Source organism: Panthera pardus, unplaced genomic scaffold (genome assembly GCF_024362965.1).
Source record: "Panthera pardus isolate Hobbes unplaced genomic scaffold, ASM2436296v1 HiC_scaffold_3, whole genome shotgun sequence".
NCBI classification, from domain to species: domain Eukaryota; kingdom Metazoa; phylum Chordata; class Mammalia; order Carnivora; family Felidae; genus Panthera; species Panthera pardus.
Genome location: NW_026526876.1, coordinates 29,890,180 through 30,033,090, shown reverse-complemented (window position 1 = coordinate 30,033,090; position 142,911 = coordinate 29,890,180). Strand labels below are relative to the sequence as shown.

Sequence of the window (142,911 nt, the reverse complement as noted above, 5' to 3'; positions counted from 1 at the left end):
ACTTACCACGGTAATGCCAGGGGAAAATTCCACAATTTTTCTAACATTGACCTTGCCTCTAGGAAACAAATAAAAACTCAGCCACTACAGCTGCGCAGCTCTTATGAAATGAAAAATACTACACGGATAGGCAATTTTATATAAATTCAGTTATCTGAGTGACTACATTTAACCATCTAAATGCTGTAAAATGCTTTCACTAATAATTGAAATGTAAAAAAATTATTAACTCTGCTACTCAAAAGAATAAAAATCTCAAATCCTTAATGGAAACCTTAGAAGTAATTATATCATTACTTGAAAGCCTTTAAAGTGTAGAAAGAGAATTTGCTTCTCTTAATCAAAAAAACACTGGGAGGATTTAATCAGGACTCCTCTCTGCAACATTATACAGTTTTCAAATTTAAACAGCATACTTTTGTCCAAAGGTCCACTTTAAAAATTAGATTACTCAAATATAGGCTTTATTGTCTTCCAAAGAATTTAGGAGGGTAAAATAAACATAAAAAAACACAGAGCATAGTACCTAACTAGAAGAGCTCCTTACCAAATAACCACCCCTACCCTAACTACCTGCAACACTCCTGAATCCACTGGTTCTTCCTTTGTGGTACTCGAGGCCTTGGCTACATCTCTCTAGAGACACACGAATCCCCCACGGGAAAGGGAGGTAGGACAGAAAATATGAACTTAGCCAGTGGGCTCAGCTGACAAGTCTTACTCAATTATTTTCTGTCAGTGACCTTTGCTGAAAAATAACATTTTAAGAACTGCACTGTCCAATAAAGCACCACTAGGCAAATATGACTATCAAAATTAAAATTAATTAAAGTTCAAAATTCAGTTCTTGGGGCGCCTGAGTGGCTCAGTCGGTTGGGCGTCCGACTTCGGCTCAGGTCATAATCTCGCAGTGTGTGGGTTCCAGCCCCATGTCGGGCTCTGTGCTGACAGCTCGGAGCCTGGAGCCTGCTTCGGATTCTGTGTCTCCCTTGCTCTCTGCCCCTTCCCCACTTGCACTCTGTCTCTCTCACTCTCAAAATAATAAACAAATATTTTTAAAAAATTTTTTGTTTAAATTCAGTTCTTCAGTTGCATTAGCCACATTTCAAGTGCCATATGTGGCCCATAGCTATCACCACAGAAAGTTTCATTGGACATTGCTAGTCTAGAATAAGGTGAGAAAGGCCATCAGTAATACCTGTCTTCAGGCCTATGGATTCACTCCGTGCTATCAACTCCTATAGTAATAATTTCTGTTAAAATTTTGAAGTCACATGGGCCTGAAAGTGATGGGGTAGGAATCAATTAAACTAGTATGTCCTATAGTTATCTCTCAAAGAGCCTGTAGGGATACTTTTACCTTATCCATTTCAGACCAGTAACTATTCACATAAATGAACCTCCTGACATCCCTTTATACTGAAAAAGAAAAAAAGCAAGTTCCCATTTTGGTCTTTTTGGGAAACACCAAAGAAAAATGTAAAAGGCTGACAACATTAAATACTGGCAAAGACATAATATAGTTTCTTATAAAATTAATGTGACCCAGCAGGTATGTGCCTAGATTTTAGTCAAGAAAAAAGAAAACATAGCTACACTTATACACAGATATTCACAGCTTTATTCACAATAGCCAAAAATTGGAAATAACACAAATGCCTACCAACACATGAATGGATAAAAAAACTGTGATATATCCATATAATGGAATACTACCTAGCAATTAAAAAGAAACTAACTACAGGTACATATGCAACAACATGAGTAAACTTCAAAAACAAAATGATGAGTAAAAGAAGCCAGACACAAAATAAGAGTTCATCCTACATTATGTAAAATTCATCTCATATTTGGATGAAATTCTAGAAAAGGCAAAATTAATCCGGAGTAACAACAACAAAAAAAGATCCATCAGGGGCTCCTGGGTGGCTCAGTCAGTCAAGCGTCCGACTCTTGATTTTGGCTCAGGTCATGATCTTACCACTTTGTGAGATCAAGCCCTGCATCAGGCTCTGCACAGTGAGGAGCCTGCTTGGGACTCTCTCTCTCCCTCTCCCTCTCCTTCTCCGCCCCTGCCCCTGCCCCTGTTTGCATTCTCTCTCTCTCTCTCTCTCTCAAAATAAAGAAATAAACTTAAAAAAAATTTTTTTAAATCAATCAGTGGTTGCCTGAGTGAAAGGGACACCAAAGCAGCATGAAGTAATTTTTTGAGATGACAGAAGTATTTTCTATCTTGATTGTGTTTTACTGTATACAGGTTATACCTCAATAAAGTTCAGAAATTATGTTCTGATTTTTTAATGGCTGGACAATCTCTAATAATTCCTATTGCAAAGACAGGATAAATGACTTTCGATAGAAAGTCAAAATGGGGCCCCTAAATCTATATAACAAAGACCCAGGCCTTGAGATGTCCATAGTAGGACATGTCTGGTAGGAAAAGATACTTGGGTCTGCAGAACAGACTCCCCAGCCAGTCCTCAACCCAGATGTAGGGATTATATAGAACTAAGAGAATGGTCAGATCTACCTTTAAAAGGCCAGTCCAAGGGTGCTGCTCGTACTGGCCTGCTAGTCCTGGGCATAGGAAGTGAAAGAGGAAGGATAAAACCCACACCTCCTTCTGGCACAAATGTCCCATACCGGCCATCAGGTGGGGAATTCTTCCTCCTGAGAAGAATAAGGATGTTTTTCCCCTGTAATGATTCTTCCCTTAAGAGGCAAGGAAGTTTGAACTAAAGTTCCACCTTCCCTATGGGCTGGGATGGAAAAGTGACCAAATAGGAACTGTGCACCCACCCACACAAATGTAACAATGAGAATCAAATGAGATAATCCTCATCTACTGCATGGAGTAAACGCTTACTGAATCTTAGCTATTATTATAAGTATCCTAGAGATATTCAGAAATAGAAAAAAAAAAAAATCACAGACACCTAACTCCAAATAAATGCCAGAAGTAGGAGAGTGGTTAAAGGAATCTCAAGGATGCAGCAATGTCAAGGTACTTCTGTGTGGACTGACAAGGGAAAAATGTCCACAATATAGCGCTAAATTTTTTTAAAACAGTATGTAGGGTAAGCTTTTTTTTAAAAAAAAAAATACACACTAAATTGTTAACAGTAGCCACTACTGAGTAGAAACTGGAAGGAATAAGGGGAACACTTTCACTTTCCACAATTCTAAACTGTTTTTACAATAAATAACCCTTGTTGTAGGGAAATTTTAAATATAGGAAGTTTTTATGTACAAAATTGTTCTCCACAGCATTATTTTAACAGTGATGAATTAGGGGCAGCTGGGTGGCTCAGTCAGTTAAGTGACACTTGGTTTCGGCTCAGGACATGATCTCACGGTTTCATGCGTTCAAGCCCCGCGACGGCTCAGTGTGGAGCCTGCTTGGGATTCTGTGACTCCCTCTCTCTCTGGCCCTCCCCAGTTCATGCTGCCTTTCAAAATAAATAAACAAACTTTAAAAAAAAAACAAAACAGTAATGAATTAGAAGCAATGTAAAAATACTATTTCTAAGTAAAGGCTACCCAAACTACAATATACCCACTTAATTAAATATCATATAACCATCAAAAGCCTCATAATATAGAGGGCTTTATATCACAGGAATGTGAAAAAATATGTTTTACCTTACACTTTGATTTTTTAATTTCTTTTTACTTATTTATTTTTGAGAGAGACAGAGACAGCACAAGTGCAGGCGGGGCTGAGAGACAGAATCCCAAGCAGGCTCTGTGCAGCCAGCTCAGAGCCCGATGTAGGGCTCCAATCCCTGAACTGTGACATCATGACCTGAGCCGAAACCAAGAGTAGGACGCTTAACCGACTGAGCCACCCAGGCACCCCTGCAGCTTGATTTTTTTTTTTAACTGTAGCAAGTCAACTGACTGAAAACGCATCAACATATAAAAAACAATTGTGAATGGATAATGAAACTACAGGTGATTTCATTTCTTTCCATCTTTTCCACATTTTCCAATTTTAAAATATAGATATCATTTTAATAATCAAATTAAAATTTTGTTTTAAAGTTAATTGATTGCATTTCCCTTTAGACCTCTGTCTGCTTCTCTACAGACAGGACCATGCACATTAGGAAAATAAGTCCAAGGGCATGCCTAATAAAAAGCACTGTCCTTATTCATAACATACAAGACATTGTCTCATCATTTGTGTGTGGTTTTTTTTTCCTTCATAATTAAATCATGTTGTTTAAGCTAATTTCCTCTGATAACAGTATGACAAAGATTTTTGTAAAGAAAAAGTACTTTTGGCAAACTCAGTAAGATGCTATAAAATGTGGTCTGAAACTCAGAACCATTTGATAAATATATAAAGAGTTAAAGATTTATTTATATTGGACAGGTTAAACAATGACAGCATCAAAATGAGCACTAAATCATAGCCATTTAACTGAGTCCTTAGCACTGTGAGTAAATAATTTCCTGTCCAAGGCTGCAATAATTTGGGAAAGTTCATCAATGCCTTAAAATAAATTACCTAAAAATTTAGAGAAGTACCTGAAACAATTATCTAGCACATGACAGGGACTCAATAAACATTTGTTGAATTTAAAAAAATTTGGAGAAATGTATCTAGAAAGTTGAAGAAAATTAATGCCTATCCAAGCAGATAAATACATAAAATCAAAAACTGCTATAAATAGGAAGTTGACAACAGGTTCCAATTACAACAGAAACAAAAAAATGCTTAAAGTACTAGAAAAAAGTTTAGCAAAAATACATAAGATCTTCATGAAGAAAACCAATGGAAATACATAAAAGAATACCCAAATAAATGCTGTTATCGTCTGCAATGACTCAATATTGTAAGGATATCATGACCTCCAAATTAACCTATAAATGTGATGTAGTTATAAGCAAAATCCCAAGGGGTCATTCACAAATTCAATCTAAACTACAACTGGCAAGTAAAATACAGCAAGAAAAAGGGAGGGAAATTTTTTAATTTTATAATTGATTCCTTGAACTACATGGATTTGAACTCCACCTCTATGCAGCTTTTTTTTAAATAAATACATTACAGTATTATAAATGTATTTTCCTTTTGATTCATGTATGTGTATGTATACACACACATATATACACATATACGTACATATATATGCATATATGTACGTATATGTGTGTGTATATTTATGAGTTTGTAATTAAGTAAACTTTATGCCCAACATGGGGTTCAAACTCATAACCCTGAGATCAAGAGTCGCATGCTCTATCAACTGAGCCAGCCAGGTGCCCCCCTTAGGATTTTCCTAACATTTTTTCTCTACCTTCGGGTGCCTGGGTGGCTCAGGAAGTTAGGCATCCAACTTTGGCTCGGGTCATGATCTTGCAGTTCGTGGGTTTGAGCCCCGTGTTGGGCTCTGTGCTGACAGCTTGGAGCCTGGAGCCTGCTTCAGATTCTGTCTCCCTTTCTCTCTACCCCTCCCCCCCTCTCAAAAATAAACAAACATTAAAAAAAATTTTTTTTTTAATTCTTTCTCTAGGTTAATTCATTGTTAAGAATACAGTCTATAATACATACGGCGTACAAAATGTGGTATTAAACTGTTCATCAATAAGACTTCTTGTCAACACACTATTAGTAATTAAGATTTGGGGGAGTCAAAAATTCTAAGTGGAATTTCAACTGCACAGGGAGTCAACGCCCCTAACCCCCATGGTCTTCGAAGGTCAACTGTATTTGCCTCACTCTAGTTACCACTTTGTTTCTCACAAGAAAATTACTTCTCTCTAAATGATTTTTTTTAATATGGTTCATTCTGAATACCACATTAAGAGAAATAATTCTAATTTCAAGGTAAATAACCTGAAGACTGCATATTTGTATCCTACAGGTACCTCCAATTTAATTCAAACAAGTAATATAGTTCCATTTCATCACTTTCAAGGATCACAACGTTCCACTGTAACCTCAACCGTGCTAGCACCCTGATCTTAGACTTCCAGCCTCCACAACTCTGAGAAATAAATTTCTGTTGTTTATAAGTTACTCAGTCTCTGGCATTTTATTATAGCAACACAAATAGATGAAGACAATCTCCTAGAACATACAATTCATCATGTAAAATATACACTTCAGTGTTTTTTAGTATATTCACTATGCTGTGCAATCATCACCACTAATTCCAGAACATTTCCACCAAACTGCATAAAAGAAACCCTATGCCTATTAGTAGTTAGTCCCAATTCTTCCCCCCCCCCTTCACCCTCTGATAACCACTAATTTACTGTCTCTGTGGTTTTGCCTATTCTGGACATTTCATATAGATAAAATCATACAATCTATCATCTTTGTGTGACTGGCTTCTTTCATTTAGCATAATGTTTTCAAGATCATCTACATTGCAGCATATGACTGGATTATATTCCATTGTATGAACATTTGTTTATTCATCAGCGGATGGATATTGGGTTATTTCCACTTTTTGGCTATTATGAATAATGCTATGAACATCCACATAACAAGTTTATATAAAAACATGTATTTTCAACTCACTTGGTTATATACTTAGGAGTAGCATTGCTGGGTCATTCTGTTTAACTTTTTGAAGAACTGCCAAACTATTTACCACAATGGCTACAGCATTTAAAAAATTCCTACCAGCAGTGGATAAGGGTTCCAATTTCTCTGCATGAGCACCCACACTTTTTCTTTTCTTTTTTTTTTTTACTATAGCCAACCTATAGTATGAACTGGTATCTTATTGTGGTTTTTTTTTTTTTTTTTAATTTTTTTTTCAACGTTTTTTATTTATTTTTGGGACAGAGAGAGACAGAGCATGAATGGGGGAGGGGCAGAGAGAGAGGGAGACACAGAATCGGAAACAGGCTCCAGGCTCCGAGCCATCAGCCCAGAGCCTGACGCGGGGCTCGAACTCACGGACCGCGAGATCGTGACCTGGCTGAAGTCGGACGCTTAACCGACTGCGCCACCCAGGCGCCCCTCTTATTGTGGTTTTAATTTGCATTTCCCTAATGACTATGATGTTGAGCATCTCTTCATGTACTTATTGGTCATTTGCATATCTTTTTAGGAGAGATGCCTATTCAACTCCTTTGCCCACTTTTATTTTTTTTTCCCTTTGCCCATTTTATATTGTCTTTTTATTGTTGAATTGTAAGAGTTCTTTATATATTCTGGATCCTAGACCCTTATCAGATAGGATTTGCAAACATTCTCTCCCATTCTACAGGCTGTCTTTTCACTTTCTTGATAGTGTTCTTTGATGCATAAGAGTTTTAAATTTTGATGAAGTCCAAATTATGTTTTGTGCTTTTGTCATATCTAAAAAATCGCTGTTTAACCCAAAGTCATGTAGATTTTTACCAACGTTTCCTTCTAAGAATTGTATAGATTTATTAGATCTTTGATCCATTCTGCGTTAATTTTTGTATGTAGTGTCAGGTAGGGATCCAAATTCATTCTTTTGCATGTAGGTAGCCAGTTGTCCCAGCAACATTTGCTAAAAAAAAGACTATTCTTTCCCCATTGAATGGTCTTGGCCCTCTTTATGAAAAATCAATTCACCATGAATTTATGTTTATTTCTGGATTCTCCATTCTATTTCATTGGTTTATATGACTATCCTTTTACCACTGTCACATCATCTTGATTACTGTAGCTTTGTAATAAGTTTTGAAAACAGGTGTGTGTCCTCTAATTTTGTTTTTCATTTTCAAAATTGCTGTGGTTAAAATGGCTTTGCATCTCCATAAGAATTTTAGGACCAGCTTATCCATTTCTGGAAAAAAGGCAGCTGGAATTTTGATAGAGATTGCATTGAATTTATAGATCAATTTTGAGAGTATTTCAATATTAATAATATTAAGTTTTCTAATCCATGAACACAAGATGTCTTTCCATTTACTTAGATTTTTAATTTCTTTCAACATGTTTGAGTTTTTAGTGTACAAGTCTTGTACTTATTTGATTAAATTTATTCATAAGTATTCATAATATTATATTCTTTTTGATGCTATTGTAAATGAAACTGTTTTCTCAATTTCATTTTCAGATTGTTCATTGCTAGTATACAGAAATGCAACTGATTTTGTAGATTGATCTTGTATCCTGCTATGTTGCTGGATTTATTTTTTATAAATCCTTTAGGATTTTCTATATATAAGATCATGTCATTTGCAAATAGATAATTTTTCTTCTTCCTTTCCATTCTTTTTTTTTCTTTTTCTTGCTTAACTGCCTACCTAGAACCTCCAATATAGTGCTGAATATAAGTGGCAAGCGTACACATCCTTATCTTGTTCCTGATCCTAAAAGGGAAAGCTTTCAGTGTTCACCAGTAAGCACAATGTTAGCTGTGAATTATTCTGTTAGTTGAATTTGGCTTGTTGAACTGAACTTACAGAGTGCCAACTCAAGGTTGCTCTGAGAATCTAACAAGATCTGTGAAGGTGTTTTCAAAACTGTAAAATACCATTTAGTTTAAGATACACTTATTCAGTAACTTAGTGCTCTTACTCTAAAGAGTTATCTCTAAATGTTAAAGAAATAAAAACAATGTTTGTGAAGTTTTTTTAAATTCCCAACATCCTGATGAAAGTTTGAAACCTACATTCTTTTGAAGAATGAAGAGGAAGAGAAGAATCTGGAGAAGGAATCAGAACAAAACTAGAAGGCCTAAAGCCTCCCCCCAGTCTCAACCCCTAAGTCTCTTACCTATGGACTCTTCACTTAGCACAACACAGGGCATTCAGAAAAGCAGAAAGCAGAGATGTAAGACAGGCAGGAAGCAAGAGGCAGCATGGTACAGAGAAAAGAACACAAGATTTGGTGGAAAAACTTAGCCATGATTCTAGCTGTTCAGGAAAAAAATGACAATAAAGAAAAAAACAAACCATGTGGCACCTAAAAGGACATTTAGATAGGTCTAATAAACTTCACATCTTCAAAGGTACAAAATCTAGTGACTTACATCTATAAGTTCACACTGTATTTATCTAAATTGCTGATGTTAATCTGAGTCATTATAATTAAACATAATGTTAATAATTCATGATGTATGTGCTTGTAATATGAAGAAGTTCCTCATTTAATAAAATCAGCTTGATAATAAATATAAGCACAATATATTCATATTATTTATATTTTTATTATTTACAAATAATTGAGTAAAAACTTGGCTGTTAGAAAGCAAAAATTACAACCTATTTTTTGTTCAATGGAACGAATATTTTAATAAATATCTATAACATCCCAGACACTTTGCTGTGTGTAGATGCTCAATTAACAATGAAGCAGTGACTTTTATTTTTTTGAATACTTAATAAGAAAAAATAATTTTTATTATTTATTTTTGAGAGAGAGAGAGTGCAAGCTGGGGAGGGGCAGAGAGAGGGGAACAGAAGATCAAAAAAGCAGGCTCTGTGCTGACAGCACCAAGCCCAAGGTGGGGCTTGAACTCCCGAAACGTGAGATCATGACCTGAACAGAAGTCAGATACTCAACTGACTGAACCACCCAGGCGCCCCCAAGTCCATGGTTCATAACTTTGGCATACATCAGAATCACTTGCAGAACGTGTTAAAGGAGATTGCAGGGCCCCCCCCCAGCAGTTTCTAACTTTCAGTCTGGGGTTGGGCCTGAGAGTATACATTTCTGACAAGTTCTCAGATGATACTGATTAGCTGGTCTGCAGATTCCACTTTGAGAATCACTGTATTAAATAAGGAGAAATGAACTTTGTAAAAACAGAAATACTGACAGGTTCGTATCTTCCTACAATAGAAGAGAAAATGTGAAAAAGAGGCTTCAATAATGCTCTTGGGCCATTTCATCATTTAACTTGATAAGTACAATTAAAATTTTTTTGATGCATGGTAAGTAGTAAATTGACTGGAAGGCTTTATATACAAAAATCAGTAACCAGACTCAGTGTCAGTGCATGGAGAAAAAAGACTAGCATGAAGTCCAGCAACTGTTTAAAGTTTGATCTATGCCACGTTTTTAATGATCTGATAGTCTGGCAGAGAATATAAAATTAGAATTCAAACTACATTGTCCAAAATGGCAATTTATTTAAGTACTTTGAAATAAATGTTCATCCATTCACTCAACAATCATTCATTCAGTAATACCTCCACACGAAGCTCTGTTCAAGTCTTTTATCATCTCACAAAATGTTGTCAATAATATTCTCTAGGGAAAAAGTAACTAGGATAACTAAATTTTTTTAATTCTCCCACACTGAGGTTCTTTGGAAGACCCAGAATCAGTGATAATTGCTATTCTCATCGCTTGTCAACCAAGAAAATGTTTGTTCATATGCATATAACACTAAAAACACTTCACAATATTTAAAAATCCACCAGCAAAATACTCTTTATTAGTGAATGTTGGATTTCAAAAATGACAACTTATTTCTTACTTTAATAATTTTCCCATTTTCTCCCCTACCAAAGATCTATATGGTTAGTGCAAAACACGTAAGAACTTTAGCACTTCATTCTGAATTTAGCAAAGGACCAAAATACCCTGCATTACTCATAAACAGCTGATGCTAATTCATTTGGTATTAAATCTATAGAGCACAATGTGTTAGTACTTTTTGGCTTCATGTCAAAAAAAGAAAGAAAGAAAGAAAGAAAGAAAGAAAGAAAGAAAGAAAGAAAGAAAGAAAAGAAAATCAGCTTCCTTGAGCAATTCAGCTGAATTTTGTTGAAGTGGTCTTTGTATCTACCCTTGTAAAATAGAAGAAAAAAAAGTAGGTCAAAATCAATAGCAATAAAAATAAATTTTAAATTTAAAGAAAATGATATTTTTTAAAAGAGGAAAGATTATTATCATATGGAAAAGGGCCAAGAAATGCCAAATAAAGAAAAATAAAGAGGGGGCAAGAATAATTTTAGCATATAGCAAGAATAATTCTAAAGCTATTGTATAATATATATAATATTAAATAATATATTTATAATAAAACATATAATCTGATATATTTAATATAATATTAAAGCTATTTTAATTAAAACACTGAAACTGGTGCACATATAGGCAAACAGAATATGAACCAAAATAGAGTCCAAACTTAGAGTGGACATAAAACACAGAGAGCATTAAAAATCAGTGAAAAAAAGGGTGGACTCAATAATGATATTAAGATAACTGGCTACACATACAGAAAAGATAAAATTAGCTTCCCAATTCACAGCAAACACAAAAATAAATTCCAGATGAATTAAATACCAAAATGTAAAACGCAAATGTTAAACCATTTAGAAGAAAATATTCAAGATAGGTAAAGATTTCTTTTAAAACACACAAACGTAATAATCATAAAGGTAAAAAAAAAAAAAAAAGTAGGTATTTATAGCTAGCTCTAATGAAATTTGTTTTTGAGAGACAGAGAGAGCGAGCTGGGTAGTGGAAGAGAGAGAGGGAGACAGAGAATCTGAGTGGGCTCCATGCTGACAGCTGAGAGTCTGATGCCAGGGTCAAACCCACAAAACATGAGATTGTGACCTGAGTTGAACTCACTTAACCGACTGAGCCACCCAGGAGCCCTTGCTGGCTATAATAAAAATTTAAATGTAAAACTCTGTGGGGCGCCTGGGTGGCCTGGTTGGTAAAGCTGACTCTTGATATCAGCTCAGGTTGTGATCTCATGGTTGTGAGATCAATACCACATCAGGAGCCTGTTTGGGATTCTCTCTCCATCTCTCTCTGCCCCTCCCCCACTTGTGCTCGCTCTCTCCCTCTCTCTCAAAATAAACATACGTACATAATAAACAAACAAACAAACTCTATAACTGGGAAAAGATCACTACTGTCTGGGAGAAGCTATTTGCAACTAAATAAATTCCAGGGGTGCCTGGGTGACTCAGTTAAGGTTCTGACTTCTGCTGAAGTCATGATCTCGGGGTTCCTGGGTTCCAGACCCCCACCCCCACCCTACGTCAGGTTCTCTACTGTCAGCACAAAGCCTGCTTGGGATCCTGTCTCCCTCTCTCTCTGCGCCCCCCCCCCCCCCCCCACTCATGCAAGCTCACATGCTCTCTCTCAAAAATAAATGAACATAAAAAAAAAAAAAAAGAGGGGCACCTGGGTGGCTCAGTCAGTTAAGCCTCTGACTTCGGCCCAGGTCATGATCTCACAGTTCGTGAGTTCAAGCCCCATGACAGGCTCTGTGCTGACAGCTCAGAGCCTGGAGACTGCTTCAGATTCCGTGTCTCCCTCTCTCTCTGCCCCTCCCCTGCTGTCTCTCAAAAATAAATAAACGTTAAAAAAAAAAAAAAAAAAAAAAAAAGAATTAGATTCCAAAGCATAACTTAGTCCCTACAAAAGGAAAACTCTACAAATCGATTTTTTAAAAATTGCTAATGGCCCAACAGTAAAAATGGGCAAAGGTGATTCACAAAAGAGGAAATCCCAATGACCAGTATGAAAACTGCTCAATCTCACGAGACGTTAGGAAAAAAATGCAAATAAGATTGTTTACATCCATCATATTGTAAAAACTAAAATGTCTGCAATGTTAAGTGCTGGAAAGGACATGAGTAACAGGCACTCGTATACTGCTGGCAAGACTGCAAACTGGTATAACCAGGTAAAGACAAAGGTAACTCATCACCCAGCAATTCTACGTAGCAATGTCCATGTCTCTAGACATACATCCTAAAGAAATTCTTACATATGTATGTAAGGAGACATATAAAAGAATGTGCACTCCAGAAAAAAATTAGAAGCCACTTAAATTATCCTCAGATAATAAAACAGATAATTTTGGTATATTCACAAAATAGAATACTGCGTAGTCAACAGAATTAACTGGCTCTCTATATACCAACATGACTAAATTTCAAATGCCATTTTAAATTTTAAAAATGCAGGTTGCAGAAGGAAAGATACAGTATGACACCATACACACAGAGTAAAACACACAAAATATATTACTTATGGGCACAAACATACATAAATGTGCACAGAAAGGATCTATACCAACTTTAGGAGAGTGGTTATTTCTGGAAAAGGGTAGTGGAATCCAAAGGAGAATCAAAAGGGATTCAATTCGATCTGCAATGTTTTATTTCTAAAAATTCAAGTTCTGAAACAAATATCACAATATGTTACCACTTAAATCTGGAAGGTGAGCATATGGATATATATGTTATTTTTCAGCATGCTTGAAATCTCTTAAAATGTATATAAATTACACTCGTTTGAGTGCATAGAACTTCTAGAAACAGTTATAGTCATGAAGGGAATATTTAGTTTCCACCATAAAAAGTTGGAAATTATAAGATTAAATCACTAGGAAACTGAAGGTAGTATAATGTAGACCTCAGAGCCCATTCAAGGGTATTAATATTAAAGTATGAAAAAGAATCTCATAAAGAGATTTTTACTGGTACGCCTGACTGGCTCAGTCAGTAGAATAAGTGACTCTTGATCTCGGGGTTGTGAATTCAAGCCCCACATTGGGTGTAGAGATTATTTAAAGAAATAAATCTTTAAAAAAATAAGTAAAAAGCCTCAGAGAGAGAGAGCGAGAGAGAGATTTTTACCTGAGATACAATACCCAAGAGTACAGATCCTTAAGAACTGCATTATAGCAAGTGTCTAGTGCATGGCCAATGCAGAGGTTTCTAAGGGTTCACTGTTCTGCCAACTCAAGAATTTTCAACACCACAATAATATACTTTCACCTTATGCCTCTGCACCTTCATTTAAATACTTGAAAAAATCCACCCATTTTAAGCATAAATTCCTCTGGTTTCAAAAAGGTATTTAATAGTGCTATAAAGACTTCCTTTTTGTTTTCTAAAATCTACAGCATTTGAAGATACTTTTAAAAATTTCCAGTAAAGTAACATACAAAAACAATAACTACTGCATGTAAGGCTGCACAAAGTTGATACCCTTTAGATACCATGACTTTGATTTAGGAAACAAGACTACAAAACATTCTGTATTACTTGTTTTGACTTGTGGTATTGCACATAAGCTATCCCCAATTTACAAAAAGATGTTGTTCACTCACAAAAGGCTACAAATGGCTACATTTCTAGACTAGGCTACAAAAGTTTCATCACTGTAGTAACTGATACTAAATACACTAGCCTGCCCTCATCAAAACCAATATTAGGTAAATTTTACCTCTAACATCTTTCTACACCTCTTTCAACTCCTAAGACAGTTCTCTCCCTTAGATTCCTATTTAACATCACCCTACTCCTATTTCTTCACAACAAATTACCTCAACTAGGTGTAAGAATTCATGAAGTGATCCATTGGATTTATTTGCATTAATGTAGGCATATTTTCAGAAAGAGACTATGGAATCTCTGGCAAGTGAGATTTCTGGCAATTTTAAAAGACAGAGTACAAAAAGTTCGGGTGACATGATAAGCCCTTCTACTTTTCTTTTCGGCAACCAGGTGGTGCTGACGGTATAAGAGGCCCAGAAGGCCACACCACTGGAGCAACTTTACTAAGGAGCCTCTCCCTACTCAGAGTCAGCTCTCCTAAGCAAGTAAGGTTGCATTTCAGATTCTTTCTTTCCTCTACTTCTGATTCCACGGTTCCAAAGAAGCTGTAGCACAAGAGTTCTGACAGACAGTGTGGAGGCCTGGGGCAGCGGTAGCCGTCTGTCTGTGGAGTTCATTTATAAATAAGAGTCTGCGTTCAATGGAAGTAATAAGAATTGGAACTGTAGAATCTGCTTTATTACCAGCAAAAATGTAAAACAGCCAAGAATAGTTACTACCTAATTGAATCGTTTTGAAAGGCCAAAGGAGGGGCGCCTGGGTGGCTCGGTCGGTTAAGCGTCCGACTTCGGCTCAGGTCATGATCTCACGGTCCGTGGGTTCGAGCCCCGCGTCGGGCTCTGTGCTGACAGCTCAGAGCCTGGAGCCTGTTTCCGATTCTGTGTCTCCCTCTCTCTGTGACCCTCCCCCGTTCATGCTCTGTCTCTCTCTGTCTCAAAAATAAATAAACGTTAAAAAAAAAAATTTTTTTTAAAAAGAAAGGGCAAAGGAAACCAAGTAAGTTTAAATCAATTCATCATTTATTATAAAATGTATCCAACTTACAATTCCATATTTTTTCATACAGTAAATATACTAAAAAAAAAAAAAAAAGTTAAAATTTTTCTTTTAGGTTCTTTGCCTTTCAAAATTTTTATTTTTTTAAGCAATCTCTACACCCAACCTGAGGTTTGAACTTACAACCCTGAGATCAAGAGTCACACACTCCAATGAATGAGCCAGCCAGGTGCCCCAAGGTTCTTTGCTTTTCAGATTAGGAGCTTCAAAATATTTTAGGATTAGTCAATTTCTGATGACCTAAATGCTATATGCTGAATAACATCACACATTTCATTGTTAAGCCAATTTCCCAGATAAATTAAACACGATGCTGCCCTTTTTTGGCCAAAACAGCAGAGGACAAGATATACAGGTTACTAAAGCTACCAACAGCAACAATCAGTGATACAACAGGTGGAAAAAAAAAAAAAAAAAACCACCTTCAATTACAAAGTGAATATAAATACCATCTACAAAATATCAGAATGTCAAAATTAAACTAACCAAAAGCAATAATTCAAAATAGCTTTTCCCCCTAAAAAGGAAATTCAGAACCCATTTAAAAAGTATTACAACAAGGCTAACTCTATTTGCTAAACATCAATAGTTACTAGGAAATTATGATTATCACAAGATAGAAGACAGAGAGGGGCCAAAGATAGACAGGCCAATCAGATTTTCCAAAAGACAGAAGGTAGTTTTTGAAAATCAAACTTTGGCAGCAACCTCCAAAAGTTCTAGCTAAGGTGAATCTACTCTTCCCTATACCATTACAACTAAGTTGGTGAAGCAGGTAATAGTAACAAATAGAGCTGAATTCATACCTTGAGCCTGCTTCTTGTGAAGCTGGCAAATTACTGAGCCTCTCTCTCTGAGTAAAACAATATTTTTTTTTAAATTTTTTTTAACATTTATTTATTTTTGAGACAGAGAGAGACAGAGCATGAACGAGGGAGGGGCAGAGAGAGAGGGAGACACAGAATCGGAAGCAGGCTCCAGGCTCTGAGCCATCAGCCCAGAGCCCGATGCGGGGCTCGAACCCACGGACCGTGAGATCGTGACCTGAGCTGAAGTCGGACGCTCAACCAACTGAGCCACCCAGGCGCCCCATGAGTAAAACAATATTAATACTACCTAGCTTGCAGGTGGTTTTGTCAGAAGTAAACGAGATAGGTTTGTATTTAAGTGATAGCACCCAAGGTATCTTGATCTGCATCAGCCTAGAGGAAGGTCTCTAACAGCATGCTCATGGGCTATTTCCGACCCATCTCATTCTCCTTTTTAATAATGATTTGAATGTAGACACAGAAGTCATGATTTTAAAACCTACACATGGGCGCCTGGGTGGCGCAGTCGGTTAAGCGTCCGACTTCAGCCAGGTCACGATCTCGCGGTCCGTGAGTTCGAGCCCCGCATCGGGCTCTGGGCTGATGGCTCGGAGCCTGGAGCCTGTTTCAGATTCTGTGTCTCCCTCTCTCTCTGCCCCTCCCCCGTTCATGCTCTGTCACTCTCTGTCCCAAAAAAAAAAATAAAAATAAAAATAAAAAATAAATAAAACCTACACGTGAAAACAAAATTGGCAGACAGAGCTGTGTTGCATGAAAGAATCGCAGAATCAAGAAGACCTTGAACAAGTAATAGGTAGGCCCTGACTCTCCAAAAAACTGAATTGTAAAGGGGCTAAATGTAAGGTTTTATACTGAGGTTCAATACACCAACTGCACAATACCTACAAGGGGATGGGAGAGCCAATTTAAAAAAAAATTTTTTTTAACGTTCATTTATCCTTGAAAGAAAGAGAGAGAGCACACACGGGGGAGGGGCAGAGAGAGAGGGAGACAAAGAATCCGAAGCAGGCTCCAGGCTCATGAGAGTTTTAATTGACTGCAAGCTCATTATAAGCCAAGAGTGTGATTTACTGCAGAAAAAAGCGAATACAGGGTGCCTGGGTGGCTCAGTTGGTTAAGCGTCCAACTTTGGCTCAGGTCATGATCTTGTGGTTTGTGAGCTTGAGCCCCGCATCGGGCTCTCTGCTGACAGCTCAAAGCCTGGAACCTGCTTCAGATTCTCTGTCTCCCTGTCTCTCTGCCCCTCACCCACACATGCTCTGTCTCTCTCTGAAAAATAAATAGACATTAAAAAAAAAGAAAAAGTGAACACAATTTTATCCTGTATTAATAACACTAGTGTCCAGCTCAAGAGAATAAGAGTTCAGCATATTCTTCACTAATCATTGTGTTCTAGTTGGGGCACATTTTAGAAGAAACATTGGTAAAACAGCATTTCCAAAGGAAGGTAACCCAAATGATGAAGGGTTTGGAATACAGAATATTTGAGGAATTGGAGATGTTTAATTTGCAAAAGAGAAAACCTGAGAGAATTTGTAACCTGTCTTAAAATATCAGAGGAGCTGTCACATGGAAAAGAAACTGTTTTCTTTAGTTCTATGTGGCTCTAAAGAGCAGAAATCATATCTATCTAAAAATTACATGGAACTCCATACAAAAAAGGCCTAACATGACACTAAAATGGGCTAGCTTTAATGGTCTGCACTCTCTATTGGTAGAGTATTCACACACAGATTAGGTTAAATTCATTCTAAATTTATTTATTTATTTGGGGGGGGGGGGAGGAGAGAGTGCACGTGTGCAGGGGGTGGCAGGAAGCGCCAGAGAAAGAGGGAGAGAGAGAATCCCAAGCAGGATCCCTGCTGTCAGCGTGGAGCTCGACAGGGGGCTCGAATTCACAAACTGTGAGTTTTGGCTCATGATCAGAGCCGAAACCAAGAGTTCAGACACTTACCCGACTGAGCCACCCAGGCTAGATGAGACTCGTTTTAATTTTTTTTTTTAACAATTATTTATGAGACAGAGAGTGAGCGGGGTAGGGGCAAAGAGAAGAGACACAGAATCTGAAGCAGGCTCCAGGCTCTGAGCTGTCAGCAGAGCCCGACGCAGGGCTCGAACTCAGAAACCATGAGATCATGACCTGAGCCGAAGTCAGAGGCTTAACCGACTGAGCCACCTGGCACCCCTAGGCTCAATTTAAACAAAAATGTGGGGCGCCTAGGTGGCTCAGTCGGTTAAGCCTCTGACTTCGGCTCAGGTCATGATCTCATGGTTTGTGGGTTCGAGCCCCGCATCAGGCCCTGTGCTAACAGCTTGGAGCCTGGAGTCTGCTTCTGATTCTGTGTCTCCCCCTCTCTCTACCCCGCCTATGCTCATGCTGTCTCTCTCTCTCAGTAATAAATAAACATTAAAAAATAAATTAAAAAATAAATAAACAAAAATGTATTGAGCTCCTAGGTCCCAGGCAGTGTGCAAAGCACAGATGATGATGGTAAAAAACTAACATGGCCTCTTCTTTCATGGAAGATAAATAGTAAAGGCAAATAATCACATCAACATATTTAAAATGACAAACAGCTGGGGCGACTAGATGGCTCAGTAGGTTAAGCGTCTGACTTCAGCTCAGGTCACGATATCACGGTTTCATGGCTTTCAGCCTTGCATCGGGCTCTGTGCTGACAGCTCGGAGCCTGGAGCCTGCTTCAGATTCTGCGTCTCCCTCTCTCTGCCCCTTCCCCGCTCGTGCTCTCTCTCTCTCAAAAAATAAATAAACATTAAAAAAACTGTAAATCACCATTAAATCTCTAACGAAAGGCATACAGTTGTTCAAGGGCATGTAACAAAGGATCCTGACTTGTGTGGGATCAGAACACGCTTCTCTCGAGTACATGAGTGATCTACGAGTAGGAGGTAAATGGTTGGGAACAGAACATTACAAAGAAAGGAAACAGCACATGCAAAGACCTTGTGGTAAGAAAAACTACTAAAGTTCAAGGAACTGAATTCTTATATAACCTGAGCAGAGAGAGTAAGAGAATGAGTACAGAGAAGCAGGAGTGGAACCACAAAGGGCCTTAAAGGCCCAGTTCGGATTTTATGTTCTCCCAAAAGTAACTCGATGCTACTGAGGTAGGGGTTTAAGTAGCAACAGGCACGGGAGGAAATAATCAATGTGGAAAATGTTGTAAAGAGATCTCTAGTGAGCTTTCCAAAGTAGTCCAGACCACAAATGATGGTAGTTTGGGGAAATGAGGTGGAAATGAAGATGTAGAGAGGCGGACAGATTGAAGAGATTTTTAGGATATGTTAAAATGATGGAACCCACATGACCATTCCAGTGGCTTCTTTGGGTATAGTTTAAAGCAGCAATGCCCAAGACAGATTCTTTGGCCCTAATAATACCCTTTTTTGTAAGGGGCTGGGGTGGGGGGGCGCACGGGGCGCAGAACAGAACTCAGTGATGAATTTTACGGCGGGGCAGACGATGTGGGGGGGAGAGAGGCGGTATGAAGGATGACCATGACCGCCACCATCACCACCCCACCCCACCCCACCCTGGTTTCCAGCTTATATAAGTGCACGGAAGGTGGTGCCATTCACTGAAATACTAATTTCAGTGAAATAGTATTCACTGAAATACTAGAGAAAGTACTAATTAGGTGGGTTTAGATTTGAACAGTAGACTTTGAGATGCCTTGGTTTTAAATAGGCAGTCCGGCATATTGATCTGGAACTTAAAGGATAAGTCTGGACCGGGAGTAAAATACTGAGCATCGTGGGCATAGAGAGGGTAGGTGAAGAGAATGCCTGAAGAGAAAACGGAGTGAGAAGACAGCCTTGAGGAATATCTGCATTGAATAACAGGGTAGAGGAGGGTGAGTCTGCAAAAGAGAGGTCTGAGTAAAAACCGGAGCAAGGCTGCACAGAAGCCATGGGAAGAGCGTTTTCCATGAAGGAGGCAATGGTCAACGATGGCAAATGCTGTGGAGACAGCAAGTCGGACAAAGAACTGAAAATGTCAATTAAGTTTAGGGACACATTTCAGTAGAGTGATAGGGCCAGAAATCAGACTGCAGTGGGCGGGCTGAGGGGTAAGAAAGTGGTAAACAAATGGGAGACAATAAATGTACACAACTCTATCAAAATTTCTGGCTGAAAAGTGGGAAGAGACAACGGGACAGCTGTGGGGGTGAAGGGAGGGTTTGTCTTAAGATGGGAGAAGCTTAAGCATGTTGAGGGAACAGGTGAATACACAGGAGTGGGGTGTCTTAGGTGGGAAAAGAGAATCTGAAGCACGGGTGGATAGATAAAAGGAGAGACTATGGGAAAAAGGAAGAGGAAGAGGTCAAATTAAATGACCTTTAAGGTCTCTTCTCACTCCATAATCTCACGATTTACAATTTCTTTTAGATTGGACATTTGTATGCATGCATAAATCTATGCAAACTTGTTCAAATATTCCGGGATAAATAAATCAGTCAAGCACATCCTTATCCCCAGTGACGCAGTTAATGTCCCCAGGTTGAGGACCAGTGTCATCTCTGGGCAGGATCCATCCCTCAGAGGGCTTTTCAGCTCAACGCACTCTGCAGTACAGCACAGAACCAGCCCTATCTCCCCTTGCCAAACCCATACTACACCGCGATCTTAGGAGGCTCAAGGAGGAAGTAAAATTTAAAACCCTGAAACTACCACATATTCTGCTGCATTCAAAGCGACTGTCATTCATAAAAACAAGCCGCGACACCCCCAATGCATCCCTATTCCAAGCTAAAGACATTCCTGCCTGACCCGACAGTGACAGGTCCCCTAGATGGCTGGGGTTTAACACTAAAAGTCATTTGCACGCCCTCCTCCTCTCCTAAGACCTTTCACTCTGAAGCAGAAATGGGTCCCTAATGTTCTTTCCCAAAGCCCTCGCCCCAACGCAGCAGACGGATCCCCCGCAGTTATTTCAGCGGCTGCACCTAATAAGCCCTCGCAAGGGGGTGCGGAGAAACCCCCAGAGCCGGTCCGACGGGGCTGGGACGGCCACAACCCTGCGGTTGCCTTGGGGGACGCGGGTAACAAGCCCCAAGGGATGGGAAGGGAGAATTAAGGGAGACCCAGGAGACCGGGGTGGGTAGTGAGGGGGGTCACCTCCCCTAGAGCTTCCTTAGAGGGATGGAGTTTCCGAGGAGGGCTAATCCCCTGCCACCGCTCCCCCTTCTCACCCGCATGCCCTTCTCCGGCTTGCCGCCCCCTCCAATTCCCCATTCGCTCGGACTCACTCCCCCTCCCCTGGAGCCGGCTGGACCTCGGAGTACCCGCGAGCCCGGCACCCCCGCCTCGAGCCGTAGCTCCGGGGCCGGCACTCACCCGGCCCGCCATCTTCGCGGACACGTCCGGCTCGGCGACTGCAGCTGGGCGCTCAGTAAAGCCCGCCCCCGCCGCGCGCGCGCGCGCGCCCGCCGCCCGCCCTCGCGCAGGCGCGCAGCCGCCTTGAGGCCGCGCGCGCGCCCGGCCACGTCCCTGGCGTCCCCGCCCCGCACGGCGCGTGCGAGTTCGGGGGCCGCCTGGGGAGGGCGGGGCGGTGACGCCATCTTGAGCGCGAGAGGTGGGTGCGCAGTGACTCGGTTTTTTCGAGTGCCTGTCCCCGGGCGACTTCGCGAAGGCTTCTTTTGCGAATCTTGTCCCATCTGGCCGTTTGCGCTGGACTTTGTAGCAAGGCCTTTGATGCTTTAATTACTTAGCCTTGTTTCTCTTTGCCCGTTGCCGCTTGCCCAGGAACGGCCTTTCTGCTTCCAGACCCACTGAATTGTGAAAATGTGCTTAAGAGCGCCCGACACGGGTACAGTTGGTTCTGAATTCAAGTTCTTAATTCAAGCTTTTCTCTGTAGGCGAGCTTGTTTACCTAGCTCCTGGAGATTATCAGCGTTGGCCTTTATATTTAGCTTATGTGTAGCCTGGAAAACGCAGTATTTTCATCAAATTTGAAAGTGAATTGTGATTATTTCTAGAACTTTATTTTCTATATTTTTAACTTCACTATTAATTATATTTATTTATAAAGGTAGTGTTTTTAGCAATCTTTGTCATTCCCCAGGGTTGTTTCACTTTAGACCCTAGGGTAGAATTTGAGTGAAATATGCCGTAAACTCATCCATTTTTTACCTCGATGTACCTACTATACTATTTCCTCACTGGAATCTCAGAATAGAGGGTAATAGGGGCGCCTAGAGGCTCAGCCAATAGTGTGTGTGACTCTTGATCTCGGGGTCGTGAGTTCAAGCCCCACACTGGGCATGGAGCCTGCTTAGAAAGAAATAAAAAAAAAAAAAAGACGACTAGGGGACAATAATAGGATAAATAATGGTAACAGCAGCAGCGCTATGCAAGAAGGTTGAGATTCTGCCCAACAGTTTTCTTGATGCTTTTATTGCCCCTGCCCCTGCTAGCTTAAATTTTCTCCATATTTACACAAGACAAGGAGAAACAACAGAATTTGTTATCTTTCATTTCTCACAGATGATTAGGAAAAAAAATAGTTTTTCCAACATGAGCCAAGGAAAAAAATTAGAAGAGCTGGGCTTGCTTAGTGGTTTAAAATTGAGACTAAAAATGAGTAAGTGACCTGAAGGCAGGCCAGGGACAGAAGTAAAAAGATCAGTTTTATAAACTCTCACACTGTACCTGAGAACCATCCTGCTTTATTGAACAAATCAGATGTTAGCTAGATCATCAGTGAGTCAGAGTTTATCAGGGAAGACAACTAGTTGAACTCTGATCTATTAACGTGCAAAAACTACATAAATAATCAGAATGAACTGGGGAGACTGGAGGCTTGGGTTCTTGTCCCTGTTCTTTCTCTGCCAACTCACTTGCCATATCCCTTAACCTCTCTGAGCCCCAGTTTCCTTACTGTCTTCGCAAAGTGAGAGGTATAATTAGATGAGCTTCATGGTTGTGTCTTACATTTTTTGATACTTTGAATTGGACTCGATCCATCAAAAAGATTTACCAAACGGATCCAGAAGATGACAGTGTTTCCCAGTCCAATGACCTCCTGTGATTTTCAAGGCCAGAGAGTAACGCAAATATATTTATACTGCTGGTTTGTTACTAAGTAAAATAGATTGCAAGGGAAAATGTCTTTAATGTGTCCAACAAGGAGGAACACTTTCCACCTAGGAAAGATAGACCTCCTTGTTGGGTTCCAATGTGTCTGCTTAGAGCATGTATACCCGTGATAAGCAGTCCTATGTAGCATCTCACAAGTGGTATCAGAGTCATGTGCACAATCCTGCAGGTCGGTGTAACAAAGAATCTCTCCGGAAACATGAGCTCTTGTCCTTAAGGTGCTTAGTATCCAGCTGGAGCAGAAGGATTCTGAGACCTTGCTCCAAGCTGTCTCCGTGTCTGTGCTTCCTGTCTGTGCCTTGCTCTGATATTCAAGGTTATCTTAGATCTAGTGGAGCTGATTCTGCAACACCTTTGAGCAATCCTTACAGAGATAGTCAATAGACAATAAATATTTTGCTGCCCCAAATCCGTGTCCCCCTTTCCTAGTCACAGTTCTTCCAGCTCATGCAGCTTGGAAATATTGTCAGACAAAGTGCCCGGCCATCCCCTGGCCCAGGAGGGAGCACAGAACCCAAGCTCCATCGGTCAGATGCGGTCTCTCCCCGAGCAACTGCAATCTTGACTATCCTGAGGAAGAAAGAAAACAGTGGATTTACTGCAATGGTGTCACCTTGAAAAGACCATTCCTGAATTATTTAGACCCCTGGAGCTTATCTGGCTTCTGTCTTAGGCAAAATCTGGCTGTTCCCCTTTGTCTTCATTTGTGTGTGTGTGGTCACTTTCCTTTTTCTTTCCCTTCCTCAAAAAAAAAATACTTCCCTCAGCTCTTCGTTAATCCTAAAACCTTTTTAACAAGCTTTCCTTTTACAATGAGAAAATAGGTAAGACAGCTAACAATGATTTAAATTTATCCTTCTTTTGGGCCGCCTGGGTGGCTCAGTCAGTTAAGTATCTGACTTCAGCTCAGGTCATGATCTCATGGCTTGTGAGTTCAAGCCCCACATCGGGCTTTGTGCTGATGGCTCAGAGCCTAGAGCCTGCTTTGAATTCTGTGTTTCTGTCTGTCTCTGCCCCTTCCCTGCTCATGTTCTGTCTCTGTCTCCCTCTCTTTCTCAGAAGTAAATAAATGTTTAAAAAGTTTAAAAATAATAATAAATAAAATAAATTTAACCTTCTTTTTAAAAATGCCCAACATGGGGCTCGAACTCATGACCCTGAGATCAGAAGTCACGTGCCCTAGTGACTGAGCCAGCTTGGCATCCCTAAATTTATCCTAAAGTATAAATGACTGACATCATTTTCTAAGGGCTGGAGGGTGTTTTAGGGGGACCAGGAGGTGGATGAGGTGAGACTAGGGATAGAGCCAGAGAGGAAAGGGGTATTAGGTACCTCAAATGAGAGTGCAAAAGATAATGACCTAGTAAGGAATTGGATATAGCAGTATCTAGGATAAATAGCAGTGAATAGTGGGAGGTGGGTAGTAAGGATTTGATCAAGATCAGTTCTTGTTGAACATAGCTACTGGGTGACTCAGTGTGATGGCCAATTTTATGTATCAGTTTGGCTGGGTCACAGTGCCCAGATACTTGGTCAAACATTATGCAGCATGTTTTTCCACGAGGATATTTTTAGATGAGATTTACGTTTAAACCCATGGATTTTGAGTAAAGTAGATTGCTCTCCATAATGTGGGTGGGCCGCATCTAACCAGCCAAAGGCCTGAATTGACTAAAAGGCTGATCTTTTTGGAGCAACAAGAAATTTTCCAGCAGACTGCCTTTTGAATTCATCAGCAATATCACATCGTCTTGGTTCCAGCACGCTGCCTTTAGACTTGAACTGCAACTCTTTCCTGAATCTCCAGCTTGCCAGCCTCCCTTATCAAATTATTGGACTCCCTAAGCTTCCACAACTGCATGAGCCAATAAATCTTTTTATTTTATATGGATACATATTATATATTTAATCTCAATATATATCCATTGAGTCTGTTTCTCTGGAGAACCCTGACCTGGTTACATAGACCTTTTGGTTTAACAGTCGTAACAATTTAACTGGGGGAAAAATTTCTTCCGTGTTTTGAAGAATGAGGGCAATAGTAAACAACATAGAAGTGAACTGATTCAGTGTCATCTTGTTTATTTAATAAAGCAGTGCAGCTTTTTGGCACTTGCCATGTTACCCAGAATGAAACTACCTTTTGCTTGCGGAAACTCTAGGGTTAAACGAATGATGGGGGGCAAGAGAAAGGTGTTTTAGTCACTTTAAGGCGTGGGTTTCAATGATCTTGCAATAAGACTGCATGCAGGTGTTTCAGAAAACAGTGCTATGCAGTGAATTCGTCACTGCATTGTAGATGTCAGCATCCTCCAGTGGCCGTGTGTATGTGAGTGACAAGGACCTGCCCACCCCTCTTGTAGGAGATATCATTGTAAAGCAAATAAAAGCGGTCTCCAGAGGCCCTTTTATACCCTTCCCTCTGCACCCCCTCCTCTCTTTCCCAAGTTCTTCCAGCATTAGTAACCTAATATATCACTCCTCCCAGAAGTATATGCAATTTAAGAGAATATTGCTGGGAGAGCGATGCCTTCCCTAAGGAAACAAATTGCTACTGGCGAAATTTCAAAAATTGTGACATCTCTCTATATGTGGATAATAATCCTTATTCTTGCCCCTCCAATCATAACCCACAGGTCAGCCACCCATGCCCTAAGCTTAAGGGAGCCTTGCTGAATATTGCATTTTACAGCCCCATCATTGCCAGTTTTAGGAAAATGGAGTTGCCATCTGTTTGTTTTCTGTCAGAGAAACCTATTTTCCAAAATGATGGATAAGGCCAGGGGACGGAGCAAAATGAGGAAAGGATGTGGAATTTTTAAAGAAAGGAAGACTAGCTGATGCAATGCAGCATTCTAGCTGCAGTCAGATTTTTTGTTGTTGGGCTTTTTGTTTGTTTGTTTGTTTTTGCTTTCTGGGTTTTGTTTTGTTTTGTTTTTGTTTTGTTTTGTTTGTTTGTTTGTTTATGAATAGGTCTTTTCTCTTTGGAGGATCAAGGACAAACACCTATAGTCACAAAAATCAATTTGTTCTGGAAAGTCTGAGTGGGCAGGAGTGATGATAGAATCCTCCATGGAAGGGAATGAACGTTGCTATGGAAACCAGCTGATCCTTCAGTGCAAGCCCCAAAGCGCTTGCCGGGCTGCCTAACCCTGCATATTAATATTGTGGGTCTGAAGAGCTGCTTGCACCTCTTTGAAAAGAAATTATTCAGAGATTGGTCTTTTTTTTTTTTTTTTAAGTTTTATTATTTATTTATTTATTTTTTATTTTTATTTTTTTGAGAGAGAGAGAGAGCGGGAGTGCGTGCACAAGCAGGAGAGGGGCAGAGAGAAGGAGAGACAGAATCCCAAGCAGGCTCCGCAGCATCAGTGCAGATCCCTACAGGGGGTTCGAACTCACGAACTGTGAGATCATGACCTGAGCTGAGATTAAGAGTCTGACGCTTACTCGACTGTGCCACCCAGGCGCCCCAGATATTGGTCTTATGAGCTTTCATGCATTTTGAGAAAAGGGAGTCAGAGTCTGCTGGGAAGGCTGAGTTGCCCGAAATCTTAAGACACTAGAGGCCCACAAACTGCAGCTCACTGGGCTTGGCAATACTGGCTATCTGGCGGTTCTCAGGAAGGCTGTAGAGAAAAAGCGAAGGTGTGTCTTAAGGTTTTTCCTAAGGATTAATTTTCTGGAGGGCTGTTTCTAGGGCAAGGAACAGGTACAGCAGGGGTTTTCAAGAGAGGGAGAAGACATCTCTTGAGCAGAAGTGTGACCAGAATAGAGGGCTAAGGGGGCGCCTGGCTGGCTCAGTAGGTAGAGCATGTGACACTTGATCTTAGGGTCATGAGTTTGAGCCCCATGTTGGGCATAAATAAATAATAATAAAAAAAGAATAGAGGGATAAGTTTAGTGATACTTGGGGGAAGGCGGTGTGGGTATATTATGTGACATTTAGACTCTCTGAACTTAAATGTTTTCATGTGAGAATTAGATGAGATAATTATCACACAGTACCTGACACATTTGGTACCAGATCCAGCAATTACGCAGCAGATAACTAACCACCACTACCAAGAATACTATACTACTGGTAACGCTGTTAACTAATCTTAAAGTCTAACTTAGAGAAGGAAAGCTATCTCCAAATAAAATGTTTCTCAGGGTGAAATGATCTTTGTTTCTCCCAGGAGCACTCTGTACTTTCCATGCTGTACAAATAACCTTCTACTGACATGTGATCTTTTCTATTAACAAAAAGCCCCCGGGGCGCCTGGGTGGCTCAGTCGGTTGAGCTTGAGCTGCCGACTTCGGCTCAGGTCACGATCTCACAGTTCATGGGTTTGAGCCCCACATCAGGCTCTGGGCCCACCGCTCAGAGCCTGAAGCCTGCTTTGGATTCTGTGCCTCCTTCTCTCTCTGCCCCTCCCCTACTTGCGCTCTGTCTCTCTCTCTTTCTCTTTCTCTCAAAAATAAATAAACATTAAAAGAAATTAAAAAATAAAAACCAATCAGTCAACATCACTTACAGTAGCAATTTATCTATTGGATCACCACAATTGAGCTGGATGAACCTCCCCTGAACAGTTACCATGATCTCAATTAAACCTTCTTCCTAATTGTCAGTTTTGTATTTAAAAAAAAAAAAAAAAAAGTTGAGTTTTGCCCTCTGAAATTAGTATTTTCTCTAGATCACTTAAAATCACAACCTTGTCTCCTGAATACACTTACTAGCAAATTAGAGCTGTTTTCTTCTAGCCCCTCTCCCACACATTCCCCATGCATATCATAATAAAAAATATATGAAACATATATGTGTGTATAAAAAACACATATAAAAAGATAAAACATAAATATGTGCGTATGTATATAAAACATGTCTCTGTGTTAATGTGTGAATCTATATATGGTTGTAATCCTTTAATAATTGAGTGCCATGTGGGCAGGGACTTTGTTTTATTCACAGGCATAATGCAGATCTTGGGAAAATAATGCATATTCTCAGGTCGGTAGGGGTGGAGGGATAAAGTCTCATTATTATCAGCTCCAACATTCCTTCTGTAGGTATAAACAATGGTAGATAAAAAGCTTTTTGCTATTTCATCCTTTTTTCACGTTATGAGGAATCCATTTAAGCAACCTTATAGTTTCTGGCAAAACAGTTTTGCATCTTTGACTTGAAAGTCAGCAGAAAGACATGAATAGATGTAGTAGATGAAATACAAATACTAGTAAACATTTGGGAAAAAACAAGTAATCGAAGAAATAAAAATGAAACCAACATGAGATCCTTTTTTTGGTGGTTATCGAATCAGCAAACAAAACACATTAAAAAGAGCTTACCAGATGATGAAGTAAGCACTGTTTTCACTTGGTTGATGGGAATGTTCGTTTGTACAGTCTACTCAGAATACAATTTGGCTGTGTAATTGTTATCGAGACTTAAACAACTTCATGTTTTGACCCAGCGATTCCACTTTTGGACTTCTTTCCTGAAAAAAATAGCAAGGAATGCTGGGGGGGAAAAGTTCACTGCAACATTATTCACATAGAAAAACTTAAATGCAATCTAAATGTTGAACTCCTTGAAAATGATTAAATAAATCAGGGTATATCTGTATGATGGAATATCACACAGCTATCAGAAATGTTAAAATATTGGGGCGCCTGGGTGACTCAGTGGGTTGAGCATCCGACTTCAGCTCAGGTCATGATCTCATGGTTCATGAGTTCAAGACCCAAATCAGGCTCTGTGCTGACAGCTCAGAGCCTGGAGCCTGCTTTAGATTCTGTGTCTCCCTCTCTCTGCCTCTCCCCTGTTCACATTCTATCTTTCTCTCTCTCAAAAATGAATAACATTAAAAAAAATTTTAAGAAATGTTACAATGTTAAGTAATGTGGAAAATGCTCAGATTAAAATGCTAACTGGGAAAAAACCCAAGTTTTATGTATTGCTAATCTGAACTATGTAAAAATTGCAGAGAAGAATGTCTGGAAAGAAGTAATTGAAAATATATCAGTGATTGCCTCTAAGTGATAGAATGATGGGTAATTTTTTTCTTTTCTCTTCCCCTTCCTCCTTTTCTTCCTCTCTCTGGTGAGGAATGCCATTTCTCATGTATTTTTAAAAGCAACTTTGTATAAGTTTTTTATAGTCAGAAAAAATTTTTAAGGAGTCATGTAGAAAAACCTCCTATATGTTTACTTTCATATGTACAATCACTGTGACCGGGACAGAAAGTATTTCATTAAAAAGATTAAGACCTAAGCTTTTATCTGTGGCCGGCTACTTAATTTTCCTCTTTGTAAAATGGAAATGATAGTTTCTAATTCACGAGGCGTTATGGTCATGCAGGTAAAGCCCTTGACTTTCATGGCACACGGTATGTGTTCAGCAGGTGTTCATTTTCGATTATTTTTTGTTAGGTATCATTTACAGCAGTTGGTTACCTTTTTAGCTAACCAAGTTGGCATTGAGAGGGACTGAGTTATTATTGAGTGGAAGTGAAGACTGTGGTACTGTGACATCTGAACTCTGCAGGTGGCTAGTATTTTACCCAACTGTTGAAAATCTGTTTGTTTAGAGGCAGGGCTGCAGTCTAGCTTCAGACTGAGTAGGAAACTTTCCTTAAGCCTAAATTCGGTGTCAGCGTCTGGGTATTTCCTACACAGGACACCGCCCCAAACTAGTTTCTACTTTTAGCTCAAACACGGTAAATTTCCTTAAATATCCTTATGAACTTGGCCCCGCCCACATGCCCCCACCCGGTTGGTTCCAATGCTCCCGGGGTTAGTTCAATCCCAAGGATTTTTCCGAGTTGATTGGCGCAGCAAATCGGAAATCCTTTTACTTTTCTGATTGGTCGCGCGCGGCACTGGGGCGGGGCGTGTGGGAGTGTCTTGCCTGGAAGCCGGGAGCTGTCATTGGAAGATAAACCCGGCATTTCCAGAGCTTCGTGCCGTCGCCTAGGTCGCGAGGGGCGGGCCTCCTCCCGCCCAGGCTCTTATTATCCTTTGCATTGGCCAGACATGTCGTCACTCACAGAACTTCGAGCTCATTGGTACGAAAGCTCCAAGAGGCGATGGATGATTGGTTGGCTGCCGTTCCCGCCCCCGCGCCGGTCGCCATTTTGCAGAGGGGAGCCGAAATCCGAAAGGCCGTGGTGTGGGTAACGGTGCCCTGTGCGGCGGCAGGTAAAGGTAAGTGCGGCTGGGTAGAAGGGGCGGCAGCATTCAAGGCCTGGCTGGATTTCCGCACCGTCAGCGGCCAGGAAACCAGAGAACAGCGGTTGGCCTGCGGAAAGGGGTCGGGCTCCCTGTCCCTTTTCCACCTTCTGTAGGGCCAGCGCTGCGGGTACCCGGGGGAAGCTTGGCGCGTCCACCGTGACCCTCCGCTCTCCCGAGGGCAGGCAGGTTGAGAGGGAGCGGCCTGGCGGACGGGCAGAAAAGGCATTCTGGGTTCTTCCCGGGGACCCGGAGCCCGTGCCTGCCCGCCGCGCACGCCCATTTGCTCCCCTCCCCCGCCCCCTTCTCGTTCGCGCCCAGAGGGTCTCGCCGCTGTTCCTCCTTGATGGATAGTTGGTGCTTGTGGCAGGGAAGGGTGAACGTGCTAAAGAGGCGCCGGGATCGGGGATATTTTTCCCCAGAGGGTTTCCAGAAACGCAGCGGGATTTGGGAGCCCCTGGCAGATGAGGAGGAAGAAGAGGGAAAGAGAAGCAGGAGGGAAAACCTAGGTGGTGTACTGTGTGTGGTTGGGAGGGGGAACGGAGCACGAGTATTTGGCTCAAAGGACGTGTAAGTGGGAAGTACCTCCCCACTCCACTCCCAGCACGTTCCTTACAGTTTTTCTCATCTATGCGGTTTGCGTTTTTTTCGGAAACAAAGACAAGGCGTCTCTAGTTTTGTCGCCCAACAAGATTTTGACTGCTGCAATGCCCTGGACGTTTGTATACTTTACATACAAACCATCTATGAATGATAAAAGCATTCATCATTCTTTGGTTGTAGCAGTTCATCTTTACTTCATTTATGTACGGGATAAATGCTTCTTTTCTCTGATGGCGGAACAGAATGGTATATGCTTGGACATCATACGTGTTAGGCTACTGTGGGAAACCGCTGAATTTCATTCGTGAGGCCTCTGGAATTTGGTGACCTCCCCTCTGAGGTCACTAGGGTCCAGATGAATGAGATTGGCAGTCCTTACTGCATTTTCTCTCTGCTCTGCCAGGGAGTAAAGTTTTTCTTTGTTTAGCAGTTTAACTGGAAAATCATAGTCTTTATAACAAGGATTTTTGGGTGGGGGGGTGGGAGAATCTTTGTAGACTTTGAGGAGCTTGGTTCCAGATTCAGACACAGTACTATTTTAAGTCTTTAGAATGTCAAGCTTACACTTCATAGGCTGATGTGTTAAAAGACTGTAAATTCCTGCAAAGCTAGTCTGTCTTTACTCTTGCCTTTCTTTATAGAATCTATCATGCACTCTCCTAAAAAATAAAATATTGAACATGTATGCTGTTAGATATCAATAATAGTGATTACCTTTTGGGAGGTCAAGATTGGGATTGAGGAACAAGGAGCTCTGGGTCGCTGGTAATCATCTTTTTATGATTGGTTCCTGACATTTCATTGAACTGTATGGTTATCGTGTGTGTTTTTATCTGTGTGTAAATTATATTTCAACAAATAGTAAAAAAAAATTGGTTGAGAGGCAGGTGATGTCAACACTGGATGCTATGGGATCTCCTCAACTCTTTGCCCAGTTTCTCTATTAGCAGTGTGGTGGCTCAATGCCCTATTTCCTCCCCTCTGAAAATTTTGTAGGTTCTTTTCTGGATATTGATACTGATTGCTAGCCAAAGGCAACTACTAAATTTCTAAGAGATACTGATACTTAACCTGCCTTAAGGACTTTGTTTCACATCCAGTAAAATACACTGGTTCTGGGGCGCCTGGGTGGCTCAGTCGGTGAAGCGTCCGACTTCCGCTCAGGTCAGGATCTCGCGGTCTGTGAGTTCAAGACCCGCCTCAGGCTCTGTGCTGAGAGTTCAGAGCCTGGAGCCTGCTTTGGATTCTGTGTCTCCCCCTCTCTCTGCCCCTCCTCTGCTCATGCTCTGTCTCTCTCTGTCTCAAAAATAAATAAAAACATTAAAAAAAATACACTGGTTCTGTCCTTCTTTAGTTCTCATTTCAAGAGAGTGTAGATGTATATGTTGTGGCATGGCTTCCATACTTAGGGTGACCAAAGCCTGCTGCCATAGTGGTATCATTGACTGTGTTTCCATTATCCCATTTGGGTGCTGCAAGGAAAAAAGAGAATTTTGTGGCAAGACATCAAAAGGCTTAGTTGAATTTCCCTTTTTTTTTTTTTTTAACGTTTATTTATTTTTGAGACAGAGAGAGACAGAGCATGAACGGGGGAGGGGCAGAGAGAGAGGGAGACACAGAACCGGAAGCAGGCTCCAGGCTCTGAGCCATCAGCCCGGAGCCGGATGCGGGGCTCGAACTCACGGACTGTGAGATCGTGACCTGAGCTGAAGTCGGACGCTTAACCGACTGAGCCACCCAGGCGCCCCTCCTTTTGAAAATTAGATACACTACTCTCTCTTTATTGGCCAAATTATACTTAAAATTGTTTAAATTTTACTAGGAGCCACTTCTGACAGAGACTTGTATTTTATGTATGGCGTTTCCATATTTCTGCAAAGAACAGTTACTTAATTTGCCTTTCTTTTCAGGTAACAGAATTCAGTCACAATGGGGAACGTTTTTGAAAAACTGTTTAAAAGTCTATTTGGGAAAAAAGAGATGCGGATTCTTATGGTGGGTTTGGATGCAGCTGGAAAAACCACCATCTTGTATAAATTGAAACTGGGAGAGATTGTGACGACCATCCCTACAATAGGTATGTTCAGGACCTGTGACAAGACCAATTTACAACTTAGTATGTTATACTTTCGCATGCTTTTTTGTTATTGGATACTTTTTTTTTAAGTTTATTCATTTTGAGAGAAACAGTGTGAGTGGGGGAGGGGCAGAGAGAGCGGGACAGAGAGAATCCCAAGCAGGCTCCATACTCTCAGTACAGAGCCTGATGTGGGGCTTGAACCCACGAACTGTGAGATCATGACCTGAGCTGAAGTCAGATGCTTAACCGACTGAGCCACCCAGGCATCCCTATTACTAAATACTTTTTTTGAAAATTTTGTCTGCCCCAAGAGCATAAACTTTTTGAGGCCAAAATTAGGTGGTATAGAATTTCTTAGTTGTTCCCTGGCATCTCTAGGACATTGCTAGGTTTACAGGGCATTCAAATGAACACATTTCGGTTTAAGCACACTTAACCCTATCTGCTTGGCAAAAAAAGGAAAAAGATAATGATTAAAACAGGGAGGGCAGGGGCACCTGGCTGGCTTGGTTGGTAGAGCTTGGGACTCTTCATCTTGGGTATTGTGAGTTTGAGCCTCATGGCTCATGGTTGGATGTGGAGATCACATGAAGATAAAATCTTAACGTTTATTTATTTATTAAAAAAAATTTTTTTTTTAACGTTTATTTTTGAGAGACAGAGCACGAGCAGGGAAAGGGGCAGAGAGAGAGAGAGAGAGACAGACAGACACACAGAATCTGAAGCAGGCTCCAGGCTCCAACCTGTCGGCACAGAGCAGGATGCGGGGCTTGAACTCATGAACTGTGAGATCATTACCTGAGCCGAAGTTGGATACTTAACCTACTGAGCCACCCAGGTGCCCCTATGCTGATTTATTTTTGAAGGAGAGAGAGACAGCGTGAACAGGGGAAGGGCAGAGAAAGAGGGAGACACAGATTCCATAGCAGGCTCCTTGGGACTCTTGATCTTGGGTGTTGGGAGTTTGACCCTCATGTCCCATGTGGAGATCACTTAAAGATAAAATCTTAAAACAAACAAACAAACCGGGAGGGCAGGTATGTCCTCTCTTCCACTCAGTGTGTGTCCCAGCCTCAGCCTGAGATGGGAGCTGGCAATTACTGTTGCCTCTTCAGTCAGACTTCCTTCCAGCTGGCCTTTCTAAGGGGAAGCATGTCCGCAGGAAGTATGCTTCTAGGTTTAAAGATGCAGTGTGATTTTCTTCACTCTGGCTCAAACCAGTTGCTTGAGTTGGTGTCCAGCTGAAGAATCTGATTTATTCCAATGCTGGAGGACGACATGGCAGTGTAGTTATCCCTGCACCCCGGCACTGTGTTTTGTGGGCCATTTAGGGATTTTGCAAAGGCAGGTTTGACAGGACTTGATCTCTGCCTTATGAACTGCCTCTAGATCCAAACTCCCACGTAAGAATAGGCTCCCCAGGATGATGTGTGAAGTCAGTAGCATTCTGAATGTTGGATTAGTCACAGGAACCAAAGGATCGACTTCCAACTTGGGCAATGGTTTCAGAGATTGCAACATTTGGAGAAGGAGGAAACCAGATGGACAAAAACATTCATACCCACAATTTTAAAAAAATGTCATCAGTCCCAAATGAAAATAGCAGAATTGTGTGGTTTTCTCCAATTATAAAAATAATTCATGCTTCCATGATATCAGACCTACAGCAAAACATAAACAAGTGTTAAAAACACTGTACCATGAAGATTTTGGTGAAGGGGTATCTGGGTGGCTCAGTCGTCGATTAAGTGTCCGATTCTTGATTTTGGCTCAGGTCATGATCTCGTGGTTTGTGAGGGTTCTTGAGATCGAGCCCCGTGTTGGGCTCTGTCTGCACTGACTGCATGAAGCGTGCTTGAGATTCTTTCTCTCCCTCTCTCTCTGCCCCTTCCTTGTTCTCTCTCTGTCTCAAAATAAATAAACCTAAAACAAAAAAAAAGATTTTGGTAAATATTTTTGTAAAATCATATGTGTGCTGTTTTCCACCTTACTCTGCATTAGACAGTATATTTGGATCTCTCTTGTTATTTCCTCCCTGTGGAATGCTTTCCCGCTTTCTTCCTTAGCCTCCTCCCCCTTTATGTAGCTAATGCCAGCTCATTCTTTTGGTCTTAGTTTACACATTATTTCTCAGGGACACCTCTCCTGATACCCTGGACTGGTTTTCCCCTGGTAAAAGTTTCCATAGTAACTTGAACTTCTTAGTAACTCTCAACACATTTGTCATTGCTTGCTCACTTGTCTTCCTTCCAACAGTGTGTGTGTGTGAGATAAGGGCAGGAACCATGTCTGTCTTTTTCACCACTGTTCCCAAGCCCCTGGCAAAATGCCTGGCACATAGTCGTCCAGTAACTATTTTTTTATTACTTATTTTTGAGATAATTTTTAAAGTTTATTTTACATATTTTGAGAGAGAACACACAGAAGGGGCAGAGAGAGAGGGAGAGGGAATCCCAAGCAGGCTCCATGCTGTTAGCACAAAGCCAGATGCTGGCTCGATTTCATGACCTGAGCGGAAATCAAGAGCCTGACACTTAACTGGCTGAGCCACACACAGACCCCATAAATATATATATATATATTTTTAAGTTTATTTATTTATTTTGAGAGAGAGAGAGAGAGAGAGCACGCACATGCATGCGCACACATGAGCCAGCCGGGGGGCAGGGAGGGTCAGAGAGATTGAATCCCAGCCAGGCTCCACGTGGAGAGTGCAGCGTGGGGCTCGAACTCAGGAACCATGAAATCGTGGCCTGAGCCAAAAATCAGGTCAAGAGTGGGGCACTTATCTGACTGAGCCACTCGGGCACCTCTGTCCAGTAAATGTTTGGTGAATGAATTGGATACCAGCCTTGTGGTAGATCATTAAACTAATGGCCCCCAATGCATCATTCCTCTCCACGCCCATATGCAGTTCCCTTCTACTGTGATGCTCAGCTTGGCCACAGGCTTGCTTTGGCTTAGGGAGCATCAACAAATGTAATTCAAGCAAAGATGAAGTTAGTGCTTTTGCCCTGGGGCTGGCACTTCTGGAACACTGCCACCTTCAGAAGAGGAAGCCCGATGTTCCTTGAGAATGAAAAGACTACCTGGAGAGAGAGAAGCCTGGCCCAGCCCCCAGGGGATTCCTTGGCTGAATGTACTACAGGGGGAAACCCAGGCAACCCACAGAATCAGTGGTGGTGATGGAGGGAATCATTATTCTAAGTCACTAAGTTTGGGGGCTTACCTAACGACTGATACAGATGAACATCGCATTTTATTTTTATTTTTTATTTTTTTTAATTTTTAACGTTTATTTATTTTTGGGACAGAGAGAGACAGAGCATGAACTGGGGAGGGGCAGAGAGAGAGGGAGACAGAATCGGAAGCAGGCTCCAGGCTCTGAGCCATCAGCCCGGAGCCCGATGCGGGGCTCGAACTCACGGACCGCGAGATCGTGACCTGAGCTGAAGTCGGACACTTAACCGACTGAGCCACCCAGGCGCCCCGAACATCGCATTTTAATAACTGGATAGTATTCCATTGTAGCTATATTTTAATGAATTTCCACTGATGGTTGTTCTTTGTAAGTGATGCTGAAGTAAGCATCTTTAACATTTTTGCAAAGTTTTCTCCTTGCAGTGATTTCTGGAGGAGGGATTGCTATGTTAAAACCAATGTACATTTAGGGGGGGCTGGCTGGCTCAGTCAGTGGAGCATGTGACTCTTGATCTTGGAGTTGTGAGTTTGAGCCCCGCATTGGGCGTAGAGTTTACTTAAAAACAACGTACGTTTAATATGGGTACACACTCACCAAAAAGGTTGTGTCAGCAGCTACTAAAAAGTGTTAATTTCTCCAGGGAATTTGCCGATCTGATAGAGAAAAAACACTGATTTTTATTGGGATTTCTTCTATTGTAAGTGAATATATTCAAACATCAGTGGGTCTTTTGTATTTGCTCTTCTGTGACTTGATTTTAATATGGTTCTAGGGTTTTTTCTTTTTGTTGGCATGTTTATATGTCTCTTACCGATTTGAAGAAGGACATTATGGGTCAGGAACAAGTCTTGTCCCATGCTGGTTTTCCAGTTGATGGTCTTTCAACCTCTTTTTTTCTGTTTTGCCATACAGAATTTTAGGTAGCCAAATTTACCAATTTTTTTCTTTTTTTAGGTTTGGTATCATTTTTAGAAAGGTCTCCCTCAATCTGGGGTCATAAAAGTATTCACCAATATTTTCTACTGCTAATAATAATGCGTTATTATTTTTTTTGCATTATTTTTATTTCATTTTTAAAAACATTGAAATATTTACTTGAAGTTTATTTTTCTGTTACAAGTAAGTTAGGGATTTAGTTATATTTATTTTTATTTTTATTTTTTTTTTTTAATTATTTATTTTTGAGAGAGAGGGAGAGAGACAGAGTGTGAGCTGGGGAAGGGGCAGAGAGAGGGAGACACAGACTCTGAAGCAGGCTGCAGGCCCTGAGCTGTCAGCAGAGCCCGAAGCGAGGCTCGAACTCACAAGCTGCGAGGCCATGACCTGAGCCGAAGTCGGCCGCTTAACCGACTGAGCCACCCAGGTGCCCCTAGTTATATTTTTCAAATGAGAAGGCCAGTGCTGTCCAGTAGAACATTCTGCAGTGATGGAAGTGTTCTGTGACCGCTGTCCAGGTTGATAGCCATAGCCGCAAGTGGCTCTTGAGCGCTTGAAATGTGGCTAGTGCGATTGAGGAGCCCACGTTTTTAATTTCAGTTAAATCCAGACAGTCACATGTGTATAGGACACGTGCAGGGATAGACAGCTCTCCACCATTTATTGGCTAGTGTTTCCACACTGATTTTATTTTATTTTATTTTATTTTTTAATTTTTTTTTTCAACGTTTTTTATTTATTTTTGGGACAGACAGAGAGAGACAGAGCATGAACGGGGGAGGGGCAGAGAGAGAGGGAGACACAGAATTGGAAACAGGCTCCAGGCTCCGAGCCATCAGCCCAGAGCCTGACGCGGGGCTCGAACTCACGGACCGCGAGATCGTGACCTGGCTGAAGTCGGACGCTTAACCGACTGTGCCACCCAGGCGCCCCCCCACACTGATTTTAAATGCCTTCTTTGTCATATATTAAGTTTTCATGGGTGTGTGTGTCCTTCTGGACAACCCCCTGTTGTCGTCATTTGAACTTAATTATTTCAAGTATTATTAAGGTTTGATAATATCTTTAAAAAATTTTTTTGTTTATTTATTTATTTTGAGACACACACACACACGCACACACACACACACACAGTGTGAGCGGGGGAGGGGTAGAGACAGGGGGGTGGAGAGAGAGACAGAGACAGAGAATGAGAATCCCAAGCAGGCTCCGCACCATTAGCACAGAGCCTCATGCGGGGCTCAAACTCACGAAACCGTGAGATCATGACTTGAGCCAGAGCCGAGAGTCAGACACTTAACTGACTGAGCCATTTGGGCACCCCTAATATCTTAAAAGTAATTTGTTACCTGTTTTCAGAGAGTTCTTGGTTATGCTTACTTATTTTTCCAGATTACATTTAAGATTGTTTTGCTAAGTTTCCTATCCCACTTCCTTTCCCTCTTTGCTTTAGAATGGCATTGAAATTATGCATTTATTTAGCAAGAATTGAGATTTCTGCAATGTAGTGAGAGCCCCTCGCGAAAACCAGGCTTGACTCAAAGTGAGATTTGGAAAGTGAGCAGTCCCAGGTTGTGGTAGGCCTCAACAGTCATGTTTGAGATTTGGGTGTGGGAAGCCAAAGAGATTACTTTTCCCCCCTTATTTTAAATATTTCAATCAAGCATGAATGTGTAGGGAAGTGATATGACCACATGTGTTTTGAGAGTTTTGATTAGAAAATGGTAGTGGACAGAGAGGAAGAGTGGCTGCTGCTAGGTTAGTTAGGTTGCTTCAATAATTGAGGCAAGAAATGACAGTTTCATGGGTTAGGGTGACTATTAGATATTTAGGAGGTTGGACAGATAAGATTTGATAATGAGAATTCTTTTTTATTAAAAATTTTTACTTATTTTTGACAATGAGAGAGGGACAGAGTGTGAGTGGGGGATGGGCAGAGAGAGCGAGGGAGGGAGACACAGAATCCAAAGCAGGCTCCAGGCTCTGAGCTGTCAGCACAGAGCCCGACCCGGGGCTCAAACTCATGAACCGTGAGATCATGACCTGAGCCGAAGTCGGACACTTAACCGACTGAGCCACTCAGGTGCCCCCATAATGAGAATTTTAGGGGTGAGAGAGTTGAAAGTGTCAGTGATGCCTTCCAGATTTCCAGCTTGTGGGATGAAGGGGTGCAGGGGTAGCTAGGAGAGGAGCAGGTTAGAGGGGTGGGGATCTTAAGTTCAGTTTTGACGTACTGCCTTACCGGAGCCTTTGAGACATTTAACCAAAGATGTTGGATAGAAGGTTGGATTATGGACCTGAAGCTCAAGAGATCTGGGTTCAGATCATGTAAATTTGAGTCATTAGCACAAAAATGGTGATACAGCCCCAGGAGGGAAGGAGATTACCTCTGGGGATGTGGAAAGAAGAGAATGGATGGGGCAGTACAGAGTCCTAGAAGTCCATCATCTAAGGATCAGTTAAATGTGGTTGAGCTCACTAAGTAGACCAAGAAGGTTCAGCCATAGAATTAGAAGGAGAATGGGAAACCAGGGAAGAGTTTCAAGGAGGGAGTGAGCAGTAGTGTCAGATGTGAAGTCAAATTACCTAAGAACCAAAGAGCATCTGTTGGATTTATTGACATGCCGGTCACTACTTGCCTCGGCAACGCCAGGTCTGTAACATGGTGGGGCAGAACCAAGGTTTTCTAGGGTACAAGGTGACACAGTAGGTGCAGTGAATGTAACTATTCTCGGAGAAGTTTGGCTTTAACAGGGAAAATAGAGGGTGGTAGCAGTTCAAGATGTGGAGTCAAGGAAGGGCTTTTTTTGAAAGATGTAAAGATTTAAGCGTGCTAAGAAGAACAGGGTGGGGATTTCAGAGAGCGGGGGGAGAGCAGCCCAAGGTCTGGCGGTATGAGTGGTTAGAACTGACATTGGATAGTGGCCCTCTTCTGTTGTTCCAAGGAGGGAAGCAAAGGGTGGGGAAAGGTGTAGGTAGGTTTCTACACTGTTTGGTGGGAGGTGAAAGTCGTCCCATTAGTGGCTTCTGTTTGCTCTGAAGTGCACTGTAAGATCTGCTGAGAGAAAAGAAGAGGATGTGTGAGGTTTGAGTCTGGAGAGAGTAGAGAAGGTGATGAGTGAAAGAGCGAGCTAACATACTCGGTTTTGTAAGCCATAGATCCTTTCTTCTTTTTTAAGTAAGCTCTAGGCTCAGAGTAGGGCTTGAACACACTATCCTGAGATCAAGCGTTGCATGCTCTATCGACTGAGCCAGCCCAGCGCCCCCTGTAAGCTATAGATCTTTGACTAGCAAGTTGCTTTGTAAATTAAAAGTACTGTCCAAATGTTAGCTGAAATTCATTGAAATCATTCAGCCAACAGAAGTCTTCATTAACAATTTTTTCCGTCTTCCCAATTTAGGTTTCAATGTGGAAACGGTAGAATATAAAAATATCAGCTTCACAGTCTGGGATGTTGGTGGCCAGGACAAAATCAGACCTTTGTGGCGACATTATTTCCAGAACACCCAAGGTAAAGGTTATCCAGTCTGTGGCCTTGGAACCATTTGTATTAAATGCGTCTAAAGTTGGATGCTCGTGGCAAAACCTTGTGCTCCGCTCTGTTTGGACTGTCAGTCGTTCCTTCTCTTCCAATGACCCACTTACACTTCCTGGGGAGGTTTCTTTTTGGAAAATGGTCCCTGCCTTTCTAAAAAAGGTGCTTGGGCATTAATGCCCTACCTAGAAAACTTCTCTTAATCCAGATTCGTTAAAAAAGGGCTATCCTGATGAATTTTGTCTTTTGGTTCATTGAGAATTGTATGTATGTTAGATGAAGTACCGGTATTTGAAGAATTTGGATTCAGTAAGCTCTTTTAAACCTGTTGAGAATATCTAAGAATCATGCCTCTGGAGAGAAAGAAATGAACAGGCGTGGCTGGAACCCCAGATGCCAGCGTCTTGTGTGGCCACAGTCCCTCCCTGTTGCCCTGCTATTCTAGAGGTGTAGGAATCGACATGCATATCCCAGATCCTTGCCTTGTTTCCTTATCACTGGTTTCTTAGAAGTTGGGGTTCTAATGGGTCCACACCCATCATCAATCTCTTTGAGGTTTTTTCCATGGATCTTGTGTTGGGTAAATGCTACCTTCTAGAATGTTGCCTGTCAAGATATCCATAAACTGTTCACATAGCTGTTTACACCCTGATTCTCATGTAGAATCATAACCAGATGGCATCTTCACGCTCGCTTTAGAACTTATTTGGAGTCTTAATTTTGCAGATTCTACTACTGGTGGTGTTTTCATTGCATGCGGCTCATAATAAAGGCCTGTATTTGTCGGTCTTGTCACACCCAGTGCCCAAGCCTGCTGGCCCTTTATGTTTTAGATCATTGTTGTAGCACTTCACTTCATTTGCAGCTATTTTCTCAGCCTTTAAAGTAAATTGTATATTTTTTTTCTTAAAATGCTGTGTGTGCGTGTAAACATATATGTGTGTATGTATACACACACACACACACACACACACACTTGTTGTTGTTGTTAGTGGAAACTTCAAAAGATATAAGGAGGAGAGGATGCAGAATGAACCCCCCTTGTACCCATTGCCCAGCTTCAACAGTTTATTAGCATTTTGCAGAGTATGTTCTAGCAAAGCCCAGACGTGATACCTTTTGCTCATGTATCCTTCAGTTTTCATTTCAAACCGATAAAGCCTTTTTTTCTGAACATAATCTCCATGCCATTATCACACCCCCAAAATTAGTATTAATTCTTTAATGACAAGTACCCAGCCCGTATTCAAGTTTCTCCAGGTGGGTCAGATATGTCCTTTCTACGTTTGATTTGTTTGCATTGGGAACCAAAGTTCACACATTGCGTTTCATGGTTACGTCCCTTTAGTCTCTTACTCTAAAACAGATCTTCTCCCCACCTCTTTTTTTCCTGCGTCATTTTTTGTTAGATGTTTATCCTGCATTTTGGATTTGGCTGATTATTGTAGTGTTACTTAATTTGTCTATGGATATCTTGTAAAATGGTAGTTTGTTCTAGAGGTGTGGTTACATTCTGGTTCATATTGGCGGCAAGAATACTTCAGAAGTGGTGCTAAGTACTTCCTGTTGTATCACATCTTAACACAGGCCTGGTTGTCCCACTTCTAGTGATGCTAAATGGATTCAGATGGTTTCAGCATACTTCTCCCAAAATAAAGTTGCCTTTCACTGAGTGATTCTAGCATTCGTGGAAGACTGCTAGATCTGTTATTAGAGTTACAGAATGGTGATTTTTCTAGATCGTGTCATTTCAGTTGTATTTGTTAGCTGAAATCCTTCTAAACAGAGAACTCCCATCAAATATTTGGTTTCTCTGAAATATAGTTTATATAAGAAAGGCAGAAAAAGTGCTTAATTCTTTACCTTTATTGATCTTCAGAGAACTGACTTGATAACCTAGCAACTTGCATGATGACTGTTATATTTTTATATCTCTGTTTCAATCCGCTGCAGACAGTATACCTTCTGATACTCAAGAGTGTTCATTTATCTTGGGTTGGTACTTGCCATAATGGCCAGACGGATGCAATTCCTCATTAGTCAATAAATCTAGAAAGCGTGGGTCTGAACCACGGCTCTGCTATGAAATCTTGGGAGGGTTAAGTAATCTTTTCTCAGTTTCCTTATCTATAAAATGGAGGTACCACCTCCTGTGTTGGATCATTTGGCTTGAATGAGATTGATTTTGTAAAATGCTTTGTTCGGTGGTTAGATGGTAGTAGGCTAGGAGCCTGTATTAGTCTGGCTTCTCCAGAGGAAACAGAACCAATAGGATGGATGGAAATATATATATCTATATATCTATAAATATATATATATACATATATCTCAGATTTATTATAAGGAACTGGCTCACGTGGTTACAAAGGCTGAGCAGTCCCAGGATTTGCATTTGGCAAGCAGGAGAACCAGGGTGGCTGATGCTGGAAGTTCCAGTCCAGAGCCAGAAGTCCTGGAGGCCAGTTCCAGGATGGCCAGGCAGGGACTTCTCTCACTCTTTTCTTTTCTTCAGGCCTTCAGTGGACTGGAGAGGCCCACTCCCGCTGGGAAAGGCAGTCTGCTGATTCAGATGTCATTAACCTCATCCAGAAACCCCTCCCAGACACACCCAGAGAAAACGTTTGACCACATGTCTGGGCACCCCGTTGGCCAGTCAAGTTGACATGTAAATTACCCCATCACAGAGCCCAAATTGTGAGAGGTTTTACTTCCTCATTCTCTGGCAGGATTCCTTTTGCCTGCCTGATTCAGTGCTGTCACCTTCAGTCACCGAGTTGAAGTGCCTTTTTGTTTTCAATCTTCTATTCTTAACAAGTCCAGTTTAATTGAACTCCAGCGACTGTTGCTTTGATGGCAGGCACCTGGCTGTGTTCTAGGACCTTGCGGTGCATAATTTAGACTGCTCATGAGATTAGCGAATGGGGAGTGTTTGAAGAATGGATTTGCTGTCTGTGGTGGGTCCAGGCATCTCAGTTCTGAGTGGCCTTGGATGCTGCCTCTTTTTCTTCTGCCAGCTTCTCAAAGGTCAGGCTGTCTTTTATTATTTAAATTTTCTTCATCAGTATGTTGAGTATGACAGACTAAATGATAGCTTTTAGCTCTCCATTAAGACATTTGACTGTCTTCACTAGGCTTCCCTTGTATAGATTGGAATTTGAATAGTTTATGTGATTTCTTAGTTGATTATATTACATAGAGTGCATAAAATGGTCCATTAGTTCTCACGTGGACAGATTTTTCTCTTTTTTTTTTTTTTTTAAGGTTTTTCTCCTTGATTGTAGGTGTAGTAATTTTAATTTGTTAAATGGTCATACATTTATACGGTTCAAATTTCCAAAAGAAATAAAAGTGTATAATGAAATGCCACTGTCTCCTTCCTGTCTCCTAACCACCCAGTTCTCCCTCCATAGACCAGCACTTCTGTTTTTTTGCACATCTGTCCAAAGATATTTTCTGCATGTCAGCTCAGAGCCCAATGCCGAGCTCGAACTCACTCATGGACCGTGAGATCATGACCTGAGCCAAAGTCGGATGCTTAACCCACCGAGCCACCCAGGTGCCCCAGCCTCCTGGCCTTTTAAAACAAATTGTAGTGTACCATTCATGTGTAAAATGATCTTTTCTAGGTTCTCCCCGTTCAAAAGTAGAGTCAGTCTGATGCTAGATTCTTTTGTTTCTCAGATCAGGATTTATGTGAAAGCAGTATAAAGTGGGCCCTGATATTTATAAACCTTTGTTTCTATCAGGAATGGTGAAGGGATTCTACGTCTGCTCCCACCCTGTCAACTCTGCTTTGGAGACTAAGGATCTCCTCGAATTTCTGGATAACCTTGTTTGCTTAGTTATGATCAGAGACCTGGTTATACTATTGGTAGAATATTGCATCTTCGGGAGAAGTTTTGGATGTTCTGCATTGTTTTAATCTGATGTGATATAACAGACGGGACTTTGGCTCGGGTGCAGCACCCGAGCACCCCGAAGCCGTGGGAGCTCCTGTCTGAGGAGTGGGCCACCCCAGAGCAGCTGGCCAGGCAGCTGTCGGGTGGGCCTGGGAAGCAGGAGGAAAGGGGCAGAGGGCCAGCGCCGGTTCTCCCTCCTGACATCTCTGTGAAATCCGTGTTGGAGGCAGCCAAGAAGTCATCCTCTCATGCTACACTTCTGCTACCGGGAAGGTCCCTTTGGCAGTGTCCCCATAAGCTGTGGCTGAAGCGGGGCACAAATCTCCCCAGCGACAGGGAGGCCTCCCGAGGCAGCCCGTTGCGTCTTCAGTTTTGTTGACTCTTTGTTGATGTCCTGTAGTTTGTACCCACTGATCTTCAGGGTACTTATAGAGCTATATGAAACCAGTTGAACCTCTCTTTATGGCATGAACTCTTAGATATTTGAAGACAGCTGTCAGTCCCCCAGTGAGTCTTTTCTTGAGATAAAATATCCCGGTTATGTCAGTTCTTTTTCGACTGACATCGTCTCTAGTTCCTCTGCCGTCCTAGTCTTTCTTTGAATCCTTCCAGTGCGCCTGCGTTGTAGAGCGTGGGGTCCTGCAGCGACCATGTAATCTTCACAGGATGTTCTGACTGACACACGATAGAGAAGGCTTTTTATCGCCCATACCCCAGAAACTGAGCTGCCGACACTGCTCTCGATACAGCCTGAGAGCATATTAGTTCTGGCAGCCGCTTCACGTTTTTGTCGCACGGAGGGCTTATTGTCAGCTAACCACCAAGTTCTTACTATCATTATGTACTTTACTATACACGGACGGCTGCGAAGACGGTCTTCCCCGTTCTCTATTTGGGCGTGAGTAGGATTTCCCAGGGAATCATCTTGGCCCAGTGCTTCCTCCAGCCAACGTAGCAGCAACCAGGTCTGTGCAGGTTTCTACCACCTTTGCTTCCACACAGTGTGGTGGTATCTTTCTTCGACCTGTCTCTTGCTTCCTGGGGATCCCTGATGCTCTCTCTAGTGTGGGATCCTGCAAAGATTTCCCGACACCAGCTACCTGGAGTTGGGCCAAACTTCACAGGTCAGAGGCACAAGACTCCCTCACTGCAGACACCAGCCGTAAATGGGGTCCCCAGACCACCCTCACTTCTCATGGGCTGGCTGCAAATTCAGCAGTTCCCACGACCCCCTCAGGTTCGGTAATTCATCAGAATGACTCACAGGACTCAGGAAAGCGAGATACTTAGAATTACAGTTTTGTTATAGCACAAGGATACAAATGAACCAGCCAAAGGGAGAGACACATAGGGCGAGGTCTGGGAGTTACCAGACACAAAGCTTCCATGGTCCTTTGCACACGGAGAAAACACTGCATTACCTCTGGCACGCTGATGTGTGTCAGATGTGTAACATCATTTGAGCCTTGCCAACCTGGGATGCTTCTCTGAACTTTGATGTCCTTTGTTTTTATTGGGACTTCATTATGTAGGCATGATGTAGAAGCAAGGTAATAAAGCATGAACCTTAACCTTTTCTCTCTATATTCTTGTTTCTGTTAATCTGGTGAAGGCCTGTGATGCTTCTGAAAAGGTAGGTGGGTTGAGTGTGCAGCAGCCTTCCTGACTCTGGAGATTAGATGTCCTTCCTTATGGATTGCTTTCGGTGAAACCATACACATAAGTAGGGAGAAGCTGTAAGGACGTATAAACAGTTCCCCTTTCCAGGTTCAGATTACCAACATGCTTGTGATTTCTTTCCAGGTCTGATTTTCGTGGTTGACAGTAATGACAGAGAGCGGGTCAATGAGGCCCGAGAAGAACTAACCAGAATGTTGGCAGAAGATGAGCTCAGAGATGCAGTTTTATTGGTGTTTGTAAATAAACAGGTATGTTGTTGGCTTTCTGAATACCGGGACTGAAATTTCTGCCAGATGTTCACTTAAAAATATGGATACTTAAATTAGATATCTGCCTTCCTCTCTCTCTAGTCTCTACTGTAACCTTCCCACCTTACCCCCCACCTCTCTCTCTCTTTTTTTTTTTAAAGTTAGCTCTAGGCCCAACATGGGGCTTGAACTCACAACCCCGAGACAGCCAGGCGCCCCCTATGCACCTCCTTTTTAGCTTATGTCTTCTATTCATTCATGCAACAAATATTAATTGAGCATCTACTAAGATCCAGGCATTGTTTTAGGTATTGGTGTTGTAGCAGTGAGCAGCAAGACGGACAAAAATCCCTGTGTTCATGGAGTTTGCATTCTAGCGCAAGCAGAGTCAGTTAGTAAATAATATGTAATGTGTCTGCTGGAAGTATGGAGGATAGATGTGGGGAAGGGCCAGGATTCCTCCATCATAAGATGACATTTGAGAAGAAGACCTGAAGGCCAGCAGGAAGGGAGCCATGTGGGGCCAAAAATAGCAAGGCAGCCAATACAGCTGGAACAGAGCGGGCGGGGGCGGTGAGGGAGGAGATGGTTGCATCATAGGGGGCCTATCTTCCAGGAGGAGAAGGGTCTTCTACATAAATGTAATGGAAAGCAGTAAAGGAAGAGTGGGAGGAGGGCCAAGTGTAGAGCCGTCCCACCTCGGGACTCAAAGCTGAACTAAGCTTGGAAAAGAAGGTAGAGTTGTGGAACGTACCAGCCCGAGATAACCTCAGTCAATTGTGGTGTGTTTCCATCCACTTTCTCCTCCATGAACACATTCGTTATGTGACTGAGCTCACGCTCTTCTGACTGGGTTGCATCCTGTGTGTCACTTTTTCTCTTGCCATCCAGCTCTTTGTAATCATGATTTTAAATGGTGGCTGGGTCATCACTCAGTGATTACCCTACTGCTGGGTTCGATGCCAGTCCAGAATTTCACTAGTGAGCAACAATGGACTTTCAAAAAGAAAATGACGCTTGTTCTTTTTAATTATAAAAACAGAACATGCCCGTGGTATAAACATGCCAGCAGTTCAGAATACCAAGTGAAATGTTCTAGCCTCACTCTTCAGGGTAAAACATTGTTGAATTTCTTCTTTTCCCAGAGTTACAACGTTCTATGCCTGTGTAAACAGTTATGTGATTGTATTCATATTTACATTCTGGAGATCAGCTTTTTTCCTTAGCCTATCTTTGATGTCATTCCATATCACTATATCTAGATCCATATCAATATATCCAGATCCATATCAATATGTCTAGATCTACATTACGTGGCAGGCATAGTTGTAGGAACTTGAAATATATCAGAGAACAAGCTTGTAAACAAGCTTGGGTTCTAGTTAGAGGAGACAGATGATAAGTAATTCACGTACCAAATAAGTAAGTTTTATAATGTGGCAACATATGGTGACTGCGGCATTTGAAAAGATTAAGCAGGACAATTAGGGAGGGGTCCCGGGGGCTCAGGTCACGAAGGCCTTGCAGACCATCACAAGGACGCTGGCTCTCCCCCTGAGAGAGACGGAGCTGTTGTCGGGTTTTGAAAGAATGGTTCGCTCTTCCCTGACCACTGGGTTGAGAGCAGACTTGAGGGGAACAAGTGCAGAAGCAAGGGGACCAATTAGGAAAGTTCTTTCAGTGCTCCAGGGTAGAGGTCATGGTGTTGGCATCAGGAGGGTATCTGCGGAGGTGCTGAGGAGGGGTCAGATTCTGCATCTGTTTTGATGGTACAACCAGTGGTGGTACCCAGTGTGGAGTTGAGAGGTCAGAGAGAGAGAGAGATTAAGGACCAGCTGAGCTCAGACTGTGGGGTGGGGTAGGTTTGGGGAGAAGAACATAGTATTTTGTTATATGAATGCATCGTTAAAAACTGACTTCCGGGTTTTCTTTTTCAAGGATCTTCCGAATGCTATGAACGCAGCGGAGATAACAGACAAGCTCGGCTTACATTCCCTCCGCCAGAGAAACTGGTACATTCAGGCCACTTGTGCTACCAGTGGAGATGGGCTTTATGAAGGCCTGGACTGGCTCTCCAACCAGCTCAAAAACCAGAAGTGATCAGAAGCGATCCCCTCCCCGTGCGTTGTGGCAAAGTCAGCTGGCCTCTTCTGTGTGCGTGCGTGCGTGCGAGGAGCTGAGTGTGGGTGTGTGGCTGGGAGCGGGAGCAGCTTTCTCACACTGTGCCTTATACATGCTGTAAGAAAACCAGTCTTACGTTTGAAGAAAAACCAGTGTTACATGTGAAATGCTACCTTCCACTTCAATAGCTCCGGCGCTCAGCCTGGCCGCGGGTGGAGGGCCCCCGGGGGCTTCCTGGTGCGCGCTCGCCAGAGCCGTCTCCACAGCGGGCAGGAGGCGGGGAGCTGGCTGGGGGCTGAGTGGAGCTGGCAGAGCCGGGGCTGGCGTCTCCGCACAGCTCGAGTCCCCTTGGACGCTGGTGTCCTTTTGTAAGCAGGAAGGTCCCGTCCTTCTTGCCCATCACTGCCAGAGCTAGCAACTCACTTGTCAGTGCTTTAAAGCAAAAGATCCTCAAGAGGAAAAAGGCACTTGCTTCCTGCGGGTTTGAAGTTCAGATCTGAACTTTTCCCTTAAGTTATTTTCTTCCTGGTGTAATGTGCTTCATTTAAAGGAACTCGAGGTCTTTTTCATTAGAGTGTCAAGTCTCCATAACACTAGAAAATTGTCCGGTCCTTCCCTCGTGCTAGTTCCTTCCCGTTTGCCTCTTATTTGCCCGATGGAGACCATGTGGGGTAAGTAACCCAGCGGGAGGCCGAGGTTCTTGGCCACAGGGTCCTGCGGAGGGGCAGGCGTGTGTCCCTGCGTCTGTCTCCCCTTCTCAGGTTTCAGGCTCCCGAGGCTGCTGCTCCCACTTCTCTGTCCCGTGCTGAATGTTCTGTGCTCAAAGCGGGAGGTTCACTCCTGCGATGGAATCGTCGCCAAGTTCATGATCTCCCTTCAACTTTCGGTTTTGGTCTGTTTCTGTTCCCAGAACCACACACCTGTGAGTTCTGCGAGTGAGAGAGGGTTGAGAGCTTCCTTTGGGGTCGAGATGAAATTCCCGGCCACCCCTGTGACTGCCCCTGAGTCGGTGCTCACTTTTGGTATGAAAATGTCTCCTCCGGACTGCTCTCTGCGGCGCCCGCTCCCCCTCCCGGATGGCAATAATGTCCTACGTGGAAACGTGCTTTATGTGGTCCTCAGAATGTTCATGAAAATGGCCTGGAGGTGAGCTTGGTTTCACGTGGTAGTCTAGAGCTCGTTTGGCCAGACAGCTGTTGACCGGATGTGTACCTGAGCACTTCCACTACGTGACCCTTGAGAAGTCCTTTTTCAAAAAAACTTCTTATTCAAATTACAGAGGAGGGGAATGTAAGGTGAACTTGAACTAAAGTAACCCTTGTTTATTGATAATAACGAAGTCGATACTACCAGGAAGAGATTTCCTGCCACGATCAACGTGGGGTGTGATGTTTTTCTGTAAGATGTTGACCCTAAAGACTGTTCATTGCAATACTGCCATCCAAGTCCCGATTTGGTTTTTAACCCTGGAACAGTTCCTGAGAGATTTAAGTTGTGCGCCTCAAATGGGCAGGGACTGTGTCCTATACTTTTGTATTTGTGCTTAGTACGGTGTACCTAGTACAGTGCTAGGCCTCGTTTAACAATTGTCGGTCGGTTGGACAATAAAGAACTTGCTTTGGAAGGAGGAGAGGACAGCCACGTACTTCTGTATGTGTCGTCGAACTACTTTAAGATCCCCTTTCCCTCCGTCTTAGCAGACTTCCTATTGAACATTCCCAGGGTACTTGTGCAAAAGACGACCCCGGAGGTGCTGTCCTGGGCCTTTGTGTCTCTAGCGGTATCCTCACTGATCGCATCCGTGACACTTTCAAACTATGGGCTTTCCCTGTGGTCTGGAGCTGGTGAGTGGGGGTGAGCGGGGCCACTTCAGTGTAGTCACTTTGAACAAAGACTTGGGTCCCTGAAAGCCATGTTGATATCCCAGTTATGTCCCTTCCTGGCTGCTGGCCTCTGGCCATTTACTCTTAGCTTCTGTATCTCTTGAGCCTCCATTTGCTTACTTGTTTTCCTTTCTCTCTCTTTCTTTTCTTTCTGTCTTTCTTTCTTTCTTTCTTTCTATGCTTATTTATTTTTGAGAGAGAGAGAGAGGCAGAGTACAAGTGGGGTAGGGGCAGAGAGAGAGGGAGACACAGAATCGGAGCTGTCAGCACGGAGTCTGACGCCAAACTTGAACCCACGAACCGTGAGATCATGACCTGAGCCGAAGTCGGACGCTTAACCGACTGAGCCACCCAGGGGCCCCTTTTTTCCTTAACTGTTAAATGGGAATGATGATACTTACCCAGTAAGGTTGTGCGGATTCAGTGTCTCAGACCTTTGTATACCTTGCTCTGGTGTTTCCCGGGGAGTATCTTCCTGTCTTAAGTGTGAACAACAGTGCTGGTGGCCACAAACCGATGAGCGTTATTTGTAGGAGAAGGGAAGTGGGATCGTGTGTGGGGGCTGTATAAATCTCTCTCTTGCTCTCTTTACCTTCTATTCTGCTGGATGCTTGGTCCTTTTCTAACCATGGAGAATGTTCACGAGACCAGCTGGGGTCCTTGATTACCAAGCATGTTGCTGTGTCCTATCCTCACCTGTTTCTCTTCCTTTTTTTGGTTCATTCTGTGGTTTTTAGTGTATGCAACCACAACGACTGATTTTAATTTTTTTTTTTTTAACGTTTATTTATTTATTTTTGAGACAGGGAGAGACAGAGCATGAACGGGGGAGGGTCAGAGAGAGAGGGAGACACAGAATCTGAAACAGGCTCCAGGCTCTGAGCTGTCAGCACAGAGCCCGACGTGGGGCTTGAACTCACGGACCGCGAGATCATGACCTGAGCCGAAGTCAGACGCTTAACTGACTGAGCCACCCAGGCGCCCCACAACGACTGATTTTAGACAACCCCCCGCAAAGAAACTCTGGATCCAGTAGCATCCACTCCCCATTCCTCCCTTCCCCTAGGCCTGTGGCGACCACTAATCTATTTTCTGTTTCTTTGGATTTGCCTCTTCCGGGCAGGTGAGGGGCCTGGGGCTGGTGGGTGCTTTAGGAAGTGCTGAGGCGCTGTTGGCCTGACCACAGCATCCGTCCAGAGACATAGATCTGAGGCACAGATGAGGCAGAACCCCAGGGGAAGGACTGCCCCATAGGAACCATGGAATGTGTTATCTTGAGAGGGAATGGAATGCTACCAATAATTATGCGGGACACAGGGCAAAAAATGGGTTGTGTGGTCACCCTATGGAATGGTAAGGGCTCTGAACCTTGAATCCAAGTCTGAGGCTGAAATTAAAGCTCTGCCCACTTCCTGGCTGGATTTGGTTGGGCTACTCAACCAATGACCCTGCATTTCCTTACTTAGAAGCCCGACCTCTGGGACACAGCTCTGTGTGGATACCAAGAATATGGGGTAATATGGGGGTTCTGTGAGTCAATTCTATACATAGTGGGTCGTATAATCAGATCTATAATATAATATAGGCATATAATGCCTATAATAAGGCATATAATGCCTTAACAGAACTGGGAATGTTTCCATGTGAGTTGCTCAGCACAGGAGGGTTTACACTCCTGTTGAGGTAGGTTTCAAGTGAAGTAGGACACCATGAAGTGACCTGAGTCCTTTGTCCACAGGTCTGATGGAGGTCGTCAAATAGTACACGCAAATCTGATGATACGCCGTGGAGATGAATTTTTTTTTCCCTTTGAAAGTTTCGATATTCTTCTCACCTTTTTTGGTAGCAGCTTTATTGAGACATAATTCACCTACTCTACAGTTCACCCATTTAAAAGTGTACAGTCAGTGGTTTTCAGTATACTCAGATCTGTGTGACCATTATTGTAATTTTAGGACATCTTTGTCATCCTGAAAAGAAACCCTATGCCCTTTAGCATTTGCTCCCCATCCTCCCTCCCCCCCCACCCCAATCCTAGGCAACCACTAACCACTGACACTGATCTGTCTGTAGATTTGGTGGGGATGCTTTTTTTTTTAATTTTTAAAAAATGTTTGTTTATATTTGAGAGAGAGACAGCGTGAGCAGGAGAGGGGCAGATCCAAAGCAGGCTCCAGGCTCTGAGCTGTCAGCACAGAGCCCGACGTGTGGCTCAAACTCATGAACTGCGAGATCATGAGCCGAAGTCGGACGCTCAACCGATTGAGCCACCCAGACGCCCCTGGTGGGGATGCTTTTTAAACTGGCTTGTCACACCTTGTGGTCTCTAGGAGCACCATGCTACGAAATTTTCTTCTCTTTTTATTTTTATTTTTTTTTAATCGTCTTCTTTTATTCTAACGCGTGGCCATGAGAAGGAGGGTGCTGTGCACACACAGGACTCACACACAAGCATTGGATGGACCACTGACCTTTAAGGCTCCGAAGTGTCTAGTCAGACTAGCTACTAATTTGACCAGTAAATAACTTGCTGCTGCTCATCGCCACTAGGTGGTGCTGCTGCTTCATCCCACTGACCTACACGCAGCGCTGGCAGAGGTGGGCCTTGGGGGTTCCAGGTGCTGGTAGCATCCGTCTTCTTCCCGGGATCTCAGGAGTAACCTAGGAAACGGCCTGCAGTTAGGGATGTGCCTGGAAGAGAAAGGCAAATGGACACTCAGAGCAGAACACTTGTGAGTGCCAATGATAAGAAAGGTGGCAGCAGGATTAGAAGCGGTAATCATAACCGCAAAGCAGTAATCACTGCCATTTATTGAGCATAATACCATTGTAGGCAGTTTACGTACATCAGCTCTGCTCTTCACACCTGGCAAGGCACATGTATTACATCTACTTTGCAAAGGGAGAAGCCAGGGTTCAAGAGGATAGAGTACCTTTGTGAGGCCACATGGCCATGATTCAAATGTAGATCTGGGGCACCAGGGTTCAGATTCTTCCAGAATACTTCCAGATACTGCCACCTCAGACTCTGTGCTGAAGACCAGACACTGGCACGTGGCGAGAGAAGGAAGCAAAAGTGACAGTGGAGACAGCTGGGGAGGGTCCAGGGCCCAGGCTCACAGCAGCAGGTACAGAACCATGTCAGCTGACAGGAAAGAATGAGTGGTGGATGGAGGGGAAGAGCCAGGGCATGGGGACGTGGGCTGCGTTATTAGGCCAGTGGAGGCTGCAGCCAAGGGACAGCTCGACCTACCTTGGATGCTTATGTTCTTCGGGAATCAAAAACTACAATCTGTTCTAAAACTGGATTGTGCTGATGGCTGCACCACTGTATACATTTATTAAGAACCTTCAAATTGCTTTCTCACAATGGGTGAATTGGATAGTAGGCAAATTACCTCAAGAAAGCTGTGTGAAATTTACAATCATGAAACCAATGGCAACAAGGGTGCTGAGTTAGTACATCTTGGCAGTGCTGTGGGCACCTTGAGAAGAGGGAGAGTATCATCTCAGTAGGAAGCCTGGCTGACAGCTGTCCAGCCTCTGCTTGCATGCTTTTGGTGCCAGGGAGCTCAGTACCTTAAAGCAGCTGATTCCAGTTTGGGATAACTCTCTAATCTTCAGAAAATTGAAATCTGTCTCTTGCCGTTATCCTTCTGTGCAGGATAAATCTCTTTGCTTTGGCATGTGACATTTCTTTGAGTGTTTGAGGGCAGACGTTGCATTTCCCCCAAGTTATTTTTATTTTTGTTTTTTGGGTTTTTAGAGAGTTATGGAGGGGGGGGGCGGTGGTGAGGGGCAGAGAGAGAGAGAGGATCTTAAGCAGGCTCCAAGCTCAGCATAGAGTCTGACACGGGGCTCGATCCCACAACCCTGGGACCATGACCTGAACTGAAATTAAGAGTTGGACGCTCAACTGACTGAGCCACTCATGCACTCCACCCCCCAAGTTCATTTTTTATCCCATACGGAAACCCCCGGATTTTTCATATGTAAGATTTCTAGCCTCTCCCATTCTGGTAGCTCTCTGCCATACTTGCTTTGATCTGTCAGCATCTTTCTTAAAATGTAAGGGCCAGGGGTGAACCCAATGATCAGATGCCAGCCCGGTGATATGGCTAATAGTTTGAATCCTGGAGTTAAGTTCTCTGAGTTCAAATCCTTGCTCCACTAAAGGTCAGCTGTGTGACAATGGTTAAAATACCAACCTTTCTGTGCCTTATATTTAAATCTGTTAAACCTTATTTCTTCATCTTGCTCACCATGAATCCTCAAAGATTCTGTCAGTTGCTTCACCAAGAATAAGTATACAACGTGCATAGCAGTGTCTTCATGTACCGATTGATCAACAGTGCAATGAGGTCAATTTGACCATTTACCCTTACTGAGTATGTTGGCCACAAGTAACACCTGCCATCTTCTCTGAGGGCTCAAAACAGAGCTGACTACAGGTCAACGTCAGACATGCCAATCTCATTTCCGGAATCCACTTTCTTTTTCAAATGTGGGCAACATTTTCCTATTTCCAATTTCCGCCCACCCCTTGCACCTTCCTGGTTTCTCAATATTTATCAGTGAGGGTTCTGCAGTCACACCAGAAAGTTCTCGGATATATTTAGTTGGAATCAGGAAAGCTGAGCCCATGTAAAGCAGCAGGGCTCTCCTTGAGCACTGTATCACCTGTCTTGGATCTCAGTTACTCCATAATCATGTCTGTTAACCTTTCCAGCTTGAGGATTATTCCCTTTAACAAAGGAAATGTAAGAAAATAGAGAGAAAGGAGGCTTTAGCTCTTTCCCAGTCTTTTATTAATATCGCGTCATCTGCCTTGAAGATCTCCCTGTTACTCTTGCTCAGGAGAAAAAAAAATGAGCTTTTGAAGGCTGCTTTTGTTACATCTTACCACAAGCCCTCATCATTCTGGTATTCGATGATGATGATAATAATACCACCTAATATTTCTTGTATACTTACCGTGTTCTAGTCACTATCTTACACATATTCGTTTCGTTTGTAAACATTCCCGCAACTGTCCATTCTTATCGTTTATCCTTCGGTGTTTCTCATTCATTGTCCTCTTAAAATCTGAGTTTAGCCCTGAGCTCCCAGTGTTGCCACCACTTACATTTCCTTAAAAGCTGCTGCATTCCTCCTGATTGGGTGGGTCCTGTCTCTGAGGAAGGCCTGCCTTCCCAGACCTGCAGGGGTGGGGGGAGGTTCCCTGGGGCTGCATGACTCCGCATAACTGATGGCTACACACAAAGGGAGAAACTCAAATTTAACTGAGGAGGGATGCAGAAGGCAGAAAAGTGGTCTGGCCCTAGGAATGCAGTGGGAAGGAGTCCAAAGGTTAAAGTCTAGGATATGTGGGCGTGGCAGGAAGTGGAGAGAAGGAGACTCCTTCCAGATGGAGGCTGTAACAGTGTGAACCCATCTGTGAGGGTTCTTTGTATGTGTTGATTTAACTGGGCTAAGGGATGCCCAGATAGCTGACAAACAGTATTTCTGGGTATATTTCTGGGTGAGTGTTTCCAGAAGAGGTTAGCATTTGACTCCGGAGACTGGGTAAAAAAGGGCCATCCTGGGGCGCCTGGGTGGCGCAGTCGGTTAAGCGTCCGACTTCAGCCAGGTCACGATCTCGCGGTCCGTGAGTTCGAGCCCCGCGTCAGGCTCTGGGCTGATGGCTCGGAGCCTGGAGCCTGTTTCCGATTCTGTGTCTCCCTCTCTCTCTGCCCCTCCCCGTTCATGCTCTGTCTCTCTCTGTCCCAAAAATAAATAAAAAAACGTTGGAAAAAAAAAAAAAAAAAAAAAAAAAAAGGGCCATCCTCACCAATGGGGGCTGGGGTCACCCAATCCATTGAGGGCCAGAATAGAACAAAAAGGTGGGGGAAGGGCAAATTCTTTCTTTTCCTTCTTAAGCTTCAACATCCATCTCTCCTGCCCTTGGACATCGGAATCGGAGTTCATGGTTCTTGGTCCTTGGACTCTGGGATTTACATAGGCCTAACCTCCTTTGGCCTCAGACCGAATTATGCCACCAGCTTTCCCGTTCTCTATCTTGCAACAGCGTATCATGGCATATCTCAGCCTCCATATAAGCCAGTTCACGTAATAAGTCTCCCCTGTGTATCACCACGTATCCTATTGGTTCTGTTTCTTTGGAGAACCCCAATACACCATTTCTTTTTTCAACCGTGAGGGTCAGAAATGAGTCCAGAGGAGTGGCTCTCTCCCCTACTTCCTCAACCTGAGGACGAAGACCGGCCACAAGCAGGTAAGGCCTTCCAGCATGCTCTACTTTTAGCAGAATGAGCCTTTCTATCTGTTTTCCCCCCAGAGCCAAATTTCCTCACCCCTCCTGGATTTTGCCTCTGTTCCATTCTGTGGCTTGCATTGAAAAAGAAAACAAGTTAGAGTCTTCCCACTGTGCCATCAGCTTTGAGATAAAGGACTGTGAATTTTTGCAAAATTCCCTCCTAGGGCCTAGCACTGGGTAGGTGTTCCACATACATTTGGTGAGTTACTGAATGAAATCAAAGTGCTCTCCTTCTGTTCTGGCTGGGTAGTGTACGGAAGAATCCCGGAACGCCGTCATTTGTATTTCTGTCCCCTTTAACTGACCCTGATAATTCTCACAATGTGTCCATTTTCAGATGCATGGATTTCCATGCAAGCATTTTGCACACAAAGATGGTTCAACATATATCACTTGTTCATCTGACTGAAGACCCCAGAAGAGACTAGCACCCCAAAGGAGCATATATTTCTCTTTTAAGGCTCCCCAGCCCAAAGCAGGCATCTTAGGGATAAGCATGCAGTACGCAGTTGATAAATGCTCAGTTACCAATTAGGGACCATAAATATGCAAGAGTGGTAAATTAAAAAAGAGCTGTGTTACAGATAAGCAAATAACAAGTTATCTAGAACAGCCGAGTCTACTGTGCTCTGCATATAGGGAGAGGAAGCCTCCACCAGCTAGAGAGATCTCCCTTCTAATTAGGCTTCTGTTAGGATAACATTGCAAGTAGCTAGGGATATTATTGCGCTTACCTGCTACTCTTGGAATAAACTCGTGGGAGATTTAAGTTGGGCAGTAGAAGGAGGCTGTCCCAGGAATAAATAAATACATTGGGGCCACTCCTGAGTGAATACTCCACACATAGCTAATGAAACGTTCACCATCAATACTAACCTGATTGGGTTGCTGCGTTTTGCATCAATGACACTTAAATGTAAGCTCAAGAATTTAGAAGGCAGGGAGCATCTCTACTTGCTAGATGGGGTGCCGCGTGGTCCATGAATCATCTATTAAAGCCAATTAGGTCGGTTTTTTTTTTTTTAGTTTGTTTGTTTATTTGTTTGTTTATTTATTTATTTATTTATTTATTTATTTATTTATTTATTTATTGAGAGTGTCCGTGGGTCTGGGACAGAGAAAGAGAGAGAATCTCATGAACAGTGAGATCATGACCTGAGCCAAAATCAAGAGTCAGTCGCTCAACCAACAGAGCCACCCAGGCGCCTGAGATCTTTTTTTTTTTTTTTTTTTCTTTTTTAAAGAAGAATTTGGGTGGGCAATTAACAGGACATGGCTCAGGAAATTTTAGGTTTCAAATTTCGGAAAAATTAGCACATTTGGGCAACTTGAGTATCTTCTCATGAGGGTAGACAGTCTCTGCCTCTAAACCCTGGCTGACCAGGCTTGCTGCTGAGATGGGCACTGAGAGGAGAAAATATAATGTTCTCCATTATCTTGCCAGTCATTGAGACGTGTAACAGATGCATTTTATCCCCTCGACAGTCCCCTTTAATAAAACAGCTCAATTCTCGGTGGATTAATTGGCCGACGGGCTGGGAAGGATTCGCTGTCTGGGGGGTGTTTGCTCTCCCTGGCTGGGGTGGGTTAAGGGTGTGGCTGGCAGGATGGCTGGTGTGACAGAATCAAGCCACAGATCCAGCCTCTCTGACCCCTCCAATCAGCAGATTTCACTTTATCTTCCACCCGCCACACTTCTCTTTCTTCTGAGACCAGAGAGACAGCAGTAGAACACAGATTTTTGTCAAAGGGCCTGAGCTGGTGTTCTGCCTGTCTCCACTGCCGTCTGGTTAGGTGATTCTAGCTTTCCAAGGCTCATCTTCTCCATCTATCAAATGGTATGATGATACCCACCAGAATCATTCAGAAGGTTGCTGGCAAGGGGAGGTGCCTGGATGGCTACACTAGGCTTTAAAGAACCGTATGGGCGCTGGTTTTGCCACCCACAGTCCTTACTGAGCCAGCCCTAGCAGCCTCCGCGCTGAAGCAGGGCTGCCCTGCAGATGGCGCTGTGGCCCAGGGAATGCTCCCAGAGAGAACTCCGGCAGGTGGGACTACACCTGAGAGGCTGGACAATGGGTGGGTCTAGTCTAGATTTCTACTTCCTGTGTGTCCTGGGTGTGTGTCCCACCGACAGGTCCCCCATGGTCACATTGGGCTTCTCACAGGGCCAGTTGCCTGCTAAACCAGTGGTCCTCTCTTTCTCCTTTACTGCCCTCCAGTGGATGGAGTGCTGGGTCTTGCCTACCTGCTCATGCTCTTTGACCCCTTCTCAGGTGGTGCGTCTGCAGCCCTTTCAATCCCATTGGGGCATCTTAAGGCTTAGATAACCCCCCGGGGCTCCATCTATCTGTGATGGTGGCCACCAGCTCTACTCTGGGAAACATCCTTATCCTGACTTTGTTTCCCATGTGAGGCAATGTGACAAAGGATCTAGGCCAGTAAAAGAGAGAAGGCACCGGGACCCCCAAGTGGTGCTCAGAAGACAAAAGGCCAGGCTAACAGGTGGGCTCGGCTCCCGTCAGGTGGGAATCCTGGCCCACCACCCAGCATTTCTGTGTCCAGGGGCTCCTTCTGGGGGATGCCCAGAGCCCCCTTCCCTGCCTGCGAAGAGAAGAGAATTAGACCTGCCCTCTAGGATGCAGTAGCAAAGACTAAGTGAGATGAGTCATCCCGTGGGCTTCGCAGAGTGCGTGGTACACAGCAAGGTTCAAAGGATGGTGATTAGTATTCAGTGAGGAGCAGAAGTGAGGAGGTGGAGGGATCGGACCAGGGAGAAGACAGGGGCGGCTTGTGAGGGAGGAAAAGTGGCAGTGGAGAGGAAGGTTTCTTGGCCCTGGAAGGCCACCGAGGGGACCCACCCTCACTCTGCTGACCCCTGGGGCAGCCGTGCTGGCAGAGCCAGGTGCCAAGCAGAACGAGCCAACCATCTGGCCAGTTGTTTCTGTAACAAAAATAGATGGTGGCAGGGGCTTGGAGAGCTGTACTCCGTTGACCACAACTGGCAGCGGAGGCCAGGGCCTCCTGGAGACCCCCCAACCCCTATCAGCAGCATTCAGGCCAGCACGCTGCAGCAGCAGGTGAGGTCAGGATCTAGCCTCAAGGAAGAAGGCACAGAGGCCCAAGGGCCAGAACCTTCGCTGAGCAAACGGCAAATCCTGAGAGGATTTGCCCTTCCTCCTGGTCAGCGATTTCTTCCTCCAGGGGCACAACCTCCTCTGTGTCCCATGAAGGTGCCTCCCTACCACCACCGTGGTATTTATTACACTGCACGGTCAGAAGTTCGGGCTCTGAGGCCAGACGGCCTGGAATCACCTCCTGCTCCCACACACACGGGCTGTGTGACCTTGGCAAGTTGCGTAGCCCCGCTGTGCCTCAGTTTTTTCAACTGCAAAATGAGTTGTCGCGAGTGTTCATTGAGTTAATGCATGTAAGGACGCAGTGGGGCCTGGTGTGCCCGAGGCACCCAACACCTCATCCCTTTCTCTTCTTTTAAACCCCATCAGTCTCTGTCTCCTACCTCTCTCTCTCTCTCTCTCTCCCTCCCTTTTCTCTTCCCTTTCTCATCCATTCAACAAACATGCCAAGCTATGGGGAGGGGAGCTGTGGGGCACATAGCAATGGGACACTGAGCACAGGACTCTCCAAAGTCCACCCCTTGTCAGGGCTGTGATCTGCTCACACAGCTGATGTCTTCACCATCACTGCAATGGGGCTGGTCTCCCAGGCCCCGAAGACTGATCCAGCCCAGCTCCTACAGAAGACAGGGCTGCCTTTGCCCTCAGCCTCCAGGGAGAGGTGATTCTGGGAGAGGGAGTCTTCCTTCCTGAGACGAGGGCAGCACTGCTAAGAGTCTGGCTGGGAGTGAATGGGGCTGCTGGGGGACAGCACGGCTGTCAAACCCAGGAGCTCCTCATCTGGGGACGGTGTGCTTCTGCCCTGCTAATGACAGAGCCATCGCTCACAGGGCACCATGGCATCGTGCAGGACCAGACACTGCTGTCTGTCCCCAGACAGGGTGACAGATGTCATGGGGGCTTGGGGGGTCCCGAGGGGGAGAGTTGGGATACCCTCCTCCCCCCAAGTCATGTCACATCTCCCAAAGTCACACAGAAATGTTCTTACACACCTCAGTGCCTTTGCATGGGCCATTCCCTCTACCCGACCTGCCCTCCCCTACCTCAGGCCTCCTCCATCTGACAATGTGTCGAGCATCCTTCCAGACTCAGTTCCTGGGGCACACCTGGGAAGCCTTCTTCAGTACTCCAGGACAGAAGGAACCCCATCCTCCTCCATGCTGCTCGGATTTCTTGTACATACTTTTCCTAACACAGTGGTCACAGCGAATGACAGTTATTTGTTTAGGTGTTTGTTCCCCCTGCCACAGACAGTGAGTTCTTGAGACGAAAGGCCAGGGCTCAGCTTTCTCTGCATCCTAGGGCTGAGCACGTAGGTGGCACCTAACGAATGTGTGCTGAGGAGTGGATTGCCATTGCTGTCACCATCGATCTCTACGCACATCTCGATGCTGAGCAGGACCCAATCCCCACTTGATGTCTGGCCTAGAGGGACATCCTGCTTTAGTGAGAGCTTTAGAAAGCCAGCTGGCTAGAAGGATCTAGAATGAGGAGGCCTTTTCCTATTGAAGGCCAGATCTAAGCTCTCTTTTCCTAAAGAACTAGGGGATACCAGTTTGGAATTACCTTTAAATGTTTATTTTTGAGAGAGCGCGTGAGTGGGGACAGGGCAGAGAGAGGGAGACAGAGGATCCAAAGCAGGCTCTGCGCTGACAGCAGAGAGCCCGCTGTGGGGCTCGAACTCATGAACTGAGAGATCATGACCTGAGCCAAAGTCCGACACTCAACCAACTGAGCCACCCAGGCGCCCCTGGAGTTGTCTTTAAATGTACATGAGGAGTTTGAGCTCAGAACTAGTTAAGCCTCTTCTTCCCATCTGAGGCGACCCACAAACCGTGAATGGCACCCACCGGAGGCAGAAATGAGGCAGGGCTCCCTGGGGCAGAAATCCAGGGAGATGCCTCCCAGATCACAGGGGGGAAAAACAAAGAAGCAGTTTCTGTCTCAATTTTGTAATGCAGACACATAAAGTGTTCCTCATGGTTGCTTTTAAAACAGAGGAGAGAGAACGTAAAATGACTTAACAAATGAAAAAGTAATTGGAAAAAAAGTTCCTGCCATCCCATGTGATGGCCAGTTAAGGGGGAGAGAGAGCAGGGCAGAGAGAAGAAGAAGGGGAAGACCAAAGAAGGTGGGAAAAATAATAATGGCATGAGAGCGGGGGGCGGAGATAGAGAAAGGAATTTGAGAAAGAAATGGTGGAAACACACACAGGAGGCCCTCCGACACTTGCTCTTTAATTGTGCCTTCTTTGTGTTTTGTTACTGTTTTTACGAGTTTAAGGGATGCAATTTCAATCACATTTCTCTATTTTCTGACTTCTAGAATGAAAAATTCCCAGTGAGATGCCTGATGTCATTCTTCGTGTTGATCTGTTTTGCTTTGTTTTTGTTTTGTAATCTGTTCTTTTTTTTTCCGCCCCTTCTGAAAACTTTTAAGATCGTCTTTTACTTCAAATGCACCACCGTGAAATTAGCATGGACTTTATTCGTTCATTGTATTGGGTGCTCAGTGGGCTTTTATCTTTATTTATTATTTCTTTATTTTCAGTGGGATTTTTTAAACATGAGAGAGAGAGAGAGAGAGAGAGAGAGAAAGCGAGCAAGGGAGGGGCAGAGAGAGAAAAACCCAGGCAGTCTCCTCAGTGTCAGCACGGAGCCCGATTCGGGGCTCAATCCCATGAACCACGAGATCATGACCTGAGCCCAAGCCAAGAGTCACCTGCTTAACCAGCTTGAGCCACCCAGGAGCCTCTCAATGGACTTTTTAAATCTGGAAATGTAAGTCTTCCTTATGTTCCTTTGACAATGGACTCCCTTCCATGTTCTATGTCCTGTATTTCTTCTGTTGGGCCTCCTAGGTGGATCTTTTACTTTCCCTATTTTTTTTTCTCTCTCCTCTTTTCCATATCTTTATTTCTTTCCTACTTTCTGAAAGTTTTCCTTGATCCTTTCAAACTTTATTTGTTGCCTATTTTATTTTTATTGGCAACTTTGTTTCACTATCATGTTTTCTTTCTTCCTTCCTTTCTTCCTTTCTTTCTTTCTTTTTCTTTCTTTCTTTCTTTCTTTCTTTCTTTCTTTCTTTCTTTCTTTCTTTCTTTCTTTCTTGGTTTTAAATTTATTTACTTAAATTCAAGTCAGTTAACACACACTATAGTATTGGTTTCAGGGAATAGAACCCAGTGATTCATCACTTAGTTTTAACATCCAGTACTCATCCCAACAAGTGACCTCCTTAATGCCAGTCACCCATTTAGCCCAACCCCCCCATCCTTTCTACATGCAACCTGGGGCTTGAACTCACAACCCTGAGATCGAGTGTCGCATGCTCTACCAAATGAGTCAGTCAGTGCCCCTCTGCTATCAGATTTTCAATATCCAAGGGTTTGCTCCCTTTCTCCCCCTGATTATTGCCTTTAAAAAAATTATTTATTTTTGAGAGAGGGAGAACAAGTTGGGGAGGGGCAGAGAGAGAGAGAGAGAGAAGGAGAGAGAGAATCCCAAGCAGGCTCCACACCATCGATGCAGAGTCTGACGTGGGGCTTGAACCCAAGAACCGCGGGAGCATGACCTAAGCTGAAGTCGGACAATTAACCAACCGAGGCGCCCCTGGTGATTCCCTTTTCAAAACAGTTTTTTGGGGGCACAATTTATATCCCAGGAAAGTCATCTATGTTTAAGTGCATGATTCAATGGTTTTTAGTAAATTTACAGAGATGTGCAACCATTACCATAATCCAGTTTGGATTACTCCTTCTCGTATAGTCTTTTGTTCTAGTTTCATGGGTGACCTATCTTCTCCTGTCTCTCCCAAGACGATGCCTGTTTCTTTGATGTTTTCAAGTTCCTCCCTTTGGTTGTTGGTCAGCTGGTTTCAGTTTCTGCCTTTCATCATGTTGGAGACGTTCCTCAAGTTCTTGGTTCTTCTTTGCGGTCCACCGATATTTAAGAGTAAAGTATTAAGAAGCCATCTGGACACTGTGTGAATGAGCATCATTTGTCAATTGGCAAGCTTCACTATGGGAGTTATATGAGGGCCATTTCTTTGAGGTTCCCCAAATGTCAGTATCAGTGAGTCTTTTCTAGGAGTCATTCAATTTCTCCAGAAAAGAGTCTACCAACCTCTCTGGGGTTGGGGTGGGTGAGTGTGGTGGGCTAGTGCTGATCTGTTTGCCAATATCCTTGGAGATGCACGGCGCAGGGGACTGGGGGGACAGCCATTTGCAGATAGACTTTCATGTAATCCTCCTGTTTTCCCTCTGGCGCCTCCCACTTATACTGTTCTTGCTGATCTGGGCTTAGACCCTCAGTTTCGCCACAGAATAAATCCACTCCTGGAGGAGGGGAGAGGGGGTCACTTGGATGTACTGAATGGGGGTGGGAACTTGGGGCGTCTTCCTACCGATCTCTCAGTTTCCAGTTGGCCAGAACCTGCCAAGTTTCCAGTTCTACAACTCATCCTTGTCTTTTGCAGTCCCCGGTGCCCGCAATACCTGTGTCTTGCCAAGAATCCGCGGCTTGAATTGGCTCTGTTTTCGTTAGCATCCCCCTGTGTAGGCACATGGTATTCAGATTTCTCAGCTCTGATGATTCTCCCACTTGCTTTCCATCTTCCAAAAATCTGTTGACATCTTTTGTCTTCTGCTGGGTTTTTTTTCTCTCATTCTTTTCATTCTTGTGGGCTCATACATTTTTTAAAATTCCTTAACTCACATTCTAGTGGTATTTCAGGAAGAACAATGCTACCTCCATGTGCTCAATTTGCCAGGCTTTACCTGAGATGTGGGACTAAAGGCCTTTCAAGCTTTGTTTTTTTAGCTGTGTTTTTGTAACTGTAGACATAAGGAGAAACAAGAGGAGGTCTCCTGTATTCTATACTCAACATGTTATGGATTCTCTTCCTACCAGAGCAATCTTTCTAATCTGGGTCACTGGTTCTTTAAAAGAACAAAAAGGTGGAAAATGGAAGGAAATCTTGAGAAGGGATGATCAGAGGGATGGACATTGGATCCAGGGAGGATTTGAAGGTGTTGGTGCTGTTTAAATGGGCAAAGAGGCTTGGAGATGGTTTAGTTATTCATTGGAATTCATTTTCTTTTGAGTGATTTTCGTCCTGATTCATCATGCCGCACTGTACAATTTTGTGTTGGTTTGAACTTCCACGTTGCCATAGAAGAGGCATCTTAAGACTTGAGAGAGAGGAGGATCGGGGGAGAGACTAAGACTGTATTAATCAGGATAGACTAGGCAATGCTACCGTAATGGATAAACATGGAAATGTCAGCGTCTTAACACAGTAAAAGTTCATGCCTCTCTCACTTCACCATCTTATCACTGGTAGTTTCCTCCAAGAGGTGAGCGAGGGGCCCAGGCTACATCTATCTCTTAGCTATACTATCTGGAACACATGGCTTCCCAAGGTTCTGCAGAAGGGGAGAGAGAATTGGAAGATCATGCAAGATGCTTTTAAGCGCCAAGACCGGAAGTGGTTTATATCTTCTACGCACATCCATTGGCCAGAACTCTGTCCCTTGGTCCCAAATTATCTGCAAGAGAGGATGTGGGAAGTGTGGTCTTCCTGTGTGCTCTGGAAGTAAGGGTGTTGCGTTGTCTCTGTCATCTGTTTACCAGGCTTTCTGAGGAGGAGGGGAGGTATGGTCTCCGTGTCCATAATGCCTGATCACGAGGAAATAATGCTCAATTAAAGTAGGAGACAGCCGTCAGATATAAAGAGAAATTTCTCAACTTTAAGGGAGTCGAACATTAGAATGGGCAATGGAGAAGTGACATTTACCCTTATAGATCCTTAGGAAAAGTGTTCCTGAGAACTGATGGATCTCCCCGCTCAAGAGATGAACCGGTTAATCTTTTGACATCCCACCTGATTCTGAGATTCTATTCTCAAATATACAGGCCTCAGAGTTTGCAAAGCAGGACGGCCAGGACCAGAGGTGGATCCAGGTTTTGTGAAGCCTGAAGCTTATACTCCTTTGGGTACCTTCTATAAGAAAAATAGGTACCGGGGCGCCTGGGTGGCTCGGTCGGTTAAGCGTCCGACTTCGGCTCAGGTCATGATCTCACGGTCCGTGAGTTCGAGCCCTGCGTCGGGCTCTGTGCTGACAGCTCAGAGCCTGGAGCCTGTTTCAGATTCTGTGTCTCCCTCTCTCTCTGACCCTCCCCCGCTCATGCTCTGTCTGTCTCTGTCTCAAAAATAAATAAACGTTAAAAAAATTTTTTTTTTAAAAAAAAAGAAAAATAGGTACCTTCTGTAATTCAGAATTATGTACAGGGCTTGGAAGGGGCCCTTGCAAGTGGAGGGCCTCAAGCATAAGCTTATTAGTTTCCCAATGAACTCCCCCAGCCAGGAGAAGCCTGGAACCAGTAGATTCCGAAGCATCTTCCCCAATACACTAGCTCTTCCAGATTATAGATTGCCTTCATGATTTTTTCCAACTCTTTAACTCAGTAAAAATGGTTGAATGCTCCCCATGTGCCAGGCACTGGGCTGGAGCCTTCATCACCCACCTCTGTTGTAGGGTTGAGCTAGGCACCAGCCCAGGGGACATTGGTCCTGACCCAAGGAGCTCCTAGGTCCATGCAGGCAGCATCAGTGCAAAGGGGGGGAGGGGTGGGGGAGGGGAGGAGAGCGAGCACAGAAAGCCAGATGGGAGAGCAGGGCCATGTGTGACCTGAGGATACAAGATGTCATCTGTGGACGTCAGGCTGTTGTGCTCAGAGGAGAAATCCGTGCTGCTGTCTGTCTTGCTTTTAAAAGGAAATGTTCCTGTAGAAACTGCAGAGACCTCAGGCTTGCTGTGGAACAGAGGGCTCAGCTGTGTCCCGGGCCCCTCTGTCAAACACATCACTCCTCTTGAAGGGCTGGAGTCGAGTGTCACCACGAGGAGTCAGCAGTCTGGACTGGGACACTTGGTCTGGAGCCCAGCTGTCAGCCCTGTTCCCACGATTGTCCCTGGCACTGTCTGGGCCTTTTTGAGCTGATCGAACTGCAGTGTCTGGAAAATTCCAGACCAAAGCTAGGTCCCGCATGCAACCTTTCTTAGAATTTTCAAACAGCAGAAAATCAAGCTGGCAGTGACTTCTGAGGCCATCTCAGAAGACCAGGCCACAGATGCGCTGGGTGACCTTGCAGGACACCTTCATCTCCCTGGGCCTCTTTTTCCTCTTCTGTAAACTGAGGAAACAACCCCTGTGAAGGACAATGTTTGTCACTGTGATCAAGGTCAGCATGGATCTGGGAGGGTGGGGGCTGGGGAAGGGACACTGACACCTCACAGTCTGTCCTCTGGGCCAGCTGCACAGGTGCTACACAGGGGCCCCAGCCAGTTAGGCAAAACTGAGATGATCAAGCAGCTCCAGGCCCTTGGTGGCCCCAAATCTGCTTTATGGTTTTTGATGTGCCTGCATGGTTTGCATTGAGCTGAGGCCCGGGAAGCCTAGGGGGAAAGAATAAAAACAACCCACCTGCTTAAAGTGATTTGTCTGAAAATTCTGTCATCAAGACACACTGTACGGAACACAGAAATGAAAATGCATTTTAAAAGGCTTCCTAATGAAGGAGTTGCAAAACAACTCACGTTAGAGAAAGCTCGTCTCAGCGCGCCATGGGCTGCCTCAGCCAGAGAAGGCGGGCCAAAGAAGAGGTGGAGAAGGCATTGGGGTGGAGGAGGTCTGGGAGGACTGGTTTGGGCTCCCCTTCCAGGTTCATTGTGATCCTGCTTTGTACCCAGAAACCCCAGTGGCCTGCTCTCTGCTGTTGACACTAGTTGCTTCCCAAACTTGGGCCCTCCTCTAACTTCAGGTCTAAATAAATGCCTTTAGGGGCTCTCTTGGTGGACTTAAGGAGATGCCAAACCCACTGAGGTGCAAGATTTCAAGTGTGTGAGAAATTTTCACGTGGCTGGGCTTGGGGGTTTTTCTGGGAAGAGGGGCCTGAGTTTTCATCCGATGTCAGGACCCAGGACAGAAACCTTCACTCTAGAGTAGCTGGGGTTGGGGGAAGGTGAGGCAGCATGTGATTCCAGCGGGATCACTGGGAGAGTGGGGAATGCAGGCCACTCCCAACTGTAGAGTGAGCTAGTTACCCAAAGGAACATGGAACCTTGAACCGCAGAATGCATTTTCCTTGATGAGGTCTGCCCATGTGGAAGTCGTGCTCCCTGACAAGTAGCCAGAGTTTTCTATGGACAGACCCATTCAAAGACCCCCATCTGGCACCTGAGGTGAGCCTGGCACTGTGCTGGGTGGTGGGGACATGAGGAAGATTAGACATGGTTCTCATGTGCCCATGTGGGACTCCCCGGTCCAGGGGATGAGGTGCCCAGAGAAATGACAATACGAGGGGTGCCTGGCTGGCTCAGTCAGTAGAGCATGCAACTTTTGATCTCAGGGTTGAGTTTGAGCCCCACGTTGAGTGTAGTGATTACTTAAAAATAAAATCTCGGGGTGCCTGGGTGGCTCAGGCGGTTAGGTGACCGACTTCAGCTCAGGTCATGATCTCACAGTTTGTGAGTTCAAGCCCCGCATTGGGCTCCGTGCTGACAGCTCGGAGCCTGGAGCCTGTTTCGGAATCTGTGTCTCCCTCTATCTCTGCCCCTCCCCCACTCACACTCTGTCTTTCTTTCCTTCAAAAATAGATAAACATTAAAAACAATAAAATCTTAAAAAATATTTTTTAAATGTTTATTTAATTTTGAGAGAAAGAGAGAGAGAGAGCAGGTGTGCACTAGTTGAGAGGGGCAGAGAGAGAGACAGAGACAGAATCTGAAGCAGGCTCTGTGCTATCAGTGCAAAACCCGATGTGGGGCTTGAACTCATGAACCGTGAGATCATGACCTGAGCCGAAGTCTGATGCTCAACTGACTGAGCCACCCAGGCACCCCGAAATAAGATATTTAAAAAAAAATGACAATATAAGGTAGTATGTGCTATAAGGAAAGGTAAAAGAAAGGTCTGGATGGCACCGAGGAAGAAAAGGTTAGCTCAGTCTAGAAGCTGGAAGGGCACCCAGAAGATGAGTGGCATGGGCCAGAGGGTCAAATACACAGGGGTGTGAATCCAGGCTGTACGACCTCTGAGAACCTCAGTTTCCTTTTTAAAATACAATGATAATTATTCACAGAATTGTTGAGGGTCCGATGAAATCATGTTCACACAACACATCCATAGATTGGACGTCCAAGTGGGATTTGGCTTTTGGAAAGATCTAGAAGCAGCGAGAGCAGCCTGGCTAGAGGCGTGGCCCCGGAGGGCACTTTGTGCTGACTCAGCAATGCTTCTGTGCTAGGAAGAGAGTCACTGTTGATGGTCCACAGTATGTGGATTCAGTGACTCAGCAATTCGGGATTCAATGATTTAGTTTATTTTTTAAAGTTTATTTATTTACTTTGAGAGAGAGAGAGAGAGAGAGAGAGAGAGAAAGCTTGTGTGTGAGTGGGGGTGGGGGAGAGGAGGGGAAAAGAGAGAGAGAAAGAATCCCAGGCAGGTTCCACACTGTCAGCACAGAGCCCGACTCGGGGCTCGATCTCACGAACCGTGAGAGATAATACAGTAATTTAAACATGTGCGGGTACCAGGGATGAAGCGAGCAGACTGCTTATATATCGGGGTGCTGACACCATGGTAACAATGGTTGCTAGTGATGACCGAGAGCTTCCTATGTGCCAGGCTCCACCCGGTGCTTGTGGACTAACTCACCGGATCATTTGATCATGCTAATGGAGGAGACCTCACCCTCCTCACTGTGGGGCTCCTGCTACCTTCAGTCCCAGTTCATTCCTGCCCTGTCCCTGTTCTCACTCAAACCTTCGTACCCTTACCCCCCTTACCCTGTCCTACACATCCTAGGTCAGAGCCAGGAGGGACCTTGGAGACCCCTAGTTCAATTCCTCATTTTACGGAGGAGGAAACTAAAGCCCCTAAAAGAAAGGAGCTTGCTTTTCTAGACCATAGAAAAGGCCCCTGGGCACCCTATTGGTGCCAGATGAACCTAGTCAGGAGGCCCGGGTTAGCATGTTGTCCACATGATCCTGGGTGGGTGTCCTCAGGGTAAGGGTCAGGCCGGTGATAGGCTGGCTGTGTCCACATGCCCCCCCAGGATTCACATCCTGGCCATTCTTCTCCAGGCACTCATTTTCTTCAGTTCCCAGGCCTCCTGGTTTCCCTTCAGGTCAAGCAGCTGAGGTGGAGGGGGGGGGGGCAGGCCCCTCCAGGGCTCTGGTTCAGGCCCCGGGAGGTGCAGGAGATGCGGTCGGGGCTCCATGTTGATGGAGATGTGTCACTGCAGCACTGTGAGGACCCTAGCTCTCGCCCACCTGTGGTCCGCCTCACTTCCTTGGTGCGCAGACCCAGGACCGGAATTGCTAGATCAAACGGTACCTCTGCGTTCAGCTTTTTGAGCAGTTGCCAAACTGTTTTCCACAGAGGCTGCACCATTTTCCATTCCCACCAGCAAAGCGCAAGGGTTCCAATTTCTCCACATCCTGGCCAACATTTGTTATTTTGGAAACACGCTTCTTTTTCCTCTCTGACAGCAGTCCTGGCGGGGTCACCCCCGAGCTGTCCCCTTTAGGATCTAATCGCCAATACCTCGTTCACACTCCTGTCTCCTCAGCCCAAGTGCTGCTGAAGCCATCAGGGACAGGTGCACGCCAGGGCCCCGGAGGGCACGGAAAACAAAGAGGGCTGAGCCCCGTCCCCAGAGTTTCTGTTCCATTGGGTCTGGGATGGGGCTCTGGAATTTGTATTTCTAGTAAATGCCTAGCTGGTGCTAACGCGATCTTCTGGGAAACCCCGTGAGAACCACCGCTTTAAGGTATTACTTTCTGCATTTTGTCCTAGGAGCTCCCTACTTTCCTTCCTCATTTGCATAAAACGATAGCACCCTTCACCTCAATCTTGCTTCAAACTTCCCTTCCCCCAGATCTTGTTAGACTGGGCGGTGGGATGGGCGGGGGAGGGAGGGAAATGTTGGCTCTGCTTCCTCAGTTCCTAGACCCTTGGCCCCTCTGTCCAGCCCCATCTGGAGCGTGAGTGTCCCCTGTTCTGACTCTGGAAACGAGATGGGCCTTTCGCTGGGATCCACCGCATCGCAAGAATTGTGGCCACAGTGTAGCCTTGGACCAGCTTCAATCAACTTTCCACTTTGAAGCTGTTCTCGGTGAGTGATTGATATTTTATTCAGCGTGTTAAATGCCTGACAGGAGTTGAGTGTGGTGAAGGATTGCCCTGGGAATCCTTCCCCAAGGCCTGGTGTGGGGGGAACACGAACAAAAGCCTGGCCTCCCCTCTGGGGTGGAGGGCCTCTCATCCAAGCCCCAGAACGGTCTACTGAAGCTCTGCCCAAGGTAACCAGCCACTTGCATAGTCCTCCCAGCTCCCACCAGACCCCCCTCCCCTCCCCTCGCCTGCTCCCTCCTCCCCAGGCTCTAGCATGGAGACCTTGCGTATCCCTTGGCCTGTGGATTTGGTGAACATTTTCTGACATCTCAGCTCCAGCTTGGCTGGACATTTTGCATGACACATCATTTCCTTTATTTGGGCCTCAATTTCCCCATTGGTAAAATTAAAAACTAGACCAAAGCAATGGTTTTCAAACTGTGTGCCACAGGGCCAAGGATTCTGCTGAGGGTCAAGGTATACTCCAAGTTTACCACCTCTGCTTAATTAGAGTGGCTTCACTTACATTTAATTAAAAAAACATTTTTTTTATGTTTATTTATTTATGAGAGAGAGAGAGAAAGACAGAGTGCAAACAGGGGAGGGGCAGAGAGAGAAGGAGACCCAGAATCCGAAGCAGGCTCCAGGCTCTGAGCTGTCAGCACAGAGCCCGACGTGAGGCTTGAACTCACAAACCATGTGATCATGACCTGAGCCGAAGTCGGATGCTTAACTGACTGAGCCACCCAGGCCCCCCTCTTACATTTACTTTATATCTTGAGATTCGGTGTAAACAACTCATTTGGAAGACAGATATTCTGCTGCTAACAATCACTGGCCTAGATGATCTTGAAGATTTTCTTGCTCTGGTTGTATGGTCTAGATTCTGTGGTTCTTTGGCCTCTACATCTTTTTCAAGTCCCAGCCCATGTGTGACATCAGCCTTGAGCTTTTCCTCAAGTTTCTGAAACTCAGTGCTTAAGAATATGTGTTTCTTCCAGGATGGAGCTGGGGGGTGGCAAGCAAGGCAGGTTGGCCACTGTTCCAGTCACTGACCTGTCTAGGAGGGTGTCTCTGGGCCAAGCGGACAGGGCTGGCTGGGGTGGGAGGAGGTTTGAATGGATACCAAGAGACTTTCAGGGTGTGTGTGTGTGTGTGTGTGTGTGTGTGTGTGTTCCACACAGAAAAGGCTGTCTGTGAAGGAGTAGGAACCCATTTCGTCGTCTCTGTGATAGGTCTGTGGGAAATGCCAGCAAACTCCCAGACCCAGTGAAGGGTGGGAGCAGAGATCAAGTGTGAGCCCCCCACCCCCCCCCCCCACCCCCTGTGAGGGTCTTTTTTTGGATATCAAGTTGACCTGGAGTTGGTATGGAGCAACCAGTGGGCATAACCAGCTGGCATACTGGAACCTCTGAACAGAAAAGGGACATCCCTGGAATGCTTCTTGGAGAGCCAGAAAGGAGGCAGTGAGACGGTAAAATTTGCTGAATTGTTGGAGCTGAGGCCATTTCTCTTGGGGAGAAGTAGTCAGGGGATTGGGGTGGGTAGATGGGGGCTATCTATTACCAGGTTCAGGTACATATATCCTTGTTCCAATAATGCGATGCACAGGCTTTTGGATTTATGGTGAGAAAGGTAGGTCTCTAAATCATTTTATGGACCCTGAAGCCGTGACCGGGTCTCAGGCTGGAATATATTATGGGGTGGGAGCACCCCCTGTGATGCGCCATAAATCGTGGAACCATGGCTACTCCAGAGCCACTGGAAATACTCAAAAGAAAGGGGGGAAGGGAGCAGTGTGACAGGATTGCGTGTGTGAAGGGAATGTCCAGGCTGGGGAGAAACAGGCAGCCAGTGAGGCTAAAGCTCCCACCCAGGAGACTCAGGTCCTAGCCCTGCTCTGGCACTGCTTAGTTGCATAAATTTGATCAAGGACCCTTTACAATGTTGTAGATTTACAATGTAGTTTGCAGCCAGGCAGAGCTGGACTTGAATCTTAGCTCTACCAATTCTTAGCTGGATGACCTCGGCAGCTTATTTGAATACCCAAGCCTCGGTTTCATTATCTGTAAAGTGGGAATAAGAACAACTGTGGATGTCATTGCTTGTTGTTCATCTAAAAGCTAATGTCTCCTTTCTCCTTAGAGTTTGTTTAGATGAAACATGCTCAGGGAAGAAGGGCCCGTCTAGCAAACTCAGTGGATAAACTACACTTGGTCTAATCTAAGCGTGGTCATGTCATTTTTTTTGTTATCACTTGGTTTAAGGGCGGACATACAATTTTAACCACTGAGGTATAAGAGGAAGGCTACTGGACTTCCAGGAAGGACTTTTCTTCCTCATATGCCAGGAAGTCCTGCTGTCATCTTCCTGCTGTGGATGAGGTTGGGTGGGGATGTGATGCTTGGAGCTGTGGCAGCCATCTTGCAACCATCAGGTGCTAAGCCTGAGATAGAAAGGCTAACATACCAAGGATGGTGGAGCAGGCAAACAGAAAGAGGACTGGATCCTAGACGACTTTACTGAGCTGCTCCATCAACCCTGGATTGCTTATACCTCCAGACTTCTTATCTGAGGTAATGATGGATCTTTATCCCATAGGACATTAGCAAGTACACCATTACCTGCAGCCACAGTATTCCTCCTTATAACACGGCAGCCCCACAGGGTTGCTGTGAGTACCAGCAAGACATTAATACATGGGAAAATTCCAAGCCCAGGACTTGGCTCAGAGTAGGTGTTCAATACGCACTCGTTTCCACCCTCGGCCCTGTTGTCATCTCTGAATTGTAGATTTTTCCCGTTCTACCAACCTCACAGGATTGTGGTAAAAAAAAAAAAAAAAAAAGCAAATGAGATCATTGTTATTTATGGCCACAATAATGCTCTAGTAACAACCGCAAACCTCAGTAGCATATCGTAATAGACATTTCCTTAGCGCATAAATTTGGTTCTCTGCGATGTAGGCTGGCTACTCCACAGGGCTGGCGGCGGGTGACGGAGCAGCTGGGCCGTGGACTTCTTTCTCCGCGGGGCAGACTGGGTATGTTGTCAGGAGCAGGAGCGGAAGCAGAAGCACACAGCGTTTGTGGCCACCTCTGCTTCCTGCCTGTTGGCTGGCATCCCATTGGTCGAAGCAAGCAGGGTGGCGGAGGCCAGAATCGAGGGGAAGGGTAGGACGAGACACCACACTCACACTGGGAGGCCACCACCGAGTTGCGTAACAAAGGGAGTGAGGGAGAATTGGGCCAGTTTTTTATTTTTATTTTTGACAACCAACCTCTCACCATAATATACAGCAAAACCTTGGACTGTGGGTAACTCATTCTGCGAGTGTTCCGCAAGACGCGCGAACATTTCTAACAAGTTTTAACTTGATAAACGAGCGATGTCTTGCAATATGAGTCGTACGTGATGCCGAATGTCACATGATCAAACTGAGCCAATGGTTCTTCTGTCTCTCTCTCTCTTTTTCTCTCTCCCTGCGGGATTGTGGGTGATTGTCTCCCACGGTCGGATGCTTGGTCTCAGACCACCGTGTTTGGCAGAAGTCAGTGATTTTTCAGAACGTTGGAAGGTTTCTACCACTGGCACTGGTGTATTTTTTTGTCACTTTCAAGCACCTATGGACAGTCCTTTGCTTTTCCATCCAAGAGTCAGCTTAGGAATGCTTTGCTTCATTCTAGGTCAGGCTGCCTGCAGATAGAGACCCTTTCCTCTGCTGCCTGATTGCCAGTTACATGAAATACAGTATAGGACAAGAGTTTATCAATACTGTACCCCAACAATGGTGCCCATGCAGAAAAAGGCTGAAAAGGAAGGTGGTAAGAAGAAGGAGATGATTATGGTGGAAGTTAAGAAGGAAATCATCGAGAAGTACGAACGAGGTATGCAAGTGGCCGAAATTGCAAGATTTTATAAGAACTCTACGTCTGTATCTTGTCTGCAGAGGAGGAGGAGAAAAAGGCGGGAGGAATCCCTCACTTCCAATGAGATTAGGGAGATGTGTAAAATGTGGGAAACGGTGCAAAATTTTGTAGAAAAGCACCACCCAGATAAGGCTATAGCAGTGCGGGCGATGAATCTGTTTAACGACAATGCAATGTCACATTTCCGCAAAAACCGCAAAAGGAGGCAAAAGCAAGAGTCATTGGATAGGCTTCTCATGAAAGTTGCGCAAAAAGAAAAAGATTCCATTGAGCCAGTAGATAGCAGTGATTTCCTTTGTGATAGTGAAAGTCATCCTACACAATAACCCTCCTCTTTCTTGTCTCCCTCACACTAGCTACAAAGGTTGTCAAAGGTAAGTGCGGGTTAATTTATTTTCTTTATATTTTGTATTTTCTTTATTATTTTGTATTATATTACAGTACCGCAATCATCTTTATATGAATATTTTTGGGTTGTGGAACGAATCATCTGAATTTCCATTATTTCTTTTTAAAAAAAGTTTTTAATGTTTATTTTTGAGAGAGGGAGAGAGAGAGAGAGAGAGAGAGAGAGAGAGAGAGAGAGAGTGTGTGGGGGAGGGGCAGAAAGAGAGGGACACAGAATCCGAAGCAGGCTCCAGGCTCCAAGCTGTCCGCACAGAGCCTGACGTGGGGCTCCGACTGATGAACCGCGAGATTATGACCTGAGCCGGAGTCTGACGCCTAACTGACTGAGCCACCCAGGTGCCCCAGAGTCTCCATTATTTCTTATGGGGAAATTTGCTTTGATACACAAGTGCTTTGAGTTACAAACATGCTCACTTTGGATTACAACGAATTATGCTCGCAAACCAAGGTTTTACTCTATATGAAAGGACTTCATCATCTGTAAAGGGTTCTACAGATAATAGTGATGAGGATGGTTGATGATGTAGACAATGGCCCACAAAGGGGAAGGTTACATGAAAAGTCCAGAAGAACCAAATCTATGAAGGTAGAACGTATATTAGTAGTAGCTTAAGGCCGATGGGGTTGGAGAGTTTGGGGGGGTTGACAGCAAAGAGGTGCAGTGTTTCTTTTAGGGGTAATCAATGTTCAAAAAATCCATCATGGTAATGGGTACACAAGTCTGTGAATATACTAAAAGCCACTGAATTATATGGTTCAAACGGGTGGGTTGTATGGTATGTAAATTATATCTCACTAAAGCTGCTTTTAAAAAGGAAAGAAAACAGAAATGATTCTGGATTCAGGAGGGGAGAGGTGAATCTCTAGGTGGTGGTCATATATCTCCTGTTTCCCACAAAACTGCCAGGGCACCACCATGAGTGACCATTAAAAAACCTTGTTAAGGTTTTCTCTGGCACCCTTGGAAATAATCTTAGGTTTTATCATGGGTTCTGTGGGGGAAAATAATATTGTGTTTATAGCAATTTGCTGCGTGGCCAACTTTGTGGGAGAACAAGCCCCCCCCCCCTGCAAGCCTGGAGCAGAGCTGGGAAGCTCAGCTCTCAGTGCATGAGCCAAAGTGAAGGCTTTCAGAGGCACCACATGAGTGGCTGCAACACCGGGCCCCTGCCTCCAGCCCCCCGCCAGAGGGAAGGACCCCCTCATGGAGGGAAGGAAAAAGTCTTCCTTGGCCTTCTTAGGGGCCCTGACTGGGTCTGCCAACGAAGCTGACATAATAACCGAAAACCACACAAATTAACTTAACCCAAGTTTTACCTGGCGCTGGAGCCCATAAGGAAATGAGGTAATGAAGGAACGTTCAGCCCGAGTGTTTTCGCGCTAGGTTTGATGAAGAGTGGACAGCGTGTAGGACAGTGAAAGACTATGAGCAAGTGTAGTAAACGGGGTGAAACTTAGCAAGGTCTGTTTGTTCAGTTTCCTCTCAATCTTCCTCCTTCTTGGAGGATAAGATGCTCCTTTCCTTTGAGTACGAGGAAAACACCTGTCATGTGAGGGTCTAATGGGGAGAAGCAGGGCGAAGTTCAGAGAGAACTTCCTGCTTACACTGTTTTCTCTGACTTTCTCAAACTCCATCAGCTCAAAACATTTACTATGCCAGGATGCCATATTTCGGAGTAGCATGTCCTGAACCCTGTCACCTGCCTCTGGCCTGGAAGGGGCATTAAGGACTGTTCTGCTGTGCATTTGCAGAGGTGAGCATGTGGGAGGGGGGAAGGCTGGAGCGTGAGAGTGATGACAGGCTGGCGCGTGGGACCTGCCGGCAAAGAGGGAAGGAGTTGGGTTATGAGCTGAAGAAGACCAGCTCAAAGGGCAATGCAATAATCATCTTTGGGAAGCAGATGGGTTGCTAACTGCAAGGGGGCCATGTCTATAGGCTCATGTGCTGACCCTGAACTTAAGTCCTTAGGAAGCAAATTTGCTTTCAAGGAAACTGGCAACCACCCCCAGCATTCCAGCAAGTGCATGGATCACTGGTCCAGGCTGATATGAGCTTCTCCTTTCCCTAGAACATCTCCCCCCACCCACTTTGGCTGCCCAACTCCTACCTGTCCTTTAGGACTCAGCAAAGACATCTCCTCCTCCAGAAAGCCTCTCCTGATCCTCTGGGTGCCCCTTTGTGATCAATGACATTCTTTATCTGAATGCTAATCCTTCTGAATTGAGTTGTTTTCATATTAGACTGTAAGCTCCCTGTCCTAATAATGCCGAAGAACCCACATTGGCATAATGTCTGGCCAAGGAAGAAATGAGGGAAAGAAGGAAGGGAGGGATGAAAGGAGGGAGGGATGTTTCCATTGAACCCTAGGGAGCAGCTGGTAAATCTGGCATAGGACGGCCATTACGGGGGCAAGCCACGTGCATCCTGAGCTCTGACCAAGCATTGGCATTGCTGCAATCCCCACTGCTCCGGCACTGTGGTCTGCAGACATCCTGGGCCTCCTGGAGTGACTCAGGGAAACTGGAAACAGTGGCCAAGTCTGGACCCAGGGCTTATCGCACTGGTTGCATTGGTCCAAAATAATGAAAGATGTTCCATAGGCTGGGTTCCCTTGAAGTGGAGGCTGAGACAGTTTACTGGGGATCGACAGATGTGAAGGGAAGGGAGGAAAAGCAGAACTGGCCAGAGGGAGACGTGGAACTGTGAGGCCCGAGAAAGGCTCAGCCAGCCAACTCCAGGGCAGGTGTGGAGCAAGTAGTGCCTGTCAGCGTGCCTAGTACCCCGGCAAGATGGCGGATGGAAACTTTATGCCCCACTCTTGCTCAGTCACCTGGTAAAGGCTGCCCTGGGGCGAAGTGGCCCTCTGTAGCTGAGAGAACCAGAAGGAGTGGAAGTCTGGGGGCTGGGGGCTGAGCCTCCATTCTCTCTTCCCAGCCCCCCACAGCTGGGCAGTGAGTCCTTACTCCAAGGAGGTCTAGGCAGTGCATCTCTGTGCCCGCCATAGTTTGACAGTTATGGAAGCTATAATTTATTGAGCTCTTAGTCCCAGCTGTACAATTAGCATCCTTTACAGGTGAGGAAACTGAGGCTCAGAAAGCCCGAGGTCACACAGCTGGGCCAGAAAGTAGGGGAGCTAAACAACTGGACAGGCTAACTCTAGAACATCCATTTTTAACTGCTGATCTTAAGGGGCATAGCTATTTGGGGACCAAACAGATACTTTTTCAGAGTGAGTTCTTTTAAATAGAAAAGCTTATATGTATGTGTATATATGTGTGTGTGTGTGTGTGTGTGTGTGTGTGTGTGTGTGTGTGTAGCTCATATATATATATGAGCTATATGGGGACCAAACAGATACTTTTTCAGAGTGAGTTCTTTTAAATAGAAAAGCTTATGTGTATGTGTATACATATGTGTGTGTGTGTGTGTGTATAGCTCATATATATATATGAGCTATATGGGGACCAAACAGATACTTTTACTCATATATATATATATATATATATATATATATATATATATATGAGCTATATGGGGACCAAGCAGATATTTTTTCAGAGTGAGTTTTTTTAAATAGAAAAGCTTATGTGTATGTGTATATATGTGTGTGTGTGTGTATAGCTCATATATATATATATATATATATATATGAGCTCATATATATATATATATATGTACATATATATCATATATATATGGTGGTGATCATAAAGGAGCCCTTTATATTTTTGCCTGGCCACATGCTTCTCACTGTCCCCAGTGGGGATGGAAAAAACTTGGTCTGTCCCCTTCCCCCATTATCAATTAATCCTGCTGAGGGAAAGGACAACCCTTGGGCACAGCCTCCTCTCCAAATCTTATGCCCACTGAGCTGGGACTCAAGAAGCACAGTCAGTGAAGAAAAACCCTGCAGTACAGTTCCAAAGATATCAAAGGGGCTAAGGGAAATTGCCTTACTGAGAGAATTACTCAGTTTTCGTGCTTTTGCAGAAAGGCTTTCTGGAGATGAGAGATGCTGGGGGCTGCAGGAGAGCCTGGAGGCTGAAGCACTTTTCTTTGTTCAGGGCCTCACCAGGGGAGTGAGGCAGTCTCGCTTTAACTCAGCTTCCTGTGCTGTGCTTCGAGTTGATCTGTGGTGGAGGAATGACTATGATGGTTCTGCAGGTGTGATGTTCTAGGTAAGGTTGGTTTGATTTCATTTATCTCCCCTGTCACCCACCCACCCACCCTCCCATCCACACATTCACCCATCCACCCACCCATCCATCCATCTATCCATCCACTCACCCACCCACCCATCCACCCATCCATCCACCCATCCACACAAACCCCACCCATCCATTCATCCATCCATCCATCCATCCATCCATTCATCTACTCATCCATCTATCCATCCATCCATCCATCCATCCATCCACTCATCCATCCATCTACTCATCCATCCATCCATCCATCCATCCATCCATCCATCCATCCATCTACTCATCCATCCATCCATCCATCTACTCATCCATTCATCCATCCATCCATCCATCCATCCATCCATCCACTCATCTATCCATCCATCCATCCATCCATCCATCCATCCATCCATCCATCCACTCACCCACCCACTCATTCAACCACCCATCCATCCATCCACCGACCCAACCATACACCCACCCACCCATCTACCCAAATCCCCACCCATCCATTCACCCACTCACCCATCCATCTATCCACCCACCCATCCACCCATCCATCTACCCACCCACCCATCCAACCATCTAATCATCCCACCCACCCCATCCAACCATCTACCCAGTCCATTCACCCATCTACCCATCCATCCACCCACTCACCCATTCATTCATTCACCCAGTGGCTACTTTGTGAGTCCACTGTGTGCCAGACACTGTTCTAGGCACTGAGGAAACAACAGTGAAAAAGACATGGTTGTCATGGAAAGCAGGTCCTGGGCCTTCCTGCTCCCTCCTCTCCCGGCTGAGAAGTAAGAACTGTCAGCACTAGAAGCTGTCAAGGGCCAGATAGTAAATATTTTAATCTTGAGGGCCCAAAGGTCTCTACAGTAGCCACTCATCTCTGCCCACATAGCTTGAAAGCAGCCACAGACAACATGTGTGTGGCTGTGTTATTTTTTTATTTATTATTATTAAATATTTTATTTTTAAGCCATATCTACACTCAATGTGGGGCTCAAACTCACAACTCTGAGATCAATAGTCTCATGCTCCACCAACTGAGCCAGCCAGGCACCCCCATGGCTGTGTTCCATAATAAAATTTTATTTACAAAAACAGGCCAGCTGGGAGTAACCCCTGAAGAAACACAGAACTGGGAAGGACCTCGGAGCCCAGTGGTTTTCAACCATGGCTGCATAGTCAAATCAGTCAGGAAGCTTTATTTTATTTATTTACTTATTTAACAGGTGACCTGATTTTTTTTTAAAGTTTATTTACTTTGAGAGAGAGAGACAGAGACAGAGAATCCCAAGGAGGCTCCATCCTGTCAGTGCAGAGCCTGACGCAGGGTTTGATCTCACAAACTGTGAGATCATGACCTGAGCCAAAGTCAGATGCTTAACTACCTGAGCCACCCAGGCGCCCCTAGGATCTGATTTTTTGACTCTAGCCAGCCAGCCTCTATCTGTGACCTGAGCTGCCTCTTGGGGTTGGAAGGAGGGCACCTGCTGTCCATTATTCTTTTCTGTACCAGCTCTCTCCTTCTGACAGGTGGGTTTCCCCAGGTAAGATATAGATGGCCTGATCTATGATTTAAGTTGAAGATGTGATGTTGAGGGCACCCTGAGGGCCCTCTGGAGGAGTGGATTTTGAGCTCATCCGTTTGGGGAGGCAGCAGAGGGCAGTTGTAAATGCAGGCTTTGGAGGGAAACAGAACTCCATTGGTAGCTGCGTGACTTTGAGCGAGTTATTTAACCCCTCTGAGACTGAGTGTCTCCATTTATAGAATAGGGACCATAATACCTGCCTTGCGAGAGAGAGTGTTGTAAGAATTAGAGGAGATAATGCGCACAAATGTTTATCGTCATTCCTGGCACCCACCTCGTGCTAATAAACAGAAGCTATTACAGTATTTTTATTTCATCTCGGTATTAGACCCACTTCTGTGCCTTCCACAGCCTTCTGTGTGGTATGCTTAACAAAGTGAGAGGCAGGAACCCAGCTGGAAGACAGAGGGCATTCCAGGCTTGGGGAATGGTCGCGGGAAGGCCCTGAGGTGGGAATGATTGAGCTGTGATGAGATCCAGCTCCGAGGCGACACTCAAATGTCACCGGCCCTGTCTGTCTCTGCCTCTGCCTCCCAGAACCCATGCCTCTCCCCACTCCTGAGCTCTGGTTCTCTGCAGGTAGAGTTCTTACTGCTATCTGTTGGTTTAGGGAAATGCTCTCGGTGTGAGAGCAGGCATGCTGTTTATGTTGGAGGCTAGGACCCTGTGTGGCATACAATAGGCACAGCCAGTCAGGCTGTAAGGAGAGTGACTTCCTGATAACCATGAAGAGCGACAGGGCAGGCAGGGAGGCCTGTGGCCGGGAGGCTAAGGAGCTTCCATTTGGTGCAACAGGAAATGGGAAGCCACAGTTGGCTGAGCTGGGACTTGTAAACAGGAGCCTTCCAGGGGTTCCTGGGGGACCCTGTGCTGCCCTGCCCCAAAAGCCGTCTGCTCTGGGAGGACAGGTGCACCAGCCCCAAGCAGGGAGGGGAGTACGTCCCTGCCCATCACTGCCACATCCTTCCAAGCGTATGTTGGATGCGGCTGCTCCTCCCAGAGCTTGCAACCCATCGCCTTGGTCACTGCCAAGGCTGGGCCTAAGGCGTCTGAGCCCAAGGTAACCACTCTGCCTGACGGTGCTGGGCACCATGGCCCAGGGAGGAGGTGAGAAGGAGGAGACAGGTGAGGGAGGGGCAAGGACTTCTCTGTGTCCTCACAAGGCTGGCCTCAGCGATAGGAGAGTCAGTGGGCCTAGAAAGGGACCATGTGCAGCTGTTTTGGGGTTCGGCCATCCGGGACACAAGGGATAACTGCATCCAGAATTCTGATGTCACCTTTTGTGTCTGGAATAATATAGCATCATCTTGACAAAGTGCTTTACTGTGACTTCTCCCAGGCTTCTCCAGCCTCTCTGGTTGCTTTCTCAGGGCTCAGAGGTCTTTTCTCGGGTGGGCCACCTGTGGAAAAGGTGTTGGCTTTTCAGCTGGCACTGATGTACCCTAACCTACCCATGCCTGACCTTCTCCATCAAGATAAAGTGGCAGAAGGGCCCCCATCCCCTGGCCCTTCTGTGGCTTCCCCTGGGATCGGGGTGTCGTGGGGAGGTGGTCCAGGAAGCACGCCGTGTGATCTGCCTCCAGGGGTGCCACTCATCCTCTGCACCTCGAGGTTTGTCCTTCCCCAAGAATCCCCTCCCAGGCTGGTGTCCGCTCCGTCCTCGGTACCCCTCGGGTGGAGAGGCTGTAGAATAATCCATCTGGATAGAGAGCGTGGGATCGATGTGCTGTTTTTAGTTCCGTGGGAGAAGTCACAACAAGGGGTTGTAACTTCTCTGCAATTTCTCTCCTCCATCAGGCATCTGTTGGCATGCTGTGAGGAGGTTCTCATCTGAGCACAGGGCTTGTATCTGGATCCAGCCTCATGGATGTGTCCTGGCCTCATGGCCCCTTCTGCCTCTGCTCTGAATGAGGGGAGCTGTTTTAGGCGTTTGTCATCCTTTTCTCCCCACCGCCGCCCCTGCTCTGGCTGACTCACACATGGCCTCTAGCCCTCACTGCCTTGAGTGGCACCTGCCCATGCCTCGGTTATCTCTTCTTTCTTTAAAAAATTTTCTTTTAAAATATTTATGTATGTTTGAGAGAGAGAGAAAGAGACAGAGCATGAGCGGGAGAGGGACAGAGAGAGAGGGAGACACAGAATCGAAAGCAGGCTCCAGGCTCTGAGCTGTCAGCACAGAGCCTGACGCGGGGCTTGAACTCCCAAGCTGTGAGATCATGACCTGAGCTGAAGTCAGACGCTGAACCGACTGAGCCACCCAGGCGCCCCAGGTTACCTTGTATTTCATGCTCCATCTGAGCCAGTGCTTTCCTTGATGCTTCCCCTGACCTCCAGCACATCTGGTCAGCTTAGTCACCAGTCTGACCATGTGCCAGGCCCTGTGCTATGTCCCAGAGATCTAGAAATGAACAGGGACTCCCTCTGCCCTGGGGAAACCGGCTGCCCTGGTGGGAGGAGAGGCTCAGAGACTAACACAGGATGCTTGTGCCAAGGCAGAATGTGCCGGCGGCCTTGGAGTTCACAGAGGGAACCTCTCATCTTCTGTAGGAGAGCGATTAGCAGCTCTGGAACTCAGACGGCCAGGGTTTTGCTCCAGACCAGTCAAATATAGAGGGTCTGATATTTGGGGGGGAAATGATTTTAGATTTTGTAAGTAAAAAATGTTGCTACATTTACCTGATGATAAGACATTCCTTCTACACGGCAGGATGCCTGATAAGAAGAGCAATGATTTAAAATAGGAAGCTTCCAGATACATATTTAATGATATCTTCCTCCCCACTTCCTCCCTCGCCGTATCGGGAACAACCAAGTCGATCTTTGTCCTTGGCGTGGGCGTTAGGATTGCCAGTGACAGTTCAGGTAAGAGTGAACCCGGGAACAGGTGCTGCTTGAGCTGAGTCTTGATGGGTGAACGGGACTTTGCCAGCTGGAGGGGTTGGGGAGGTGGAGGGAGTTCTGGGTGAGGGATGGAGGTGTGAAGGTACCCACCATTTCCAGAAGAATAAACATGGTTTGGTTGGGCAAAGGCTTAAGGGAAAAAGGGCAAGAGATGGTCCTCAAATGGTAGGTGGGGCCGGATCCAGGGGGCTTTAATACCCCCCGAAGGGGGTCATGGTTTCCCACCTTCAGGCCTTTGCTCATCATAGACTATGAGCCCCTCAGAAGCAAGGCTAGGACTGGGGTGAGCAAGTGGTGTGCCAAGGGAGCAACGTGTAAGGAGGCACTCACTCTCAGAGTTGTGCCAGAGCAGGGCTGGCCCCCTGAGGGTGAGCACGTCCTTTGTGCACTCTCGGTGCTTTCCTTGCCTCCCCCTAGACCCAGTGCTGCTCAGGAGAGAGGTCACATTGTGTAAATCTTTGTACCCCTACGACCTAGGACAGTGCCTGACCATAGTAGCAGACTAATAAACGCTTAACTGAATGAATGAATGAATGAATGAATGAGTGGTGTTTTTTGGTTTTGTTTTTGTTTTTTTCTGTCTGGAATGTGTTTGCCCTCCTCATGGCCAGTCAAGGTGTGTCATTTCTTTTATGGCTTACTTCGTCCCTGCAGCCCCTCCAGGTACACCTCCCCTGAGTCCTCAGCTCTTACATTGTGTCAACGTCCCATCTCCCAACCAGATTGTGTGGCTGTGCTTGGAAGAAGAGGTAACCACAGTGGGTGCTTACACTGGAGGCTGACCAAATCTCAGAATCTTCCCTGGGCAGGCTCAGTAGGTCTAGAATATCCTGGCCCCTTGGACGGGAAGGACCAGCCACCACTGCCACTATTGCTGCTGTCGCTGCTGTGTAGGGTCTCCTTCCCCTCTCCCTCCCTCCTCTTTATGGGGCCAGACTCAGAAAAGCTTCTGGAGGTGGTGTCTCCAAACTGCTCCTCCACAGTACTACCCACTTACCCAGCCTGCTTCCTCTGCTCAGCCCCTTTGGACCACGGCCAGCTGATCACTGCTCACGCAGTTACGAAGGCCCCAGAGGTCTTTTGAGACACCCACCCCTCCCTGCCCTTCTGACTGATGGGACTCCTCACCAGTTGCGGAACCCATTGGCTCTTGGCTGAGAAATGAGGTTAAACCTGGACACCGCTGGGATATGGAAGCTGGGGGATGATTAATGATACTACTCAGGAAGGGTTGAGACATTTGCATTTCTGTCCAGCAGAGGATCTATTTCAATCAGGAAGTTACTCTTGCTGCCCAAAGAAGCAGAATAGTCCCCTCCCACGCTCACTTACTGCTGAAGGGAGGATGGTCACGCAGCATCGTGTGGGCAGTGCAATCACAGAGCGCCCAGGCGGGAGAGCTGAGCTGCAACGACGCGCCCAGAAGGGGGCCACTGCCCCTCATCCATGAGAGCTGGTATCCTGAGAACAATAGCCCTGAGTGCACCGACCTCTGAGGAACGCTGTTGCGAAAGAATCAGTGTTCAGGTGAACGCTGCGCAGTTACAGAGAATGGGACAATCTGCAAAAAGCAACAAAGAACGGGAGACCGTGCCAATTTTTTTGTATGGTGGAAACAGCATGGGGGCCCCCAGAGAAGGTCCAATGTCTGCAAAAGACAGAACAGATTCCACTTTAGTCAGGGAAAGAGCTGGAATATCTTGGTAGCCAATCCTGACCATAGGTTTCTCACCAGCTGCTATGGTTGTTAATTACACCTGAGAGGCAGCGTAATATACTGGCAATGAGCACTGCCATCTTCTAGCTGTGCACCTTCAGGCAAGTTTCTTAACCTTGCTGGGACTTAGTTTCCTCATGTATAAAATGGAGATAATTGTTTCTACCCCATAAAACTGTAAAGATTAAATAAGCCCTTAGAAGAGGGCCTGGCACACAGTGGATGCTGTCTAAGTATTAGCCAGTGATGATAATAAAAATATTTTCTGCGTAATTAATTACATTGGCCTTTCATTCTAAGCCTGGAAGGGTTCCAACATTTAAAACATCAATTCTTTGTCCTTTTCGTGAAGTCCAAGTTCAAGAACATTTCCAGACATTATGGATACCTGGGTCAGGTGGCCCTTACCTGACGTAGAAAGCCAAGATTCTGGAGCCCAGAAAGGCAGGCCAGGTAAGCAGCACCGCCCCCTTCCTAGATCCCATCCTTTTAAGGTCCATCCCTATGTGCTTGGGTTCAAGTCATACAGACACAGCGCACCCTGGCCTTTTGGAGCAGGCTGAAGGCAGCCATGGACCCTACCTCACATTCTGAGTGTCTGCTTCTCTTAGCAATGGTGGAGAGCTTTATCTTCCTGGGGGGAGGCACTGGCAAAGTAGAAGGAAGAAAGGTTCAATATTTGGCTGGCATATGTTTGTTTGTTTTTTCCCCATTCCCTTGTGCAGGAGTGGGAAGAGCAGGCCCAGGATGGATTTTCTGTCATCACTGCTCAGGGTCTAGGAGCTGGAGCAGTGTGGCATCCCTACCCGGCCCGGCAGCTGAAGGTGAGAATATAATAAACAGGCAGCTGCTGGAGGGGAGGTGAGAGAAAGGGCAGGTGGGGATGGGGTGCTTTGAACCTGTTCTGGGCCCCCCTGATGCTGGCCTCCCTGACGCTGGCCTGGGCAGCAGCTCTGTGGAAGCGGTCTGGGAGTCCTCATGCACCCAGGCAGGTCTCCCCTCCTGGGTACCTTGCCTTACCATCCTATTTGCCGTATTGTAACTGTTGGTGGAGAGGTGTGCTAGATTGTTGGGGCTGCTGATTGGGTCTGTCCCCAAGGCCTTCCCACTCCCTTCTTCATTGATCAGACTTTCTTGGCCAGGGGAGCAGATGCCCTTGTGTCTCCCAACTCATCCCCTTGGACCACTTCCAATGGTGGTGTTGGGACAGTTCGGTTCCACCCCAAGCAACCGCCACCTGGCCTCGAAGTGCTGGAAGCTGGTTCAGCCCTTGCACAGGGCAGCCTGGAAGGGCAGGGGTAGGGTAGGGGCAATCCTTAACCACTGGGGAACAAGGATAGGCGGAGAAGTATTTCAGCCTCCGGTCCTTCAGGGCTCAATCCCGCAGTGTATTCCACATGGCGTCCGGTGCTAAGCAGCCCAATAACTCACCCTTCACTGGCTTTCCTGCCACCCCCATTTTACTCTCCTCATGCGAACTTCCTGCAGTCACCTCCCCAGGGAATTCCCTGCATCCTGGTTGTCTCCGGCTCTGCTTTCTGAGAAAAGCAAGCTCAGATATCACGGGGCCACCGGACTTGGCAAAAGTGATTGGTCTAAAAGACAGGGGTGTCACCCAAGCAGGCCAATCAGAATCCTTCCCTGGGAGAACAGCCCCTCTTTTGTGGGGGCTGCTGAGGTTGCCAGGGCCAAGTGCTTGGGCGCTGGAGAAGACTATGGCTGTGTGGGAGAGAGCGGGGCTGTGGTGAAAAGAGGAGAGACGAGCAGGGGCAAGAGAGGGCTGGGGAGAGTCTTGGTGTCCCGAGCCCCTCGTGTGAGCTCCAGGGGTTCCCGTTCCTGTTGCTTTTCCCCAGCGCTGGATCCCCGGAGCCTTCCCAGCAACAGAGACAACAAATGTCCCGAAGTTGGTGTGAACTGGGATTCTGTTCCTTGCAACTGGGAGAGGCTTAGCTGGTAGCATGCTTCTGCGTCCCCCAGGGGAATAACTCCTTGAGCTCCTGGACTCTCCGCCTTTGCTTAGATCCTAGGACAGTGCCTAACGGCGTCAGGTGCTCGGGAAACTGGGCCCAACGGATGAATGAATGGATGCTAGTGGCCCAACACGTGTGCCTTTGCCGCTTTTTCTCCCTGCCCTCAGGTGGCCTATCTACAAGAGCCTGTTTTCCTGTGAAATGGGAGAAGATAATTAACCTTTTGATTGTGTAGAAATTAAGAGTAAAAAATTGACTAGAGGATTCAGATCCCTTGTTTGAAGAGAAAAGGTAGGGCAATGGAAAGGAACTAAGCGTACTTAGTATTTACTTGCACACCAGATTAGATACATTATTTCGTAAAAGTTTTACAACAACCCCACAGAGTGGGTATTATGCCTGTCTTAAAACTGTGTAGACTAAGGCATGGGGTAGTCAACACTCTTTCTGAACTTTTACAAACAGTAATCATTACACCCAGGGTTTGATTGAAGCCATCCTAATAGATGTCTGGGGGTATCTTGCTGTGGTTTTAATTTGTATTTTTTTTTTAATTTAACTTATTTTTGACAGAGAGGGACAGACAGAGCATGAGTGGGGGAGGGGCAGAGAGAGGGAGACGCAGAATCCAAAGCAGGCTCCAGGCTCCGAGCTGTCAGGACAGAGCCCGATGCAGGGCTCGAACCCATGGACTGTGAGATCATGACCTGAGCCACCCTGGCGCCCCTTAATTTGCATTTCTTAACATCAAGGGTCTTTTCATGCACTGATTTGCCCTTTGTATCTCTTGTGTGGTAAATGTTTGTAAATTTTTTTTTATCCATTTAAAAAATTGATTGTTTATCGGGTTGGTTTTTATTGGCTTGTTATTGAGTTTTGCAAGTTCTTTTTATATTCTGGATACCAATCTTTTTTTTTTTTTTTTTTTTTTTTTTTTTTAGTGTTTATTTTTGAGAGAGAGAGCATGCAAGATTCGGGGTGGGCAATGTGACAGGGGGACAGAGGATCCAAAGCGGGCTCTACGCTGACAGCAGCAAGCCCAACGCGGGGCTCAAACTCACAAACTGTGAGGTCACAACCTGAGCTGAAGTTGGACACTTAACCAACTGAGCCACCCAGGCGCCCCTGGATACCAGTCCTTAAAAAAAAATTTAGGGGTGCCTGGGTGGCTCAGTCGGTTAAGTGTCCGACTTCGGCTCAGGTCATGATCTCACGGTCCGTGAGTTGGAGCCCGGCGTCGGGCTCTGTGCTGACAGCTCAGAGGCTGGAGCCTGTTTCAGATTCTGTGTCTCCCTCTCTCTGCCCCTCCCCCGTTCATGCTCTGTCTCTCTCTGTCTCAAAAATAAATAAACATTAAAAAAATTTTTTTTAAATTTATTTTTAAGTAATCTCTACACCCAACGTGGGGCTGGAACTCACGACCCCGAGACCAAGAGTTGTGTGCTCCACTGACTCAACCAGCCAGGCACCTCTGGATACCAGTCCTTTATTAGATACGATATATGCTTGGCAGATATTTTCTCTCAGCCCTTTGCTTGCCTCTTCATGTTCATGATAGTGTCTCTTGAACGGCAGAAGGTTTTTATTTTGATATGGTTCAATTGATCAATTTTTTTTCTTTTATGCTTAAGTCTTTTTTGTGCCCTCGATCCAGAATTTGAACCCAGATCTGTGAGCCCCAAAGTCCTTCCTCTCATTACATTTAGGTAGTGTTTCCTCAAAAATCTATCTTTAGACCCGTTCCAGGTGGGTACCACCTGAATCCTTCAAGGAGCTTGCTAAAAATACCGAGTCCTGAGTCCTCACCCTGGGGAATCTGCTTCTGTGGTCCCAGCTTGATTCGGGAATCTGTATATTTAACAATTTCCTGTGACTGGGTGATCAGCTAGATGTGGGATGGGTTTAATGCAGGGCTCTTGGCATCCCTGAGCCTTTAAACTTGTTCATTTCTTGGCTTCCAGCTGGGTCCTGCAAAGTGTTGCTGAAGGTGGCATTTCTTGGTCTGTTTCTTATTGTGCCCCCTCTCCTCCCCCTCCCCCTCCCCCAGCTCCCGAGCACAGTCAACATCCATCAGTCGATCAAGACACGCTTTTGAACTAACCTACCTACCCTCCACCAGTCGGGGGGAGAGGCAGCCCCATCCCACAGCTGGCACTAAGTGGAACCAAGTAGAAACTATGATTATTGACCTTGGTATGAAGTGCTTGTGTGCACCCCCCTCGAGCTGTGGGCGGCCACTGAAGTTGGTTTCCTCAACCTTCAGCCCAGCCGGAGGGTTCCCCACCTGGAGAGACTGTTATTTTAAAGTACCTCCAAGATTGGCTTATTGGACTGGAAAAGGACACTTCTGCAAGCGAACAGCTGTGCCAGCCTCCAAATAAAAGAAAACCATATTCAGGTGCGGTAGGTGGGACGGAGAAATGGAGTGTGTTTTGGTTTAAGAGCAAAAACAAGTGTCTAGAGCTTTTAGCAACTTCCTCTGGCATGTCAGATCTTTGACCTGCTTTCCCTGAGCAGATGGAGTTCTTAGGGGGCAGAAGTGAAGTTCACCTTCAAACCATGGGCACCAAAAAGGGTAGCAGGTCAGGGAACTAAGATCTGTTGAACCCCTACTCTGAGCCAGGTCTTTATATTTTATTCGATCCTTTCAATAACTCATAAGGTCGATATTATTATTCATGTTTTACAGACGGGGGAAACTGAGGCCCAGAGAGGTTCTAGAACTGCCAGAAAGTGCTGGATCCAGGATACAGAACATTAGCTAAAGCTGAGCTATGGTAAGAAAGAGGCCTCCACATACAGCTCGAAGGATGTTGATGTTTATTTCTTTCTCATCTAACAGTCCCAGGTCAGTAGGAAAGCCCTGCCCCAGGCAGTCACTCAGGGACCCGGGATCCCACCATCTGTCAATTCACAGGTTCCTACAACTGGAGTTGGCAAACTTTTTCTCTAAAGAGCCAGAGAGGGAGCATTTTAGGCTATGCCAGATGTGTGGTCTCTGTCCTTGCCATGCAACTCTGTTGTATCATGAGAGCCGCCATAGACAATATGTAAATGAACGGATGTGGCTGTGTTTCAATAAAACTTTATTTACAAAAACAGTCCACAGACTGGATTTGGCCCAGAGGCCATGGTTTGCTCACGGCTACCCTAGAATAGTGGTTCTCAAAGTGTAGTTCTAGGGAACCAGCAGTATCAGCAGCATCTGAAAACCTGTTAGAAATGCAACCTCTTTTTTTTTTTTAATATTTATTTATTTATTTTTGAAAGAATAAGAGAGAGAGCACAAACACATGAGTGTGAGGGGCAGAGAGAGAGGAAGAGAGAATCCCAAGCAGGCTCTGTGCTGTTAGTGCAGAGCCTGACATGGGGCTCGAACCCACGAACCAAGAGATCATAACCTGAGCTGAAATCAAGAGTCAGATGCTTAACCGACTGAGACACCCAGGCACCCCCAGAAATGCAACTTCTGAAACCAACCCCCCAGACCTATTGAATTAGAAGCTTTGGGGGGTGGGGGCGCCTGTATGGCTCAGTTGGTTACGCATCCGACCTCGACTCAGGTCATGATCATGGTTTGTGGGTTCAAGCCCCATATTGGGCTCTGTGCTGACAGCTCCGAGCCTGGAGCCTGCTTCAGATTCTGTGTCTCCCTCTCTCTCTGCCCCTCCCCTGCTCATGCTTTCTTGCTCTCTCTCAAAAAATAAACAAAACATTTAAAAAAATTATTAAAAGAATAAAAAAGGAACTTTGGAGGTGGATCCCAGGAATCTGTTTTTTTAACAAGCCCTCCAGGTGATTCTCAATGCATGTCGAAGTTTAAGAACCTCTGTTTTAGAGCCCTCTCAGGCCTGCTTCACACGAGCACCACCTAGGGAGCTTTCAAGGCTCTTCAGTGCCCAGGCAATTACACTGGACCCTCTGGGATGGGATGCAGGCACCCACATTATGAAAGCTCCCTGGCTGCGTCTCAGGTACATCCGGTGTGGAGAAGTACCGTCCTCGAGCACCGTCACCCTCTGCGCGGTCAGAGATGGTTTGCAACCCGACCTGTGACACAGCCGCCTCTCCGAGGGGCATACCCGGTGCTCCCCGAGGTCTGGGATTTGGTTTCTCCTTTTGTCTTATCTCTCAACCCCTCTACACCCTGGCCCCTTCCTGGGGCCCCTGTCTAGGGCTTCATGATAGGGAGGATCTTGGTTCCAGGCTAACCCTTCTCTGGCAGGAGTGGGGCAGGAAGAGTGGATGACTCAGTGGCAGGTGAGAGGGTGTGGAACGGAAAGAAAGCGGGAGGTAGAGAACCAGGAGAGGGAGGCAGGAGGAGAACTTGGGTATGGAGGCAACTAGCACAGTGGGCTGTCCCTGGAGCTCAGCAAAGGCCAGTTCCCCTCCCTGCCCCTGCTATGCGGTGACAAAGAGCAGTATCCTGGTATCCCCAAGTCTTCCTTTATACACGCCTACATGGCACTTACTGTTTGCTTGGAAGCACTCTACGTGCTTTCCGTCAGTTAACTCATTGTATCCCCGCAGCAACCCTCTGGGGTAGGGACTATCATCACTCCCATTTTATAGATGGTGAGACTGAGGCTTTAAGAGGTTGAGGTGATTTACACAAGGTTACATAGGTGGTAAGCAGTAGAGATGGGATTCAACTCAGAGACTCCGGCTCCGGAGCTGAGCTATTGGCCACCGTGCTACCTCTCTTCGTCACAGACACGTGGTATTATTATTCCCATTTCACAGATGGAAGCATTCCCGCAGTAACCTGCTCCAGATCGCAGAGCCAGGAGGCGGTGGAGGCGGGATTTGAACCCAGCTGTCTCCACCACCAAAGCCCTTGCATTTGCCAGTTTGCCCCGCGGCCTGCTTTCGGCTCCCCTCCCGCCTCCCTTCCATCCGTCCGTCCATCCGGCATATTCTGGGTTCGCACGTGTGCGGCTGACTCACGGGGGAGCAGGGGAGCCCATCCTCCGGAGTGGGAAGGCAGACTTTATTTCTGTTCAGAGCTGTCTCGGGTTGGCGCTGGGAGAGCTGCCAAACCCAGCTGACACATTTCCCCCGGCCAAAGCTGCCGAGTGGGTGGGCAGCCCCGGGGGACCCCGGGGGGCCGTGACACCAGCTCCTCAGATGAGTCTCTCAGCACCCGGGGGAGAGCAGGCATGCCTGCTTCATCTGCTTTAGCTACAGTCTCTTTCCCTCAGGGGATTTACTGGTTCCAGTTGCTACACTGTCTTTCTCACTTCCTCTCTGCTCTGGTCCGGAGCCAAAAGAAACCACAAGAAACCATTTGATCCAGGCTCTCCTTTAGGCAACCAAGGTAATCCTGGTTGTTCCCATTTTACAGATGCAGTAAGTGAAGCTAGCTGTGGCTCCTAATTGAATTGTCCTCTTTCCAACAGCCCTGTGATTTCCTAAATGTCCCTGATGGTAAGAGTCACCTAGGGGTGCTTGTCAACTACCTAGATCCCGAGTCCTCTGCTCTGGAAATTCCAAAGCAGGAGGTGAGAGCTGGGGTCCAGGAGTGTGCCTGTTAACAGGGTGATTCTCTCGTCACCAGGGACCCCTGTTGGGTGTGGGGATTCTCCCCCACTTCAGGTGCAAGACCTGGGCCGGCTCTGTCTCAGCTATGCCCAAAATGGTAGTAATTGCCCCCCTGAAGCTTGGATGAGTCTTGTGGGTTTAGCTGCTCACTTGGCAACATTTCAGGAAATCAGGAAGGGACTCGTAGGACGGTGTGGGTGGTACCTCTGTCCTCTCTGGCCAGTTCTGCTGTGTCCTCCAGAGGAGGTTTTCGAGGGTCATTGGAGACCTCCCAAGTGTCCTCAGATAGAGGATACCTTATCCCCACCTCAGCCAACCTTCCCGATACCGAGGGATTCCCTACTTGCTAGAGGTCCCTGGTCCATTTGTTTCTGGACTGGGCAGGAAAAGCCAAAAGACATTGGAGGGAGAAGTTTGTTTCAAGGTGTGATGGGTTTAAAATATGAATGGGAATTCTTTGATACTCCATCCTGTAGAGATGGAGCCTGGTTCCCCGTTCCTTGAGTGTGGATGGACTTAGTGACTTCTTTCTAATGCATAGAATAAAGTGGAAAAGGCGATATTCAACTTCTGAAACTAGGTCACAAAAAGGACTGCGCCTGCCTTCTCTTTCTTGGATTACTGTGTGGAGGAAAGCCAGCCGCCAGGTTGTAAGGACGCTCAAGAAGGCCAGTGGAGGGTCGCCTGGGTGGCTCAGTCGGTTAAGCGTCTGACTTCGGCTTAAGTCATGATCTCATGACTGGTGAGTTTGACCCCGCGTCAGGCTCTGTGCTGACAGCCTGGAGCCTGCTTCGGGTTCTGTGTCTCCCTCTCTTTCTAACCCTCCCCCACTTGTACTCTGTTTCCCTCCCTCCCTCTCTCTCTCTGTCTCTCTCTTGAAAATAAATAATAAACATGAAAAAAAAAAAAAAAAGAAACCCAATGGAGAGATATATCCATTTCCTGTACAGAGTTCCTAAAACCCTTGTAATTTTTTTTTTTTTGAGGTGGGGAGGGGGGCAGAGAGAGAGGAAGAGAGAGAATCTTAAGCAATTTTCACACCCAGCATGGAGCCTTACTCAGGGCTTGATCTCATGACTTGATCTCATGAGATTGTGACCTGAGCTGAAATCAAGAGTTGGACACTTAACAGAGCCACTCAAGTGCCCCTAACCCTTGTAATTTCTTTTAAAAATCATTTATTTATTTTGAGAGAGAGAGAGAGAGAGAGCATGAGTGAGGGAGGGGCAGAGAGAGAAGGAGAGAAAATCCCAAGTAGGCTCTACGCTGTCAGTGCAGAGCCTGATTTAGGGCTCGACCCCACAACTGTGAGATCATGAGCTGAGCTGAAATCAAGAGTTGGTCACTTAACCAACTGAGCCACCCAGGAGCCTCAACCCTTGTAGTTTTTTAGGTGGTAAGAGCACTAGGAGCATTTTTGGTTCTAATATTTGGTCTTCGTCCCTGGTTCCTGACACAGAGCTCCTAAATCTCTTGGAATTTCCCGGGTGACAGGACTGTCTTTTGTTTTAATGAAGTGACTCTTGGTAGGGCTCCTGGATGGTTTTAGGATGGGAGCTGGTCACCAGAAAGACTAAACCATGATTTGGAGCTTGCAACTTTCAGCTCTGCCTCCATCCTCTCGGAAGGGAAGAGGAACACATTGACTCGATGATTGGTCATGCCTATGCGATGGAGACTCCATAAAAGTCCCCAAAGCATGGGGTTCAGAGAGCTTCCAGATTGGTGCATACAATCCATGTGCCAGGAGGGTGGTGTACCCCATCTCCATGGGGACAGAAACTCTTGTGCTCCAGATTCTTCTGGACCTCACCCTATATACCTCTGCTTCTACCTGCCCATCTGTATCCTTTATATTATCTTTTATTATATAACAAATGGGTAAACCTAAGTGTTACCCTGAGTTATGTGGGCCATTCTAGCAAATTATTGAACCAAAGAAGGTGATCGTGGGAACACCAATTCATGGCCAGTTGGTCAGAACTGTAGTGACAACCTGGGACTTACAATTGGCATCTGGAGTGGTAGTGGGGGGGAGCAGTCTTGTGGGACTGAGCCCTCAACCTGTGGGATCTGAGGCCACCTCCAGGTAGACAGTGTCAGAACTGAGTTAAAGTGTAGGACTCTCGCTGGTGTTGGAGAATTGCCTGATGTGTGGAAAATAATTCCCACCCAGGAGTGAAGTGTGGTCATGTGAGAGCAAGGGAGAAGCTCAGGAGTGTTTTCGATACAGTTGTTTTGAGCTACTAAGTTTCGTGTGATTTTTAAAAACACATCAATAGACAACTGCAGGAAGCTTCTTGTAAGCCCCACCCTCTTCCTGAAGAACCCGGTGGGCTCCTTGGTACTTGTGAGGAGGCGAGCCTCCTCCTGCCATTTAAGACCATCAAATTCTACGGCACCCTCCCAACCAGCCTCTCTCCGAGTGGTTTGAGTCTAGGCTTCTCAGGCCTCCTCGGGAGGAACCCCCCTCTGTAGACACCCTCACTCCCCTGCGCCCATCTCTCACAGTAGGAGTACCGGAAAGGCAGATGGATGGGGTGTCTGCACAGCTTGAGGGGCAAGGTGTGGGGACAGGCAGATAGGGCAAGCCCCAGGAAGGACAGATGGACAAGCATCCAGCTCTCCCCTTTCCTGAATGGCCACAGGAGGAATGAGGTCGCCGCCCCATGCCTCTCGCAGAGATGCTGAGAGTGTGAATGAGAACAGCTTGTGAGGGGCTCTGACGAAGCGGCCTGGTGAGGAGACCTTTTGTAACCTTCCGGACCTGGAATTGAACCAGAGGACACATCACATGACCCAAGTTACTATGCCCTTTGAGCTTTCTTGGCTCACATCCCAAATGTTCTTACACTCTGCAGGGGCTCTTTAATCTGGTGAGGGATATGGATGTGTCTGGGGAGGGCGTGAAGGTTCTGAGATGCAGCGGGTGGGTTAAACCTCACGGGTATGTGCCCCTGTACCATTTCCCCCCTAGAATGTCTACAGCTCCTGAAAGGGGACTGGGACCCAGAAAAGGGTCTAACTTGGTACTGGGCTATCCAGACTGGCCCCACATTGATGTTTACTCCCAGCAAATCTGGTTCTGTGTTTAAGGGCTGTCGGCATTCACCCTGTACTGCCCTCTTCACTCTGCAACCCTAATACCCAACCTGCTTCGGGAGGTTTGAGATCAAACCAGCCAAGCAGGTGTACCCTCTGTCCTTCTCTTCCTCCCAGGCAGACCTCGGTTTCCTTGTACCTAAAAGTGGACCAGCCTTATGTTACAGCCACAGCCCAGGCTGCAGGTAATGTCCCCAGCAACAGGGAAATCCTCTGCTCCCTGCATATATCCTGCATCTCGACAGCCCCTTCTCAGGGATTTTGTTTACATTTTAATTTAACTGCACGGGCTTCTGCTCGTATAGGAGTTTTTGTATTTCTTGGACCTGAACGCGATTTTCTAACGTGACCTACCAACAGCGTTGTTCACCTGCTAATGGCAGTGATCATGGCAAAACGGCTTCTGTCTTGGTCTTATCTACATTCCTCTTCAATCCTTGTAATCCTGAAAGCTGATCTCAGTACGCTCATGAAAACCAAGAGCAGCGAAGAGGGAGGTTTCCACAAGGGTTGTTTACCTTGTTTCGTTTACCTTGTTTCGTTTTGTCTTGTTTACATTGTAATAAGTTCCTGAAAGTGTCTGTGAAAACCAAATGTACCAAAGTTGGGCCATGGCCTTATGTTATACAAGAGGCAGTGTGCCCTACCGGTTAAGTGCATAGCCATAGATCTCGGTGCCATGGGCATAGACCTGCCGCTTGCCATGGCCGAGAGAACTCTCTGCGCTTCAGTTTTCTGAAAACGGGAATGTTTATAGTAACTACCTTGCAGGGTTCTTGTGCAAATTAAGTGAATTAATGTATTGAAAGCACTAGAACAGGGTCTCTTATCCATGGTATGAGTTAGCAATTATTGTCGTATGTCCTAGGGTGGGTTCTACACTCAGCTGAAAAAAAGATTGGTGCCCTAGAGAGAGAGAGAGGGAGAGAGAGAATCCCAAGCAGGCTCCACGCTCTCAGCGCAAAGCTCGAAGCGGGGCTCCATCTCATGAACCATGAGGTCATGACCTGAGCTGAAATCAAGAGTCCGACGCTTACCTGGCTGAGCCACCCTAGCGTCCCACCGACGATCTATTTCTGAGGCTTCGTTTTCTATCTCTCACAAGCGAATCCAGTCGGCCAGCTCCAGACCGATGCACACTCAGCGAAAGCTAAAGGTTTTGCGGCTTTCAGCCACCTGATGACTTTCGTTTTAGTTCCAATTGTATCAAGTTTGTGAAACCTCTGTTTGTTACTACTAAAACTTGCACTTTTATTCTCCTGTTTTTGCTCATTCTTTGTACCAACGAACACAACAACATATTCAATTACGCCAGCACGGCGTATAGCACGGGCCAAATGGAGTGGCAGCGCTTCCAAAAGGGGACTTGTGTCACCTTTTGATATGTCAGTATGTTTGCTGGTGGATGTACAAAAGCTGGAGTTTGGTGAAGGGAAACCAATTTAGGAATGTTGAAGTCCACTATGACGGTGACAATGGTTCAGAAGCCAAGGACCATTGAGGCTGGGACATATGGCTGGGTTTGGGTCATGATCTACTTGTTGAAAGGACAGTTGTGACCATGAAGTTGGAGACAGTCATCCTTCGCCTGAAAAGCAGACCCATTCCGAGAGAGCTGGCTATAAAGCAACCATTCATAAGGCGAATCATGTTTTTGTTTGTTTGTTTAAATTCCATTGTGAAGTTAAGCTGGTCTTCTATAGGAAAATGGGTGGCTTTGACGAGTTTGGTGATGGGGCCAGGTCTATGTCATGCTGGGATTGTAGGGTCAGAGAGATTTAAGAATACTTTTAATAATTATCTGTTCCTTCCTGTAGCAGAAGCTTAAATGGAATCGTGAGTTCTGCCATGTACTCTGCTTCAGAAGTTCCGGGGAGCAGAGGACACTCGAGGTCGCATCCTCAGTGTGGCCTGGATCCTTCTCCCCTTTTGTTCTCCTGGAGAACGTCTTGCAGTATAGCTGGTAACTCACTAACATCTCCATTTCTTTAGCCCACATTTCTTTGTTTCGTTTTGCGATTGGGGTGAGTGAGACAGCGTTGGAATTCGTCACTCTCCTTACAGTTGGGGTTTATGTAATCTCGGTATTCTCCTTACTTTGGCGGCTAGATCCTGGATGTCGGAGAGGTCACATGTGACTCTGAGCAGTATGTCTGGCGTGGAGGCGTAAGAGAGGCCTGATGCCCACGGAGGATTTCACGTGTTAACAGGATGGCCCTGTATACAGAAGCAACCAAGGGCCCCAGCACAGGGACACCATCACCGGATAGCACCTCATAAGGACAAGACACTGAATTTCTCCTTTGCCCTCTCGTGGTAAGGCCCTCGACTTCTTAATTCTGGGTAGTGACCAAGCTTCTATAGGTCAGCTTGGCTGCCATTGTTCCTGTATGATTCTGGAGACTCCAAGAGGTTCTGGAGACAGAAGAGAGCCCAGTCTTATGGTCCTGGCCAGGTCACCATTTCCTCATTGACCTGTCATCATTATGCTTCCTCAGTCTCTTTGGGCTTCCCCGGCCCAGAGGACCTCACAGTCTCATCCAGTCTTTGGGTTAGGTAGTTCCGGGAGCTCATGCCTACCTCCTCTCTGCCGGCCTCGGGTACAGTTGTCATAGTTGACAGAGCAGGATGCCTGTCACAGTCCCCTGGTGGGGATGGGCACTCAATATGTGCTGTGCTTCCCTTTGAAAGCACCTTAACTCAAGAATTCTAGAAAACAAGCCATTGCCTACCGTTATCAATCCTGGAAGCTCCTATTTTCGTCAAGTTAATTTACTTCAAAGAAGGTGTGATAAATTGCTCAGACCCACTCGGAGATCCATTATAAGGGGGTCTGGCATCGAAGAAATTTTTTTATTTTCCTGATTATAAAAGCAATACGTGCTCATTCCAAAAACTTAAGAAAATGCAGCAAGATACATAAGAAGAAAGAAAATCTCCCAGAATCTTCTCTCTCAGAAATAACTACTATTAGCATTTAATGTGCCACCCTTTTTTCTGCGCACAGCTATTTATAAAATTCGGCGGGACTTCATACACAGTTTTGCATTTTGCTTCATTTCACTTTGTACAACCAGTGCATTTCCCCATTTCATTATCTATGCTCCAAAAACACCATTTTAATGACTGCATAATATTTCATTGTCTGGTTGTCGCAGAATTTAGTCAGCCAATTCTCCATTTGTAGGCACCCAGGCAGTTTCCCATTTTTCATGATTATAAATGATGCTGTGGTGAATATTCTTGTCCAGGAAATCTTTATCTGGGTTTCTGATAGTTTCCTGGGAAGAAATTCCCGGAAGCGAAATCACAGAGTCTCAGCTCTGCTGTGCGGTACCTCTGTCCTCACTTAAAGATGCCCGGGGAGGTGAGTGGCTCCTGTCACCCCCAGTGGGTGGACTTCTCTGCCTTTGAGGCCCGGCCTGCAGGATCTTTGTGAGCGCCAGGGGAAGGTGCAGAAGGGCCCCGCATCCTCCCCGGGGCCATTACCTGAATCCACTCCATGCAAAGCAGGACATCCCCCTGCAGGAATCACTTCGTAATTGACTTAGAGACTAAAGCATATTTAATTAACCATGGAAACCCTCCCAGCCATCTGCCTCTGTTTTTATTTTGAGGAAGAAGGCAGATCTTACTTCCTTCAGCTCCCTCTTTTTGGGGATGGAGCTCATTTCCAGTATCTTGGTTCTTGTGTAGAGCACGGACCTGCTCCACTGGTGGTGGCCCAAAGTGGCAGAACCATGGGTTTAGCCTGAGGTGGCAGGCCGGGTCAGAGGTCATGCAGGCCTCAGGTTTAGCCTGAGGGGGCAAGGCCAAGGCAGCACCTGCTCTGGCAGAGAACTGGACATTTGCCAGTCCCAGCCTCTGCCTCTTGGCTGCTGGCCTAAAATCACAGGCATTCATACTGGAAGATGCCTTAGAGGAAAAGGCCAAAGCTCTCATTTCTCAGGTGAGGAAACTGAGGGCTGGAGACGCTCAGGGCATGCTCAGGGACACGGAGTCTGAGACTCTGTTTCTTTGCTCCTTTGCTGCACCCTCGAGGGAGGAGGTATGGCTTTGATTTCAGCTACACTCTACGGGCAGGGGACTCAAGGGGGATCCTAAGGGCTATAATGGCCCACAATGTCCAAGCAGTTTAAAATGTGCAAAACGCATTCCCACAGCACGTCTTGCTGGATGGACACTCACCCAGCCCCTGCGGGCAAGGGAGACTGGGGAGGTCATGTGACTTGCCTGCAGACACATGGCTGATGAGCCAGTGTGGAGGCTGATGGAAACACTAAGTGCTTTGATCTGAATTGCTAATATATCCAAATGCCTTTTATTTGCATGGTGTTCCTCAGAGGGCCCTGGCGGTGAGCTCACTGAGGAAGGGTCTGATGGAACATTCGCCCACTTGTCACTCATGACATCACCTCCTCCAGGAAACCTTCCTAGGCTCTCTCCCCCCAGCTACCCGCCCCCCCTCCCACCCCATCCAGGGTGAGTTGGGAGGGAGGACTGGTTCTCTGCCCCTTGGTCACCCCACACATACCCCAATATTCCCTAAGGCTCTAAACTTCACACTGTAACCCCAGCTCTAGCCAAGGGCGTGGCTGACACTGGTCGGTCAGTAAATGATATTGAGTTTAATGAGACTCAATATAGACCCAGGTATGATTGCTCCGGTAGCTTTCCTTCCCCCCTTCCCTTTCACTTTGGCAGGAAGTCATCTGCGATCCCTCGGGGGGTGAGTATTATGCGTGCCCTGAGATGGTCCCTGAGGGCGGCCATATGGACCCGCGTGCTGCCAGGCTGGCTGTGTGCCCCAGATCCTGAGCTGTCGGTGGAGATAGGGGTCGAGCCCAGAGACCCCAGCCAGGTAAAACTACCTTTTGATAGATGTGCTGACGGGCCTGGGAGGGGCACTCGGGAACGTAGGCCACTAGGTGGCCTTGTGCTTTTTGGGCAAGTCATTTCCACCCTCCTCTGGCAATAAGGCAGTTTGACTGGACCCTTCCATCTCTGATGTTGCACATCCCGTGACTCTATAATGACCCCTGTCAGGAGCCATCCTGCGGGATGAGGGCAGGGGCAAAAAGATAGCGAGTCAACTCCAACCAGCGGTCAGGACGCCGGACCTGCTAACCAACTGCAACGCTTCCTACATACCCAAGGCTCAAGTCAAACAGAAAAGCACAAAGCTCCTGGATCCACTTTAACATCCCTGCGAGGCTGAAAATCTCTCTCCTTTTTAAGCTGTAAAAGATGTGCTCCCTGAGACAGATGCCCTCATCTTTAATCATTTTCCACCGTCTCCAGCCACAAGCAGCCTGAAAGGTGATGAATTAGGACTCTGTAGATAGGTTTTCCTCCAGAGCCACATGTTAAACCCAAAGCAGGTCCTGGCTCCGCTGAAATCAGATGAGCCAAGAAAAGCCCTCGGTGGCAGAGCGCTGGGGTCCCCCGACCCGGAGGCACGCGGCAGTCTCCCCCAGCGCCACCTGCCTGGGCGTCTGCGCGCCACCTGGGCTGGCTCTTCTCTGAAATACGGTAAAATGAGGGTGGAGAACTCATTGTTTTCTATCAAGGGCATGGCCCACGGAATGGAAAAATCAATCAGTGGAGGAAGATGAAAGTAACATGCAGCTTCATTCTCTCTCCTTGGGGAGAGAGAAAGAGAAAAGGTTACAGTCATTTGCTTTTACAAATCAGGAATGGGGAGCATGCAACTCTCTCTCTGGCAAACGCACCCCCTAATAAAAACACACTGCGGGTCCATACTGTGGCCAGTTCCTGAGCGAGGCTGAAGGGGAGGGGGACAGAGAGGTTCCAGGAATGGGGGAGGGGGAGAGCCGCTGAGTCAGAAACAGGCGAGGAGGAATAAGGCAAATATCAAAATCAGGGAGAGAGAGAAGACGAAGCAGAGCCACAGTCAAAGAAACAAACCTGCAGACAAAAACGGGGAAGCGTGGCCACGACACAGACACAGACCCTCGATGTGATGAGAGACGGAGATGGAGAAGCCCGAGTGACAGCAAGGAGCACGTGAGGGGTGTGGAGGGAGGCTGAGACTGAGCTCATCCAGGAAAATAGCTATTTGGAGTAAATGACAAGGCCATCAAGGGTTGTTGTTGTTTCCTAAAGAGACAAAGATTACCAGAATTACTTCTTCTTCTTCTTTTTTTTTCTTCAGAATTACTTTGGCACGTGTTTTCATTTCTACCTGAACTTTGAGAAGCACAGACATTCCCCAAAATCCATTTTCCTCGTTTGCTGGGGCAGACGCCGCTCATTTATGGCCCTGGGAAGGAAGACATCACACCTCAAGTGGTACGTAGACTTTTACGACGAGGCCATCCAAAGCTTTGAGGCACCTTGTGTTTTCATGGTTCTCACCTCTTGACCTAAACGGCCACGTTTAGCTCAACCTGTCCCATCCTTGAAGCAAAGCCTCATGTGTTCAGAGACAACTGATTTGGAATCAGGGACGGTTCAGGGCCAGAGCTGGCCACTCCACTCTGCTGGGGGACAGAGTTTGTTGATGAGTTTGCAAATGAGTAATGAAAACAAGATGGCCGGCGACAGTGTTGAATGAATGAATGAATGAGAGGAATGAGTGCCAGGCATTCTGGCCACATCATACCCAGCAGTAGCTTCCCAAACGTGCCAAATACTCTCACATTTCACTGCCAAGAACACTGCCTCTTTCCTGCCCTGCTTCTGTCTGGTAAAACCCTTCCCGTCCATTGTTCAGCAATCGATTCATCTGTATTAAGCACCTCTTCTGCGAATCCCCTGTCCATCAACCTCTTACTCCTTTGCAGGTTAATGGCTCCTTCCTTTGGGTTCCTGACACCTGTTGTTGCTCTGCTGTAGGTCTTAGCATTTCCCAGTAGAGCAGGCTTTCTCAACGTTGGCACTGTTCTTTGGGGGGCTGGGTACTGCTTTGCTGTGGGGGGGCTGTCCTGGGTACTGTAGGATATTTGGCAGTGTCCCTCGCCTCTACCCTCTAGAATACAGCAGCCATATCACCCTCAGTTATAACAAATGAAAACATCTCCAGTCATTGCCGAATGTCCTCTGGGGGGTAAAATTGATCCCAAGGACCCTGTATTGGAATGAGATGTGTTTGGGTATGTCAGCCCTCAGAGAGGGTGCATCCTCTGAACCCTAAGTGGCATAGAGAAGGCACCTGGATCCTGTAGAGGAAGAATCCAGACAGTTGGACTCTGCCCATTGAACCAGCCAGTTGAACATATGCCATGTCGGTCGTTGAAATAAGGACGTGTTGGCACGTGAGATCTGTAACCAAATCCATAGGTCTCTATTGTGTCCTGACCTACTGTGACCTGTGGGGGACACGCATGAGGGATATAAAAGGCGTTTTACATCTAAGGCACTTGTGATGATCCAGTTCATCAGAAAAGTCCTGTAGCCACAGGACACTGATGTAGGAATAGCAAGCAGTTTGCAATGAGGTTCTGAAGCAGGTCCCTCTATAAAGGGTGGGGGGGGGCGGTTAGAGCAGGGAAAACCAGAGTGGGCTGCTATTCCTGTGGAGCACTTAGGAGACTACATAGAACCTGACCTGGGCCTTTAAAGATGAGTAAGACTTGAATGAGGACAATGACACTGGGGTAAGTGTGGTGTGGCCTGAGATCCAGTCGGCCAGGCCCGCAAAGTTGGGTCTTGATTCAGAAGGCCAAGTGTTTCCCAGTATGTCCTGAATAGCCTTCATCAGGGTCACTGGGAGCAGTGGTCACAAAGGCAGATTCCTGGGCCTTACAGGCTTAGTGAATCCTTTTTGCTGGGGTGGGCTCAGGACTCTGTATTTTTCACATGCCCCGGGTGATTCTGATGCTTGATGAAGTTTGAGACCTACTTCTGGCAGGGGGCGGGGGGCATTGACCGGCCTTAGTAATAACTTTGGTTTTCCATTGTATGCAGACTGTAGCATTCATATAGTCCAATAGAGGGGTTCAGTACACAGACTGAAACTCCTGGAACCAGAGTGCCAGGGTTCAAATCTCGGTCCTGCCATTTCTACTGTGCCACCTTGGGCAATTTACTTGAAACCTCTGTGCTTTAATCTTCTCATCTATACAGTGGGATTCGCAATGTCCCTGCCTCTTGGGATCTTTGTGAAGACTAAAGAAGTCAATACATATAGATGCACAGCGTGGTGCCTGGCAGGTAGCAAATGCTCATTTGATAATTAGTCATCATCATTATTGTTATTATGTTAGCATGTGATGTTCGCTGAAGGTTTGAAATACGGTCTTTAGAATGTGATCTGTGCTGCTCCCCTCACCTTGCTTTCGGTTACTCCTGAGATTTAGCTGGCCCCTTGCTCCTCCAGACGGAAGCCGGGCCTGATGCTTTCTGAATGAGGGGAGAGGCAGCTGTGGACACAAAGGAGCGTCCTGGCAGGGTCAGGTCCCTCCTGGTCTGCGGCTCTGACAGGAGCTACTTCTTGCCTCCCTAGCTCTGGGGCAGACTTATTGGAGGCCCAGACCTCTTCCTGGCCTTGCCAGATGGCAGTTGTCACTCCCAGCAACCCTGTCCCTGAGGGGTCCTGAGCCAGAGCAGGAAAGAAGGGAGGGCAGAAAATGGCTCCATCTGTATGAAGGGCCATGGCCTTGGCCCTCCTGTTTGTAATAGCACAACTCTGCACCCCGGGGCCTGGAACACGACCCGTCTTCCTCTGAGCCTCAGGATGACCCTATAAAGTGGGTGGGGTGGCCTTACCCATCACATTTAAAAAAAATGTTTATTTAGTTTTGAGAGGATGGGGAGGGGCAGAGAGAGAGGGAGACACAGAAGCAGGCTCCAGGCTCCGAGCTGTCAGCACAGAGCCCGACGCGGGGCTCAAACCCACAAACCACAAGATCATGGCCTGAACCAAAGTCAGATGTTTAACCGACTGGGGTTTAACCCCACCCATCACATTTTTTTTTAAAGTTTATTTATTTTGAGAGAGAGCGAGAGAGAGACTGGCAAAGGGGCAGGGAGAAGGAGAGAGAGAGAATCCCAAGCAGGCTCTGCCCAGACAGTGCAGAGCCTGACCGAGGCGTGAACCCACAAACCATGATATCATGTCCTGAGCTGAAATCAAGGGTCAGCCGCTTAACCGACTGAGCCACCCAGGTGCTCCTGCCCATTACATTTTATTTTATTTTATTTTATTTTATTTTATTTTATTTTATTTATTTATTTTATTTATTATTTTATTTTTATTTATTTTATTATTTTATTTTATTTTATTTATTTTATTTTATTTTAGAGAGAGACAGAGACAGCACGAGGTGGGGAGGGACAAAGAGAGAGAGAGAGAGAGAGAATCCCAAGCAGCCTCTGCCCTGTCAGCACAGAGCCCCACAACGGGGCTGGAACCCACGAGCCTGTGAGATCACGACCTGAGCCGAAACCAAGAGTCGGACGCTTAACCGACTGAGCCACCCAGGCGCCCTTACCCATCACATGCTCAAAATAACAGCTTTCTTGAGCTAAAATCCACATACCTTGCAATTCACCCTGGTGGCGTGTGCAGTTCAATGGTTTGTAGTATGTTCACAGAGTAGCACACCCATCCCCACTGGCTAATTTTAGAATATCTCCTCACCCCCCAAAAGAACATTTTCATCACGCTCTTTCCCCTCCTCCCAGCCCCTGGCAACCACTGATCTACTCTCTGTCTCTATGCATTCGCCTATTTTGAACATTTCATATAAATAGATTCATACAATATGTGATCTTTTGTGTCTGGCTTGTCTCACTTTGCATCGTGTTTTCGGGGCCCACCCGTGTTGTAGCAGGTTTTGAGGGCCAAATAATATCCCATCGCACGGGGGTAGCACGGTTTGCTAATCCACCTATCAGGTGAGGGACGCTTGGGTTGTTTCCCCTTTTTGGCCGTTAAGGCTGCTGTGAACATTGGTGTCCAAATCCTTGTACAGATGTATGTTTTCCTTTCTCTGGGGAGACACCTGGGAATAGAATTGCTGGGTCACGTGGCAGCTCTGCGTTTCAACTTCTGAGCAATTGCCAGATTGTTTCCCAAGGTGGCCGCACCATTTCGCGTTCTCACCCAAGCGCGTAAAGGTTGCAATCTCTCCCCATCCTTGCCAACACTTGTTATTATCTGTCTTTTTTATTATAACCATCCTAGTGAGTGTGAATTGGTATCTCATTAGAGGCTCATCTCACTTTATAAATAAGGAAATTAAGTCTCAAAGAGGTGAAGCAGCTTGCCCCAGCACACTCAGATAGCCAGAGAGGAAGCCAAAATTCAAATCAGGCACGTCTCCCTTCCAAATTCCCTTCTTTTTTTTTTTTTTCTCTTGTATCAGGCAGCTCTCCAACTGGATGACTTTGGGCCTGGCCCCGTATCTGAGTCCAAGCAGTTCTTGGGATTCACATCGGTCACGGGGCAGGGACGCTCTGGCGGTCAGCTGCTCACTGTTCATGCGCCTGGCCGGCCTACGAGCTGATCCTCATTGAACACCTACCATGGGCCCAGCTCAGGAGATAGAAATAGGTTAAGGAAGAATTGATTTCTCGAGAACCTTCATCGAATGAAAGATGGATTCTTTGTAGCCTGTAGATTTATTATTTGCCAGCAAATGGCCAAAAGCTGGCTTGAGGGAGAGGCGGGAAAAGGAGAAGAGAGAGGGACCCCTGGCAGGAGGCCTGGAGGATGATGATTTGAGCCAGTTTAAGGACGATTTGGCACGAATGCTGAAGGGCATGGCCAGAAAGAAGAGGGCCAAGTTAGAGAGGGGGATTGGACTACCTTCAAGGATGGGTTTGGGGATGAAGAGGGAGAAAAATTGAGCCTGGCCAGGGTAATGTGCTGTCAGGGGTGCTGGAAATGAGAACCAGTTCAGTCTCCCCTCTGGAAGGCTGGCAGTTTTGGAAAAAGAAATGCTCTGGAGCCGACGGTTTTCCCTGTGACGGTTTCAGCCTGTTTGGGCTTTCACACTTCAGTTTACACCCTCAGCCCCTGCTGTTTGCTCTCTTATTTATTCTTTTTTACAGGAAAAGAAGCCAATGAATTTTTAATCGAATCGAGCTGAGGTATTTGACCAGTGAATCAGAAAGGCTTCTAAGTCTTAGGGTGGTGGTAGTTGAGGGGAGAGGAATTCACTCTCATCTGCCCGGAAGGAGGTTAGGGCTGCAGGGAGTGACGCCCTGGGGGTTCCATCAGGTTGGCACAAGAGTGCGGACCAATCCTGCATCCTTCACGGCAGGATTTCCAAGCTCCCTGGGGGATCGTGTCTCTCAGGGACAACAGCTGACGAAGGTGCTGCTGGTGGATGAAACATCCAGCTGCACAACGTGGAAGGAACTGGAAGGTATTATGCTGAGTGAAATAAGTCCGTCAAGAAAGGACAGGTATCATATGTTTTCACTCCTGTGTGGTCTTGAGAAACTTAACAGAAGGTCATGGGGGAAGGAAAGGGGGAAAAATAGTTACAAAGAGAGAGGGAGGGAGGCAAACCATGAGAGTCTCTTAAATACAGAGAACACACTGAGGGTTGGTGGGGGTGGGGGAGAGGGGAAAGTGGGTGATGGGCATTGAGGAGGGCACTTGTTGCGATGAGCAGTGGGTATTGTATGGAAGCCAATTTGACAATAAATTATATTAAAAAAATAAAAAACAAAAATTTGGAGAAATAAAAAAACAATTAGGACATGGGGGAAAAAAAACAAACCAAAAAACATCCAGCTGCATGCAGACGGTCTAGCCCAGGGGGCGGCAAACTTCCCTGTAAAGGACCAGATAATTTTAGGCTTTGCGGGACACTGTGGTCTCTGTCATCTGTTCCTGTCCTCCTCCCTCCCCTGCCTCTTTTCCTCTTGTCCTCGTCCCTCTCCTTTTTCCATAACCATTTAAAAATATACAAACCATCATTATTAGCTCGTGGACTATACAAGAACAGACTGTGGGCCAGATTTGCCTGTGGGCCACAGTCTGCAACCCCTGGTCTAGAGGTATCTTGGAAACTAGCTTGGATGAATTGCCCAAATTTGGGGGGCTTCATATATTTGTTGAACACCTACTGTGTGCACGCCTCCTATCAGAAAATGTTCATGTTCTTTGCAATGGAAAAAACATGAAAATAAATCAAGAAAGTCAGTTCCAGTTGCTGTGGGTGTGAAAACAATGGGCCGCGAGAGAGAAGGCCTGGGTATCTGGCCTACTTTGGTCGCCAAGGAACCTGTAGAATTACATCTGTAAAAAGGAGGCAGTAATGCGTTCTTTGCAGGATTAAATAAGCTCAGGAATAAAAATTTTGAAAAGTGCTACACAATAGAAGCTATATTTAGAGAGTTGGGAGTTACACATACCTATGAATAATTGATTGACAGTATAAAGCTACGATACTAGAGATGTCACAGGTTAGGAAAGAAAAGAGGTTGACTGAAATGCTGTGAATTGGGACCTACAATTTAGGCATGTATCAATTAAGATTGGGCTTAGCTGCTTCCTACAGGAAACCCAAAGTAATAGAGGCCTAAATAAGTCGTCTCGCTCTCAATTAAAGTGCAAGAAGAAGGCAGTCCAGAACTTGTAGGGCAGTCTTATGGTGTCGAGAACCCAGGATAGATCATTTGCTCCATTATCCTTGCACGTAGCTTCTGTTCTACAAAGTTACCTTATGGTCCAAAATGGCTGCTAAACCTCCAGCCATTTTATCTGCATTCCAGACATGTGAAAGGAAGAAGGAGCAAAGAAGAAGATGCACACCAGCAGCCTTTCAAGGAAGCTTTTTAGAAGTTGGCTCCAAATACTGTTATTTATACCTAATTGGCTATACCTAGCAGCAAAGGAGGCTGAGAAAGTCAGTCTTTATCCCAAACGGCCATGTGCCCAGCTAAAACGAAGACATTCTGTTTTTAAAGAGGACAATGAACACTGAGATGGGCAACTAGCTATGCGGCTGCAAGTAGCAGATTCCTGGGAAGGATGGATGTCTGGACGGCTGGATCACAGAGGGCTTCATCAGGGGAATGAGATTGAGCCAGTCCTGAAGAAATGGACTGAGTTTTAAGTGCTAGACATAAGTGGAGAGGGCGCTCCAAGCAGTGGAATGAATGTAAGCAGAAGGGAACGCACTCAATATGGGGGAAGATAGTGGGCAAGCTACTAGCCAGGAGCACTCCCATAGAGGAGGTTTGAGAATTGGTGCTGGAAAAGATAATTAAAGCTAGCTGTAACCAGTTGGGGTCCCTACACCTTGGGCGCTGTGCGGCTCCTTGGCCACTTTGTGACTCCCCAGCAGCTCCTTCCCTTGTCCTCCCCTCCCTTTGCTATGTCACCCACATGGCGTCTTTTGCCAGGCTGCCGCCCCCTGGGAGGTGGTCCCAGGGCCTCTTGGGTGGACCCCTTCAACACAGCCCTAGTCCGTCCCTTTCCCCTGCATCCACCCAGTCTTTGGCTACACCTGGCATCTTTGCTCCACTAAACTCTGCAAGTGGATATGACTTCCTGCTCAGTGGTGTCTCTTCTTCCATCTGAGGACACAGGCTGAGCCAGTGGTCTCTTGACTTTAGACTTTTTTTGGAGTGAGTTGGGCCCTAGTGTTTGTGTTCTAGCTCTGGGGGCCTGCGGGTCAACATACCTCTCCTTCCAGCTCCAGGGTGAGGTTTTGCTTGGCTTGGGGACATGGAGATGGGCAGGTGCAGGTCACCTCGGTCCTCACCATTAGCTCCGAAGTCCAAAAACTCCCACCTCCCTCCAAGCACCTCAGTCAGTCTCTAGCCTTCTCTTCTGCACGGGCTGAGATGCAAGATGGGACAGGGGCCACACAGCCAGAGTGGGCCCAACCCAAGCAAGTCCTACCCAGATGATCTGGCATCTCCCTTAAGAATGTGTGGGCACTTCACGCCTGAAATTCGCAGTTTCGGGACCTCAGGGGAGCTTCCACAGCAGCAGGGCAAGTCCTCACAGAATGTTCTGCTCGGTATATTACATTTATTGACCTCTCACCGTCCGTCGGGCACCTTTAGCCCATTATCTGTGAGGTTGTTACGAGTGAAGAAATGGACAGAAGTGAGTGAGGACTGGAATATCCTGGGGGAAAATCACGAAAAGAGAGGTCAGGAAAGAGCTGGGGCCAGATTGCAGAGGCTTTTTATGACAGGCCCAGAAGCACAGACTTTCTCCTCGGAGCACACTGAAGGATTTTGAGCAGGTTGTGATGTGGTCTCAGTTGTGCTTTTGAAAAGTTGATCTCAAAGTGTGGGATGGATTGGGAAGAGAGGGACAGATGTCTTCCCATTACAGTGTAAGCCCCGGGAAGGGGTGGGGTATGGGGAAGAGAAAGAGGGGGAAGGGGAGGTGGGAGAGAAGGGGGAAGGAGAAGGGGTGAGGGGGAAAGGAGGCAGGGGGCGGGGGAAGAGAGAGGGTTTGGGTGCTCTATTTCTTTCTTCACTTGGAAGCATACAGTTCCTGGGTGCCCAACACATGTGAGAGAGGGTTGGATAAACAATGCAGGACCGTCTGTGGTCCTTGCAGAGGCTCACAAAGCGGAAGGGAAGAGGGAGAAGAATGCCCACGAACATGTGCAAGGCCTCCGGGACTTACAGAGGGCTTTCAGAAGTGTTACCTCGCTGGATTCCTGCACCTGTTCCACGCAGCAAGCAGGACAGATGTTCTCCATTCCACAGATGAGAAAACTGAGGCACCAGCAGATTCACGGGCTCACAGTTATACAGGTGGGTGGGGCAAAGCTGGGACTCAAATCCAGTGCTGTTTCTGTTACCTCAGGAGCATACAAGAAAGGTACCCGGAGCTCTGGGGGAGGTGCTGTTGGGCAGAATAGGGTTCTAAGGACTGGGTTCTGGAGTCAGACTGCCTGGCCCCATTTCCAACTAGCTGTGTGAACCCAGGGCAAGTCTCTTAACTTCTCTGTGCTGTAGTGCCTTCATCTGTAAAATGGGAGAACTGGTGCCTATATCCTAGAGTTGCTTGAGGCTCACTCAAGATACTGTGGGCGTGTAAAGTGCTCAGCACAGGCCTGGCCCAAAGTAAACTCTCTGTAAGTGATTCTACCATTATTATTAGATTTCAAGGTGGGTGGAACAGGGAGGACACCCCAGGCAGAACCAATGAGCCACTTCAGGGGGATGTGGCAGGGACCCAGGCCACCCTAGGACCTTCTTTCCATGTCCAGACCCCCTATAGTACCCTGTACTTCACCTTTGCTTCCTCTCCTGCATTTTCCTCCCATCTTCCTCTTCCCCTCCCTTTCCTTGTCCCATCCGTCTTCCCCTCTCCTCCCTGATGCTCCTTGCTGTTATGCTGGAAGCCCTGGGTGCTAAAGACTTTGCTTACACCTCCCCATTCTCTTCATGTGACTGTGGGCCAAGAGCCAGCCTTCCAAATTGCTTTGACATCCACTGAGGAGCATGTTCCAAAAATATCAGCTGTTTACCAGGTCTGCTAAAGGACATGGCCAGGGCATCTGGCTTTTCCTGGGGGAGAGAGGTTTCTGTAGACAAATGTCTCCCTTTCCTTATACTATTTCTCCTGATCCTTAGTCCAAATGGTCTCTTTTTATTAAAAGGAGACACACACACACACACATGCGTGGGTACGCATGTGCACGTGCGCACACACACACACACACACCCACACACACATAGAGACAGAGAGAAGAGAATATTATTACAATCTGCCCTCTGGTTTCATGGAAGGAGAGAAGAAGGGAGAACAGGCTCTGTGGTTATCACAGCCATTAGTGGGAGATTATTTGTTCATCAGCCTATAAAAAGTTCCTAGCCTTGGCCAAGGTAATTACCAGCCTAGGTGGTTGGCCACACTGGGGCACAGGGGAGGTGAGGCTGTCATTTCCAATTTACCAGCCTCCATTTGCTGCTTGGTCAAGGGGTTCAAATGAAAAGGTTAATTAAGAATCAGGCAATTTGCTCATCGGGTTAAATCATGTACACACAGCACAAAGGCCATGTCTACCCATAACTGCTTTGAAAAACCAATTCTATTCTGCATGCATTTATTGACATACCACACCTCATCTCTCACTTTCACCTCCTCCACCCCGCCCCCCCAATACATTCCCATCTTTTCTGGAACATGAGTGTACTAGGCTTTGTTCATTATAGGGCGCCACTTTTTTGGTACTCATTTGGGAAATAGGGCTTGTACCACAGTGAAGAGAAGCCTACACATGCATGGACTCCTTTCACATGAGCCATTTGCCCTGGGCAAATCACCTCCTTTGTCTCAGGGCCAGTTGGAATAGATCCTCAATTTCTAATCACGATGATCTATGGGAGGAGGATAGATGGTTGGTCTGTGTCAAGATGGTCTTGAACTATCTTGGACGATTCTTTAAACTATGTGCCCTCCAGGGATTCTGATATGTGCCCCCCACCACCACTCAATGTTGTCCAAGTTTATTGGTTTATTTAGTGGATGCTGTGGTCACCCTGATCCTTCCTGCAGGACCAAGGTCTTCATTCCTCCAGCTGCTGTGACTCTTGGCAGATGATTGACTTTCATCTGAGTACCTTTCCAGGAATTGCCCTCAGCCCAAACAACCAACTTTCTTAAGGTCATTCCACCTTCCTGCTTCCTGGCAGCAGCGTGCATCCAACTATGGATATGGGGGTGTAAATACCCATCCCTTTGCACTCAGAAGGGTCAGATCAGTCCAGAGATCTCTGTATAATAGGCTGAGAACTTTGTTGAAACTTCAGATCAGTTCAGCTCCTCTCTCTGCCCAATCCTACTTCCTTCATTCTCTCCCCCTGCCCTCACCCCCGGTTGTTGATGCCAAAGTACCTTCAATAAATCTCCTTTATGCAAATCTCCATTTTAGAGTGTCTCTCAGGTAACCCAACCAGGGTTGGGTTTAGGATCATCAAATCCAGTGAACACCAGGGCTGTCTATTAATTCAGCAAACACTTGTTTGGCGTCTATGATGACTCTAGCCCTAGAAGTCTTCCTGGATAAGGAAGGATGCCAAGTGGGCCTTAAAGGGTAGGCAGAATGTGGAAGGAAGGAGGAGAGGAAATGAATTTAATAGAATCATTATATGTATTGTGGTGGTCCTTCCTGTTTTCATGTCAGCTTGTGGAGCATCCCTCATAACAGAGATAATAGCAAATGGGTGGATATTTGAAATTATCCTGGATGGCCAAGATTACTAATTCTAGCTCTAGAATGGCACTATCTAATCTCTAATGGGTGCTGGATTATTGCCCATTGAAAATTCTATCGTGTTCCCATTGGCACACCTCCCCCCCTTCCCTTTAAAGTGGTGACCTCCTTCTACCCTATGGCCAGAATCAAATAGGAGGAAGTTCCTAGCCCCATGGTATTATTTGCAGCCTTTGTCTTGAGCCTACCACCTCATCCCACTTTGAATCTTCTGTCAATTGTCCTTGGGTGCCTCTGCTTCTGGTCTCTTGTCTTGCCCCCTGCCCAGGGCTTTTCAGACTCTCCTGGGCTCTGATGATTGAGGTTGCCCTCCTAACTGTCACCTTTTGACTCCCTCCCCACTTACAGTCCAGACATGTTTTTACTCCATCTTTCTCCTCTCATGCCAGATGTCTTCCCAGTCCAGTGCAGCCCAGACTCTATCCCAGCATTGCCCCAGGTGGCTGGGTGTTCTGCTGGCCTATAATCCCATGGCCACAGACCAAGTTCAGCATTATTGGGAAGGGTATCTGCAGCTCTTAGGGGGTTAGGGTCTGTGGCTCTGGCTGGAGCACATGATTGAAATGGTCTCATTCTAAACAAAACAAGAAATGCTGTGAGGTCCCTTATTTCCAGTGCCCTTCATTTCTACTCCCAACTGCCATGGTGTGGCTTCTGGGTCCTGGTGCAGGCTCCTAAGAAAAAGGCAGGTTTGAGTGGAGCCAAGACCTCAGTGAGGCAGCTGGAGGCTTCGCATTGAAGGAAACCAGGAGAGACTCGAGAAAACAGCCTGGGAGGAGGAGGAAGAGGTGGGGAGGTTCTGTCCATGGTGCTGAACAACAATCCCAGAAATAATTAGTTGTTGGGCTTCTATTTGAGTCTCAGCATTCAACCGTGTACTGTGAAGAACCCAAAGGACATAAGGAACCAAATTCCTGCCATAAAAGGTCCTTTAATCAAGTCAGAGACAATAAAACACCCACATGAGAAAATATAGGAATAATCCTAAATGGCCATATGATGATGGGTCTCAGAAAACTGCATGGGAGAAAGGTTCTGGCTGTCTTGATAAAGGGATCCCTAAGGCAAGCCCCGTTTTGGGGTCTGTGCCCTTTAGAGGAAAAAAACCCACTTTATAATGAAATGTTCTTTCTTTAGTCGCCATAGCATCCCCTAGAGTATTTAAAGCCTAAAGGTCTTGGATATAAACTAGTTGATCTAACTGTAGCAGTTTAAATTTAGGTGCTAATGCTATGTTTGAAATGTAAGCACGTGATTGGCTTTTAGTTATGTCTTTAAAAAGGATTGGTGGGCAATTTTTGTCTGGATGCCCATCCCCAGACCATCTGGCCATGGTCTCTCAACCCTTGCTTGTTATAGTCACACCCAGATGATCCTATAAGCAGGAGGCTCCATAGGCTCACTGCTGAGTGCTGTCCCTTCTCAGTTCTTCCTCTACCCTCAGCATTGCCAGGACCTGAGCCTGATGGGACTATGCTCATCCCCCTTCTCCACTCCCAGTATGTGCCCACCCCTTGCCTTGAAAAGGAAGAGGCTGCACCTTTGGATTCCTCCTTTAGCTAGGGACCTCCCTGCCTACCCCCTGGGTTTCAGGATGGACAGGAGGAGGCAGCTTGTCTGCACCTTCCTTCCAGAAGGTATCTTTGTGAAGATCAACTGCTCACAGAGGAAAGGAGCTGCTTTAGCTCTGTCATTGAAATGGGAAAAACTGATATTTCATCTGACCAGTATACTGATCCCTGACTAACTTGCTGTATGAGGGGCAGGTGACATGTCTATTGGTCTCAGTTTCTCTCTTAAAACAAGAGGAGTTGACAAGATGGTTGAGCAGGGTTCTTGTTTGTTCATCTTCACAGTTTCTGAATCAGAACATGTTGGTTTGGTCCTTACTTACATTGTACGTATATGTCCTTCATCTGTCTACCTAATTCCCTGAAGTCTTAACTCCATGAGAGCTAAACTCAGGGAATTCTCTATCCATGGGCATACTCTTTATTCTTATGTGACTTTATTTGGTGTCCTGCAAAGGATCTAGGCTAGACAACGTGGAGCCTAAAGGAACCCTTCACCCATCTCTCCCCTGAGAACTTAATCAGAGTCAGCTTCACTAGCAAGCTCCTTTAATTTCCATTAACTCTCAAGAGAAAAGGCAGGAGGCATGACCAGCCTCAAAGCCTCACCACCCTGGAATGAGAAAAGAAAAGAGAGAAGAATAGATTTTCTTTTCAATCAATAGATTGGCCTATAGACAAAACATTCGTTGACAGGGCTTCAGGAAGGGACCGAGTGACACCAAAAGGAGGCTGGTGCAGATAGGAAGGTGGAGATAAGACAGAAAATCCCAATTCAGTATATGATAAAGATTGCCCAAGAAGGTTTTTCAAGAGAAGCTTTAAGAAGAGGCATTGAAACAGGATTTGTGAGAAATGGAGATAGTCATATATTGCAAAGACAAGAGCTGTAATTGGCGAGTCCAATGTGTCTGGGGTGAGGGCAAGGTTAGTAGGCTCCAGTGGGCCAGGTGAAGAAAGTGTGAGAAGTGTGTGGTGAGATGCAGGATGGTGGGGTAGACAGATGACCACAGCATTGCATGCTAGAGTCTAGAGTTGCTTCAGTAAGAACAAATGAGATGTCGGTCTTGACGCTGGGTCTCTGTGGGTTGAGTTTTTGTTCTGGGACTCTTAAGCTTGGGGAGACTTTAGGGTTCCAGACATAAGTTGGTGTGAGTATGTGAATATGTGTGGAGAAGAAAAGGGAGATGGATTTCACTTAGGTCATTATGGTTTGATCCAAATTAGTTTTAATTTGGTCAAGAGAATTAACTCAATGTTTATTAGCAATTGGTAATTAGCTCCAACTCAGCCCAGGCCCCAGGGACTGGCTGTCAGGCTGTGTAAATATTTCCTTGCCAGGAGAGAAGAGAATGGGGCTTCGGTGTTTGGTAAATACTGGGTTGGGGTAGATAAATGGATTTTTTTTCTTTCGGTCCATCAATTTCATCAATTTTGTTATTCTCAGTTGCTGCCCCAGTGGATCTTACAGCATCACCCCCAACACATCCCTGGAAATTCTGTTACATTTAGCATGGCTAGGGACAGGAGAGGAACTGCTGGGGTGGTATCTGGAGGAGAGTCTGGGGCTCTATCTTGGAGGGAAGCTCAGTCATATCTGGATGGGCAGTAGAACTGCACCAGCCATGTATATTAAGTTATCTCTAACCTCTTGCCTCCAGCCTCAGTTCTTACCATACTTTTCAGGTGCTATGCTGACTTAACATAAATCCAGGACTCTTCTCTTCCACGTCTCCCTCTTGCTTTCTTCCCAGCAGCATCAACACTGAGGCAATGCTGGGTTTCACCACTCCCTGCTCTCACTAGCCCCATCTGCACCAGGGGCCAGTCTTGGGAGCTGCAGGAAGGGTGGGGAAAGCATGTTGGGTCTGTTGACATGAGTGAGTCACTCTGAGTGGGAGTAGATGACAAAGGGAATATGACTCAGTGAAGGGAATAGAATGTGGGTGAAGGCAAGGGGTTTGCACATCTTCACCTGCCCAAGGAAATATGGAAGCCCAAGGGTCTTGGGGAGGGAGCAGCTGGTGCCCATTGATATTGGCCTAATGGCGCCACCATTCTCAGGTCTCTCTTTGTGTGGCCCATGTGTATGGCATTGTCTTCTGGATATTGTCCCATCTGCATTCTTTGCCACTTCCCTGAATATTTTGTCTTGGCCTCTTTAGCCCTTCTTAGCCAGTGTGGTTGGTGAACAGAAATTTCAGGGAATCTGAAACCAGTGCCCTCCCCCCAGCTACTGGGTCCACATCTATCAGAGGGGAATGGAGCTAGTGCTAGTGTCCTGGCCTGAGTTTTGGAGCAGAGTCTGCCATGGAGAACGAGACTTAAGAGTCTGTCTTAGTCACTGGACATTGCAATGGCCTATGTGGCCTCTCTTTTTGGAAAATGAGGAGAGGGATATTATCCTGACTGCTATAGGCTGCTGCTTTTTTCTGTGGCCGGCACCTTGAAAGGAGCAGGGGGACAAACTGTTCTGAGGAGGCCAAACTATGTAAGGAAAAAGAGCAAGGAGGTGCTGCCACAGGCCACATAGGACTGGCCATCACTGACCTCAGGGTCTTTGCACATGCTATTCCCTTCATATAGAAGACTCCTTCAGTATATCTGGATGGCCAATTCCCTCACTTCCTTTAGGTCTTTGTTCACATAGCACCTTCTTAGTGAGGCCTCCCTGACCACACTACTTTAAAATGTCACCCCACCCCCATCATTTTTTATTCTCCCTTCCTGCTTTATTTTTTATCCATATTACTTATCGCCATCCAATATACTATATCTTCGATTTATTCACTGTATTTATTGAACATCTTTTTCCACTAGAATGCAGGCTTCATGAGGGGAGGGAATTTTGTCTGTTTATTCACTGCAATACCTCCTGTGTCTAGAAAAGCGCCTGGCATGAAGAAGGTGCTCAGTGAATCTTAGCTGAATTAGTAAATTAATGAAGACAACTCTCTTTTTAAGTTTATTTATTTATTTTGAAGGAGAGAGAGCACACGTAGGGTAGAAACAGAGAGAGAGGGAGAGAGAGAGAATCCCAAGCAGGCTTCCCACTGTCAGCACAGAGCCCAATGCAGGGCTCGAACTCACGAACCATGAGATCGTGACCTGAGCCGAAGTCAAGAGTCAGACACTTAACCAACTGAGCCACCCAGGCGCCCCTAATGAAAACAATTCTTCAAACAGGAGATCAGTCCAGGAATGTGTTACCCGCTGTAGAGGATGAAGTCTCAGACTGGGATTCGGGAGTGCTGGTCTCAAGCCCCAGCCCTGCCCCGCACCAGCAGCAAAGTAGAGATAAGGTAGCCCATCGTGCATTCCTCCAAGCAATTATGAAAATCAAGCCAGGTGATGCTAGTAAAAGCATGCTATAAAGTATAAAGGGCTTCCCCTCATGGTCCTCATTCTGACTACCATTTTGACTGGGGCTGACCTGAATGACAGTGTGGGCACATGAGGTTGGGACAGTTAGAGATTCCTTGGAGGAAGTGAGTCTTGAGCTGGGCTCTGAATGTACAGGGAACAACACTGGCACAGGCCCAGAGGAACAAGGAATTTGGGATGAGAGAGAAGCAGGACCTCTGTGGAGATAGTTTCTGGTGCTAATTCTAAACAGGGACGAGGGATGCTCCTGGATGTCGTGGCCACAATTTCTCAGGCTAGTTGCCCTGGCTGAGCGGTATTCTACTCAACACATGCCTGTTACAAGCAGCTGCGACCCACTGCACTGCCTTGGTGTGTTGCTGGTTGGCAAAGATGACAGGCAGCCTCAGGCAGTAGAGACAAGTGTCCAAAGGTTGCAGCTGGAAGGCCAGGGACTCCAGCCCTCCTCCTGGGGCCCTGCAGCTACGCACTTTGCACGAGGGCCAATTAAGCTACCCTTGACTTCTTCCAGTGTTACAGCTTTTTGCAGTCACCATTCCTGACTACAGTTTCTATGTGTCTTCGTGCTATTCTCAAGAGAGAACATTTCTGGTGCCCTTGAATCAGCCTATGGATGGAGCAGTCACTTGCCCACCCCTCCTCCAAGCCCCTGTGGTCCAGAGGGGGGAAGGTTGCATGGTACATGACGGGAAGATACCTGGCCTCTCCCTTTAGTGTTGGGGAGCAGGGAGAATTGATTGACAGATGCAGTTGGGCAGGAAAGCCAACTGGCTGAAAGTTGAGTTCAAGCCCTCAGTGCCATCTTGGGAACCAGGGCTCAAAGGGTGGATTCTGGGAGAAAGAAAAAAGGCTGTCCCCATAGAGATTCTGCCTGAACTTTAAGCTTTATCTTCATTGTCCCCTTGCTCACTCACCAACCCCCAGCGCCCACCTCTGCCTGTGCTGTCTCCCTGCCTGGTTCTTCTCCATTGTTCTTCTCCCTTGATTCATACCCCACCTGTTCTTCAAGCTCAACTCTGCCCCATCTGCTGCCAGAGTACTTCCTTAGTCACTCCAGCCCCTTGGTGTTACCCCCTCTCTCCTTCCTCCCTCTTTCCAAGGTCATTCCCAACCCCCTTGGCCCTCAGCGTGAGCTTTCTTGTGACAGACAGCTTCTGTAGGATCATCTCACATTGCCGTTGGCTCTGGTAACTACTCAGGCCTTGTCTTTCCAAGGTCAACAACACAAATATGCATCTCTCCTCAGGCCTTTGCTGGGCACAGAGATCCACAGAGCTAGGGCTGGAAGGTGTTTTAACCATCTTCAGGTCAAATCTCCCTATTTTAGAGATGAGAGACCGGAGGCCCAGAGAAAAGGAATGTTTTGCCCGTAAGCAAAATCACAGAGGCAGGGGCAGAGCTGGGAGTGGAATTCAGGTCTTTGGGCTCCTTGCTTCGGAGAGGAGGATGAGAAGGAAGGAAGGGGCTTTGGCTGTGAAGTTGGTACCACAAGGCTAGAGAGTAAACCAGAGCCCAGGCGGCCAAGGGCAGTCAGGGAGGCCTCACGCACCTGAGAGCCAGTGCTCGCCCAACACCCAGCGGAAGCAATGGCACAGAGATGCCCAAATGCCCCTCCTGCTTGGAGGGGCTCAGACCCTGCTATCTTAGCAGGAGCCATTTGTACCTTTGGGAGCAGGTGTTCCCCCCCTACTCCCTCCACCCCACAGAACAGACATTCCTCCCTCCCCCCTCCCCGCTTCCTCTTTTAAAATGCAGATCTCTCAGAGATGGGCTGAAGGACACTGATGGCAGAGAGCTCTGGAGTGGTCCTTGCAGGGAAAGGGAGGGGTGGTGGTGGAGGAGCCTTACAATGTCACCTGTTTCATGGGGCGCCTGGGTGGCTTAGTTGGTTGAGTGTCAGAGTTCAGCTCAACTCAGGTCATGATCTCGTGGTTCCTGAGTTCTAGCCCCACATTGGGCTCTCTGCTCTCAGCCTGTCAGCACAGAGCCTGCTTTGGATACTCTGTCCCTCTTTCACTCTACCTCTTCCCCATTTGCACTCTCTCTCTTTCTCTCTCTCTCTCTCTCAACAAATAAATAAAACATTTTAAAAAATTGTTACAATGTCACCTGTTTCTCAACCTGGCTCTGGCCATGGGCATGGTGTTTCCTGATAGACAGATGATCTGAATGAAAGCCAGCCCAGGGACCCAGGGGGAATAGTTTCTTTCTTTCTTTCTTTTTTTTTAATGTTTATTCATTTTTTTAGAGAGAGAGAGAAAGCGTGTGAGTGGGGGACGGGCAGAGAGTGAGGGAGACAAAGAATCCGAAGCAGTTTCCAGGCTCCGAGCTGTCAGCACAGAGCCCGACACGGGGCTCAAACTCCCGAACCTGGAGATCATGACTTGAACTGAAGTCAGACGCTCAACCAACTGAGCCACCCAGGTGCCCAAAAAAAACCCATATATTTTTTAATGTTTATTTTTATTTTTAAGAGAGAGAGTGTGTGAGCAGGGGAGGGGCAGAGAGAGAGAGAGAGAGAGAGAGAGAGAGAGAGAGGCGGGGCAGAGAGAGGGCGACAAAGGATCTGACAGCAGCGAGCCTGATGCAGGGCTCGAACTCACGAACTGTGACATCATGGCCTGAGCCCAAGTCAGCCACTCAAGCGACTGAGCCATCAGGGAGAATAGTTCCAATGAAATGTGTTGTTATCAGGGTTCTGCTGCTCTGCGAGGGAGAAGCAGGTTAAGCTGAGCTTTCCCCACGCCCCCCAGGGGAGGACTGGTCTTCGGGGGCCTGGTGATCCCGACCTCAAGCCAAGGGCACTGCTGTGACTGTCTGATCCCACCCTGTTTCATCTGTTTCAGACCTTAGGGTGGGAAAGGCTGCGTGATTATTGCCATTTTGCAGGTGGGAAGAGTGAGCCCCACAGCGGCCAAGTGGGTGTGGAGAAAACAGACACATGGAGAAAACAGACACGTGAAAAGGAAGTGGAATGGAGGCTGGGGCCTGGTGCAGGCTCTGCCCTAACTGGCTGTGCGATGTTGTCCACACCTTTTTAGTTTTCTGGGTTTCTTCACTCGGTTGTGTAGGTTGGACCAGATCAGTGACTCAGACTACTTTTTACCATCCACGACTGCACGGGCTTGCCCCTCCCTTGGGCTCCTTTAGGACCACCCCAGGAGCTGTTACAGGACAAACCCTTATCCTCCTGCCCACAAAGCTCATCAGAACAATGGCCAAGAATGGCATTGTGGGGATCTGTCCTAATTTATATAACCCAACTCAAAGCTTTTGCGCTTGATGTTCAGGAACAAATGATGTACCAAGCCCCTGGGTCACTGTCTCAAGAAACTCCAGCCTTCCAGGTCCTGCTGCCCTGGGGCTAAGACGCCCTGCTTCTGGGTTTCTGGCCCAAGCAGTCACCCATTCAGGGGTGGCTGGGCCAGGGCTGGGTGCCCAGCCTCCAAACCCTTCATTGATCAGGGGCTGCTGCGGCCCCCGGTCCCCACCTCCCGCTGTCTGGACACCAGCCTCCTGCGGATGGCCAGGAAAACTAGTCAAATGCCCAGATTCCTCCGCGGGGCTGGTGCAGATTCTGCTCAGCGCCCTTCCTGGCCCGCTCCCTCGGGCTCTCAGCTGTCTTTCCCCACATCTCTGCGTCTTTCTCTGAGTCTCTAGCGAATACCGCCACACAGGAAGCCTGATTTACCAAGGCTTGCAAGGGGTCTCGAGACGCTAATGGCTTCCCTGGGGACGACAGGCTGGGGCAGCGGCTGGCAGGGAAGGCAGGCTGCGCGGCAACTCTCACCCTGGTGCTGAGTCCTGCGGTCTCCCTCGGCTGTTACCGCTGAGGATCGCTGATCAAGGTCATTCCTGCCTCCCCGGGGGGACAAGCCAGGCTCAAGGGCAATGCTGGATTGCCTTGCGGGGGACCTCTAGGCAGCACAGAGGGCCTCCCTGCTAAACCCAGACTGAAATTTTTCTTGCCCTAGGCCCAACCCCGTGTTGATTTCAGATATGCCATTTACAGGCATAGACTGTGGCTCAGAGAGAGCAAGTACTTGCCTAGGGTAACACAGCTGGCCAGAGACAAAGCAGGAATCCCGCCAAGCCCACGGCCCAAACCAGAGTGAGGAAAGCCAGGAATTGGAACTCCATTTACAGATGGAGAAAAGGGGACTCGTGTCTTCCTCCCCTTGCCCTGGATGGGTGAACACCCTCTTCCTGCACCCTGCCCCCCCCACTTGCCTCTCCTTATGAGATTCCACCAAGGCAGTGTCTTTTTTCGTTCAAGAAAGAAGAGAATCTTCATTTCCTGCCAGTAGAAATCAATAATTTATGAACTGTCCCAGCCAGAGCAAAGAGTGATTTTTAAAAAATGCGTCTTAAAATACTATATTAATAAGTATTCCAAAGAGTGAAAATATTTGAATTAGGGGAAATGAATGTTTTACGAGCTGGTGGGGAAGCAATCCCCTGAGATGGGCAGGGATGGCGGGAGAAGCGGGAGTCTTGGATTGGGGCTGGCTCAATTGTTCTGAGGCTCCAAGCCTGAGCGGCTGTAACTCAAAGGGCAGAGTGGGTGCAGAATGGGGCCCAGCCAAGGGCCTGGAAGGTCTCCATCCCTAATGCTTGTCAGGTGTTGGCCGCATGTGTCCTGGTCTGAAACTACTGTGGATTTTAAGTTCTGGCTTCTTGGGACCTGCTCCCCTGGAACGGTCCTCCAGGACTTCCTTCCCGGGTAGCTGTAGGGAGAGTCATCATCCTACAGCCATATATTACTGTTCAGTAGCTATTCACTGTCTCCTCTTTGCTGTGAGCTGATTATACTGCTCCGCCCCTGCCAGGGACCGTGGCTTTGCCAATGGAATGTGGGTGGACATGACTTACGGCTCATCCAAACAGAGGCCTTATATCTGCCTGCCGGACCGCTTGGGTTCTGGGGCTCCGGCCCTGAGAAGAGCGTGCCTCATGCGGTCACTGCTCCTTCTGCCTGGGTCCTGGGACAGAGACACGTGGAGCAGAGCTGAATCCCAGCCACAGCCGGGACAGGCCACCGCAGCCAGCCTGCACACTTGAGAGCTCGTTGTCATGAGACGCGGAGATTTGGGGGTTGTTTGTCACAGGGCATCATCACAGAAAAGTGAATCCGCCCTCCCAGCTCTGCTCCCTCCGTATCCTGTTGGAGAAGCATCTTCTTGTCCCTCAGACAGGTGCCCCCATTGTCAAATTCATTCCTTTCGGAGGGTACCTGCTTTCCTTCCAGAATATGCTCCCCCTGGGGAGGGTAGAGCAAGTTCCCCCAGTTTTTTTCCAACACAACAGTCCTTTTATAGCATCAACTCATGTCTCAGACCCCCAAGGTTTAGTGGATGTATTTTGGTAACCATGGATTGGGATCAAGTTGGGGGGGGAGAGATGCAGTGATAAAAAAGCAGCTACGAATTATATTTTACTATATATTTTATCCAGTATAGTAATGGTTGATGAACATTTGAAAAGCAGCACACAAGGGCACCTGGGTAGCTCAGTCGTTTAAGCGTCTGACTTCGGCTCAGGTCATGTTCTCACGTGGGTTCGAGCCCACGTGTGCTGACAGCTTGGAGCCTGGAGCCTGCCTTGGATTCTGTGTCTCCATCTCTGCCCCTCCCCAGCTCACACTCTGTCTCTCAAAAATAAATAAACATTAAAAAATTTGAAAAGCAGCACGCAAACATAAAAGGTGTAGTGTTTATTCCATTATTATTTGATACAGTGTAGATTCACAGATTCCTTGCGATCCGAGACTCTGAGGTACCCAGGAAAGAGAGTGACTTTTGCTGTAAGAGAGACCACTTGCCAGCAAGGACCTCAGGCTTTCCAGACCTCAGTTTTCTCTTCTGTAAAATGGTGATAAACACGCCTATGCTATAGGATTTTGTAATAGGTAAAAACATGAATGATAAAGCACTTGACAGACATGGGGGGTCTTGACTAATCTTCCTGTTCTTTGTTGCTTATCTAGTTCTGTGATCATAGCCCAGATTTAGAGCTGACTCTCAGCCTCAGTTTCCCTATCTGCAGAATGGGGAGCACACTACTTGTCTCCGTATTGCTGGGGGATGACCCAGAGTTCTTAATGTGAATGCACCTGGTGCACAGTAGGGACGAAAGCAACGTCCGCAGTGCCTCGGTGGCTCATTCGGTTAAGCTTCCGACTTTGGCTCAGGTCATGATCTCACCGTTCGTGAGTTCAAGCCCGACTTCAGATCCTCTGTCTCCCTCTCTCTCTCTGCCCCTCCCCTGCTCACACTCTCTCTCTCTCTTTCAAAAATAAACAAATATTGGGGCCCCTGGGTGGCTCAGTCAGTTGAGCGTCCGACTTTGGCTCAGGTCATGATCTCACAGCTCGTGAGTTCGAGCCCCGCGTCAGGCTCTGTGCTGACAGCTTGGGGCCTGCAGCCTGCTTCAGATTCTGTGCCTCCCTCTCTCTCTGCCCCAACCCACTCTCATTCTGTCTCTGTCTTTCTCAAAAATAAATAAACATCAAAAAAAATTTTAAAAAAAATAAAAATAAACAAATAAATATTAAAAAAAGAAAAAAAGACAGTAACTTTCTCCTTGCTACGGTCACTGGCTGATGTTTTTTTCCTGACCACGTGCCAGTCACACCTCTTCCAAACAGCTTTCCTAGGCCCCCCTCCACTCGGGAGCCTCCGTCAGGACAAAGCTCTTGTCCAGGAACGCATTCATCCCAGGCTAAAGACCTGACCGCTGATGTCAGTAAGAGGAGCCCTCCCTGTAAATTAATTTAAGATCCTGTTTACATGCCTCAACCGTGATCATGTGCTCCTTTGACCTACAGCCCTGCACCTTAATTAAAGCAATTAGTGCACGGCAGTGAGTGACAGCCTGGGTTTCGCAGGCCTCTGCCAGGTTCCCACTTGCCTGCACTGCCTGAGGCCAGGCTGGGTCAGCCTGTCCCCACCTGGTGTTCGTAACATGGCCAGGCTCCCACCTAGGCGACGCCATCACTCTTCACAACAGAAACTGAAAATGGAATGCCACCAGGCGGGGACAAGGCGAGGCGGGGACCAGCCAAGGCGGAGGAACGTTTGGCGGAAGCAGGGACCACGCCTTTTTTTTTTTTTTTTTTTTTTTTTAGCACATACTTACTATTTTCACCTTAGTAACTGGGCCACGGTGACCCGTATCAGCCTCAGCCTCCTGGGGACCAGGACATGCTCTCCCCACCCACATCCTTTTGCTCTCTGCTCTGAGGACGGTGGCAGGATATTCCTATTACCGATAGCTAGGACTGTGCTGACAGACAGTTCTAAATGTGGTGGTTAAGAGCTCCAGTTCTGGGTTTGGCTCTTAGGTTGGCTGTGTGACCGTGAACAAATTGCTTAACCTCTCTGAGTCTCGAGTTTTCTCAGCAGCAAAATGGGGCTATAATACCACCGGCGGGTAGGGCTGTCCTGGAGGCTAGAGGAGGTAAAGGTTGCAGGGGGCGCGGTGCAGTGACTCACACATCAGTAGAGCTCAAGGATTGTCAAATATCATCACGCTTTGCTGATGAGATGACTTCTCCCAGTCACCCAATGGAGAGCTGACCTTAGTTCCCCTTTAAAGATGAAGATCTGGAGATTCGGGGAAGTTAAGTAACTTGTCTGAGGTCACACAGCAAATAGAACGTTTTGAGCCTAGCTCTTTGTGGCTCTCTGTGACTCAGTTTCTCCCTAAGTGGCTTGGCCTGGATCGGGGGCCCCAGACAGCACCTCTTGGATGGGCTATATCAGAACCATCTAGAAAAATATTTTTAAAATATAGATCCCTGGCCCCACCCTGTGGAAGATCTGCTCCAGTAGGTGGGACGGGGCCTGGGAATTTGTATTTTTTTTATAATTTTTTTAATGTTTATTTATTTTTGAGAGAGAGAGAGAGAGAGACAGAGCGTGAACAGGGGAGGAGCAGAGAGAGAGGGAGACACAGAATCCAAAGCAGGCTCCAGGCTCTGAGCTGTCTGCATGGAGCCCGACGCAGGGCTCGAACTCACAAACCGCGAGATCATGAGCTGAGCCACCCAGGTGCCCCTGGGAATCTGTATTTTTAAATGTTTCCCCAGGTGATTCTGATGCTCAGTTAGGCTTGGGAACCACGCTGCCTGTCTTTGTGTGTTCCCCTCCCTCCGCTGCCATCCTGCACCCCAGCCCGGACTGGGTGGCTGCCGCAAAGAGTTTAGGGATTAGGACCTGCTGGTTGGAAGGAGGGACAGCTTTCCAAGACAAACAGGAACCTTGCCAGACGCCTTGGGGCAATCTCAAGCTCCATGAGAACCGCTTTCATTTTTTACTGGGGAGGAGGCTCTTCTCAGCTGGAAAGATTCCTTCTGATGTAATTAGATTCCCTTTTTTCATTCCCTCCAGAAGCATCCCCTAAACACACACACACACACACACACACACACACACACACACACACACACACAGGAATCCAATCTGAAGTGCTGTCCAGGCCTTCATGTTGCCCATATGTTGAAACAGCTGAGTGTATGGAAATTACTGGGGATGGGGGACAGGGTGGGGACAACTAGACTTTTTCATTTGTCTCCAGTGGAGTAGGGCTACATGTACCTGCTATGAGGGTGCGGGGGTGGGGGTAGGGTCCCGTGGGAAATGCATGCCTTTTTTTTTTTTTTTTAAGTTTTTGGAGAGGGATGGGAATGGTCTCCCAGGGTGGGCTTTGAGACAAGAAGAACAACACATGACCCGCAAGAAACAAGGGTCAACCATGACAGGAAAGCTCACTTAGACTGTAGAAAGAACTGTTCTGCTTTTATTTTTATTTTCAAAAATTGTTTAATGTTTATTTTTGACAGAGAGAGAGAGAGGAGGAGGAGTGGGGGAAGGGCAGAGAGAGAGGGGAAACACAGAATCCAAAGCAGGTTCCAGGCTCTGAGCTGTCAGCACAGAGCCCCACCCGGGGCTCGAACTCACAGACCTCGAGATCGCGACCTGAGCTGATGCTTAACTGATGGAGACACCCAGGTGCCCCAGAACTGCTTTATTTTGTTTTGTTTTGTTTTGTTTTAACGATTTTATTGGTTAGAATCAAAGCAAAATCTAGAACTTACAAAAGGGTATCCCGTGAAAAGTGCCTCTGTGACTTCCCATACTCAGTCCCACCCCACAGGCAACCACCGCTCCACTCCCTTACAAATCCTTCCAGAGACCGTCTATGTCGATAAAGGCAGATGACTTTTGTTCTTCCCGAAAAGGTAACGTGCTATCCACACTCTTTTGCCCCTCGATTTTTCCGCTTTACTTGAAGATCTTTCCATATCAGCACATAGAGAGTAGCTACATTTTTTTTAAGAGTAGCTACATTAAAAACATTTTTTTAAAAGTTTTATTTAAGTAATCTCTGCACCCAACGTGGGGCTCAAACTCATGACCCCAAGATCAAGAATTTCATGCTTTTCCAACTGAGCCAGCCAGGCGCCCTGAGAGTAGCTACATTTTTTAAATGGTTGCTGGTATTCTATCTTAAGGCTGATTCATTTAATTAACCTTCTATTTAGACATTCAGGCCATTTTCCAATTTTTTGTTTTATGAGAGGTGCATCAATACATTAGCCCTACAAAAATGCACTTCTGTTCTTAATCTCCGGGATAAATATCTAGGGGTAGAATTCCTGGGTCAGAAGGCATATGAATTTTTAATTTTGATATGGTCAAACAGCCTCTTTTAGAGACTGTACCAATTTACACCCTCACCAGCAATATACAAAAATGTGTTGGCAAATATATTTTATCTTTGCTGATTTGCTAGGTGAAAAAAAATGCTGTCTCCTTGTAGGCTAATTTGCATTTCTTTTATGAATGAAGTTGAGCCTCTTTTCATGTGTCTGAGAACTATTTGTTCTTCCTTCTTTGTGAACCATTTATATTCTTTACTTGCTAGTTTTGCAACTGGATTGTTGTTCATTTTTCTTGGATTTGGAGGAATCTTTACATGTTAAGAAAACAATCCCTTTGCCTGTGCTAAGAGATGCCAGTTTGTGGTTTACTTATGGGATTTTTTTTTTCCATGGATGAAATGTTGGCTTTTATGTAGTCAGATTTATAAACCTTTTCTTTATGGTTTCTAGGTTTTGTAATGTACTTTATTTTATTTATTTAAAAAATTTTTTTAACGTTTATTATTTATTTTTTTTTTAAATATTTTTTTTCAACGTTTTTTTATTTATTTTTGGGACAGAGAGAGACAGAGCATGAACGGGGAGGGGCAGAGAGAGAGGGAGACACAGAATCGGAAACAGGCTCCAGGCTCCGAGCCATCAGCCCAGAGCCCGACGCGGGGCTCGAACTCACGGACCGCGAGATCGTGACCTGGCTGAAGTCGGACGCTTAACCGACTGCGCCACCCAGGCGCCCCACGTTTATTATTTATTTTTGAGAGACAGAGAGACAGAGTGCGAGCAGGGGAGGGGCAGAGAGAGAGAGAGGGAGACACAGAATCTGAAGCAGCTCCAGGCTCCAAGCTGTCAGCACAGAGCCCAATGCGGGGCTCGAACTCACAAATCGTGAGATCATGACCTGAGCTGAAGTCGGAAGCTTAACCGACTGAGCCTCCCAGGCACCCCTAGGTTTTGTAATGTATTTTAAAAGGCATTCTGGGAGGCCTGGGTGGCTCAGTCAGTTGATCATCCAATTTTGGCCCAGGTCATGATCTCATAGTTTATGAGTTCGAGCCCCTCATTGGGCTTGCTGCTGTCAGCACGGAGCCTGCTTTGGATCCTCTGTCCCTTCCTCTCTCTGCCCCTCCCCTGCACACTCTCTCTCTCTCTCAAAAATAATAAATCAAAATAAATAAATAAAAGGTTTTCCTTCCTCCAAACTCATTGAAAGTATGTTTTAACAGCATCTTACGGATTTCATATTTTTATGTTTATGCCTTTAATGCGTCTGAGATTTATTGTGGTACAAGGTGTGAGACAGACATCCAGCTCCATTGTCCATTTGTTCCACGCCATTGAATAAATAACCCATCTTATCCCCAATGATCTGAGACACCACCTTCACCAGAGACCAAATTGCTGTTACTATTTGTTTTCGCTCTAGAGTTTTCTTTTCCGTTCCCTTGATCTGTCTGTCTATTCGTGTTGTTTTAATCACCATAGCTTTATACTATTTTAAATAGTTGGTAGGTCTAGGCCCCCTCACGGTTCTTTTTTAGAAGATGTCTGCGTATTCTTGCTTGGTTATTTTTCTGTATGAACTTTAGAAAGAGCCTGACTAATTCCAAAAAGGAAGCCGTTTACCGGGCGGCAGTGAGTGTGGGCGGGGGCCCCCTGCCTGCCTCTCTGGCCCCAGCCACTTGCAGCATCTGGCAGAGAAGGCGAGACGGTGCTGGACAATTACAGATGACTCAGGGGTGTTCTTTCTCCCTTCCCAATTAAGCAAGGAGGGCTTTCTGGAGGAAGAGGAGGTGGAGGAGGCAGAGAAAGGGGAGAAGGAGCAGGAGGAAAAGCAGGGGTAGAAGAGGATCTCAGAGCAGGGAAGAAAAGAGGCCTCCTGGCAGAGAGGATTAAAGAAACTACTCTCTGGGGTGGGGAGAGAAGAGGCAGAGCACGATGAGGCTTTGGGGAAGAGAAGCCAAAATCAAAGCTGTGAGGAGGTTTCCTTGCAGAGATTGGACAGGAGTGGGGGAGGGCGAGGGGGTGGAGGCCAGCTGGGAGGGCCCGGGCCCGGGCAGGTGGGGGGCGGCCTGGAACTGAAGAAGCCCGCGATTAGAGAGGTGGTTGGCCTCTGAGTCAGGCCTCGGGGCTTCGGGGAGCAGGCTGCCACGGCTGAACGCAAGGCAGGCAGAAACGGAATCAAAGCCAGAAACTCCGATCATCCTCTTGTTCAGACCTGGCGGTTCCCAGGAGGCCCCCTCCCGTGCTCCTTTGGGTGACACGAGGTCCCTCCCCCGCCCCCCAGGGGAACCATGGCCCGGGCCTTGGGCTTGGCTGCTGTGATCACGTGGGTGCATTTACTCACGGAGAGGAATCAGAAGCCTAGTCCTGAGAACTTGTAACTCCTGGGCTGCATCAGAAGCACATGGGGTTGGGGGTGGGCATTGCTGTGTGATGAGAAGTTGTAATTGTCCACACCGAAGAAGGCAGCAGGAGCCCCGTCCTGGGAACAGGCGGTGCAGAGTCAGGGAAGGCCTCCCCGCCACGGGGTTGCTGGCTGGCACTGGGGAGGGAGGAAGGGAGGGCTGGATGAGCCGGGACTCACAGCCTCCTCAGGTTGTTCTAGGAGAGGGCGGATGAAGCAGGAAACGAGTGTGTGAGCGCAAGGAGCCCCAAGGTTCTGTCTGCCCAGGGTTCACTCACTCCTAGCCGGGGGGGATCTTCACCCCGGCAAGATGTCCCTGTATGAGGACCCGCTCAGTCCCAGGCAGGACCATGCAAGGTGCTAGCAGACCACGCCCAATGAGCTGCTTCTGTTCCTGCCACATAACCACCTCAGAGCCACTGCACAGGGCAGCTGGGACCCTCTCTTCCCTCTCCCCACCGGAAAGCTGGCTCTTCTCTCTGCGCCCTCCTGGGCTGGGCCGGTCTGGGAGCAGAGTCCTGCTTGCCCACTTGAGGACCTAACAAAGTTTCTTTCCTCAGCCGTTCCGATCCCAGAATGTCATCAGGACCACCCCCGCGCTGAGACTTTTCACCTGCAACACTGAGGCTCAGAGAGGGCACGTGAGGGCCCCATAGCCACACAGCAAACAGGTATCAATGGGGCCAGAATCCAGGGCAGCGGCTTCTAGCTGTAGGGCCTCCTCCTGTGTGCTGTGGGGGGCACATTCAGCACCCCCCCACCCCAGGGATCCCGGGGCCATCCCTGCAGGAGTCTGCCTCTGCTACACCAGGGGTGGGGTGTGTGTGTATGTGTCGGGGCGGTGGGGGTCGATCTTCCTTCCCAAGAGCCAGAGCATCTTGGTTTTAATGAGCTCGGGGTCAGCGTCTAGAGGGACTGTGTGTATTTTCAGTGAGAATGGGTGGGATATTTGTGTGTGGTTTGCTTTTGGGATGCAAAATACATGCCATGGATAAGAGGCCACCAACACAAATCTGTACAGAGCTAGCGGGGTTTGGTAAACAATGTTCTTGCTGAGGAGCTGAGACTTAAACCCTGCTTGGAAGTCACTCCCTTTCTCTGGGCCTCAGTTTCCCATTTTGTAAACTGAAAGGGTTGGACCAAGGAGTGTTGGAAGGCCCTTCCTGCTCTGACCTGCCCTGTTTCCCGAAAGGGCTATCAGGCCCCGGACACTGTGTCCCAAGCACCTCAGTGGGGACAGGGGTGAGGCTTTCGAAGTCTCCCCCGGGATGGGGGCTGGCGTGATTTGCATGAAGCACTCTCAGGCCTCCCTGGGTGGGGGTCACTCCTGTCCCTTCTGCTGAGGATGTGGATGGGTGGGGGAGGGGGAGGGCTTACTGTCTACCCACCAGGCGCTTCTGGTTTCAGAAGGAAAGTAACTGCTGAAGACGCCCCCCAGGGACCCAGCCGGAGGCCCCAGTCCAGCAGGGACAGAGAGCCCGGGGTGGAAAGGGCCAGGTGAGTAGACCCACTCCTCACTACCTGCCCAGGCCAGCTGGGCTCCTCCTGCCCGGGACATTTCCCTCTGTTCCTGCAGCCAGGGGAACCCCCAGAAAGAGCATTTGCCCTCTTGAATACTCAGAGGGAAAAATACGCTTCATGATGGTAAGAAACATGAGAGGTGGCAAAAGTCCATGAAATCGGTACTGTAAGTTGTGAGACAAAAGTCAAAGTTCCATTGGTGGTGAAATAGTATTTAGAAAATCAAGAAAAAAAAAACCCAAACTAAGAAAAACCGTGAGCCTCGCAGCATCACCCAGGTGACAATGACACTTCAGGGGCATCATCTCTGCCAATTCTTCCAGCCATCGGCACGGACTTTTGGTTCGTGTCAGAATTTTACAGAGCTTTGCATCATGCGACATGTGTGTTTCTGATGCTCTGTCACCTGTTCACAGCAGTATCAGGGCGTGTTTTTCTTGGTGTGGTAAGGTAAAGCCAGGCTGCTGTAACAAAGAGCCCCAACAACTCAGAAGATACAAGTTCAATTCCTTCTCCTGTAACATCCCAGGTCAGCGGGCAACTCTGTTCACGCACACGTACAGGGGCCCAGATTCCTTCTGTTGTGTGGCTCTGTGGACCCACAGCCCTGGGGTCTAGAATCAAGGCTGGGTTTTCATGGAGGCACGCCTCTGTCTTATGGCTCCAGCCTGGAACGGAGCCCCTCTCTTTGCTCACATTCTATCCGTGAACACTTAGCCCCAAGGTCACATCTGACTGCAAGGGAGGCGGGTTAATGTGGTCCCTAGATAGGCTCTCATGTGCTGAGATACAACGTTATCATTGAGGGAGGAGGGGGATATAAAATTTAATGGGTCACTTAGCAGAGCCTGGATCTTTGAAAACTGTCAATCCAAAGGTTCGCTTTTTCCTTTGGACAGTCCTTTTATGCGATTACGCTCTTGTTGTTGTTTAATGTCTATTTTATTTATTTTCAGAGACAGAAAGAGAGCAAGTAAGCAGGGGAGCAGAGAGAGAGAGAGAGAGAGAGAGAGAGAGAGAGCATGAGCAGAGGAGGGGCAGACAGAGGGAGAGGAGATGTCCCAAGCAGGCTCCACACTGTCAGCACAGAGCCCTACGTGGGGCTCGAACTCACGAACTGTGAGATCATGACTTGAGCTGAAATCAAGAGTCAGATGCTTAATTGACTGAGCCACCCAGGTGCCCCGTGATTATGCTTTTTTGCATTATCTGTGTCTCTCCTCCCTTGTTCTTCCTTCCCCTCCTTTTCTTTCTCCCTTACTCTTTCTTCCACCTCTTCCCTCACCCTAACACAGACCTCCTAGGGTAAGTAGGATGGAGTTTCCGGGCTCCACGGGTCACAGAGAGCACCCAATGTTCCAGACGGTCAGAGCTAAGGACAGTGGCATGCATTCCTGTTGCCTTTCCCTGTACTGATCCTTGACTGCTTCACCACTGCTAAGCCACCCCCTGTCCAAGCGGCCCTCGAGAATGTAATTGAGAATAAGGGGACTTATAAGAAATCAGCATCGGTTTTGCAGGCAGGGGACCATGGATTTCACGTTCTGATGCTGCTCGTTACTAATGTGTGATCCCAAGCAGATCTCCTGGCCTCTGTTCTGAGTCTTTATCCAACACTGGAGCAAATGCAACTTCCCCTTCCTGTCCCAAAGAGGTTTTGGGAAGCTGGCACAAAATCACGTTTGGGTAAAAGCTTTGTATCTTTTTTAGTATTTTTCTCTAAATAATTCAAACCTGCTGGTTTTTGGTCCGAATTTGATAATTCCAACATCTGAGGTCGTCTGGAGGTCTAATTCTGCTGTTTGTTTTAGCTGCTGATTCTCACTCATTGTGGCTCGTTTTCTTATGTACCTTGGAATTACAGGTTGTGCCCTCATGTCCATGTGGGCTGTCCTTATCTGTGGGAATTCTGGGAGGCCTCGCTTAAGAGCGTCGGCTCCCAAGAGGATTAACGTTGGCTCCCCAAGGTACTACTAAGCTGGCTAGACTTTAAGAAAAAACTTCCTGGTTTGTGGTTTTCCAAATCACATAAGCAGTGTACATTTGAACCCCAACCTGCAGAAGAAGAGTCTAGTCTATGATTCCCAAATTCTCAGGAAAGATTCGCTTTTTTTTTTTTTCAACTGAGAGCCCAGGCCAAGACAGCTATGTTTCCTTCAGTCTCTCTTTGCTGGTGAGGCCACCAGCCTCATTCCAGGTCATTCCAGATGAAAAGGATTTCGGTTTTACACTGGAATCTCAATTCCGATTTCCCACCTTGCTTAAGTGCCATGTGGATCTTAAAACTTAAGACCCTATGTTAGGGAGCTGGGCTAATGTCCTGGGGCAGCTACTATCTACAGTCATCTTAGCATCTTTATTTCCTACTCTCTCTTCATTTGGGGGCCCTGAGGATTGCCCTCACCTGTCTGTGAATTCAGTGCTTTTTTTTTTTTTAATTTCAAAAATGTTTTTATTTTTTATTTTTGAGAGAGACAGAGCATGAGTGGGGGAGGGGCAGAGAGGGAGGAAGACACAGAATGTGAAGCAGTCTCCAGGCTCTGAGCTGTCAGCACAGAGCCCGATGTGGGGCTTGAAACCACGAACTGGGAGATCATGACATGAGCCGAAGTCGGACGCTTAGCTGACGGACCCACCCAGGCACCCCGAAAGATATCTTTCAAAGTGTTTGTTGTATTTTGCACCCCACCCCCCCCCCTTTCTGGTGTTGTGCAGTGGGAGAGATTTTCAGTGGACTCTGAAATTCCGTTATCTTTCAAGGTTTTTTTTAAACCCCTTCTGTCCTCTTTCCCTTTCTCTCTTGTCTTCTCCTTGGCCTTCCAGTCCTTCTCTCCACCCTGAAGCCACACTTGTCTGTTAGATCACAACTGTTAGCTCCGCATGTCCTGAGGGAACGTTCTGGCAGGTTTTCTTCAATGCTCCTGCTTGGCCCTCCCCAGTTCCTTCCTGTGGCTCTCTAGCTCCAGCCCCTTAATGTGGCCAGTGAACAACCCCAGACACTCCCCCGCCCCAGCCTGCACCCTCAGGCTTTATCTCCTGCCCAGACTTGTCAGAATCCCTCTTCCTTCCACCTGTCACTATTCAACATGTCAAAATGTGCTCAGCCAGGAGGAGGTTTAGGTCGGAGCTTTTTAGAATCTTCTTGGAGCTCTCCTCCTTTGAATCATTGCGAACATCATGCATCAGAGAAGCTCAAAGTTTTGGGGGTGCCTGGGTGGCTCAGTCGGTTCCGCATCCGACACCAGCTCACGTCATGATCTCACAGCTCTTGAGTTCGAGCCCCGTGTCAGGATTTGTGTCCGGATGGCTCGGAGCCTGGAGCCTGCTTCGGATTCTGTGCCTCCCTCTCTCTCTGCCCCTCCCCTGCTCGTGCTCTGTTTCTCTCTCTCTCAAAAATAAATACACATTAAAAAAAGGAAAAGAAAAGAAAAGCTCAAAGTTTCGGTGCTCAGAGGCTCAGATGTCGGTGCCAAGGCCTCACTCCCAGATCTTCATACTGGCGAGGTCCTAGCCTGTGAGGTCCCACCAAGAGCTTGGGGGAAGCAGAGTTTGGCCAACTTCTTCTTCCTGGAATGGACTGAAGGAATGTGAGAGAATTCCGGGGTGAGAGCAGGCAGAATTGCCCAGGAGGGAAAGTGGATCTCTGGTCCTGATTTAAGGGCCACTTTTCCCCTTGTGGGCACTCCCTTCCCTGCAGACTGGGCCCCGAGACCCTGGCTCAAGCAGCCTTCTGAGGAGGGTTTGCTGAAGCTCTTCCCCTGGAGAGAATTGACGGGGACTTTGGACTGTAGCCACCTCTGTCAGTGGATTCTGCATGGTCGTAGGAGGCAAAGCCTTAAGCCCAGGGGACAGGATCCCAGGCTTCTAGGAAAAGGAAAGCCTAACACTGGGGATCAGGGATGCTCTTCCCAAGGCTTCTAGAAGCATACCTAGAAGACTGTCCCTGGAGCCCCTAGCACAGAGCCGCTGTGCCCCAGTGCCACACTACATACACAGTGCGTCACCTCACGGCCACAATCGCCCTATGAGCTACATTCTTCAGGAAACTGAGGCTGAACGAGGCAACAGAGGCCCTGTAGTTGCTAAGGGCAGAGAGAGCCAGGGTTCGACCCCAGGCCTGACTTACCTGAAACCTGTCCTCTACCTCCCTTGTGAACTGTTTTCAGGAAAGACAGGTGGGCAGGTCGGCTACTGCAACCATGTAAGAGCTGACAGCTGCACGGCATGCTTCGGGAGGCAGCAGACCCAGGGGCGAAGCCCAAGGCCCCCGGAGCCAGCCTGGTGGAGTTCAAATTCCAGCTGTCGCACTGAACTAGCCAGGTGACTCCGGCTGATTCTTTACTCCAGCGCCCCTCCTTCCCTGCGTCCAGAGTGAGCCTTTCAAACACAAACTGGATGGTTTCCCTCGTCTCTTCTCAACCTCCTGACAGCTACTCACCACTTGTAGAATGAAATCCAAGTGCCTCACCGAGGCTCACGGCGGAGGCCACCGGTGCTCACCAAAACCTACATTCTCCTCTGGGTCCTGGACTCACCCCTGCAACGTGCCTCAGCCTCCTTGCACGGGTGGAGGTGGGGCGGGGAGGGCAGGGGCGTGGCCTCTCCCCTCGCATTTCTTGTCGGCCAGCTAGACGTGGGGGATCCACCGAGGATTCTGAGGAGATGAAAGAGCCCCAAGGTGGAAGGGGCCTGGGTCCTTGGGTATGTGGAACAAGACCCCTGTGCCTTGTGTCATAGTGTCTTATGACACTAACAGAACTATTACATGAGCAGAAAAACAAACCTCTACGTGTTAAGCCATTAGAGCTTGGGTGGCTGTTACAGCAGCTGGGTCCCCCTGACCAATACAAGGCCCTGCGTGGTCTGGTCCCACGCCAGCCCACCTGCCTCTGTCCCTTCCTGTCACTCTGCTCCGGCCACACCAGCCTTCTTGCTGCTCCCGAGATCCTCCGAGCTCATTCTACCTCTGTGCCTTCTTCACTAGGCATCATTCCCTCCTCCTGGAGTGTTCTTCTCGCCAAGCTTTGCATGACGCTCTTTCCCGCTCTGTCCAGGTTTCCGATCAAATACTGCCTCCTTGGACAGAGAAACCCTCCTTCCGGGGTGGTGCCATCTCCCTGCACCTCCTGGCTCTGCTCTGTTTCCCTCCAGAGCAGTTGTCATGACTTGACACTCTATTATACGTGTTTCTTTGTTGACATACTTTTTATCTATCTCCTTCCCGTGTCTGTCTATCCCTAGTGCCTGGAACAGCGACTGGCACATAATAAGCACTCAGTCAATATTCTTCAAGGATAAATGAACACACCTCCTCTCTGATTTCAATCTGCCTACTTCATCCTCTGTTATCTCATCCATAAAATGGGATTGTGTGTTGGGATGAAAGGAGCGAGTGCGGGCTAAGTGTGGGCCACAGACGCCCCAGGTTCTAACGTACTTAGGGACCTAGAAGGCACAGGCTTTATTCCACCTGTCCGCTGGCCACATGTGGTCTCCTGCCGGAACCACAATGGCAGCGAGATACCCAATTCCTTCTTGACTCTCGAGGTTTTACTCAGGCCTCCCCTCCGCCCTCTCCTGTCCCCTTGCCATGGCTGTCGGAGGTCTGGAGCCTTGAGATGGGGGTGAAGAATTCAGGCCGGACCCAGTGCAAGGAAGCCCAAACCAGTGCCATGGGCTGTTTAGAGAAGAGCCGAGGGGGGTGATTTAGGCAGAAGATTCTAGTGGCTGCCCTCCCAGGAGAGGGAGTGGGGTGAACGGGCCAGCTCTGGATCCTTGGGCTGGCTGAGAGCTTCACTGGTGGGGAATTGAACCAACGGACTGGCTGATGAAAAGAGGGAGGTTTGGGCTGCCCTTTGGGCCGTGAGCCACAGAACTGGCATCTGAGTGGCTGTAGCCACAGGCGGGAGGAATCCACCTGCCAGCAAGTCTAGCCTGCAGGGAGGAGACCCAGGGGCTCTTATGCTCGAGGGAGGTGGACAGCTTCCGGGTGCCCGCTGGCTGCTGAAGACAGAAAAGGGCTTTCAAGGAAGACAGAAGAACACATTCAGGGGCACGCACTTGTGAAATAACAGAATGACAGGGTGCCGGCCAGTTAGGATGGCGAGAAGGAGGTGGCCCTTGTGGCCCTAGATGGTGGGTGGAGTCAGGCGCTGACCTTTTTTTTTTTTTTTAAATTTTTAAATGTTTATTCCTTTTTTTTTTTTTTTTTTTTTTTGAGGGACAGAAAGCAGGGGAGGGGCAGAGAGAGAAACACACACAGAATCCGAAGCAGGCTCCAGGCTCTGAGCTGTCAGCACAGAGCCCGATGCGGGGCTTGAACTCACGAGCCGTGAAATCATGGCCTGAGCCGAAGTCAGCCACCCAACCAACTGAGCCTCCCAGGCGCCCCAGAAGCTGACCTTTAAAAAGCCACATAAGAGGGAAGGTTGAGCACCGGATTAGGAGACAGGAACCTTCCAAAGTTTCCTGGACGAGGACCTTTTCGACTAGACTGCCATGAACTGTGTATTCTTAATCAGGCCATCTACTTCCTCTGTGCCTCAGTTTCCACATCTGTTGAGCTGAAGACGGTGTCCTTCACGTGAGGTGAGGAGAAGAAAGACTGGCTGCCTGTGCAATTTGCAAACCGCAAAGTGTTTGCTTATTTGAACTTCGAGGTGGATGGGAACAGCTAAGGAACCCCCCTGGGGCATCTGTGAGGGGAGGGCTGAGGGGCAACCCGGAAATGACTTTGCTGAGAGGAGAGGAGGAGAGAACAGGGAGAGGAAACCCAAAATGGACCACAGGGAGGTGGGGGGGAGGAGACAGGCTGCAAGCGTTCCAGCAGGAGACCACCTGTGGCCCGTGGACATGACCTTTGGTGTCTCACGGCAGATTCAGTCCGGCTGCTTCTGTACCAGCAGCAAGAGTCCAGACTGGGTCCCCGTGGTTGTCACAAATATTCCGGCGTTCTCTCTGTCTAGGTACCTGGCGGGACTAGATCCTCTGTGCCGTTGAGGGTCTGCATGACCGTGTGACTCTATTTGGCCACTGGCACATGAGTGGAAGTGACGGTATCATTTGAAGATATCAAGGGGCAAACCTGAAGAGCTCATGCGTGACTGGCAGTCAAGGCAGAGCCGGTCGGCGCCCCGCCCACAGCTCTTGGAGCATCCTGCTGACTTAGTCCCCCCAGTGTCTGCGTCTCTGTGCCCAAGGGCTTTGTCTAGACCACAAAACATGGCTCTGCCCGCATGCACCCCAGGCTGGGAGTGCCAGGGAAATACACACCTCACCCCCGTCAGCCCGGGCCAGCGACTGGGGGGTTGAGATATAAACACCCCAGCTCTCTCACTCCTGAGGCGGGCTCACCCTGGCGCATGGGTTCCTCACCGTTTCCCCAGGATTTCCCAGGGGACGAACCGCATTCACCCACAGCAGCGGCTGGCTTAATCCACATCCCTTATTAGCTGCTTTCCTTTCCCTGAGGCATTCTCCCGCTCCATACCAGCGTCCCCTGCCCCCCCCCCCCAATTAGCTGTTGGCACTTGCACCACTGACTCTGGGTCTGTTTCTGGACAGCCACGTTCCTCTTTCCTGCCATCACCAAAACCCACTGGCCAAAGAGTGGGCAGTTCCCCAGGCAGTGACTGTTCTGTCATCCCCAGGCCTTGGGGTAGAGTGACTAGAAGAAGCTGGGCCTCCAGTGGGCTCACCACGGACAGTGAGCAGGAGGAAGAAGCCCCCTGAGGCTTGGGAGGCCTTTGGTACCACGGCATCAGCTCACCTACTCTGGCTGATACGGCCCCTGCCTCCCCCCATATGCTGCAAAGGCACATCGAATTCAAGGCATCTTACAAGGGACAGAGAAGGACGGAAAGACAAAGAAAGAAAGAAAACATGCAAGCACATATGTGCACAATGGAGAGAGAGTGTGGGAATGTGTGAGTGTGAGTGTGTGTGTGTGTGTGTGTGTGTGTGCCTATGTTAGGGCAGAATGGAAGGAAAGGGGAGGGACCAGTTTGAAGGGGCGACTAAAAAAAGATGCCCAAGGGACACCTGGCTGGCTCAGCCGGTTAAGCATCCGACTCTTGTTTTTGGCTTCCGTCACCATCTCACGGTCTGTGAGATCAAGCCCTGCATCGGGCCCCCCACGGAGAGCGTGGGGCCGCCTGGGACTCTCTCCCCCGCTCTCTCTGCCCCTCCCCACTCTCAAAAGAAATAAACTTCAAAAAGAAAGCAAGACAAAGATGTCCAAGAACTCTGGCATCGGAGAGACGGAGGTAGAAAGGATAAAGGATCAAAAGGCCGAGAGACACAGTGACAAGGGTCCAGGGTCACACACGGAAGCTGAATGCTGAGCCAAGCCTCAAAGGTGGGCTTCCTGATTCCAACCCAGCGCTCCTTCCCCTGAGCGGGTCACTCCATCCAGAAGGCCTGGCTGGCCTGCCTTCTCTCCGCCCCCCTGGCGTTGCGGGGTTGGGGGGAAGTCCACGGCCGGTGGCCCGTGGCTCCAAGCCCCTCACGTGTGGATGACAGCGGCACACAGGCCGGCCTGTGACCATGTGTGGGCCTAAGCAGCAGGTTCCTCTGTTTGCAAGCACACAAGTGGACTCTTGCCAGCTCAAGCCATAAATGGGGATGAACTGGGGAGTCCTGGGGCTCCCAGCTAACAGCATGGGCTTTGGGAGAACAGCGTCGAGAGCGGCTTCGGACTGGCCCCGTGCCCTGGACCCTCCCGCCAGCGATGGCCCTGTCTGCCCCTCACCTGCCATTCTCACAGGTAAGGAGTGCCGATTCCCGGCAGAAAGAATCGGACTGGCTAGCTCCAGTCAGGTGTTCTTCTTGGATCCAATGAGCTGAATCCAAGAGTGAGGGGTAACCCGGGAGCACGCTGGGGCCCATGCCCGAGCATGGCCAGTTTCCGGAGCCTGGGCGGTGGTGAGCCGGCAGACCCGAGGGAGGTGTTTGCGAAGGGAGCCCTCTCCTGCCCTTGACATACACCTCCTCTCAGCAGGTCCCGCTCTTCGTTTTCTCTCTGTCATTCATTCGACCCTCCCTGAAGCTCTCATTGATGTACTAAAGGCACCTGGTGCCGTGGAGACGCTCCTCACCCCTCTCACACACGACCACGGTAACGCCAGGCCGAGGGGCCTGCAGCCTTGGGACGGCCTGCCTGTGGTGCGGCCACAGACGTGCGCCAGCTCCGTGTCTTGATCTCGCCACCCAGCCTGGGGACGCTTAGGATTGACCTGACTGAGCCAGCCAGCATAGTCACATATGGACAGAAAGTGCTAGAAGGTGTTTTAATCTGCTCCCCAAATTCCCATGCGGAACAGGGTCTGTGAAGGATTCCAGAGCTGGATTTCCCTGACTCATCATCCTTGAGATTCTGTCAGTGGAGTTTTTTCTAGAGAGGGAGGCCTGCCCTTTGGCTTAGTTGCAGAACTGCCCCCAGCACTCCCTCAGCTCAACCTCCCCCTCCTCTCCCCCTCCACTCCCTCGGGACTCCCTCCGGGTGTCTCTAGGTCACAATATCCTCCTGCTCTTTGGGGGGAGCCTGACCAGAGGCCCTTTTGTTGTTTCTACTCCTGTTCTCACAAAAGTCCCTGTGGAGGGGGAAAAATGTCACCTAGATAAAGACACAGAGCATAAAGAAGAAAAAACCCAAAGAGTGACATTTGGGAAAGTTTAGACAAGAATAGCCTGGACAGGGCTGAGCTTGGGAAGAGGGAGAAGGTCAGAGCCTGGGGGATTAGGGACGTCAGACAGCTGACATGGTGACAGATGTCTGGCCCTGGGTTTCTCTTTCATAATGACCAGAGTTTGCTCACCGAGCTCTGCCAGAGCACTCGCTATGTGCTAAGCACCTTCCGCTGATTGTCTCACTTAATTCACAAGACACCCCTGGGAGATCCTTACCGTTATTAACTCAGATGGAAGATGGGGAAACTGAGGTTCAGGGAGGTAAAGTAACTTTCCCAGGGTCTCATGTCCATCTGGCTACGGCACAATGGGCTACCAGGGCCCCCCCGTGGTTTTGAAGCTCAGAGCAACTGGGATGTCTGAGTACCATAAAGTTTTATCCGAGCAGATGAGCCTTGCTGAGAGAAATCCTTGTGCTCCCAGAGAACAGGGTGGAAAATGGGAAAGAAACTAGCTTAGGAGTCGGAAATCCTGGAGCCCCAACACAGGCTTTGTCTCTCGCTATTGAATTACCTTGAACAACTTACTGTAGGGAGCCCAAGAAGAAAAGTAGCATGACTGACCAGGCTTGGATCATGCCATCACACCCAGGCCAATCATTTTTAGCAAGTTGGCTGTTCGAATTCAGTCCCACTACTTAGAGCGGGAATGGGCAGTGCTTTGTCCGGGAAAACGGGGTGTGGGTGGGGGGCAGGAAATAAAAGATTCTAGGCAAAATGAATATATTTTATTATTCAAACCCCAGTTCTCTCCGCTCCTAATCATTCCCATCCAATATTGAAATGCCACTCTGAAGTTTACATTCTGGGGGCGCCTAGGTGGCTCAGTCGGTTGGGCATCCAACTTCTGCTCAGGTCATGATCTCATGCTTCTTGAGTTCTGATCTCATGCTTCTTGAGTTCGAGTCCCACATCAGGCTCTGTGCTGACAGCTCAGAGCCTCAAGCCTGCTTCAGATTCTGTGTTGGCCTCTCTCTCTGCCCCTTCCCCCATTGACACACACTCTCTCTCTCAAAAATAAATAAACATTAAAAAAAATTTTTTTTAATTAAAAACATTTACATTCTGCCACCTC

The 142,911-nt window shown here is 46.9% G+C and overlaps 2 protein-coding genes and 1 long non-coding RNA gene across 17 annotated transcripts in view; 2 read left to right on the top strand and 1 right to left on the bottom strand.

Annotated features, from left to right (window-relative positions):
• The window catches only part of NSF (N-ethylmaleimide sensitive factor, vesicle fusing ATPase), a 147,578-nt gene extending 125,930 nt beyond the window's left edge, over positions 1–21,648 (bottom strand). Inside the window, exon 1 of one of the 2 annotated variants that reach the window (XM_053893461.1) lies at positions 21,285–21,648. In XM_053893461.1, the coding sequence (XP_053749436.1) occupies positions 21,285–21,296 (12 nt within the window). In that variant the 5' untranslated portion in view covers positions 21,297–21,648. The remainder of the gene's footprint in view (positions 1–21,284) is intronic. The other variant, XM_019437488.2, reaches the window with a different exon arrangement.
• Positions 21,649–30,103: 8,455 nt separating this feature from the next.
• Positions 30,104–50,193, top strand: LOC109259749 (ADP-ribosylation factor 2). 2 transcript variants are annotated; one of them, XM_019437518.2, is made up of 5 exons: positions 30,120–30,230; positions 32,774–32,940; positions 40,483–40,593; positions 46,320–46,444; positions 48,383–50,193. In XM_019437518.2, the coding sequence occupies exons 2-5, from the start codon at positions 32,793–32,795 to the stop codon at positions 48,542–48,544; spliced, it is 546 nt and encodes a 181-aa protein (XP_019293063.1). In that variant the 5' UTR covers positions 30,120–30,230; positions 32,774–32,792; the 3' UTR covers positions 48,545–50,193. The 2 variants fall into 2 exon arrangements, with proteins under 2 accessions (XP_053748717.1, XP_019293063.1); XM_053892742.1 differs by lacking the exon at positions 32,774–32,940 and having other exon boundaries at positions 30,104–30,230.
• A 19,566-nt stretch (positions 50,194–69,759) lies between these two features.
• Positions 69,760–141,157, top strand: LOC109259752 (uncharacterized). Of its 13 annotated transcripts, XR_008418651.1 has the most exons (14): positions 69,762–74,965; positions 75,364–75,381; positions 79,407–84,066; positions 84,760–84,854; positions 85,365–85,632; positions 86,175–86,275; positions 86,548–86,646; positions 90,482–90,569; positions 98,253–98,398; positions 98,545–98,751; positions 101,140–101,296; positions 102,611–102,747; positions 131,190–131,300; positions 132,037–134,149. It is a non-coding gene; the product is annotated as an uncharacterized LOC109259752 (long non-coding RNA). The 13 variants fall into 13 exon arrangements; XR_008418653.1 differs by adding an exon at positions 96,553–96,620 and having other exon boundaries at positions 69,760–74,965; positions 79,407–85,632; positions 98,256–98,398; XR_008418652.1 differs by adding an exon at positions 96,553–96,620 and having other exon boundaries at positions 69,760–74,965; positions 79,407–85,632.
• Positions 141,158–142,911: the final 1,754 nt, after the last annotated feature.

What these genes read in the sequence shown, in the direction of transcription:
- LOC109259749 (XM_019437518.2), top strand. Translation starts at nt 32,793, where the DNA reads ATGGGGAACGTTTTTGAAAAACTGTTTAAAAGTCTATTTGGGAAAAAA. An exon ending in TTATTTCCAGAACACCCAAG is followed by an intron (nt 40,594 to 46,319) that starts GTAAAGGTTATC and finishes ATTTCTTTCCAG; the next exon opens with GTCTGATTTTCGTGGTTGAC. An exon ending in TGGTGTTTGTAAATAAACAG is followed by an intron (nt 46,445 to 48,382) that starts GTATGTTGTTGG and finishes TTCTTTTTCAAG; the next exon opens with GATCTTCCGAATGCTATGAA.